The 144179-nt window shown below is 35.0% G+C and overlaps 8 protein-coding genes across 12 annotated transcripts; 5 read left to right on the forward strand and 3 right to left on the reverse strand.

The window, feature by feature from the left end:
* The first annotated feature begins 14588 nt into the window (after nucleotides 1-14588).
* On the forward strand, nucleotides 14589-16081 carry LOC115971626 (zinc finger protein ZAT1). Its single transcript, XM_031091625.1, has one exon. It carries the CDS (start codon nucleotides 14741-14743, stop codon nucleotides 15731-15733), a length of 993 nt encoding a protein of 330 aa, XP_030947485.1. The 5' UTR covers nucleotides 14589-14740; the 3' UTR covers nucleotides 15734-16081.
* Nucleotides 16082-31978: 15897 nt separating this feature from the next.
* On the forward strand, nucleotides 31979-40997 carry LOC115972255 (protein transport protein SEC16B homolog). 2 transcript variants are annotated; one of them, XM_031092469.1, is made up of 13 exons: nucleotides 31979-34343; nucleotides 34694-35014; nucleotides 36113-36241; nucleotides 36329-36451; nucleotides 36576-36746; nucleotides 37163-37288; nucleotides 37384-37518; nucleotides 38066-38193; nucleotides 38272-38380; nucleotides 38459-38773; nucleotides 38885-39040; nucleotides 39180-39475; nucleotides 40004-40997. In XM_031092469.1, the coding sequence occupies exons 1-13, from the start codon at nucleotides 32463-32465 to the stop codon at nucleotides 40515-40517; spliced, it is 4404 nt and encodes a 1467-aa protein (XP_030948329.1). In that variant the 5' UTR covers nucleotides 31979-32462; the 3' UTR covers nucleotides 40518-40997. The 2 variants fall into 2 exon arrangements, with proteins under 2 accessions (XP_030948329.1, XP_030948330.1); XM_031092470.1 differs by having other exon boundaries at nucleotides 31980-34343; nucleotides 38891-39040.
* Nucleotides 40998-44193: 3196 nt separating this feature from the next.
* Nucleotides 44194-63216, reverse strand: LOC115971252 (asparagine--tRNA ligase, chloroplastic/mitochondrial). The gene is made up of 15 exons (XM_031091039.1): nucleotides 62734-63216; nucleotides 62467-62535; nucleotides 60550-60660; nucleotides 59136-59240; nucleotides 58818-58955; nucleotides 57664-57744; nucleotides 56792-56869; nucleotides 56644-56712; nucleotides 56473-56547; nucleotides 56235-56318; nucleotides 55994-56080; nucleotides 48994-49089; nucleotides 48803-48877; nucleotides 45165-45291; nucleotides 44194-44563 (listed from the first exon to the last, which is right to left on the reverse strand). Exons 1-15 carry the CDS (start codon nucleotides 63148-63150, stop codon nucleotides 44448-44450), a joined length of 1728 nt encoding a protein of 575 aa, XP_030946899.1. The 5' UTR covers nucleotides 63151-63216; the 3' UTR covers nucleotides 44194-44447.
* A 4956-nt stretch (nucleotides 63217-68172) lies between these two features.
* Nucleotides 68173-68637, forward strand: LOC115970242 (serine/threonine-protein phosphatase 7 long form homolog). Its single transcript, XM_031089904.1, has one exon. It carries the CDS (start codon nucleotides 68173-68175, stop codon nucleotides 68635-68637), a length of 465 nt encoding a protein of 154 aa, XP_030945764.1.
* Nucleotides 68638-75319: 6682 nt separating this feature from the next.
* LOC115971005 (zinc finger protein 346-like) lies at nucleotides 75320-81216 on the forward strand. 2 transcript variants are annotated; one of them, XM_031090669.1, is made up of 2 exons: nucleotides 75320-75961; nucleotides 79532-81216. In XM_031090669.1, exons 1-2 carry the CDS (start codon nucleotides 75557-75559, stop codon nucleotides 80822-80824), a joined length of 1698 nt encoding a protein of 565 aa, XP_030946529.1. In that variant the 5' UTR covers nucleotides 75320-75556; the 3' UTR covers nucleotides 80825-81216. The 2 variants fall into 2 exon arrangements, with proteins under 2 accessions (XP_030946529.1, XP_030946530.1); XM_031090670.1 differs by lacking the exon at nucleotides 75320-75961 and adding an exon at nucleotides 77023-78027.
* A 5471-nt stretch (nucleotides 81217-86687) lies between these two features.
* On the forward strand, nucleotides 86688-91200 carry LOC115972639 (peroxisome biogenesis protein 19-1-like). The gene is made up of 5 exons (XM_031092974.1): nucleotides 86688-86935; nucleotides 87015-87063; nucleotides 87154-87430; nucleotides 90037-90353; nucleotides 90899-91200. The coding sequence occupies exons 1-5, from the start codon at nucleotides 86896-86898 to the stop codon at nucleotides 90942-90944; spliced, it is 729 nt and encodes a 242-aa protein (XP_030948834.1). The 5' UTR covers nucleotides 86688-86895; the 3' UTR covers nucleotides 90945-91200.
* A 522-nt stretch (nucleotides 91201-91722) lies between these two features.
* Nucleotides 91723-96124, reverse strand: LOC115970722 (probable pectinesterase 68). The gene is made up of 5 exons (XM_031090317.1): nucleotides 95646-96124; nucleotides 94734-94923; nucleotides 94198-94404; nucleotides 92788-93035; nucleotides 91723-92049 (listed from the first exon to the last, which is right to left on the reverse strand). The coding sequence occupies exons 1-5, from the start codon at nucleotides 95945-95947 to the stop codon at nucleotides 91893-91895; spliced, it is 1104 nt and encodes a 367-aa protein (XP_030946177.1). The 5' UTR covers nucleotides 95948-96124; the 3' UTR covers nucleotides 91723-91892.
* Nucleotides 96125-102782: 6658 nt separating this feature from the next.
* On the reverse strand, nucleotides 102783-108810 carry LOC115972001 (putative glucuronosyltransferase PGSIP8). Of its 3 annotated transcripts, none has more exons than XM_031092133.1 (5): nucleotides 107891-108810; nucleotides 104682-104940; nucleotides 104092-104293; nucleotides 103802-103949; nucleotides 102783-103613 (listed from the first exon to the last, which is right to left on the reverse strand). In XM_031092133.1, exons 1-5 carry the CDS (start codon nucleotides 108166-108168, stop codon nucleotides 103073-103075), a joined length of 1428 nt encoding a protein of 475 aa, XP_030947993.1. In that variant the 5' UTR covers nucleotides 108169-108810; the 3' UTR covers nucleotides 102783-103072. The 3 variants fall into 3 exon arrangements, with proteins under 3 accessions (XP_030947993.1, XP_030947995.1, XP_030947994.1); XM_031092135.1 differs by having other exon boundaries at nucleotides 104682-104933; nucleotides 107891-108004; XM_031092134.1 differs by lacking the exon at nucleotides 107891-108810 and adding an exon at nucleotides 107286-107438 and having other exon boundaries at nucleotides 104682-104933.
* Between the last annotated feature and the right edge of the window lie 35369 nt (nucleotides 108811-144179).

Raw genomic sequence — 144179 nt, forward strand, 5'->3', positions numbered from 1 at the left:
GAAACTATATAAAATAAGTGGTGTAGAAGATGGATAAATTTTCTCTTTTTTTATTTTTTATTTTTGTAACATCAGAAAAAATAAGTTAAAAAAGTTATTTTTCATTAACAAAAAACCCTATTAAAAAAATATGACTTATTTTTTAGAGATTATTTTCTACTAAAATTTTTCGGAAAACCACTCTATATCATACTATGTTAAATAAAGGAAGTTAAAATGCAATATGGAAACTATTGAAAACAATTCTAGCTATTTCATTTTGAGGTCTTTATCAAACATAAGAGATCATTTTTTTTTTAAATGCTTTTTGAAAAAAAAAAAAACTCATTTTTTAGAAAACATTAATGTCGAATAAAATGAAAATAGATCACTACCTTTAATACTAAGTGTCCGTTTGGCAAAATTATTTTTGCCAATTTATTTTACTATTCAGCTTATTTTTTCTACTATTTATGAGTCCTACTACACTTTTTAATACTATTCATGGATCTCATTATACTATTTCAATTAATTTTTACATTTATCTACAATACTTTCGGTAAAAAGTTTTCAATTTCAGCAAAATAAGCGGATCCTAAACTACTCTAATTCATAATTTTGAATATGTTTTTTTTTATTGAGTATTTACTTTCCAAATAAGATGAAAATCCTCATCATGCATGACCTCCTTGGTGTCATATATATAAATATCAAAAAATAATTAACATATCATTCAAATCTAATTTTATTACATCAGTTCACTAGTGAAGGGTACGTCATACAGATTTGTCCCTTCAATCTTTTTTCTTTTTCTAGTTGGGATGTACTTTTGGTGAAGAGGAAGCTCAATTAATCCTGCTTGGTATAATTTAGCCAACGACCCCCCTTGGGTAATAGGACAATATATATAGGACAGGGCTCATTCTATCTCTGAAGCCCTGACGGGATTTGGGCCTTGTCCCGTATAATCAGAGATGGGTCAGTTACTCAGGTTTCTTTATTCTTTTCTGCTTTCCATCTACTAATAAAATGATCGGAAAGGTTAACGGCATAGAGTTCTTGTGAGCTTAAGTTAAATTACATATTAATACCTTAAAGTTTGAGGGTATTTGAATTTTACATTCTGACATTTCAAAATTTAAATTTTACCTGCTAATTTTGATTTTAAACTCCTATATTCTTAAACTTTAAAATGTAAAATCCAAATATCCCCAAAATTAGAAAATAAAATCCAAAAACTCCTAAAATTTAGGGAGTAAAATCTAAATTCTAATATATTAGGTGTAAAATCCAAACACCCTTAAACTCTAAAGGGTAAAATCAAAGTTATAAAACCTCCTCAGGGTGTAAAATTCTGACGCCTCCAAACTTTAGGAGTGTAATTTGTAATTTTTCCTTAAAAAATTAGCATAAATTGATGAGAGAGATTGAAAATACGGCTGAAGTGATAAGTGAAACTCAAAAAGTTAGTTCCACACTCTATAAAGCCAGTAAAAAATCTGACATAAAGCAAATGATCTGACATAAAACAATTTCTTACTTACTGTATCCATTAACACTACCTTATAATGGTTTATTTTGAAAAAGTATATAGGTACATATATTATTATAATTTTTATCGAGAAAAGATAAACTCTAATGCACATGAGCCGACATAATGTAGACACGTATTAAATTTTTGTCCTTGTATCCACATCACCAAACCACTGGAGCTAGGCGACGGCGTTGATAACAAAGGCAAATGTTGGGTGAAATTTATCGCTGGGTGGGGGCCGACATCTAAATTGTACATGGGAACTTGTCTTCCCATTTTGGGTTAGGGATGGGCGGCTAATGTTAATCAACTAAGCATTTGAAGTTTAATTGACTAATAACTAACTTCTTCTTCTTCTTCTTTTCTTTGTTTTTTTTCTTTTTGTATTGAATAAATAAGTAATATTCACCAGTACATTTTCAAAATAGTCCGGTCTATACTCAAAGTGCTCCAAACCATAATATATACCCTCATGCTATATTTGACTAAGAGTGCGTTTGGATTGGGCGTTTTCGCCCAATCCTGCGTCTGCGTTTTCTTTTTTTTCTTTTCTTTTTTTTTTTTTTTTTTCACGCGTTTTGGGTTTGCGGCAACTGTTCATGCACTGTTCAATGAACAGTAGCCGCAAACTTTGACTTTTCAAATTTTTTTGGACCAATCACAACACATCGTGTACTGTTCACGGACCCACAAATTTCACTTTTCAGCAACTTTTTCATTAAAAATGGGTCCCACGATACTATTCACACATTTAAAAATTATTTCGCTACAGTATTTTTCAGTTTTCAGTTTCAGTTTTCAGTTTTCAGCTGTATCCAAACGGACCCTAAGATGAAAATTGTTGGAAGTTTGAAACTTCAAATCAGTCCAACTAGAGAAAAAACGAAGAATCTACACAGCAAATTACAAGATTGATACATGCGCATATGAACCTTTGACCTAAAGAAAATAAAGACTTCAAATGGTGCCCCCAACAGACATCAGACTTTTAAAAGTAGCACGATGGATGGAAACAATTTATCTCGGACAAAGCATAAGATTGCCATAATATTCACAGTATATTATTTTAAAGTTGAAAATTTTAGTTTAGACAATACGTGTTTTACAAAATCTAAAAGCAACCATTGCTTTTGAGTTGAGTGGTGTATAGGTTTCTCCAAAAAAATAAAATAAAATAAAATAAAAGAGTTGAGTGGTGTATCTGATGTTACTCTGTGTGTTAGAACTCCATTCCCTTTCCTTAGTGTATATGTGTGTTTTTGTTTCTCAAAAAAAAAAAAAAAAATCCAAAAGCAATAAATGTGAAAGCAATAAACAATAGGTATGAGATTAGGATTTGGTAGTGAAAAATAAATCAAAGAAAAACCTCTTCAATGGAAATACCACTCCGAGGAGGACCCGGTTCACTAGAAAAACAATTACAAATAGTTTACTTAGAGCATCTCCAATGGTGTAGCTAAATGCATAAAAATCTCTATAATAGAGAGTGACACCATAAAAATAGTTTCTAATGGACTCTCTATACCCGGAATTTTTTTTTGCTCATAAACAGTAACTCATCAAGTTTGATGGACTACTGTTCATTCTTTAAATGTTTTTTTTATTATAATAATCAGGTATTGAATAAAAAAATGCTGGAAAATGTGTAGTTGTAAAAAAAATAATAATGAATGAATGAAGAAATAATATTATCTACTGGAAAGTGTATTTGAAAAAATAGGTAGCTAAAAACTAAATGTCACTATTTATTATCCAAACAGTACAAAAATTTGGCTAATCTGCTGAAAATGCTCTTACAAAGCCTTTGTAAAGCTAGACATTGGAACCTTTACAAACACCCCTTGGCTTCCAACCGTATCCGTATTAGCACCAAAACCTCTTAAATCTTCTTCAATAGATTTCCTCCTCAAATAAACCTTCAGAAGATTTTTCTTCTTTCATTGTTTACTTGTACATTTCTTCAAGATATTTCTGAATCTCATGCCTAAATGCTCACAGTCAAATTTCACTACGAATCACGTTTGTGCCTACAAACATTAATAAGAGACCAAATTTAATTAAATTTGGTTTCTACTCAAACGATGACCAACACTTTAAATCATAACAAAAATTACTAACACTAAAATTTCTTTATTAATTGGCTTGAAAGACTTTCCACATTCTTCGTATATGAATATAATTTTGGTAATATTTTTCTTCTTATCTTGAAAATAGAATAATTTTGAATTTCAAAAAAATTTCCGCAAAAGCAAGTTAAACTAATCCTTCTTTTTTGAAGAAGGGGGGAAAATTCAATTGTAACACAAAACAACAAAATCTTGTTTAGGCCAAAGACCGTAATGGTTAAATTATAAATTTATTATTTTCTATGGGTTTGGACTTTTGGAATTAGCTATTTTGGTATTAAATAAGCCCAACTTGAATTATATTTAGGACAAAGTTCAGCTAAAAATTGGTTGTAGCATAACCGTTGCATTGTATGTTCTTTATATTCTTAATACACATGTTAAATTTTGTGTCAATCGGATATTATTTATTATATGATCTATAAGCTTATATTTTATGCATAATTTTAAATTACAAAAATTTGCAATTTAAACAATTTATTGATGACATAGCTATTGATATTTAAATTTCTAGAAATTTTGCAAACATGGAGGATATAAGAAGAAGATGCAATCCAATAGTAAATTTGTCAAAATTCACCTCCAATAAAAATATATTAAGTAAGATTGTAGCCTTATGCAATAACTAATTTTGTAACTAAACTTTGTCTTTATATTTATAGATCTATTCAAGAAAATGGTTATGGTACTTGATGACTTCATACTAGTCTTCATCCTCGATAGTTGGATTCTAAAACTCCTCTGCACACCAGCCTCTTCTTTCTTTCTTTTTAATAATATTTAGTTTTTCTTTTCCTTTTTCAAAAACACAAAACAAAACAAAATACACTTTTAGTCACTAAAATTTACTCGAGTTGATTGCTTTTAGATAATCCGCTTGGGAGCTCATAAGGGAAGGGAATGGAATGGAATGAAATGGTCATAAGGGAATGGAAAAGAATGGAATGGAATGGAATTAAGTAACCTTGATTGGATGTTTTAAAATAAAGGAATGGAAATGAATGAAAATGAATGGAATGTAAGTAATTCTGTTTGGGAGCAACATGAAGAGAATGGAATGGAATCATTTTATGACAATATTACTATTAGACCCCTTGTGGGGCCAGAGGATTTGTGACCCTGGCCCACTTTACATTGGGGCCCAAGGTCCGAGCCGAGGAGGGATATAGACGAGGACCTACAGTGAAAGTCCAAATAGCCTTGAGATATGGTCGAAGATGACTCTATCCTCGGCATCCCCAAGGCACTCTTAAACGAAATGGCAAGAACGGTATAGGAACAGTTTTGGGAAGAGCTGAACACATCCGCGTTGATAGATAAAGGAGCCATGGACAATATGGCGACAAAGGACAAAGAAAAGGCTGTCATTACTGCAATTAAATACTTTGCGCCAGACAGAGCAATACTTTTCAGCTTTTACAATCACCCCCAACCACTTTGGGTATGGGCTGATGGGAGAAGTATCAGCCCTGAAAAGTTGAACCTACACGTGGACGTAGGAAGAGGGGTAAAGGCTAATATAAAAGGAGAAGTAAGCAGTCCAGAAAAAAGGTTGGGAAAAAAGGCCAAGAACCAGAGCCTCCCAGGCCGTATCGAGGAGAAAGACTTCTCGAGCGAACATGGTTTAGTTCTGTATGAACACCATGACTAATCATCGTCCGGTGACCAAGGCCTAACCTTTCAAGCCCATGCTCTACAAATTATATTGTTTGGGCCATTAACGTGCGAACCCAACATCATTTTGGGGTCATTACAAATTGAGTCCTTACAATTGGCGCCGTCTGTGGGGAAGGCTTGTGCGTTGGCACAGGCGGTGGGTCGAGAAAGTCCCTCCACCACTTCCAACGGCCCTTTGTTGTGCCCTAACATAAAGTTCCACTAGGGGCTGCGCTTCGAAGCACCAGTGGCACAGGCAATTCTTGGGGCTTCCAACGTCAGATCAACGTCCCACACCTTGGCCGAGGGGCTGGTCCCCCCAAACTTAAATAAAATATCAAAGTTTTGGACAGAACTAAGGTATTGTATGGTCCTCGGACTCAAACCTATGGGGAAACCAACTACTTAAAGAAAATATCTAAGTTTTGGACAGAACCAAGGTATTGTATGGTCCTCGAACTCAAACCTGTGGGGAAACCAACTACTTAAAGAAAATATCTAAGTTTTGGACAGAACCAAGGTATTGTATGGTCATCGAACTCAAACTTGTGGGGAAACCAACTACTTAAAGAAAATATCTAAGTTTTGGATAAAATCAAGGTATTGTATGGTCCTCAGACTCAAACCTATGGGGAAACCAACTACTTAAAGAAAATATCTAAGTTTTAAACAGAACCAATGTATTATATGGTCCTCGAACTCAAACCTATGGGAAAATCAGTCATTAGAAAATGGATTAAGTCTTAGACGGAATGGAAATCCCGTCCTGTTCTCGGATCCCCAGTTCTAAGGAAACTAACGTAAACGAGTATTTAAGCCCAGTACAGTCATACCTCGGTCCTCGGACTGGATGCCAAAAATGGTCAAGGCCATGAATGTTGTTAGGAACATGGTAAAGCACCCTAGTACATAGCGACCATCTCAGATAGTTCATTTTGAGTTACCCATCCTCGGATGATCGCCTTATACGCAATACAGAACGTTCAGCTGTTATCTCGGTTAGTCTTATATGTATAACCTTTTTCAGGTCGGCATTATTGTGCTTGTTAGTCTCAGTAAGTTCAAAATAATAGCTTTTTGTTAACAAAGGGTTCAGCCCTAAGTATCGTTCAAAAAAAAATATATATATATATAGCACATCCATTCACAATATAGTTATTGCAGAAAAGAAAGAATGTTTAGACTAAGATAAAGTAATCTTTTATTAATATCAAGAAATAGTACAGCATACAATGAAGGGCTTAAGCATGCCTATACCAGAAGCTAATTACAAAGGCAGAAAGAGAAAGCAAAAAAAAATGAAAAAGATACAAGGGAACGGTAAATCCTTCAAAATTCTGCTCTTATGGTGACTAGGCGTGTCAGGATGACCCCTTTTGACAGAAGGTGGGAAGAGGCAGAAGAAGAAGAAGTAGAAACACTAGGATGTCCCTAGTGATGGAAGAGAAGAAGAAGCGGAGGCAAAAGAAGGCACCAGAGAAGGAGGAGAGGAGGAAGCGAGAATGCCTAATCCTCGCATCAGTTCTGACTTCTAACACACGGGTGCCATATTAGCAACGCTTGAGAGAGAGCGGATGCTACCGACGATGAGAAACCCCATTGCTGCCGCACCGAAAATCTGGTGCGACCAGTGTCTACTTCGGATTTTGGCTGAAGGAAGAGGGGGCTTCTCCCCCGCCTTGCGAAAGGGGAGAGCTGTCTTGAGTCTCCGTCTCCCTTAACCTGACCGCGCCATCTTGAGTCTCGGAAAGACCCAGTGCTTCTGGAGAGGGTGTGGTCCCTTCACCCCCACTTTTGCCTCAAACATATCACTCACTAAGGTTTGAATTGCACTGGTAATGAAAACTTTGAACGCAGCTGGAGGTTTAGGAATTTGAAAAGACTGAAGGGTCTGTACGTAAAGGAAGTGACCTCTTGCCTTACTTCTTATACGAAAGGCAAGTCTGGTGGCATTTAATCTGTACAGATTTCCAAGAAAAGTTACAAACGAGATAATTCTCACTCAACTCCCAACGCCGTCTACAACCGTTGGATGGGCGTCGCCTCGTAAAAGGAACATATTAAAAACGTGTCTCGTACATTGAAACGGCAGAGGCGTGACGTGAGTAAAATTAAAAAAAATGTCTCATGACCGGGAGCGTTTCCCAGGCAAACTAAAAGACACTGATATTAATGAAGGATGAAGCTAGGCAAGCCATAATATAGGCCTGACATCACCAAAACCCTCCTCCCCGACCAAGAGGTCGGGCAGCAGGATTTTGAGGGGCTATTATGGGGCCAGAGGATTTGTGACCCTGGCCCACTTTACATTGGGGCCCAAGGCCCGAGCCAAGGAGGGATATAGCCGAGGACCTATAGTGAAAGTCCAAATAGCCTTGAGATATGGCTGAAGATGACTCTATCCTCGGCATCCCCAAGACACTCCTAAAAGAAATGGCAAGAACGGCATAGGAACAGTTTTGGGAAGAGCCGAACACATCCGCGTTGATAGATAAAGGAGCCCTAGATAATATGGCGACAAAGGACAAAGGAAAGGCTGTCATTACTGCAATTAAATACTCTGCGTCAGACAGAGCAATACTTTTCAGCTTTTACAACCACTCCCAACCACTTTGGGTATGGGCTGATGGGACAAATATCAGCCCTGGAAAGTTGAACCTACACGTGGACGTTGGAAGAGGGGTAAAGACTAATATAAAAGGAGAAGTAAACAGTCCAGAAAAAAGGCTGAGAAAAAAGGTCAAGAACCAGAGCCTCCCAGCCCATATCAAGGAGAAAGACTTCTCGAGCGAACATGGTTTAGTTCTATATGAACACCATGACTAACCATCGTCCGGTAATCAAGGCCTAGCCTTTCAAGCCCACGCTCTACAAATTATATTGTTTGGGCCCTTAACGTGCGAACCCAACATCATTTTGGGGTCGTTACAAATTGAGTCCTTACACCCCTATTTTAAAATAAAGAGTTGAATATATAGGGGTATTTTGGGAGTTTTAGTAAAAAAATCATTAAATCTAATTTCATTCCCTCTCATTCCTCCCAATTTCAGAGGGAATGAAAATTTGAGGTTTTAAGGGAATAGAGAGGAATGAGTGTTCCCTCCTACCCATTCAATTCCCTCTCACTTAAACTCCCAAACAAGGAAATGGACTTTCCATTCCCTCCATTAAAACTTACAAACAAGAGAAGGGAAGAATATTCTAAAATTATTCTTTTTATTCCTTTCCATTTCATTCAATTCCCTCTTCCCAAGTGGAGCCTTAAAGTTTCAAATGGCCAATTTAAGTTCCCTAAAGTTTCAAAAACAAGCTCTATTCATCCTTCGTCTATTTTTATGTACATTGCTAATGAAAGAATGGGGCGACCTATGTTTAATAACATGACAACTATTTTTTTTTATAAAAAAAAAAAAAAAAAATTACATATTGGCATTCCCAAACCTGAACAATTATGTGTGTCGGGTTATCAATATCTCGATCCATATCTTAGTATCTTAATTTTAAGATCCTACATCCCTAAAATGTCCTAAATCTTAGCAGGATCTCTATTAAAATGAAATCTGTGTGAAATCTCGATCCAAATCTTAAGATCTTATAGAATCTTGATCTCATAGTGATACTAAAGATCATGTGCTATAAAAGAAAATTCAATTTTTTTTTCTTATTTTGGGCCTCTAAATGTAATAAATAGATTAGCTAGTGGCCCTAGCCCAAATTGATAATATATATATATATATATATATATAAAACCCTAAAGCTTATGTCAGTGCTTAGTCGTCACCTTAACCTAATAAAATCTTGTGATATTTTTTGAAATATTGTTATTTGTTTTGTGTTGTTAATGTGATACATTAGGTATTGACATTATTATTTGTTTTTGGTAATTTATGTAAGACATTATGTATGCTTTGAGTTGTTTAACTTAGATATTGGTCTTTGTGAATTGTAATTTTTGAACTTTGGAATTCGTTTATATATTTGTAATTTGGTATTTTTCCTTTTTATTAGTACTTTCACTCACTTTTGTCCAAAAAAAAAAAAAAAACTTTTTTTTCTATGTTTCTTTAATATATATTATGGATTATAATTATAGGTATTTTTTAGTATTTTTTTTTCTAATCGGAAAGTAAGATCTTACAATCCTTGTGCCAATCCTACAATTCAATCCTCAAACCCTCTCACCTATACCAATTAGGATCTCAATCCTAATTACCCAATATGTCTACCTAACCCGATAGATGTTAGTACTCACTCTTCAGTCTCCCCTAATTTCTAATCCAACTAATTTTGAATTGTAGCGTCAACATTTTTTAAAGCACTCACCAATTGCATATTTAGAATTGTGACCATAGCATACCTTTATACACAATTTGTCACATTGTTGGGTGTAAAAATTTGTCAATTTTTTGTGTTCGTAGACTTTCTTATTTTTATATTTATGAGAAAGTCTATAAAAGCAAAAGATTTCACACCCAATTAATATGATACATTGTTAGTAATAGATTAAAAAATTGATATCAATGAATTAGATAAATATTCATAAGAATTTGTCAAATTAACTATGTGCAAATGCTTTAAAAATTTTCTTCATTGTATATACAATTATAAATTTATAATACCTTCTTTATTCTTAAAGGGATTAATGTTACGTTTGACTAAAATTCTGGTTGTGACACTGTTGTTTGTTGTGATACTTGTACTTGTTGCCTGCAGACTGCAGAGTAAATCCTGCAATGGGAGGTTGTATCTTTCGGATTACCAGGTGCTTGGAGAAGTGTGCAAAAAGCCGAATCGTGGAGTCCATATATGACAATTGGCTTATTCTAATTTTGGTGCTGGTATGATCAATCACGATTCACGATGACTCGTTCTACCTCCGCATCAGATCCGCATTTTATTTGATACAACTGTATAAGCATTTTTTTTCTTATAGCAAAGAAAAGAAAAAATAAGCATTATTCTTGTTTGCTTTTTAATTACTTTTTTGTAAGTAAAAGTATGCTGCTTTTAGTTCTCTTTTTCTTAGAAAATTTTAAATAATTTTCACTAAGGAAAGAAATTGAAAGATTTTGATTTTTTTTCGATTATTTGTTTGTTCATTCATATTACTAGTAAGAAATAAGTAATTTATTGTTAATAGTTAATCATTAGCATATAAGAATAATAAGAATTATAAAATATGTAGTAAGAAAGATGGAATATTCACAATGGAAAAGCTAGGATTTCAGTCTAGAAGGGGTAAGATTAAAAAACAATATTGAAAGCAATATTAAACTATAAATATTACTCCAAATTGATAATATTTATAAAAAAAAATGTAATTACAACTATATATTTCATATCATTAAAATAAGGAAAGAAAAACAATTCATTCATAGTTACTAATAATCAAAGAAAGAAATAAATCTAAATACATAAAATTTAAATATCTAATTTGATTCCTTAAAATAAATTGAGAAAATAAATTAGTCTAAAAGTTTCCAAGAGTCTTGGATCTCAATTAACACATTTTGGTGCTTCCAACAAAAACATTTAATGTTCAAATTTCTTCACCCCTAATTATCCAAGTTCCCAAGAGTTTTTGTTAATAATTAGGGTAAATTGCAAATTACATCCCTAAAGTTTGGGAATGATTAGATTTTACACTTTGAAGTTTGGTGATATTTAGATTTTACCCCCTGAAGTTTGGTGATATTTAAAATTTTACACCCTAACATTTCAAAATTTGAAATTTACCCCTATATTTTAGAAGTTTTTGGATTTTACTCCCTAAAGTTTTTGGGTGTTTGAATTTTACATCCTAAAGTTCCAAAATTTGGGTGTGTAAAATCCAAACAACCATAAACTTTAGGGGGTAAAATCCAAGTTCTGAAATGTCAGGATGTAAAATCCAAACACCCCAAACTTCAAGGGGGTAAAATCCAAAATTCTAAAACTTCTCGGTATAAAATCCAATCATCTCCAAACTTTAGAAATATGATTTACAATTTACCATAATAATTATATTGTGTTAAATATAAGACCACTAATAAAATTACACTTTCGACTCATAAAGCTGAGGGTATTTTTATTTGTATCCTTTTGAGTTTGAGAATTATTTTACCTTTTTTTTTTAGGAAACAATAATACTTATTAGAACACACAAACACGAAAGTAATATATAGAGGTTTTTTATTTTTTATTTTATTTGAAAAACACACACACACATATATATAGGGGAAGGGGGATGAGATAAGAGAATACACTCACACGCATATATATATATATATAACTAAAGTACCACTACATAATTATTTTACTTTGACCTATAGTTTGATTCAATTTTCAAAATGGTGATTCATTTCATGCTTGTGACCAATATGGTCATTAAGAGAAGGGGAAAAAAAGACTTCGTATTCTTGGCACTCAATGGTCAAACCAAATTCGAAAATGAATGGAATGACCATTTTGAAAATAGAATCAAATTTGGTAGACCGAGTGAACAATTTTAAGCTTTAAGTTTTTTGGGACTATTTGGATGAGTTTCTCTCCATTAGCGTATTAGTTTATAAAAAAAAATTAAAATTTCATTTTCTTTAGGTAAAATTATTCTTTTGCAAATATTTAAGCAGTAAAATTGTCAAGAAAGCTAATCTAAAGGCATACAAAAAATTTCAAAACAAAACGAAACGAAAATAAGATGAGGAAGGATTTGCTGTAAATTAAGTTTCAATAATTTTTGCAAAATATACATAAGTCATCACGTGATAATGAGTTAACAGAAGTTTTATTTAAGCAAAAGTCTTAGACAGATGTCTATCTAAAATGTTGACATGTGTAAATTCTCCAAATAAAATTGCCCACCATCACATGATTTTTTCTTTTTTTTTGCTAAAACACATGATTTAGTTCTTAGGAGGCAGGGAAGAAAATAGTGTGAATTGAAAGTGTGATTGTGTGAATGTGCGCTTGTCATCACGCGAGACTACAGGAGCGCGTACGTAACAGTCAACAAAAAAAAAAGTACCGGTCGGCATGCTAAAGCTTCTTGCTGTTACAGTTGGCGCTGATAACACCGGCTAAAGTAACAGAACCTTAAATACTATTTAATTATTTAAATCAAATCTCTCTATCTTCTATTTTCATAGTAGCGTAAACTTTCGTTTTGTCAGGTGGGATTATAGCTTACCAATATCGGAATAAAACACAAACAGAGCAAAGACACTTTTACTATAATTTGGCAATAACTTTTAAGTAAGTGATAAGTTGTTAATTCTAATATGACTATATGAGTCCATCTAGGGAGGAAATTAAGATTCGGAGTCGAGGGAGCAAATATAATTTTTCTTGGGTTTATTTTTTAAAATCTTAAATATATACTTATTATTTAATATTTTTAAAAAAATTGGGGGAGCCACAGCCCCCTCTGTCTGTATGTAGTTCTGCTCCTGAGTTTATCATTAAAATTAATTTTTTACCTATCAATAAAGAGTAGGAGCATAATTTCTCATATTTTAGGAGTACCTAAAAAATTTACATTAATAACAATGGGTATAATTTATTACCTAAAAATTGATATAAAATTATTATTAAAATATTATTGACATAAACATTTTAGAAACAGAAATTTCATTTAGATAAAACAAAAAAAAAACAAAAAAAGAGGAGGCATCAACTATCAAGAGCTTTATCTTTTATGGCAAGTATATCAAGGAAGTTCTTACGCAGAATTTTAGGTATATTCACTTCAGCAAGGGGACCAATGCTTCCCCGCAAGTTGATCAAGTCGGAGGGTCTTTTTTCATTAAAAAATTCCTCTTGTATTTAGAACCTTGTATCCAGAAGCAAATCGAATAACATTGTTAGGGACTTTTCTACTGTATAGAAAATTCATATGATGTACTAACGACCTATAAGGCTATAACAACTCGGTTGTAATACTACACAACAAATCCAATTGTGTTATTGACTTGTATAAGTAAGCCACACGTTTGACTTTGTAACCCCAAATTTACTAAGTCCCCTTAATTTATTAAGAATCATAGAAAAATAAGATCGAGGAAGAATCTCAATATTTACGCTCAAAAGACATTTTTAATGTTTAAGAACCTTATCATCTAACTAGCATTTACAGGGTTCAAATTTCTTTTCTCCTATTGTTGTAATTAAGTTATTGACAAAATCAATTTTAATGAAAGTGTTTTTTGATACATTTATTTTTATTGGTTTATTTTCTCTATAAAATAAATTATATAAAAGTACAACCATACATTAACAAAAAAAGTTTTAAAATACTATAAAATAATCAAATAAATAAAATGAAATATAAAACTAACCAAACAAACCCTTAGTTTATTTCTTTTAAATGTTGGATAAATAAAATTTCATTGTTCAATCTATAATGGCTTGCAAATTACCTTGTCAATAGTACACATGGAGTACATAACTTTTTTTTTTTTTTTTTTGGTGTGAATATGGAGTATATTATGGAGTATATAACTTTTAGGAATTATCAACCTAATTCATCCATAATACTATAAAATATTATGTATACAACCCACCTCAAACAATAAGCATATTTAGCTTTATTATATTTTTTTGCCCGAAGAATACAAATAGAATCAATGAAGCATTACTCCAAAGAAAAGAAGGCATATCCTACAATTTCAAGGGAATGAAATATTTATAAATAAATAAATATAAATCTTATGTTCCATATTTTTGAATTTACTTTTATACTTTACTAATCACAATTTGTTATATATTTAATATTTTATTCTAAAGAAATTGCAAATAGTCCGTCCAAATCCAATTCCGAATGTATTTATTAGAAATATTGTCCACAGGCAACAAGGGTAGTTAATATGTAAAATTCAATCTGTTTAGATCCAATCACGCAATATGGCATGAAAAGAAGTGTTTGCATAAGAGATCCGCCAAACCAAGTTCAAAAGAAAACCATGTTACATAATAGTCTCTTTTTTCTAATTTGTTTTTTTTAGAATCATGTTACATAGTCAATTTGAAATGGGAAAAATGCAAATGGATATTGATCATTTAATTTATTACTAAAAAAAAAAGGGGGGGCTGTTTTATGGACTTCCGAAAAGTGGTGAAAAGAAAAGCTTATTACTGAGATGGGCAAGGTTTGCATGTTACTTGTCCCTCTTTCCCCACTCATGATCACACTTTCTTAATTTTTTTGCCGCTCCAAAAATAAAAATTAATGAGATAATTATGATAATTTTTAACAATTTACAACTGTTTTTTCACATATATTATATACCAAACAAACTATATTTTTGGGTTGTGTGTGTCTTTTGGTGGAGGAATGCTTGTCACCTACTCCTTTTAAGTTCCCAATCTCCCTATACTTCTCAAAGTCTCTTAGAGAGAGAGAGAGTCTTCTGAGTCTAAAGCTTTGATCTTGTTTTTGCTTGGTAAGGTTTGGCTCTGCTCTTTTGCAATGGAGAGGCACAAATGCAAGCTTTGCTCTAGGACGTTTGCTAATGGCAGAGCTTTGGGTGGTCACATGAAGGCTCACTTGGCAACTCTGCCTCTTCCTCCAAAGCCACAGCAGCTCGTTGCTGCTGAGCCTACTACTGAGTCAGCCTCATCTTCACCTTCATCTTCTTCTGGTGAAGAACAAGAAGAGCAACAAAGGCAGAGAGAAGCTGAGGAGAAGGCTTTAGTTTATGGGTTGAGAGAGAATCCGAAGAAAAGTTTCAGACTTGCAGATCCTGAGTTCTCTTTTGCAGTTGATGCTGGGTCTGTGGTACAGGACAGAGAGAGCGAGACCGAGTCAAAGAACCCAACTCGGAGACGATCCAAGCGAAATCGGAAACCGTTTATAACAGAGGGTCATCTGAGTCTGAGTCAGAGTCAGAGCTTTGAATTGAAGAAGCCCAAGTTGACAAATCCAAGTTTGGTTGAGTCTCCTACCGAGCCAGAACCGGTGAGTTCCGTGTCTGATACTTCTCCTGAAGAAGATGTTGCTATGTGCCTCATGATGCTTTCAAGGGATATGTGGATGAAAAATGATGAGGAAGAACATCAACAACAAGGTAAAGAAGTACAAAGATCGGTTAAGACTAAGGTCAAGGAACCAGAGGAAGTTGAGGAAATCAAAATCAAGAAGGTTCGAGGGAAGCATCGGTGTGAGAAATGTAGTAAAACATTTCGATCTTTTCAAGCTTTGGGTAGTCACAAAACCATTTGTTATAGAGATGAACAAGGTAATGATGCTAATGGTAGAATCTTTGAGTGCCCATATTGTGACAAAGTGTTTGGGTCTGGTCAAGCACTTGGTGGCCACAAGAGATCTCATCTTTTGGGTTCTTCAACCACTACTGCTCATGTTGCTGTAAGTACTACCTTGAAAGTTGAGACCAATGTGATAGATCTCAACTTGCCTGCTCCAGTTGAAGAAGATGATTTTAGTGTGGTCTCTGACGCATAATTCTTTAATGTGTTCAAAAGATCCAGGCTTTATTGCTGCTGTTTGTTCAATTCAGTAAACTGGGTTTCATGTAGGCTGTAGTTACAACATTTCTTCACCAGTTTTAGTACATCAAATGCGTTTCAAGTTTATGGTGATTCGTTCATGGCTGACTATTATTTATACTATCCATCAAACATGTAGTGGTGACAATTCAGTTGGCTAAATTCTTCTTAGCTTCGTTTTTACAAAATTCTAGTTCCTTTCAAGTATGGTAGATCTTTTTTTTTTTTTTTTTTTTTTTTTGATGGGAAGTATTGTAGATCTTTGTTATAGCGAATTGAAGCGTTGTAGATTTGTTATTACAAACTCTTCGAATTTTTGTTATAGTTTATTCAAGTATCTGAGTTTTGTTTCCACAAATTCTAGTGTGGTGTTATAGTAAATTCAAGTACTGTTATGCACTGTGACAACCAATTAGGTGTGGCAACCATTTACAGAGGAACCCACTTCATGTGTACCCCATTTTACTGATAAAAGTTTTGTTGGGGCTTGCTTGCGGACCAAGAGAAGTTGGTCTTGGAAAGTACCAAAGTATGCTTCAATTCTGTTAACATGCCCACCTCTGTTCTCAATGTTCAGTGAACTGTCCTTTCCTTTTAAAATTTATGTATATATATTTTTTCTTTTGTTGCTTCTCATCATTTGGCTTTTTTATTATCTCCTTTTGTTCTATATGTATATTAGTTTGTTGTTTTAGCGTGAAGCATAGTATCAATGATTTTGAGGATGAACAAGGAACTAAAAAACAATGAAATGACTAAAATAGCCTAAAAGAAGCATAAGTTGCTTTTTCTTTGAGTTGGGATTTGCATATGTGACTAGGAGAAGATCCAAATCCCTTCATTTTCTGAATAAAAGATTGTGGAATTTAATTTTGCCTTGAAATGAACGAAGTATCGGGCAAAAGGAGGTGCTATGCTATTCTTATTGAAGAATCAGTCAGATTTATAATTAAAATCCTAATATGAATGATATAAATGCCTTTTCAAGCCTGTCTGTCATATTATACCAGTCACCAAAAAGTGAAGATGGCGCTTTTCTTTTACACGCATGAGATTTCTTGCTTCATAAAATTTGTGCTTAAATTATGCTACTAGTGATTAGGGCACTCCTGCTTGCCATTGCTACATGACTAATCAATCATTTTCTTTTTCTTTTTTATATAATTTTAATAAAAATAGAAAATTATACCTTTTTTTTTTTTTGAGAAGTAGAAAATTATACCTAGTAGTAAAAAAAAAAAGCCTTATAGAGTTATATTCCAGTGCGTCCTCATCTTCAAATTCAATACAATGAATGTTGTTGTTGTGATCCTTTGATTCCCTGCCTTGCCTGCACTGCAGCGTAGTGTAGTAGTGGATTGGCTTTGTCTATATTTGATTTGACCAAAATACCAAAAGATAATAACTATGCTACGAAAATGTCGTCACTTTCCATTCTTTCTTTGCGCATAATGCATATCTTTATCTTCGTTTTTTAATGCCATATTTAGGCTTCATAGTAATTTCTTAAATAAGCTATCCCAAGCCGTGTTTTAAAAGGAAACAAATAGTAACTCATTTTCTAGAGTAAAAAGATCCACTCTAGGGCCCGGTTGGTATGGTAGTATCTTTTGGTTAAACTAATTTGGTTATTTACAATTTTTCAAAACTTTAATTTTATAGGTACAAGTATTTATTTTTCTCAAAAAAAAAAAAGGTACAAGTATTTGTTAATTTATTTTTATTAGTGCTCATTATGACATAATAGAGTTGTACATAAAAAAAAAAAAGGTTAAAATTTTAGAAAGTTATGCCTAAACTAAATAAGTCATATAAACAATTTTAATTTTAAGTTTTTAACCCACCGCTTATCCAAACAAAGAATATTCCATCATTTTTATTTTGGAAAATTTTTAGGTACTTTTGAAGTGTTGTGAAATGGAATATAAATCCTCTATACCACATTTTGTATTCCACTTTATATTCCCTCAATCACAACTTATCATGTGTTTATTTTTTTCCATTTAAACTTTGACTATTTAATAAGGAAAATTAAACAAGTATATGGCAAGTTGTCATTGGTGGAACACAAAAAATGGAACAAATGATTTATATTCTGTGAGATGGTGCTCTTTCGTCTCACATTTATGGCGGGGTATGGTGAACCCTACTATAAATTTAATAAGTGGATCCTACCATGAATGTAAGAAAAAGCATCTTTCTCTATGTCCCAAGAGTACTTAAAAATTAATCTTTTCTCTCATGTCTGGCAAATCAATAAACAATTTTTTAGGATAGAGTATATGTTTTCTAATAACAGAAAATTTGGAGTGATTTTATTGTTTCTAATATTTGTATAATTGAATAAACAAAATATACGATCCTATAGCTCCTTAGTTTAGAATCTCAGTTTCCTCGATCAAAGCCATCATAGTGGCATGAATTAGTTGACTTCTCCACCATCAGAAGGCCAATCCTTAGTGGTTACACTGTCCTAATCATGAACTGTATCAACCAACTACATTATAGTGAACTGTGATTAATTACGGAGTGCCAAAAAAACACATTTACGAATTTGATGCATCACAAAGGCTAACAAGTGGGGTAATGCTGTTGTTCTTGCCCATGATTAGATCTGGATTTTTCCACACTTTGAATTGCAAAGCCATTTTATTTATTTATTTATTTATTTTGAGAATTAAAGCCATTTTATTTTGAGTAGCACCAACTGTCGGTTTACTGTGTATATTAAACCATGCTCTTAATGAAGGCCAAATAGGGAAATTCGCCAATGGATTTGGTCAGCGTGACTTGTGCCACGCTTTATGAAAACTGGGAGCATCGAACTGAACAGGGGGATGAAGTGGCAGACCTTTTTGGTCAACTTATTTATATCTCTTTTTCTCGGAGGATGCCTAAGTGGGGCCAGCCGTTTTATATACTGCAGATTTTTCAATAACTTTTTTTTTTCCTTTATTGCATCTGTAAATTAATTGCTCTCTTAATTTTGCTGTTAAATGTTTTTAAGAAAATATTTTCAATATTTTATGGTTTTTATTTTGCTGTAAAATTTTGGCCAAATTTTGCAACCTTTTTTGGTTGAGCGTAAAATATAAACGCAAATTGTAAAACGTATTTACAAAACATGAGAAATTTCCTTTTTTTTTTTTTTTTTCTCACATAAGCTTTAATTATTACATTTTTCTATTAAACGACAAATGGTGGTTGTTAGTTAAGTTTGTGGTGGAAACCAAAAAGAGCCGTAGTCATTTGGTGGAGTTGATATTGATATCACTACTATGATCTTATCAATCTTGGAGTTGAAAGATCTCTCTCTAGAGAAATTATAAAGTCTTCTAGTAGACCACGTTATTTATCTATCATTTTACTAAAAGATTCTCACTTGTTTAAAATTGTTGAGTCAATAATCAGTTTCTGTTTTAAAAAAAAAAATATATATATATAACTCAGCAATTTTAAACAAATGAAAGTCTTTTAGTTGAATGATAGATCACGTCACTTGTCTACCATGAGAACCTTATAATTTTTTTTTTCTCTCTCTTCATGGTTTTTTAGGTAGTCAATGCCACAAATTTGGTAAAATTTATGCCAATCTGGTGGTTTGTGCTTGGATTTGTTGGATCGTTAAATTTAGGAATTTTTTTTTCATTTTATAATAGAACAAACACCAAAAATGAAAATAATTTTTTACAGCATTTTTAAGTACACCACCAGACATCAAAAATGAATTTCAAAGAAAAATTTTCATTTAAAATGTTTTCAAATATTTTACAATGAAACAATCAGGGCGTAAAATTCTTTTAGTTTGAATTCTTACCGGTTCCAAAAAAAAAAAAAATAATAATAATTTTAGTTTTAATTTTTCATTATTTCCTCCATCAATATCTTCTAAAAGAGTGGTGGTCCCTACTTTCTACTTTTTAACCTACTTAAGTTTTATCAAAAGTCTTGTGACATAGAGGTCTTTTAAGTTCTCTCCTCCTACAACTGTTGCAAAAAGAAAACAAATTTCAACAAATATAAAAATTAAGACAAAATTTAGATACTAATATTTAGGTATTGTTTTTAAGTTTTCTAATTAAATTTATAATATGATTGTATTGCTCAATGAATAACATAATTCAATTTTATGTTCTTTTTGATAAATTCAATAATTATAACAAGGGCATCGCGTACCTTTGGTGCGGTGGTCACTCCACAAGTATGTAGGGGGCAAGGGTCGAGGTTCAAATCTTCAGGAGGAAGCTTCACACACATATACACTTAAATTAGGCTAGAGTAAAAATTCTATCTTGTATAAAAAAAAAAAAAAATTATAATTATAACAAGGGAGAGGAATTTGAATCTTGAAGGTCTTTGTTGGATGTATTAGGAGGTGTCAGTTAAATTACAAGACTCTTGATGAATTTAATGTTCATAGGGAAAGGAAGATAACACCTTTTGTATTCCATTAATTAGTAAAGCCATCTCATTGAATTTAATCAGAGAACTTAAGGTACAAAATCTAAAGAATTGTACCTAAGTTTTGCTTAAAAGAATTATAGTTTTTTTTTTTGGCAAAGAATATCAAATTAAGAAATTATTGGGTTAACATGAAATTTGGTTAGGATGGAGTTTTCCTTAAAACTTCTCTAGCCAACTACATGACAACTTAAAAAACTATAACCTGTACTTTTAGTCACATAGCCTACTTAACAGTTATTAGTCATGTGACATGTTTAAGTAAGTTAATAAATCGTGTGACTTAATACAGATGGATAATCTTATAAATCGCCACTTATTAAGTTTAAGGAAATCTCTTTTAATATGATATTGGAAAGTTTCTCCTATAATTTTATAATTAAGTATAATTAATGCGTGTACATATAAATAAATTCAATTGTAACAAGAAGGAGGATGTGGGATTTGAAATAGGGTTCTTTTTATAAAGGAGATCAGACAATACTACTAAAATATAAAGCTCTGGACTAAAAATAAATAATAATGGATGTTGAACAACTGTTTAACTTGTTAAGGGGAGGGACACTGCAACAATCCCATGGTTTATGGAATTAGTTATTCAAATTTAAAGGATAGGAAAGGATATATTATCGGCTTCATTGTTCGGTTACTTAAAACAAAAAAATACTATGTCCACATTTTCACAACAAATCCTAAATGACAGGTTGTTATTGGTGGAACAAAAAGTAATTTTAATGATAGATTCAAATTATAACCAATAATAACTAACCATCTATGATTTGTTGTAAAAATATTGTGAACATAACACTTCTCTTAAAAAAAAATAGTGTAAAAAGGACAACAATTTGCTCCATTTTTTGGGCACTTTATGAATTGTCAAATGATATCAAACTATTTTGCAAAATGAGATAAATATTAAATATCAAGCATGCTAAGGATTTTTTTTTTATAATTTTTTATAATTTGCTTGTTAAACATATTAAGATTTAAGATATATTATTACAGTATATAAAAAGAATAGTGTTTCAGCCTTTGGTTAAACTATTACCATGAATCTCTCTCAAAAAAAAAAAAAAAAACTATTACCATGAATGGACTGAATCCTATACTTCATCCTAGACTTCATCCTTATATTTCAAAAAAATATAATCAAATAAACCTCAATTTCGTAAACGTAAAATGTCACGGAACATGTATTAGTTGTTTAAAAGTCTATTTTCCCAGCTACTCCGCTGGACTATAGAGCTATTTTAAGTCTATTATAATGGGCAGACGAGAGGCCCAATTACAATTTGCTTCAATCTCAAGTCTTTTACATTCTCCTCTAAAAATAAAAACCTTCTATACTTTCTGGTCAAAACTGAAATTTATGACGTATTCGAATACAACATGCCACAGATTTTTTATTGTCTGAATTGTAATTCTGCTTATTGTTGGAGTGATTCCGGTCAAAGACAGCCAGGGGAACAAGCAACATACGGAGAAAATGAGTCCTGTAACAGATTGAAAAAAAATTCAACGTTTCACCAAAAAAGAGAGAAAAAGAATAGTCATCTTCACATTTTGTTTGTCCTTTTCTACATGAAACACAAGTCTTGCGAAAAGAGAAGCAAAAAATTCGATCTTCGGCTCTTGGCCGATGGATTGGTAATGCTTTTTACTAGAAAGATTGTCCCCTCTCGCTGTGATGCAATGAAGACTAAGTGTTTTGCCGAATATTTCTTGCTTTCTTGGTTGTCAAATTTTTTTTTTTTTCTTTTTTTGGCTGAATAAAAAATAGGTAGCCAGTGTGGGCTCATCTACTCCATACTACGTGACGGCAATGAATAATATCACGTATACCACACGAGTCTTGTTGGAGCTATTGCTCGAACCACTCATCTCTGGGTACAGAACAAAGACTTCTACCATCAAGCCACACCCTTGTGTGGTTCTTGGTGGTCAAATTGATTGCAAGATTCTTTTCTGACTTCAAACCCAAAAAAAGAAAAAAACAATTACCACAACTGAGGGGTGAAAAATAATTTGAGCCAAAATTTTATTTCTTAAAAAAGTTGAGCAATGTCAATGAGACAAAATTTAGTTACAAAATTAGTTATAATATAAAACTACAACATTAATAAAATAACAACTGAGGGGGGAAAAATAATTTGAGCCAAAATTTTTTTCTTAAGAAAATTGAGCAATGTTAACAAGACAAAATTTAGTTAAAAAATTAGTTATAGCCTAAAATAACAACCTTAATAAAAATAAATATTACTACATATTTTGAAATTTAACTGTTGAATTCTAGCAAAAAAAAAAAATTAACTGTTGAATTACATGTTCTTTATGCTTTTAATACACATGTCAAATTTTGTGTCAATCAGATATTATTTACTATATGATCTATAAGTTTATATTTTATACTAAAAAAACTTGTAATTCAAACAATTTATTGATGACATAGCTATTAATCTTCAATTTTCTAGAAATTTTTCAAGTATGGAGGATATAAGAAGAAGATGTAATCCAATAGTTGATTTGTCAAAATTCACTACCAATAAAAATATATTAAGTAAGATTGTTGTAGTTTTAAGCTACGACCAATTTTGTAATTAAAGTTTGTCCATGTCAATGAGCTTCAAGGTTTTCGATGATTCTTTTATGGAAAAGCTTTTCTTTTAATTTGGTTTGAAGGAATTTCCCCAACTTAAATAAAGCAGAACTTTTTTTGGAGTAAAACTTTGTCTTATAAATTGTCATGCAGTGGGTTGAAAAAGATAGCTCCAAACATATTTGAACCAAAACTTTGTTCATCCAAAGTGTATTATTTAAGCAAGTTATGTGATTAATTAAAAATGTCATATAACTAAAATATATGACTTAAATTATAGGTGGATGGTTTTTCTAACTACCAAGTAAAGGAGTGGAGGAAGTGAGAAATTAGTGGAGATTATCTGAAAGTGGGCAGCGCTCCTTTGATAGATTTACTCTGTTTAAGCTTTCCATAATAGAGGTGCTGGTTGACTTAGTTTTTGCAGTAGCAGTTGGGTTTATATTTGGAAGTGAACTTGCTGTCATACCCACAAAATTAGCACTGTCAGGAATGGAAGTTCCTTCCTTAACAGTATGAGCAGTGGTTGGCGAAAAACTAGGGCCTCCCCCAAATATGTCTCCATATTTTCAACAAATAGTGCAATACATGATCCATAATTAATTGATAAATATTAATAAATAAAAAAGTGAAATAAAAAATTCCTAGGAAAAATCCAACTTAATTTAATTAGAATTTAATTTGGGTTGGTTTGCTTTAATCTAATACAATGATGATGTGGAAAAAAAACGGATGTATGCATATTGCATAACAACATACAAAAATAGTTTAAAGAAAAAAAAAGTCAAACCCTTCTGTTTTACTATTATTATATAGATATATATATATATATATATTGATATTGATTTTATATAGAATAGGTAACCATATTATGGTTTTAAAATTTTTAAAATAGAGTTTTCTTAAAAATTTGAAAGAATTCTAATCTCTTTCAACTGTTAAATTGTCATACTCATCTCCTAGTAACCAAAGGTTGAATCTTGATGGTAGATTTGGTGCACATTTGCTTCCACTGCTATGGAGGTTTTACCTTTCAGGACCTCCATGACATTATCATCCAACCTCTATTTCATTTCCTAGAGCATTAATCGACCTTGCTCGTTGCTTTCTTATTCTTCCTTAGTTTTGGCTTTTCATAATTCTTCTTGTGCCTTCGGTTTGGTCTCCCATCTCACTCCCTACCTCTTCAATTGTACGGACAGCCAACCATTATTGGAGAGCCTGAATCTCTTACAGGATCAACCTCTTGGAAAAACTGATGCTCTTACTCATATGCCAATCTTTTTCTGAAGTGCTACATAGTAATTCTAGTACCATAAATTAAGTTACAATTATTGTCACCACTATCCTATGTAGTAGACTGTGATTAGCTGTTTGACACTTTCACATAAACTTATCATTTTTCTCTACCACTCACAATCTGTTACATGGATAATTGTGGCAAAATTTGTAACTTAGTTTGTGGTGTTACAATTTTTGGCTACATCGCGGTATTGCTGATCAGAGGCCACATCATGATGAGGCCAAGTTGCCAATCATTAATATGTCATGCTGCTTTGCATGCATGGCTTGCAAAGCAAATGAACTCAGGGCCACCTCTGAGAGTGAAACATTGTTGGACGGTAGTTAAGAGTCGGCAGCTCTCCTAGGGACCCTAGATTAGTTATCCATCAGTTTCTCTAGTTTAAGAAATGTTCCAAAGTCACTCTTACCTTCACTTTCTTATTTTTGTGAATTTGGTTTACAAAGAGAGTGATCAACATGTAATTAACTTAAATGTCCTTAACTTTTTTTTTTTTTTTTTTGGGAGAATGACCTTAAATCCTTGCTAATACAAGAGCAAATATCATGAAAAAAGGTACTATATGATATCGAATAATTAACTTTGACAGTAAGCAAACATAAAGGAAACATTCAATCGTTTCAACTACTATTTAATGAATAATTAGCTAAGTGTATGGTAGGCATCCACTGAACAATGATGAATTAAAAAGTTCATGACACATAACCCCGCCAAAGCCCAACAATTTTGGGTCGCCAAACAGCTTAAATGCCACATAACATGATTAGGCTCATATTGGAAGTTTACAGAGGCTCGGTTAGGCCCAAACTGAAAATAAACCAACCCAACCCCAAGTTTCAAGAGGCCAGGAAAACAGACCATTGTAGCCTTTTAAAAGGCCAAGAAGACATAACATGATCTAATAAGCAATTAATGCATTTTGTTGAGGATACAGAATCACAGATGCACATCATAGGCATGGCCTTCGAATCATAGCATTACCTGCAAAGCCCACGGTAGTGCCTGGCATAGCTGAGGTCAAAGTGCAAGTCAGTGGGGAATGGGGATGATGAAGTGCCGACAATACCAAGCATCTTTGCTGCTTCATATCAACAACTCATGTACTTTTATCTGTAGCTTAGTCTTTTAATAAAAAGATACACGCAAATTCCACTATTATCCTAGTGTTAAGTTATTATTAATAAGCTAAAAAGTAATATAAATGGTAAGTCCAAATGAAAACTAATAAAAATTTGTCAACTTAATTATTGTGAAAAATATTATATATGTAGTTTATTCATATGTATTTTCATTACCGAGTAACCTCTATATCTATGTATTTGTAATAAATTGTTAAAAACCATCAAATGTTGTGACTAAATAATCAATTAACCTTGTCTATAAAGTGTTTTATCCTCTAACCACATACGAAAAAATAAATAAATAAAATTATGCACTAAACTAAATTCTAAAATTTAGGCATCAAAATAATAGTTTTGTCATAAACAAGCTAGGACCAACGTTGGATGTATATCTAGGTGTGGGTTTGTCAAGGCAACAGGTGCATAATGATTTGTCCGCAACCTAGAATACAAGGTTGGGGCAAGCTAAGATTGCTCATTGATGGATATGGAAGTAGTTAAGGCAAGGTTAGATTTATAAGGGCATTATTGGGCCAGCTGGTCCAGACTTGTGATAGAAGAGGCACTTCAGTATATGTGTGTGTATATATATATATTATAGAAATGTGAGACAGTAACGAGTGAAAATGGATGCAATAATGCTAAGACCACATAAATTTTTTTTTTGAGAGAATTTCAATCTATAACGTCCGCTCTTGATGATAACTTTTTATCATCAGACTAAGATACCAATTAGTTTTTTGTGTAGGCAGGTATTGAACCCCAGAGAATCCTACAACTCAAACTCTTTCTTCTAAACCTCTAAACACTTTGTAAATGAGAATGTGCTAATTCATTTACAAGGTTCTTGACTCATGTGATAAGTTGTAAGCGATAGAGTTGAAGACCCACATTTACTTCATTGCTCACAACTCACCACAGCAAGACAAAAGTTGTGAATTTAACTTTGGTTCTAAGCTTTTTTTTTTTCTTTTTTTCTTTTTTAACTGAAAAGCTCCAAGGAAGACAGCTAAATGTTTTCCACCGACTCACGGACGGTAAAATAAGGTTAACTTTAATAGGGCTCTGAGTTATTAAAAGAAATGGGTGCTAAGAGTAAATATGTTTGAAAATGCTATATTCTAGTTTTTTTTTTTTTTTTTTTAATATTTTTAAATGGATAACATTGCAACAAAAGAAAGAGGTTTTTGAGAGAGAGAGAACAAAAGAAAGAGGCTACAATGTATGTATCCAATTCAATCATACGTATAAAGAAACAAATTTAGAGCATATTTAGTATGAGGTGATGGTTCTAATAATGATATGCTTATTTATATGAAATAACTATTTGATCATTTTATTGGATTTTCATTATATAGAATAATTATTCATTAAGGACATCTACTCCTTAAATTGAAGAATAGTTATTCATTTCTAAAAAAAGATGTAATAGCTATTTTTTAACACACATAATAATTTTAGAAATTAGGGTATATTCCGCACATTAAGCATAGACTATGTTATAAATAATAATCCCTTTTTTGGAAAAGAGTTAGGAATAATAATCTTTATTACTAGGAATAGAAAATGATGCATTTGGAAAGTTTGCATTTTTTTGAAAATGTATTAATTTTAAAAATTGTTAAATGCATTAAAGAATAACATTTTCAATCATTTTCTTAAAAAAAATATAGAAATAAATAACTATTCCTCATAATAAATATGCAACCAAATAACTCAATAAATCTCTTAATGCATACCAAATGTGCATGATAATAAAAATAGTTATAGTCTCTCTCTCTCTCTCTTTTTGTTTAATCTCATTTTAAGTATTGAAATAAAATTTGGCTGTTTTGATTGGGGGAAAAAGAAAACAATGTCATACACTTGAATTTATGATGTATACCTTATAATAATTATTCTTTGTTTAAATTAAAATGCCAATTAATAATTTTTAATGAAAACGAGATTTGAACTCACTCATATTCTATTTCAACAACAAAGACATCACCAAACTGAAACCCACCACAACAACAAAATGTTAAATTTGATTTACGTGTACAAGGACCTGATAGAGAGATTAGTTGATGTTCCAATTAAGACACATACATGATACAACGAATACCAACCACGTTCCCAAAATAAAAACTCTTCTTATTAAAACGAAGAAACACCGCAAAAAAATAGTGCAATACATGATCCATAATTAATTGATAGATATTAATAAATAAAAAAGTAAAATAAAAAATTCCTAGGAAAAATCCAACTTAATTTAATTAGAATTTAATTTGGGTTGGTTTGCTTTTATCTAATACAATGATGATGTGGAAAAAAAAACGGATGTATGCATATTGCATGACAACATACAAAAATAGTTTAAAGAAAAAAAAAGTCAAACCCTTCTGTTTTACTATTATTATATAGATATATTGATATTGATTTTATATAGAATAGGTAACCATATATTATGGTTTTAAAATTTTTAAAATAGAGTTTTCTTAAAATTTTGAAAGAATTCTAATCTCTATCAACTGTTAAATTGTCATACTCATCTCCTAGTAACCAAAGGTTGAATCTTGATGGTAGATTTGGTGCACATTTGCTTCCACTGCTATGGAGGTTTTACCTTTCAGGACCTCCATGACATTATCATCCAACCTCTATTTCATTTCCTAGAGCATTAATCGACCTTGCTCGTTGCTTTCTTATTCTTCCTTAGTTTTGGCTCTTCATAATTCTTCTTGTGCCTTCGGTTTGGTCTTCCATCTCACTCCCTACCTCTTCAATTGTACGGACGGCCAACCATTATTGGAGAGCCTGAATCTCTTACTAGGATCAACCTCTTGGAAAAACTGATGCTCTTACTCATATGCCAATATTTTTCTGAAGTGCTACGTAGTAATTCTAGTACCACAAATTAAGTTACAATTACTGTCACAATTATCCTATATAGTAGATTGTGATTAGCTGTCTGTCACTTTCACATAAACTTATCATTTTTCTCTATTACTCACAATTTGTTACATGGATAATTGTGGCAAAAATTGTGACTTAGTTTGTGGTGTTATAATTTTTGGCTACATCGCGGTATTGCTGATCAGAGGCCACATCATGATAAGGCCAAGGTGCCAATCATTAATATGCCATGCTGCTTTGCATGCATGGCTTGCAAAGCAAATGAACTCAGGGCCACCTCTGAGAGTGAAACATTGTTGGACGGTAGTTAAGAGTCGGCAGCTCTCCTAGGGACCCTAGATTAGTTATCCATCAGTTTCTCTAGTTTAAGAAATGTTCCAAAGTCACTCTTACCTTCACTTTCTTATTTTTGTGAATTTGGTTTACAAAGAGAGTGATCAACATGTAATTAACTTAAATGTCCTTGCTTTTTTTTTTTTTTTGAGAACGACCTTAAATCCTTGCAATACAAGAGCAAATATCATGAAAAAAGGTACTATATGATATCGAATAATTAACTTTGACAGTAAGCAAAACATAAAGGAAACATTCAATCGTTTCAACTACTATTTAACGAATAATTAGCAAAGTGTACGGTAGGCATCCACTGAACAATGATGAATTAAAAAGTTCATGACACAAAACCCCGCCAAAGCCCAACAATTTTGGGTCGCCAAACAGCTTAAATGCCACATAACATGATTAGGCTCATTCGAAGTTTACAGAGGCTCGGTTAGGCCCAAACTGAAAACAAACCCCAACCAAACCCCAAGTTTCAAAAGGCTAGGAAGACAGAGACCATTTTATCCTTTTAAAAGGCCGAGAAGACATAACATGATCTAATAAGCAATTAATGCATTTTGTTGAGGATACAGAATCACAGATGCACATCAGAGGCATGGCCTTCGAATCATAGCATTACTGCAAAGCCCACGGTAGTGCCTGGCATAGCTGAGGTTAAAGTGCAAGTCAGTCGGGAATGGGGATGATGAAGTGCCAACAATACCAAGCATCTTTGCTGCTTCATATCAACAACTCATGTAGTTTTATCTGTAGCTTAGACTTTTAATAAAAAGATACACACAAATTCCACTACTATCCTAGTGTTAAGTTGTTATTAATAAGTTAAAAAGTAATATAAGTGGTAAATCCAAATGAAAACTAATAAAAATTTGTCAACTCAAATGTTGTGAAAAATATTATATATGTAGTCTATTTATATGTATTTTCATTACCGAGTAATCTCTATATCTATGTATTTGTAACAAATTGTTAAAAACCATCAAATGTTGTGACAAAATAATCAATTAACCTTGTCTATAAATTGTTTTATCCTCTAACCACATACAAAAAAAAAAAAAAAAAAAAAAAAAGTAAAATTATGCACTAAACTAAATTCTAAAATTTAGGCATCAAAATAATAGTTTTGTCATAAACAAGCTAGGACCAACGTTGGATGTATATCTAGGTGTGGGTTTGTCAAGGCAACAGGTACATAATGATTTGTCCGCAACCTAGAATACAAGGTTGGGGCAAGCTAAGATTGCTCATTGATGGATATAGAAGTAGTTAAGGCAAGGTTAGATTTATAAGGGCATTATTGGGCCAGCTGGTCCAGACTTGTGATAGAAGAGGCACTTCAGTATATGTATATGTGTGTATATATATATTATAGAAATGTGAGACGGTAACAAGTGAAAATGGATGTAATAATGCTAGGACCACAATTTTTTTTTTGAGAGAATTTCAATTTATGGTGTCCACTCTTGATGATAGCTCTTTATCATCTGATCAAGATACCAATCAGTTTTTTGTATAGACAGGTATTGAACCCCAGAGAATCCTACAACGCGAACTCTTTCTTTTAAACCTCTAAACACTTTGTAAATGAGAATGTGCTAATTCATTTACAAGGTTCTTGACTCATGTGATAAATTGTAAGCGACAGAGTTGAAGACCCATATTTACTTCATTGCTCACAACTCACCACAGCAGGACAAAAGTTGTGAATTTAACTTTGGTTCTAAGCTTTTTTTTTTTTTCTTTTTTAACTAAAAAGCTCCAAGGAAGACAGCTAAATGTTTTCCACCGACTCACGGACGGTATAATAAGGTTAACTTTAATGGGGCTTTGAGTTATTAAAAGAAATGGGTGCTAAGAGTAAATATGTTTGAAAATGCTATATTCTAGTTTTTTTTTTTTAATATTTTTAAATGGATAACTTTTTTTTTTTTTTTTTTAGAAACCTTTTAAATGGATAACATTGCAACAAAAGAAAGAGGTTTTTGAGAGAGAGAGAACAAAAGAAAGAGGCTACAATGTATGTATCTAATTCAATCGTACGTATAAAGAAACAAATTTAGAGCATTTTTTTTTTTTATACAAGATAAAATTCTACTCTAACCTAATCTAAGTGTATATGTGTATGAAACTCCCTCCTGGAGACTTGAACCCCAGTCCTTGCCCCCCACACTCCATAAGCATTTATACTTATAGAGTAACCATCGCACCAAGGGTGTGCGATGGTTAGAGCATATTTAGTATGAGGCGATGGTTCTTATAATGATATGCTTATTTATATGAAATAACTGTTTGATCATTTTATTGGATTTTCATTATATAGAAAAAATATTCATTAAGGACATCTACTCCTTAAATTAAAGAATAGTTATTCATTTCTAAAAAAAAAGATGTAATAGCTATTTTTTAACACACATAATAATTTTAGAAATTAGGGTATATTATGCACATTAAGTATAGACTATGTTATAAATAATAATCCTTTTTTTGGAAAAGAGTTAGGAATAATAATCTTTATTACTAGGAATAGAAAATGATGCATTTGGAAAGTTTGCATTTTTTTGAAAATGTATTAATTTTAAAAATTGTTAAATGCATTAAAGAATAATATTTACAATCATTTTCTCAAAAAAAATATAGAAATAAATAACTATTCCTCATAATAAATATGCAATCAAATAACTCAATAAATCTCTTAATGCATACCAAATGTGCATGATAATAAAAATAGTTATAGCCTCTCTCTCTCTCTCTTTTTGTTTAATCTCATTTTTAAGTATTGAAATAAAATTTGGCTGTTTTGATTTTGGGGGGGGGGGGGAGAAAACAATGTCATACACTTGAATTTATGATGTATACCTTATAATAATTATTCTTTGTTTAAATTAAAATACCAATTAATAATTTTTAATGAAAACGAGATTTGAACTCACTCATATTCTATTTCAACAACAAAGACTTCACCAAACTGAAACCCACCACAACAACAGAATGTTAAATTTGATTTACGTATACAAGGACCTGATAGAGAGATTAGTTGATGTTCCAATTAAGACACATACATGATACCACGAATACCAACCCAACCACGTTCCCAAAATAAAAACTCTTCTTATTAAAACGAAGAAACACCGCAAATGCTAGATTTCTATTTTGATTCTTTTGTCATCAAAATACACGCCGCCCATTACGGTAAACAAATGCACTGCTGCTCATGCTACATTAAACTCGTAATGTACTAACTAAACTTTTTCACTAATTCCACCTCAAAAATCTCGCTAATTCCAGCAAACTTTTTCCTTCAACTCCAAACCGTTTTTGACAATTAACACCAAGAGTGGAAGCAGTAAAACCGTAACAGTACAACAAAGAAATCGCATGCACAATTCCACGTATACGTTCGCCCACATATCTGGCGCTAAAACAAAAAATAAATAAAAATAAAAATAAAAAGATTAAAGAAAACGCACACAGAGAAATTTTTAAAAAAAAAATTAATTTAAATAAACTAAAATTAAGAACGAAGCTCCTGGTGGGTGCGAAATTGAGGGCTCTCCACTGCCAAAACTCAAAACTCTCTCTCTCTTTTTCTTGGTATTTCTTTGCAGTTACTCCTATCGATCTGTAAGTTGATTTGGGTTTTCATTTTTTTATTTAGTTATTTTTTTTAACTCAAATGTATTAAATTCAAGCCGAAATTTGCAAAATTTTGGTGTATCTTGCTTGATTTACGGTTCTGGGATTTGAACGGGCTCAAAACCCTAGATCTTGCTCGTTGAAGGGTTAGGTTTTGGGGAAGAGTGATTTCGAGGTAAAGTTCTGCGTTTTGGTTTCGGATCTCGAGAGTTTTGTAACGTTTCAGCTCGGAATTCGAGATTTTGTGGGGGGAAAAAGTTTGGGGGTAATTTGGGCTGAGTTGTGTGAATTTTTGGGTGGGATAGAGAGGGATCCGTGAAGAGTTAGGGTAAAAATGGCTTCGAATCCTCCCTTTCATGTGGAGGATCAGACGGACGAGGATTTCTTCGATAAATTGGTCGACGATGAGTTCGGGCCCACCACTACTACCGCCGGATCGAACCCTAAGTTGAGCGAAGAAATTGATCCTAAGTTCGCTGAGGGAAGCGATTCCGACGAGGCGAAAGCGTTTGCGAATCTGAGCATTAGCGAGGCTGGGAATCAATTGTATGAGTCGGTTCGCGGCGGTGGCAGCAGCGGCGAAGGTAAAGGCGAAGGCGGTGATGATAATAGCGGCTTTGATTTCAAAGAAACAAAAGAAGAAAAGGATTGTGTGGATGGCGGTGCAGGTGCAGAGTCGTTGGGTGCTCACGTGGAAGAGAGGGATTCGTTCGTTTCGGCCAATTCGATTGGGTTTGATAGTGTAGTAGGATCCAGCAATGATGGGATTGGATCCGAATTCGCTTCGGATTCGACTGTGAGAAAGAGCAGTGGATCCGGTGGGTCTGGGGTTAAGGAGATTGGGTGGAATTCGTTCCACGCAGATTTGGCCCCTCAAAATGGGAGTCACGGGTTTGGATCGTATTCAGATTTTTTCAGTGAATTGGATGGTACTTCCGGTGATTTCCCAGGGAATGTCGGTGGAAATTTGAATAGTGAGGCGAATATAGTAACTGGCAATGAAGGATTTGTAGCTGATGGTGTGAATAATTCGGTTAGTTATGCAAATTATCAAGAGGGTCAGGGTCAGGGTGCAATGGTGGAACAAAGTTCAAATGTGCAGGATTTGAGTAGTAGTCAGTATTGGGAGAATGCCTATCCAGGGTGGAAGTATGACCCGAATACCGGGAAATGGTATCAAGTGGGCGGTGATGATGGTAACACGAATGTTCAGACCAGTGAGTGGAGTGCTGTTGCTGATGGAAATACGGAGATTTCTCATATGCAGCAAACTGCTCAGTCTGTTGTGGGAACTGCGACTGATACTGGCATGACTGGGAGTGTGTCTGATTGGAATCAGGTTTCACAAGGGAATAACGGGACTGAGAGTGTATCTAACTGGAATCAGGTTTCGCAAGTGAATAACGGGACTGAGAGCGTGTCTAACTGGAATCAGGTTTCACAAGTGAATAATGGATACCCAGAACATATGGTTTTTGATCCTCTGTATCCCGGTTGGTATTATGACACAATCGCACAAGAATGGCGCACATTGGATACTTATACTTCGTCGATTCAATCAACAGCTCAGACCCCTGATCAGCAGCAGCATCAAAACGGGTTTGTGTCAACTGGTAGTTTTAATCAGATTAATAATGGCTTATATGGTGAGTATGGGCAGGCTGACAATTATAGGTCACAGGGTTTTGGTAGCCAAGGCCAAGATGGAAGCTGGGCTGGGGCATATGGTAATAATCATCAGCAGGAATTGAATTCGTGGCAAGCTGAAACTGTTCCAAGGAGTGAGGGTTTTACAACTTTGGGTGGAAACCAGCATTTTGATAGTTCTTATGTGAACAATGATCAACAGAAGTCCTTCAATTCTTTTGGACCAGTTTCATCTTACAATAGAGCAAGTCAGAGTCATGGGGAGGCTAATGGGAATGTTCAATTTAAAAGCTCTTTCCCTGGTGGGAACTTTAGTCAGCAGTTTAGTCCGGCAAATCTGAAGCTTAATGAGCAAACACAATTCTCGGGTGATTACTTTGGCAGTCAACCTGTAAATTTTTCCCAGCAATCATTTGAGAGTGTCCATCAGACTTCTTATGCTTCCAATGTTGGAAGATCATCTGCTGGGCGTCCTCCACATGCCCTGGTAACGTTTGGCTTTGGTGGAAAACTCCTTGTAATGAAGAATAGTAATAGTTCACTCAGTAGCTCGTCATTTGGAAGCCAGGTTCGGCCTTGGAATCTTCTCTTAGTTTTCTTGAATGCTTCATTTGGTTGCCAAAAGACTGAGATAAAGAAAGAGGAATATATTTCTGAAAATTGCCCCATGTTTTTATAATGTGCCCCCCATTCCCCTTTCTGCATGGTATGTTGTCATGGTGTCCTAGAAGATTTTTTTAAAATGTTTAAATTAAGTCAAATTGTTGTTTAATTGCTGTTTAAAACTTTGTTGTGTAAATAATTTTGCTTTATAAATTCCAAAATATATGTTACTTTCTCTTAGGGACATAACCAAAAGGAGCATGTTAATATTGATATCATGAAAGGGCTAATCACCTTTGTTTGCCTTATGTGCAGGATCCGGTAGGAAGCTCACTTTCTGTTCTGAACTTGATGGAAGTTGTCTTAGGAAACGCTGATGCTTCAAGCCTTGGATCAGGTGCCTCCAATTATTTTCATGCTTTGTGCCAACAATCATTTCCTGGTCCATTGGTTGGTGGGAGTGTTGGAGGTAAAGAGTTGAACAAATGGATAGACGAGAGGATTACCAGCTGTGAATTACCCAACATGGATTATAGAAAAGGCGAAGCATTGAGGTTGCTTCTATCTTTGCTTAAGATAGCTTGTCAACATTATGGAAAACTTCGATCTGCTTTTGGTGCTGACTCCGTTTTGAGGGTAAATTACATTTTTTTTCTTTGAGATTGTTTTTTATCTAATAAGAAAATTTTAATATCTATTGTGTATCTACATGTAGTAGGACAATCATGACAGCTGTGATAAAGTCTTATTGCACCTGTGCTTCATAGCTAGCAAGGTCCTTCAAGATTGACCAATGACCCACAAACTTACAACTTTGCATCTGTTTTGTTAAAAATTGTTTGTGACATGGCCTTTGGCAATTCATATTCTTGGTAACCCATTTGATGTTAAAACCTGAATTTGCCCTCCATGAGCTAGTACTTATATGTTTGCTTTAAACTATAGTATGCAAGTGCCCCATTGCTACATTCTCCAAAAAAAGTACCCTATTGTTATGGTTCATTACATCACTCTGATAAAAGCATTGTCAATAAGCCTATAGAGTAAGGACGTAATCTCACTCCATAGCCCCCTTTCCTTTTTATTTCTTTTAATGGCATGATGTAGCTCCAAAAGCTGAGGTTTGAAGCCCATTTAATGTGGACATACAAAAAAGCTTGCATTTTCTTTCTTTCTGTTGTGATTATCTTTTCGTTGCTATAGACATGATTGTTAGAGAGAAGACTAGGGATAAGGCCCTAGTCACTACATAGGGCCAAGTTGCGTAAAAGGGATTTTGTCAACAATGGACAACCCCATTTAGATCAGATGAAGGCTTTATTGAGTTGAGTTCATATTGTGTAATCAGAAAAAGATTGAGCTGAAAAGAAGAGTGATTGATTCAGATTTTAGGGGCTTTTAGGCATTATTGAGGAAAATTATTTTTCAATGCAATAAGGTAAGAGGGTACTTGAAAGTATGTATATCAAACTGCTGGGATTTCTTAATGATGTTCCTGTGCCATGTGATGCTTTCAGAAGTGGGAATGGTTATTTGTTGCTGCACTTTTAGAAGAATGATTTTAACTTGATTTTCTTGCTATTTTGATAATTCTTTTTAATTGGCTTTGCCTCCCTGGTCATATTTTCCGTAATGGGTTCTCACTTTTCTTCTTCCTGATGGTATACTTTATGAAAATTTCGGGGTGTCATAGATATGGCATTTGGTAATCTTTTGCCTTTGTATTCTAAATAGGATAGTGATTCTCCAGAAGCAGCAGTTGCTAAACTTTTTGCATCTGCTAAGAGGAACAGCACGCAGTTCAGTGAGTATGGTGCTCTTAGCCACTGCTTGCAGAATTTGCCTTCTGAAGGACAAATACGTGTATGTGATAAAATGCTCTGCTTTTCTCCCTACTTTTTTTTTCCTTTGCCAGTTTCATTGTTTTGTAATAGATGGTGTATTTTGTAGGCAACCGCTTCTGAGGTACAAAATCTTCTGGTTTCTGGTAGAAAGAAAGAAGCTTTACAATGTGCACAAGAAGGTCAATTGTGGGGACCCGCACTTGTTCTTGCTTCACAACTTGGTGATCAGGTTTGTTGCCCCTTTCAGCCTATCTAGATACTTGCATTCATGAGGTAGACATTAGGTTTATACTGTGCTAACCTTGTCTCACCTCTCTCTTTTTTGGTTTTGATTATGGCTTGGACCAATGCAGTTCTATGTTGACACTGTGAAGCAAATGGCACTTCACCAGCTAGTTGCAGGATCACCTCTAAGGACTTTATGCCTGCTAATTGCAGGGCAACCAGCTGATGTGTTTTATTCCGATTCCACAACCGACAGCAGTCTTCCAGGTGCTGTTAATATGCCTCAACAGCCTGCACAGGTGATATATTAATTTAAGAACTGTTTATTTTAATACATTGGTGCCATATTATGCTTGGTACTGCCTTTAACTTAACAAGTAATTATGTACTTAAGTAAAAACATGTTAATAAAAGGAAACCAACACCATAGCAAGGTAGAGGTTCCCCCTATAATGGACAAAACTATAAAAGAGACAAGGTTTTTTTGGATCACTTTGATATTCCTGTTGCATTTTGTTTCTCTGACACAACCATGTATTGCTCAAGCTAGTAGGATGTATAAATAAGCTTTGCCCAAAATATCATGTTTTAGGATTCCTAGAGCTCAAACCTTTGATCCAGCTGATATCCTGTCATCTCTAAATTTTGCCAAATTCTTCTGTTGGCATCTCTGACTTATAAGGTCAGCCTATTCTTTTTCCTGGTCAAACTACAGATTGGGGCCAATTGTATGCTAGATGACTGGGAGGAAAATTTGGCTGTAATAACTGCAAACAGAACAAAGGATGATGAACTTGTAATTATTCATCTTGGTGATTGCCTTTGGAAGGAAAGAAGTGAGGTACTTTATGAAGTTTGTTAATTTATATTGTTAATTTTATTTTTTATTGTTAATTTTTTCTTACTCCTGAAGACCTAAGATGAATCCTATTTTAGATTACTGCTGCACACATCTGCTATTTAATTGCGGAAGCAAACTTTGAGCCATACTCAGACACTGCTAGGCTGTGTCTAATTGGAGCAGATCACTGGAAACTTCCTCGAACCTACGTTAGTCCAGAAGCTATTCAGGTGCTTTTAGATTCCAGTTAGCTCTCATAAAATGTTTTCATGGCTCAATGGTTATTGGTTACTTATCACCCCCCACCCAAAGAAAAAAAAATTACTGCTCATGGTTGTCACCATGTTTAAATTTTGTAATTGTCGTTCTCTGACATGCTCTGTTTCTTGGAGTTTCTTGGAGACTGCAGGGTTCAAACTTATCTCTTTTGGAGCTATATTTTATTATGTTAATCTTTAACTTTCCTGGAGATTGCAGGGTTCAGAAGACTCATTTGGATCATTATTATATTATATTATGTAAATGCGTGTAATACTTTGAAGTACCTGGTAGTTTACTCTTTTTTTGTATATTTTTTTTAAAGCAACAGCCATGTTTCTGTTTCACCCTTAGTATTTTGTTTTTTCTTTGAAGTGACCTAAGCTCAATGTTCTGTGCTTGTCAACCTCAGTGTCTTTTTCATTTTGTCAACCAAATTATCCCCTTATATCAGTCATTTTAAAAAATGATGCTTTACAACTGACTCATACTGAATAGACGTGATGGCTATTTGGACAGAGGACCGAGTTATATGAATATTCGAAGGTGCTTGGAAACTCTCAGTTTATCTTGCTACCTTTTCAGCCATACAAGCTCATTTATGCACACATGCTAGTTGAAGTGGGGAAGGTTTCAGACTCAGTGAAGTAAGTAAAAATTGTTTCAAGTTGATGTTTCATGCAATTTTTGTCTTCAGTTTTCTTAACATGGTGTGGTTAGTTCAGATACTGTCAAGCGGTATTGAAGTCTCTGAAGACTGGTCGAGCACCCGAAGTAGAAACATGGAAACAGTTAGTATTATCTCTTGAAGAGAGGATCAGAACTCACCAACAGGTACTTTGTCTATTATTTGTGTCTTGTGATTTTTAAGCTGCAAGTGCTGATCCATCCAAATTAACATTCTATGTGCAGGGTGGATACAGTGCAAATTCGGCTCCTGGAAAATTAGTGGGCAAATTACTTAACTTTTTTGATAGTACAGCACATCGTGTTGTTGGGGGTCTTCCACCACCTGCGCCAACATTACAAGGAGGTTCTCCTGGTAATGGACATTATAATCAGCCAACTGGCCCCAGGGTATCAAGTAGTCAATCAACAATGGCCATGTCATCGTTAATGCCTTCTGCATCAATGGAGCCCATAAGTGATTGGATGGCTGATGGTAGTAGAATGACAGTGGCTAATAGAAGCGTTTCAGAGCCAGACTTTGGTAGAACTCCAAGACAGGTATATAGTATTTTCCAGAATTGGAAAATGAAAACCCACGTTTGTAGGTACAGTTTGTTGTGTGTATTATTTGTTATATCAAATTTATGAGATCATACTGACTTACTATAGGATCAGGTTGATTCATCAAAAGGAATGGCATCACCAAATGAACAAGGCAAAGCTTCAGTCTCAGGGGGGGCATCACGCTTTCCTCGTTTTAATTTTGGCTCACAGTTACTACAAAAGACTGTGGGGCTGGTTTTAAGGCCGCGCCCTGGCAAACAGGTAGTTTCTTCAAAATGTCAATTTTTTGGTCTCCGTGATTTTTTTCATTTTCAATTTTTTATTGAGGAAAAATATGGTTAATGTTTCTCACTCTTAATACCTCCTTTTAAATGGTTTTTATTTTGCTTTGATGCTAAAGGCTAAATTGGGTGAAACGAACAAATTCTATTATGATGAAAAGCTGAAGAGATGGGTAGAGGAAGGCGTTGAAGCCCCAGCTGAAGAAACTGCCTTGCCACCCCCTCCAACAACTACAGCCTTCCAGAATGGCATGTCAGATTACAATTTGAAATCTGCATTACAGAAAGAAGGGACTCCAAACAATGGGAGCCCGGAATATAAAACTCCTCCTTCAGAACATTCATCAGGAATTCCACCTATTCCAACCAGCTCAAATCAATTCTCATCTCGTGGAAGGATGGGTGTTCGGGCAAGGTAACTTCGATAGATTTTTATTTGTTCTAAAAATATTAGGCTAATTTGATGACTAAATTTAGAGGAGTTCAACCCTGTTATAAGTTATGATAAGAATGGCTGAATCAAGCGAAGATGGAGCTGTATTGGTTTTTTATTTAATAGGCAACTTGAAAAAATAAATAATGACCGATTGACTTAGGGTCTGTTTGGATACCGCTTATTTTGCTGAAACTGAAAACTTATTGCTAAAAGTACTATAGATAAAAGTAAAAATTAGCTGAAATAGTACAGTGGAACCCATGAATAGTAGCAAAAATAAGCTGAATAGTGAAATAATTTTCATTTTTCATTAGTATCCAAATGGAGGTTTAGCGGCTCTCTTTAACTTTTTTGGAATCTCAGGTTTGTAATAAATTTTGCTAGGTTTATGAACACCTCTCAAGTACAGCCCCATCTGAAAGCTCATTACCTTTCCTCCATTTTTCCTGCAACCAAATAGAGATTACAAATTAGTCTTGTAAAACTATATTGATGGGCTTTTGGCAGGTATGTGGACACCTTCAACCAAGGTGGTGGAAAGCCTGCAAACTTGTTCCAGTCACCTTCTGTTCCATCTGTTAAGCCTCCTATTGCTCCCAATGCAAAATTATTTATTCCCACCCCAGCATCACTTGGTGATCCGACAATGGAGGCTATAGCAGAAAATGGGCAAGAAGAAACTTCAACTAATGTAGATTGTGCGACATCCATTGCAAATGACTCATTCCAGTCTCCTATACGTTCATCATCAATGACCGTGCAGAGGTTCCCAAGCATGGATAACATCCCATACATGGGAGATTTGACAAATGGCAATGGCTCCCTCCCTCCTCACTCACGAAGAACAGCCTCATGGGGTGGAAGCCACAGCACTCCATTCAGTCCTCCAAAACCGGCTGAAATAAAACCTCTAGGGGAGGCATTGGGCATGCCCCCATCATCATTTATGCCTAATGAGCCTTCTTTGATGCGAATGCAAAACGGTGGCAGTTTTGGGGACCTTCATGAAGTGGAACTTTGAGATAAATTAGTGATGATGTAAATATCAAAGTTTTGTTCTTTGTGATCAATAGAATACTAGGGAACCTGCTCCTGCATCTCTGAAAAGTGCAAAATGGTGGTATTTGCCCAAAGCCAAGTTCGCACACAGAAGAAACAAAAAATGTTCTCCAACTTCCCTATCCTACCATATGATGAAATGTAGTTGGCACGGTTTTCTATACTTTTAAGCCTAAAATTTATTTCAACGCTCTGGAAGAGGCTTCAGGAGCTGGTATTTTTATTATAAAGCGAAGAGAGCCTCTGTTGGCACCATTGTACAGTTCATTTGTTCATTTATTGAAAAACATAAAGTCCCTTTGTATAGGTATAGCATCAAAAGATCTTCTCAAGGGGAAAAAGATAAGTGTATCGAATTGCAAAAAATAAGGTGTTTTGCTTGTTATTTTGTATTGGTTATTATGCTTTATAAAATTAAAATCCAAAGTGGATGTTGAAATTTTTTATTGGTTATTATGGTGTCGTAACAACATTCAGAACTTTTAGTGTGCATTTGGATTAGGATGAAAAATTAAAATTATTTTACTATTTAATTTATTTTTGCTATTATTCATGGGTTTCATGGCACTTTTTGATACTTTTCATGGGTCGAATTGTACTATTTCAACTAACTTTTACCTTTATTTACAGTACTTTCAGCAATAAATTTTCAGTTTCAGTAAAATAAACGGTATTCAAACAAACCCTTGGTCTAAAGTACATCATAGTTGCTGCTTATTTGATAATTTCATCTTAAATCATGAGCTTCTGTAAACTGGCCTGATTATTAAGGATCTCAATATCACTTTAGTATGATCAAGTAACATCTTTGTTGGACAGAATTGGGATGGTATGGGATTTGTTAGACATTCAGCCGGAGGGGGTTGGGGGGGGAATTTTGATTAGACAATAGGCCCAAATAAGTTGCAAGGCCCACGCATGGTTGTCCAACCCAAACTGGGACCTAATGCATCCGTTTGAATTGAAACCCGCTCGATCCGAGCAATGTGGCAATCGACAGCGAGTTTGTGTCTTCAACACCTGACATTGGCAGGTTGAGTAGCGAGTTTCATTGTCTTAGACCCAAGTGGATCGATCTAGCTAAAAACCTGGTTCTCCTCCTCCCTGCGCCATGATCTATTTTCTTCTACAATTCTACTTATGCTGCCAATTTTTACAGATCTAGTAAAATCTTTATGAGATTTGGTGGAGATCTTGACAAATTTGTCAAGATCTTCGCTTGATTTGGTAGAGATCTCAACAAATCTGTTGAAATCTCCACCAGAACTGATGAGAGTAGACTTTCAACCATTTATACATCTTGTTGACCACCCACCTTGCCTGAGATGACTTCAATCAAATCGTTTAGAGGATTTATAGTCAAGCAACTCAAATGGCAATCAATTTTGATTAAACCAGCTGTTAACGGTGGATTTGGAATTTCAAAAAATGAAACTATCAAGTCAAGTGACGCGTTCACCCCAAACCCAATCTGACATGACCCTTAGACACCCCTAGCCCTATGCAATTGTGGATGATAGATTAATGACTCTTGTGCAGAAGTAGAAAGGTTTTGACTTATTACTACTTAAGAGGCAAAAGATAGCCATCTGAGGGGTTTAGTGAGAGTATAGAAGGGAACTATCTCCTCAACTATCCGATTGGCAGCGGCGGCATTAGGGAGTGGGGAGTTAAAAGAAAACAATTATTTTTTTTACAAAAAATACACTTTCCATCCTATAACTTTGATCAATTGTCATTTTAGCCCATTGACTTTGATATCACGGTTATTTTAATTCTTTTGTCCATGGGTGTTAAAAAGTTTTTGTTAACTTCCTTAAAACGACATCGTTTTTCATTTTAACATCAAAAACAATTTTAGAGATTAACTTATTTATTTAAACCAAAAAAATGATAATTTTTAAACTTAATAGACTAAAATGACAATAGTTCAAAGTTAATCGACTAAAATTATTTAAACCAATTGCGCTAAAATGACAATCGATTAATGTTAATGGACTAAAATTATAATTTTTAAATTAGTGGATTAAAATGACAATAATTTTTAAAGTTAATGGATTAATTGAGAAGAAAAGTTAAAAGATCACGTTACATCAGGTATAATACCCAAAGTATTGCACCCAATCTCAATTCTACATTTACCTAATTATCCCAACATTGCACTGCAACAGCCCAATTGGCGTGCTATATGGTTTTCTGCCTAATTGCCAAACCTTTAAGCACCATATTTTCCAAGAGCCAATTAATGAGCAAACTGATCCATTTGGAAGGTCGTTGTGACAATTCCTGAGACTTTTCTTGGCTTTGCTTAGGTAATGATAGATTGGAGTTCACTGGTTTAGGTAGTTCTTAGGTTTGGAAACACCTTACATGTAAAAGAGATTATTTTGACCAAAACATTCCATAAGGGTTTTGAATTAATAGAGTTGTTTATAAATAACATAGGCTCAGCTCCAAAAGAAAAGAAAAGAAAAAAGAAAAAAGAAATTGTTTACGCTCGTTTAATCCTAGGACAAAATGACAACCAGTGAATTCTCCAAGTACAAGAAATGCACATCAGCAATATTCCCAATTTCCCATTGTCGAAATTTCTTTATACTCGTTTTAATATTCCATCCATTGTATGTCGGACAATTTCTTTGTTCTCGTTTTAACATTCCATTGTATGTCTAGAGATGCGACTATTTTAAACTCACTCCCCCTTGATGGAGCACTTACATCAGTCAATGCATAATATCTTAAGGGGTAAATTTTATACATTTTTAACCCCAAAAATTATCTACATCAACTCATGCAAAATTGTGCAAATTTTACGTTCTACTAAATATACACTGCTGCTGTTCAGGTGCACATCGATATTTTATTCATTTCTCCTCTTTTTTTCTCTCCCCATCTATTAAATAGTAAAAAATAAATAAATGAAGAATGAATATTATATCAAAATAGAATGTAAAATTGATAATCAAATGCAAGTATTTTTTTTAAAATTGTGTAAAATACAAAAAGTAAATTTTTATACTAAAATAAACCAGAATTTTTCAACGATATGCATGCTCTAACAATGAAAGGAAAGATACATATTCACCCAAAAATAAAAAAGCAAGATGCGTATGGACATTTGGTAACCTGCTGGGGGGAATATATTCTAGTGGAAGAATACATTCCAAAAAATCATTTATGACAACGTATTTTTCTTTGGGAAACGAGAATCGCATTATAGAATGAGAATACTCCGAATTGGGGATTCTCATTTTTGCTTCTGAAGATGAGAAATGTAAATTGTATTTCATAAAGGTTGTGAAATGCAGACAAGAGTAAACGCGGGTCTAATATATTAGAAAAAACCAAAAGCATCTACTATAAACCACATTGCATTGAGCAATAAAATAATAAATCAAAACACACGACAGTAAGCAAAAGGCCGGTAAGCAATAAAATTATTAATCAACAGAACTTTGGTCAAATAACTATATAGTAGTACAAAAGATCAATCCAACCCTTTGATGTCTATGAGAAAGACCAAGGATTCCATGGAAAAGCATAAATACAAATATTAAGAAAATACCCAAAATGGTATCTAATATTTGTTTGTCTCTAGGAGGTCAAAAGCTTTGTTTTTCAACATGGATCATTTACAGATTTTAATTCTTTACATAAAGGTTATGCTTCTTGCTTCAAGGGAAGCAACAAACCAGGCTTAAATCGTTTTCTTTTTCCAATTTTGGTAGCCTTCCTATATAGTTTGAAGTTTTGATGCACGTAAGTGTTACACAGAGAAGGTGATTCAAATTAAATTTACTTAAGGAGATGAAGAGCAGGACAGGTAAAAAAATGATGCTGTGGTTGACTACAATAAGAGAACAAAAAAAAAAAAAAATGCACAACTTCACCATTAAAATTCAGCTGAACCAGGCGTCCGAGGGAAAGGGATTGTGTCTCTTATATTCTCTATTCCTGTAGCAAATTGCACAAGCCTTTCAAAGCCCAATCCAAATCCCGCATGAGGAACTGGCAAACAAGAGATGAAAGTACACCATTACAACAAAGCATAGAAGTAACTACCTTTTAAAAAGAAATGGTGTATATTCTTCTTTAACCATTTTTTAACCCTATAAAATTTAAGTCTGTCAACAGTGTCATGAATAAGAGCTGTAACTATAATATTATTCTCGCTCTTCAACTGCACTAGTTAGTTGAGATTTCTTATGATCAGAGCTCAGATTGTCTGCCCATGTGATCCAAATAAAAATGTACTTGCTTATTTGGACTACATTAGGTGTATGTCTGCAGCAAAGTGAGAAACATTAATAAAGCAGCCTAGCCACGCTTCTCTTAATTTTCTATTGCAGCCAAACAAATGCACCCACTTTCCTTTCTGCTCTCATTCCCAAATAATGAATCTTGTATGTGGTTCTTCCACAGATGAGACTCTTTAGGTCATGCAAATGGCAGTAATATGACAGAGGATCCACCACCATTAGCAAAACCACACCTCTAGATTGCCCCGAATAAATTATGTTTCATTTTCAACTTAAAGAGAAAGTGCATCAATATAAGAAGTCACCAACATAAAGAGAATTTCTCAATTTTAAACAGAAGAATTCCTGACCTGAACCATAACGACGCAAATCAAGATACCACCAGTAGGTATCCTTATCCAGCTTTAAGTCATCCAAGCGAGTTTCCAAATATTCAAGCCTTTCTTCCCTTTGGCTTCCACCAATAAGTTCACCAACCTGACAAAGATATTCAATAACAATGCTGACAACAACAAAAAATTTCAAACAAAGATATTCAACAAGGATAACACCAACAAAATTCATATAAGCACAGCAAAGACAGAAGACTTACTTAAGCTCAATCACCATTTTTCACATTTCAAGATTGATGTAGAAAATAAAATATAATTGCTAACATAAAATCACATGGTACAAACCTCACCTAGCTGTCACCTGGATGCCTTGACCACATTGCTTGCTGTTCACAAAGCATTCATGGGTTTGTACTAAAAACTGTTATTTGTCTTACTGATTGATTTTACATATAGCACTTTTATGCCCCAAACACCTAAACATATATCATATAAAGGGAGACTTGTAATGTGAAGAAGGCTAATAAGACACATCAATAAAGCCTTGGTTCACCTTCTCCAATCAACTTTAAATGGAGACAACTTTTTATTTTTTTTATTTATATATATATATATATATATAACTAATGGTTAAATCATTTACGGGAAAAAGTGCAAAACACTCATGACCTTATGGTTAAAATTCGCCTAACCATCTCCAATCCTAATATGAAATTTTAAACCCTTAAGGTTAGGGAAATGACCAAATTGGTCATTCTGTCTCACTTACATTAATTGGGGTGGACAGAAAGTGATTCATTTTTAACAAAAAAATCATTTTAGAGTAAAAATTTCATAAAAATTAATTTGAATTTTTTTCTTATTCCTCTTTTCTGATAAGTAACAAAGAATCTTTTATTAAGAATTAAGAAAGCTCAAAAGATAGAGCTCCATAAAGAATTAAAAACGTAGGCTTAAATGATCTGTGACCTCAACTAAAATATTAAAAGAAACCCCCCCAACATAGTATACCACTCAAATATGACATGCAAAAACTACACTCAAGGTCAACAAAAAGATTTCTCCCCAACCTCAAATGTTCATCTATTTCACTCCCTCCAAATCACCCACATAAGACTCAGGGTTCACAACCCATGTTATACCATTCATGTTTGTCCCATACAACCCTTTCCTCCAACAACAATATACATCAATCACTTTTTGAGGAATCACCCACTGCATCCCAAAAACTGAAAAATCAGAGGACCAAAAATTTTGAGCAACTGAATATTGAAGCAGAAGATGATGCCTTGATTTGCTGTTGACCTTATGACCAACAGTATATAGGTAAATTTGTCTATAGTCAAAATTCTATTCAACACTGTTGTCCTTGAAAAGAATGACACATTTTTTTAGGAATCTCCATGAAAAAAACCTCCTGCTAGAATTTCTCAAATGTTCATAATAAGATCGAGCACTAAATTCACCATTGCTATTCAGAAGCAATCTCACAGTCAGTGCGTCCAGCAAAGGGAGGTTTGGAATATACCAAATCCATTAGAGAATCGTTTTTACCAAATATGAGAAAAATCCATTATAGAAACTTCTCCCTTTCAAATCTCATGCCAATAGCCTATTATCTTCCGAGCATAACAGCATCACATGAGTCCATATCCTTTTGGTAAAAAAACGTCTAACATTTGGTGGTTGGAAAAGAACTTGGATGAACAAAGAAAATAATTAATCATGTAACATACCTCTCAATCAGTTTAAGTTCTATAGTGACATCTACCATTGTTGGCCTTCTGTATGGATCTTCCTCTGTACATGTCAAGGCAAGGTCCAATACAGCTTGTAATTGTTGCTCTAAAATATTGGTACATGCAGCCAACAGTCCATCCACCAAAATGTTAACCATGACGCCACCCACATTGCCCCAAACAGATCAAACCTCCACTTCTATCAGCTGAAAACCCCATTCGCAAAAAACCCAAAATCCTACTGCTACCACCAGACCAAAACTGCGGGGCATACCCACACCAAATCGCCATGGCTAGGCCCCACCAATGAGTCAACCCTTGAAGAATCAACTATGGGGTAAAAGTTGGGGTTGATTTGGATTTTGGAATGGGTTGGATTGATGGTGACAAGATTGGGTAATGGACTTGTATGGAATTATGGTGGTGATTGAGTGGCAACAAGAGAGAAAATAAAAAGAAAGGGGAAAAAATCAAATGAATTTTTCACTAAATTTTATTTGAAATAATTATTTTATTCAGCATGTCCAGTCCAGCTCGGAATTTTCACAGAACTAATTGGGTCATTTCTCATGCCTTAGGGCTCTAAAATTTCAAATTAGAATATCAGGGGGTCAGTTTGACTTTAACTGTAAATTCATGGGTGTTTTTTCATTTTTTTTCCATAATTTAAAACTAAATATTTATAATGTACCCCTTTTTCACTAGGCAAATACTCACGCACCCTAGGGATTTGAACCCCATCCCCACCCTCATCCACCACCCCATACAATTTAAGGGGGTAGGGTGCCATTTGGCCCCAAAGGCCACTAGCATTTTTTTTGTACATTATATCCTTAAAAGAGGGTAAAATAATCTCTAGTCCCTATATTTTTTAGAAGTCCTTATACTGTTTTTCCTATGCAAAGAGAATCCACATACTTTTTTTGATAGGCAAAGAGAGTCCATATACTTTTTTTGATAGATAATAAGAATTTTATTGATGGAAAAGAACAATGTGTTTACGATTGTAAACTCACTGCCCCTTGAAACAAATACAAACAAATCATAAGGAAAGACTAATAGAGATAAGGAAATCAGACAAGGAACTACAATGCGTGAGCCCCCAAATACTAGACCACTCAAACAAAGTCCTAGCAAGCAAGGTCTTCAACCCATAACATAACAATATCCTAGCAAACATAACAATATCCTAGAATATAGACGGCTCTGTCTTTTCAATTATCTAAAAATAATTGAGGGAGACTTCTTATATGCAAAAGATCCTTGTTTCATTGTACTGAAAGTGCGAAATAAGATAGGTTATAATTATTGAAAGTGTGCATTTAACAACAAAGAAAATAGAAATGTTTATTTATTGATAGGTAAATAAAACACATACACCTGTGCAAGATTGAACCTATGACCACACCCTCTATCCTTTTTATCTTATGGGGGGAGAAGATGACAAATTCTCCAAGAACAATGGGCTGGTGGTTTTTTTCCTGGGAGTAGTTCAAGAATATACTATTTTCACATGCTGAAGTACAGTAATTTTTTAATTTAGAGAATTTTTATCAGAAAAGTGAAAAGGGTCAAACCTCAACAGCACCGGAAGTATTATGCCTAATCCAAAGGCTCGTACAAATAAAAGATTTGTGGTCAAGGGGAGAGAGAGAGAGAGAGAGAGAGCATTCTATTTTAGAAAGTACATTCACAAAGATTATTTTCTTGAATCAGTAGCTGTTGCTAGAAAATAACACAGCATATCAGCTACAGAAGCATCAAACATTTAAGCCTCAATATTCTATTCTTTGTAAATTTGAAACTTGAAAGACTACTTGTTTAAAAAGTACCAATAAATCGCAAGTCACAACTTTTAGACTGAATCTAACTTTTTTAAATTAACAATAGGAATAAAATGGGAAATTTGGTAATTACCCGAGGAACCAACATATCCATTGCTGCAACAGTCTTTCCATCGTCATTTTGCCGCATATAGAATGCTTTAATCTCCTGAGATTTGACATCAAATAACTTCAAAGTATTAGATCCAGCTATGGAAATAAACCTCAGCTTGCCTAGTGAAGCGTGGAAGAGGAAAGAGTGGAAGAAAGTGGGAGGGCTAATGCCTTAGGATAGTCTCTTATTATAACAGGGCATCCACCATATGCCTCTTCAGTTATGTATCGTTCATGCTCACTCTGCAAATCACATCCCCACTTCACCTGGAAAGAAAAAATAAAAATAAAAAAGAAGGATTTGAAATAAAAGATTCAGAACTACACAGCAGATAATTAAAGCACTGTGAAAGCCATATAGTGAGAAATAACAAAATGTTGCAGCGGAGAACATTAACAACAGATTTAATATATATATATATATATATAACTAAACAAATAATCTTCTTAGGTTTTCCTAGTGAAGCGTCATCTTATTAAATTGTGCTAGGTTCTCCTGCAATGAGTGATCCTTTCAGCATTCAGAGAGAGAGGAGATCTTTCATCATTCATATGCCTCAAGCAGCATATTTCCAAAGATCAGAAAGTAACGATCCAATGATGAAGCTAAGTAGTACTGCACACCCTTTGATTCAAATATCAAGTTCTTATTGTAATACATTAAAGCAAGTTATGTATAATGCAAGACATAAGGAGCAAATTTGGTTGAAGCATAAGTCTATGACAACTTTCTATCACTATTTAAGGTTTGGTAGTAAATAAATATCTTCCAACTCAACAGGATAGAAAAAGGAATTGTTGCAGTAGTAGCACAAATATTTCCAGCAGAAAACAACAAATTACAAGTTACTAAAGACTGCCCTTGCAGCTAACGAATTTTAGGTCAAATGGGATTTCCTAGTGTTTCCAATAGAGATGTCTTCCCCACTTAAATGTATCCACACACACACACACACACACACACACACACACACACACAAAAAAAAAGCCCTTGCAAATTTGTAGTAAGTTAATTCTGACTTAAAAGACACAATCAATACAGAAACAGTCAGTCTGAGACATTGAAGTTGCTTCCTTTAGTGAGGTGAAAAAAAGGAGAACAAAATACAATTGATTTGATCAAATAAGCTTTGTAACATTCTTTAAATTTATCATGACAAGTCCATCCAGGAGCAATAATACTTTACAAGGTATAACCTGGCAGAGTAAATGGATTTCAACGGATTTATCATGGGGGGAGTTCGTAAATTCTTCATCGAGTCAAAAATTTTTCATTTAGTTTTAGAGGAAGGGGGTCGTTATTTCATGTTAAGGATTTTTGAGAGGGGCAAATTCTTTATGAGATCAGTCTATATGGGCAAGAATGCAGCACAATGGCTGATGTCTAACATAGAACACCTTGTTATTGGGGTGAGTTCCAAACAGTTTTTTAATCTTAGAGAAGGTGACACAGCTTTTACTCTCCAATGGAGTTCCAACTCTGCTGGTCAGTTCTTGCTGTTGACTGAGCTCAAAGCTAGTGGGTCTAGGAGGTCGATTATTATACCGGAAGGTAAAGAGAGACATGGTTGGAGGGCTTTTGGTCTTGAACTAAGAAAACTGCTGAACCCTTCTCAATATGCAGTGGGAGGAAATGGATTTCCCAAATTCATTCCTCAGGTGCATAGGTATAACTTGGAGGTTGTAGGTTCTAGAACTTTTGCTGATGTTGTGCAAGGCTTACATGGAAGAACAGAGGAAAGGAAGCAACCAAAGCAACTAGGAGCCACTGCCAAAAGGAAGTTACCACAGATAGGGGACGAGAAGATGGGAGTGAATCTGAGAATCTCTAGTGTAAAAGAGGGGGATTTACCCGTGGTGAAATCTGACAGGATGGAGGTGGTGGGAGGAGCTAGGAGGGAGCTTTGCTCTTATGAGGTGGCAGAGGTTGGTGATCAAAACCTGGCAGACACTAGGCTACGTTTCCCTAGTATTAATTTGAATTCAAAAGATTTTGATATGGGGAAGAAGAGTGATGCTAGGAGATCTTGTTGGTCTGGGAGAGGTCTTGTCGTGGAGGTTGATGTGATGGGGAGGAGGCGGGTTTTCTGGGATAGAAAGAAAGGGGGAGATACGAAGTGCAGAGGGGATTCACGTGTTTCTGGTATTGATACTTCTAAGGCTTTTAAATGGGTTCAACGGAGCTCTAAACAGGCTGTAGTTAAGCCTTTTATGGGCCTTGGAACAAGCCCAGAGCTGACCGACACTAGTGAGGGTCCTTTTTCAGGCCCACGACTTGTTGAAGTGGGCAAGAGCTCTTGGGCTGGTGAAGGAGCTTTAGCCCAGATCCTATTGGAAGCTGATTTAGAGATAGGGGTGTCGGGCCAGTGCACGTCGTCTTCCGTTGAGCCCTCGCTAGCATCAGGTGAGGCCGATGTCTTCACCGATACCAGCTCCGGCGAGCCCACGCCGATACAGGGTAAGGACGACGGTCCTTTCTGCGCCGGTACATGCTCCGATGAGCTCGCAGTGGCTCAGGAAAAGGCCGATGGCCCTATCTCCGCCGGAAACAGCCCGGTCCTACCTTCGTTTTTACTGGGCAAGGCCGACGACTCCTTCTTTGTCGGAACTAGCTCCGATGAGTCCATGTCGACACCGGGTAAGTCAAATAACTTGCTTCCGTGGTCACCGGTTGAGGGTTTTTTATCTGTTTTTCTTCTGAGCTTATCGTGGGCTGGACTTTTGGTTTTGGGTGACTATGAGGGGGACGAAGGTGGCTTGGACAACAATGCCGTCTTGCCGAAAGCTGCCCTTGAATTTGAGCAACCCAGTTCAGCGGAGTTACCCACGATGGCATTGAGTGTTGTCCCTGGGGCGTGTGCTTTGGTGGAGGAAGGTTCGAATTTTTCTGATATGGGTTTGGGTGGTGAGGATAGTTCACCTATTCCTCTGTTGGCTATCACTCCCTGTGGGTTACCTCTGTAAGATGAGCTGAACCGTAATAACCAGGCAGTGGAGTGTGTGGATACTCAGGATACTTCTAGATGGGTGAAGAATAGGCTCCCTGGTTTTAGTAAACTGGTGGGGCTGCCTTTGTGCCGTCATGAGAAGTTATGCATTGCTTTGTTACAAAAGATTGAGAGGAAGACGGAGGCTGCCAAAGTGCTAAACAGGAAAGTTACAGAATCTAGAAAAGCGGTTTTCTATAAGGATAAGGGGAAGAGAGAGGTGAGGAACTTGCAGTCTTCGGTTAACTACGATGGTAGGTAGTGGTTGGCTGCTGAGCTTCTTTTCAGCCGGGGACTTCATGTCTTTATGCATTTAAAAATTCTCTCTTGGAATGTTAGGGGGCTGAATGACTGTCGGAAACGTTTGATAGTGAAGAATTGTTTGCGTGACTGGAAGTGTGATGTTATATGCCTTCAAGAAACTAAACTTACTGGTATGGACAGACAGATGGTAGGTAATTTGTGGAGCTGTCCTTATGTGGATTGGGTGGCTTTGGATGCTGTCCAGACGGTCGGAGGGGTTGTGATGATGTGGGATAGAAGGGTTTTAGAGAGGACGGAGGTTTTGGTGGGCTCTTTCTCTGTGTCTATTCAGTGGCAAGGGGTGGGGGACGGCTTCAGTTGGGCGTGTTTGGGGGTTTATGGCCCAATTGATAACAATGCGAGGGGGTTAATGTGGGACGAGTTGGTTGGTGTTCAGCATTACTGGAATGTCCCTTGGTGTTGCATTGGGGATTTCAATATTGTCCGCTTCCCTAGTGAACGGTTGGGTAATTCTCGTCTTACTCCGGCTATGGAACTTTTTTCGGAGTTCATTGAGAATCTTAATTTGATAGATTTGCCTTTGGAGGGAGGGAGCTTTACTTGGTCTAGCGGGTCAGAGAGGCCTTCGATGTCCTGGATAGACAGAGTTTTTGGTGTCTCATGATTGGGAGGAGCAATATCCGGATGTGACCCAACGGATTCTCCCTCGTCCTGTTTCAGACCATTTTCCAATTCTAGTGGAGGTAGGGGAAATGGCGAGGGGGAAAAGTCCGTTTAGGTTTGAGAATATGTGGCTTAAGACGGATGGGTTTACCGATAGAGTTCAGTCTTGGTGGAGTCGGCATTCTTTCTCTGGCACTCCTAGTTTTGTGTTTGCCAAAAAGTTGAAGGCTTTGAAAGAGAACATCGTTCAGTGGAACCGTTTGGAGTTTGGTCATGTTGGTCGCAAAAAGACTCATTTATTAGAGACTTTGAAATTGTTAGATGTCAAGGAAGGGGAGATTGGCCTCTCAGAGGCAGAGATTTGTGAGAGAGCTGTGGTGAGATCTAAAGTGGAAAATCTTCTCTCTCTAGAAGAAATCTCTTGGAGACAGAAATCAAGGATGCTATGGATTAAGGAAGGAGATAATAATACTAAATTCTTCTATAAGGTGGCTAATGCCCGTAGAAGGTTTAATCATCTGAGTTTTTTGGAGGTGGACGGGGTGATTTATGAGGAGAAATCTGAGGTGGCTGCTCAGGTAGAAAATTTTTATAAAAATTTGTACCAGGAGTCAGAGGAGTGGAGGCCTTTTGTGGAAGGCTTGGAGTTTCATCAGCTAGATGGGTTGCAGAGGGGTTGGCTTGAAAGGAGGTTCGAGCAGGAGGAGATTCTTCTAGCTGTTAATGAGCTGGCTGGAGATAAAGCTCCAGGTCCTGATGGCTTCTCTATGGCTTTTTTTCACCATTGCTGGAGAGTGGTGGAAAGGGATGTTCTAGCAGTTTTTGAGGAATTTTATCAGCAAAGTAAGTTTGAGATATCTTTGAACGCTACCTTTATTGCTCTTATTCCCAAGAAAAACGATGCTTCTAATATTCGAGATTTCCGGCCTATCAGCCTGGTGGGGAGCTTGTACAAGATCTTGTCTAAGGTTTTGGCAAATTGAATGAAACGGGTCTTAGATCAATTAATCTCTGAGTCTCAAAATAGTTTTGTGGGAGGCAGACAGATTCTTGACTCAGTTCTTATTGCTAATGAGTGTGTTGATAGTCGTGTCAAGAGTAAGATTCCGGGGGTTATTTGTAAGCTAGACATTGAGAAAACTTACGATCATGTGAATTGGGAGGCTCTTCTAGATCTTTTAAAGAGAATGGGCTTTGGGGAGAAGTGGTGTAGTTGGATTCGCACTTGTATTTCAACTGTCCAGTTCTCTATTTTGATTAATGGGGCACCAGCTGACTTTTTTGGGAGCACGAGGGGCCTAAGACAAGGGGATCCGCTATCTCCTATGTTGTTTTTAGTTATGATGGAGGTCTTAAGTAGGATGATGAAAAGAGTTGAAAGTGCTGGCTTGATCAGGGGTTTTCAGGCTATAGGCAGACGAGGTGTAGGGGAGTGTGTCTCGCATCTTTTGTTTGCGGATGATACTATTCTTTTCTGTGATGCGGATGTGGAGCAGATCCTTCATGTGCGAATGCTTCTCCTTTGTTTCCAGGCTGTCACAGGTTTGAAGGTTAATGTCTTGAAGAGCGAGTTAGTTCCTATAGGGGAGGTTAACAATATTCATGCTTTGGCAGAGATTCTGGGCTGCCGGATTGGGTCTTTGCCTATGACCTATCTTGGTATGCCGTTGGGGGCTTCCCATAAGTCCCCTTCTATTTGGAATCCTATATTGGAAAAAATTAGTCGGAAGTTGGCCGAGTGGAAGAAGTTGTATTTGTCAAAAGGTGGTAGACTGACGCTGATTAAGAGTATGCTTTCCAACCTTCCTACTTACTATTTATCCCTTTTTACCATCCCTTCGCATGTGGCTAATAAGATTGAGAAGATTCAGAGGGACTTCTTGTGGGGGGATTCCAAGCTTCATTTGGTGGGGTGGGATAAGGTGTGTACTCCTAAGGCTAATGGTGGTTTGGGAATAAGGAAGTTAACTACGTTTAACAAAGCTTTACTAGGAAAATGGCTATGGCGGATTGGGGTTGAGGAGACTTGTTTTTGGAGGAGGGTGGTGGCTCTGAAGTTTGGGGAAGAGTGGGGGGGTTGGTCTTCCAAACTGGGCAGGGGTGTTCATGGGTGTGGTTTATGGAGAAGTATCCGAAAAGGTTGGGAGGTGTTTAGCAAACACATCCGGTTTGAGGTAGGGGTGGGGGATAGAGTGAAGCTTTGGACGGACTAGTGGTGTGGGGACTCACCACTCCATCTATCTTTCCCGATAGTGTACGGGATTGCTTCTAATAGAGAGGCATCGGTGGCCTCATCTCTTGAACGTTTGGGGACCGATGCTCGGAGAAGTTGGAAGGTTCTTTTACTTAGAAATCCAAATGATTGGGAGACGGGTGTGGTGGATGATTTCCTTCAAACCCTGGGTTCTAACTTACCTCAATATGAGCAAGGAGACCGCATGATTTGGAAATTGTCAAAGAAAGGGGTTTTTGACATCCGCTCGTTCTACAATAAGCTTCAAAGCTCCCTGCCTATTACTTTTCCTTGGAAAGGTATTTGGAAGGCTAAGGCTCCTACTCACGCCTCCTTCTTTGTTTGGATTGCGGCTTGGGAGAAGATTCTTACAGGGGATATTTTGCGGTGTAGAGGATTCGATTTTGTTGATTGGTGCATTTTGTGCCGTTGTAATGGGGAGTCGGCGAATCATTTGCTTCTCCATTGTGACAAAGCTTATCTGTTGTGGAGCTTGGTTTTTAGATCCTTTGGGATTTCTTGGGTTTTGCCAAGATCGGTTGCAGATATGCTTTTCGGTTGGTGGAATTGGTTTGGAAAGCACTCTTTTGGCGTTTGGAATCTAGCTCCGTTGTGCCTAATATGGTGTATTTGGAGGGAGCGTAATTGGCGTACTTTTGAGGATAGGGACAAGTCTGATGACCAGTTGCTCGCTTACTTTAGTGGCTCTCTTTTTGATTGGTCTAGGGTTTGGGGACTCACCTCTAGTGATTCTATCCCTATGTTCCTTAGTTCTCTTCTCTGTAATTAATTTGCTTTTTGTTGTTTCCGTTTGTTTTCTTCCTTTTTCTTTTTCTTCACTCTTTTTGTTTGTTTCCTTCTCTGTATTCTCTGTTCTGCCTTGTGTTTTCATGAGGTAGCTTTTAATATATATCTTTCTTACTTATCAAAAAAAAAAAAAAAAAAAAATTCTGCCTTTGAACACAGTTAAGTGAATTTGCAATAGTATGGGAATAGTTTAAATAGCAAGACTAATAGGTAGTACCGGGAATTCAAACTTCTTATTTGCTCTTAGTAGAAGTTCAATTGCATCAGTGTAAGTCAACTGCACAAATTCTTTCTCAGCCACATCCTGTTTATCAGACAAAATTATTTGCACAAAATCAGGATGCGAGATAATATTTGTGCAGATCAGATAAGAAAAATAAGGAGTGAGGAAACGGGGGGTTTAAGGATTGAATACACAAAGGAAAGGATTAAGAATAAGTTACACTTAGAGTTCATACATTCAACCGATCAACAATTCCTTTCTCGATCCAAGTATTGAAAAAATCCATGTCTTCCTTGCAATTTTCGAGGACATATCTCACCTTCAAGCATAAAATGAAAGTACATGTTACTCTAAAATCTGACAAGAAGGATGCCTCACAAGAACTATCTACTGTCTGCACGCATAAGCTTGCCAGAATATAGTCTAATTTAATAATAATGTTGAATTGGCAATAGTTATGAAAGATAACATACTACGTACTGGAGATAAGCAGTTGCACAAGCCATGTCATCATTCAGATCAGCAAATGCAAGTTCAGGTTCAATCATCTTAAGCAAGGAGAAAAAGAATTTGTAAGACATACTGTTCCAAAATACATAAAACAGGAAGAACTACATTGAAATGAAAGAGCAAACAACACATACCCAAAACTCAGCCAAGTGCCTAGAAGTGTTAGAATTTTCTGCTCGAAATGTGGGACCAAATGTATACACCTGGTCAAAGTTATTTATAATTTGTTCATTGCCAAATGGATATTAAGAATAAGAACAAGCATGAGAGGAAAAGATTTACATCAGAAAGAGCAGTAGCATAGGTTTCAGCATTAAGTTGGCCTGAGACAGTCAAAAATGCTGGTTTCCCGAAAAAGTCCTGAGACAAAAAATAACATGAAAATCAATCAAGTAAGTGCAGGAGCATCTAAGCCTAAAGCTAGTCTAGCCCATAGCTATTACAAGACTAGTATTTTATTTCCCCGCATTATGTTTTGTCATTACTATGTCTATAGTACTTTAAAAGGTCACGTCACTAGAATGAAACTTTTAATGAAATTGAATAGGATCTAATTTCTCTATGAAATATGAAAGGCTAGGATTCTAGGGTAACTAAAAGCTAATATAAATAATCTCTTTCGAGTCATTTTGGGCAGCAATTTCTCATCTAATTTAAGAAATTTCAGATCTGAATAATTTTGGAGCTCTTTTGAGCCTAGAAATTGATATTCTATTATCTGAAATTCAATCCAATTATCTTCTCATTGCTATAATCTTGTTTTATTGCTGGGATTTCTTCCTAAACTCTCTGTAATTGCCAATTTACTTGAAATGTGGTACTTTTGGCTGGATCATATAAGGTCTACACTAGATCTACGTTCTCCTTACTGCATCACAAGTGGACCACATATTTGCATAGACTATTTTCCCAAAAAAATGGTTACGCTTGTTACAATCTTAGAAAGAAAAACAGACAATCTTGAACGCCAAAAAATCATTTCAACCTTAATATATGATACAATATAAAGAATGCCTGAAGATTCAAAGTTCAAACATGGTTCTTTGAGCAGGTTACCATGCACATTACAACCAAGAATTAAAAATCCATGCAAAAATCACTAAATTGCTATTCACAAGTAACTTGAAAAGAGTTTGGAAATGAATCTGACTCACCTTTGACCAATCAATTAGCCCATCCTTTGTCTTTGGAACAGCATCCACAGGAGAATCAACAACTTCTCCAGAGCTTGGTATCTGTTAATTAAACAAAGATTATATATTTACAGAAGCACAGAGAGGTTTAGAGCACAATTAAATGAAATGGCAGCGTTATAAGATCAAATTTTACTCCTAATAAATAATGGTCTTGCTTACAATAAGCTGAAATAATACCTTGCACCAGGATGTTTTATTCAAAATTCTAACTATGTATAAAATTATTAAACAATGTCTCCACAGAAAGACGCTAGCAAACAAGTAAATGAGGAAGCAAAGTACACAAATTAGGCTTAGAATAAGAAATTGTCCTCTTGACAAACATGCTTCATGTTAGGCTTGCATACAATAGGCTGAAATAATACATTGCACCAGGATGTTTTATTCAAAATTCTAACTATGTATAAAATTATTAAACAATGACTCCACAGAAAGACGCTAGCAAACAAGTAAATGAGGAAGCAAAGTACACGAATTAGGCTTCTTATTGTCCTCCTGACAAACAAGCTTCATGTTACCTATCATGAGTAACATAAAGGGAGGGGAAACTAAGAATAGGTGAACTTAAGGTCATACTGACTTGTCCACAAGCCTCTTGGCTTGTTGACAAACATGCTTAATGTTAGGCTCGCATACAATAGGCTGAAATAATACATTGCACCAGGATGTTTTATTCAAAATTCTAACTATGTATAAAATTATTAAACAACATCTCCACAGAAAGACATTAGCAAACAAGTAAATGAGGAAGCAAAGTACACGAATTAGGCTTAAAAGAAGAAACTGTCCTCTTGACAAACAAGCTTCATGTTACCTATCATGAGTAACATAAAGGGAGGGGAAACTAAGAATAGCTGAACTTACTGACTTGTCCACAAGCCTCTTGGCTCAGCACAGCAGACCCCTCTGGTTCCCCATAGAGGGAATCCGGGTTCGAACCATGGGCTCCCTCTGGGATGTCCCAAATTACCAAAAGCATATATTGAATTTATTTTTTCAGCTTTACAAAAAGAATAAACTTTATTTAAAAAACAAATATAATGCCTTATAAAAACATAAAATGCAATAAACATTACTATATAGGAGAAATTATTTTAAGCAACAGTGCATACCAAAGTAGTTACACAAAACTGCTCACCCGCTCCTTCACAATCTGAAGCTGTAATAATAGGACTTGAAACCCAGACAAACCCATTTTCTTGGAAAAATTTATGCGTTGCAAAGGCCAATGCATTCCTCACCCTTGCAACCTAAAACCAGCACATACCAATACACAAGAAGACATAACTCAAAAGAAAAAAGCAACATCATTGCTTTGAAGGAAAAAACAAAAAAAAAAAAAACAAAAACAAAAACAAAAAGCCGGGACTTGACATGAAATCATTTGCTACAAAATAGCAAACAATGGTAAACAAGAAGCAAAACCATACCGCACCAAAAGTATTTGTTCTCGGACGGAGATGAGCTTTTGTTCTCAAAAATTCTCTGCTGACCCTTTTCTTTTGGATTGGATAGGAAGGATCACTCTTCCCAACCTAAAGACAGGACATTCATATGTCAATGCAAATTTTTTGACAAACCAGCTCCTAGAAGCATACAATTTACCTTTTATATATATATATATATATATATAACTCAATTGTTACAATAACTGCAGGAGGGGGGAATTGAAACTCTGGTTCTTCTCATAAAGGAGACCAAGCAATGCCACTAAGCTACAAAGCTCTTGGCCGAAGCATACAATATATTTGTTTTACCCAACACCTATTTTTTCCTAATCTCTCAGTCATATAGATTGTTTTCAAGGATGGACACCACTTCTCTGCTTTTTTCTTTATTCTGAAGTTTAAAATTTCCCCTCTTCACTTTGCTATGTTCAGAGATCAGAGAGGATATACATTAATGTGTAACTAATACAAGTGGGATACACAGAAGAATTAGCATGGCAGAATTGGGTAAAACATTTTATTCAATATAAAAATGAAGGCAAGAAACGCTAATGAGCTTTGGCTCAAATGGTACTTTTTCCATAAGAATTGATAGTGGGTAAGTTCCTGGGATCAAAACCAACTGACTGTATGTATGACTTACCAATCCAATAAAAGAAAAACGAAGGTAACAAATCACCATCAAGATGACAGAAAGCTTTTCCAAACTTATAATCCACAGCACAACACACATAGCTGGAGGAAATTAGATGACAACAGTGTTTTTAGTTAGATCCAGGTTCAATACAATCAATTCTTCTCTTTGATGTAGCAACACTAGGACTAATTTTCACATGATATGAATGTCCAGCATTAAAAATTTAACAGGAACAACCTAATGGCCAAGAATATGTCCAAAATATGTATGAATCAGACAAAGAAGACAATAAGAGCAATAGAGGCCCAACATAATATTTTGACGCACAGTCTTTGGAGATTCAAATGTTCAGATGCTTCAAATAGAGAACCATCAACAAGGCACACTACACATGAAATAGTTACCTTTTTCTCCCCCCACCCCACAAAGCATATGAAAAGTTTCTAAACTTACCTGAAGACATAAATTTCATCATGAGTTATACTTAAAAGCAAAAGTACAAGGCTTTAGGAGACAGAAACATGTGAGCCAAATCCTAACCGTCCTTTTTTCTCTTTCGATTTTCACACACGCACGCACATGAATGCTCCCACAAACATATAATGTATGGGCATGCTAAATATCAAATTGTGAATTATTGCAGGTTTTTTAAGTAAAAGTACAAAAGATTTCATTGCAAGCACATATGTAGTAGGACGACACTATGACATTGCAAAGGTGCCGCAGTTTCCCTAATTAAGAATGACAAGAAATACTAACCACTACAATTTTCTTGACCTTCAATTCCACCTTTTGCTTTGAACCTTGGCTGGGCACCAATGTCCCTTGCACCCATATTGATGCACCAGTTGTTATCAATCCAGCTTCGACCTATCAATTAGCTCCAGAGCTTGAAAACAGATATAATGAAAACTAGCTATGCCAGGGATGATATGCATAAATCAGGATAAACACATATCTAATAAATAATTTTATACTCTAGCAACAAAAATGAAATTCAAAAAAAGGGAGAATACTTGCTTTGCACAGTATAGATTATGTACAAACAATATAATTTAGTGTTTTAAGAGGCATTCTTCAGGCTGTCATAATAGCAATTCAATTTCAGAACACATTGAGGCTTTGAAAATTCAAAATTTAGCCCAAAGTCTAATTGAAGAAACACTTCACGAAACAATCATAGGTACACATTGCAAATATTTTTACACATAGCATGTCTTGAACTCACGATCTCACCCACCACCTAGCACTTGCAAGGGGAGGAGGTGCCAGTTGAGCTAATGCTTGTTGGCATCTTTTTCATGCCCTTACACCACTCATAGCCATTACCTCTTCTAACAAATCTTATAGTTTTTATTTTAAGAAAGGAATTTATTTCTTTTGTTAGTGCTTGTGGCTAGTTTTTTTTTTATCAATGTGAATAGTAAATTTTTAATTCGTGTTTCTCTCCTCTCTTTCTTTTCTTTTCTTTTCTTTTTTTTTTCTTGGGGGGTAGGGGGTTCTGATGTAGGACCGTTAAGAAGTTCAGCACTATACTAGGTTTCTTGATGAATTCTTGAATAAGGATTATTGTTTAAGAGTTTAGGTTAGAAAAAGTACGAATGTTGACGGCTGTTTGGGGGCTGAAACAGGGGATAAACAGAAAATAACATAAATAAAACACTAGTCAAGGTTCCTTGGCATCACACCTCCGAGAAGTTTGCATCACACAAACAAAGCTTAAAATAAGCTGCTGAATTTTATTAATCAAAAATATTCTGAAATAACATGACTAAAAAACGACTTGGACTCTAAATAACCTATTCCTAGAAGGAATAGAAATACTAATAATAATTAAATAAAAGACTTAATAATTCGTAAACATAAAATAAAACTCATGGGCCTTTGGTACGGCCAAGGACAGCCCTTTCCAGATTTCTGGAAATTACCAAACTGCCCTTATTCTAATAGAACTTAATTAAAACTGATCCAGCAGCTTCTCAACTTAAAAGACTCAATACTAATAATTAAAATGACCTATCAAAGGTGCTAAAAAGGTCCAACATTAAAACTAGACCACAATTCTTGAATCTTTGTATATTTAATTTTCTTTTTCCTTGAGCTCTTCCTTGTCCTCATCAGGTTCTTTTTCAATTCATCGTACACCCTCTTCTCACACCATAGATGACCCTTCTATTGGATCCCTCTACTCCCTTTTTATATAACAAAAATTATTCATCTAAAATTTCGCTAAAAAAATGCAAGCTTGTAATCTTTTCATGTGATTTTATGTTTATGTCAGATTATGTAGATATTTATTTGCTTTATCAATGAATTGAACCAAGTTATATAAATCTTGCTGATGACAATAACTTTTTTGGAAAAAAAAAAAAAATCAAGTACAAAAAGAAAACTGAAACCCTGTATAATATATGTAAATCAAGTAAGCAAAGAAATATAATATATCTAGATGTTAATAAACTTAGAAGATTCTTCCCGATTCATCTAATAACAATGTTTATGTGTACTCTTTTTCGTCTAATAATTGTCACGGAATTTTTACAGTTTTTACCATTTCCCAAATTCAGATATTAATAGTAACAAATTATTGTTTAGACAACAATTCTAAAAGAATCAATTTATAAATTTCATCCACGTAAACACATACACTCACATGCATTTTGCTCACATACATACCTGATCATAACCTTCAGCATCTGAGTCTATCACACATTGCATGTTTGAAAGGCAGGAACCATCATTGACCTATATATCACAATTAACACGTCTTCACATTAATAAACTATACATTCAGTTTATAAAATAAAAAATAAAAAAAGACTATTACTTCAGCTTAGTATAGTATAATCTATCTCTGATTTCATTTCCTTTTCCCACATTTTCTCGTGAACCAAACAGAGCCTCTGATTATAACTAAAATTACACAATGACTGTTGTTACTACCTCAATGAACGTAACACTGCTTTGAACCCGAAGAGTCCGGACCCAGCCTGTCACGACCAGGGTCTGCCCGACCCGGCCCAATCCTTCATCAGGACCGTGCTTTATATCCGAAACTCTCAACTTCTTCCTGAACTCTCCGATTTTCTCTCCCGCCTCGCCTCTCCACTTTTCGGAGAATTCCGGTTTCGTCTTCTCTACGGCTTCGCCGGATTGGAGAGTTCCGGAGACAATAGTAGAGAAGAATCTCCGGCGAGGGAGGACCACTCCGGCGCCGGCAAATGGGGGTGGCCGGAGAAGAAATGGCGGGAAGGGGAGTGAGTTGGGGTTTGGTTTTGTTTTGGAGTAGAGTGAGAGATAGCGAAGGGCTGAGTAGGGTTTAAGGCGGAGAGGGGTGGCTGGTGCTATAGCAGCAGCCATTGGCTTTGGGTTTTTCCTGGTCGTGCTAGCTCCTAGTGCCCACTAGCGATAAAACAGAATATAGGGACTCGCTTATATCCGTTGCGGGTGCTTATTTTTCTCCTTTTTCCATGGGCAAAAATAAAAATGAAAGTAAAAAACAAAGCACACCTCCAAAAAATAATAAAAAACCGAATATATTACACTATTCTTCCTCCTAAATGTTATCTTCACAATATTTTTATAATAAATCTAAATAGTAGGTTATTATTAGTTATTATGAGTAGGTAAAAAAGTAATTTAAGTTATAGATTCAAATTAGAACCAATAACAACTTACCATAAGTGATTTATTGTGAAAAATATTATAGATTTTTTAGAGAGTTTCAACTTATAGCGTCTGCTCCTGATGATTACTCTTTATCATTAGATCAAGACACCAATCAGTTTCTGGTGTAAGTAGGGATTGAACTCCAGATCTTTTATTCAACCATCAGAGACTTAACCAGTTAAGCTAACTGGAACCCACAAAAAATATTATAGATTTAACACTTCCTTAACATAAAAGAAAAATAAAAAAACAATCTCTAATTTTAAGGATAACAATGTAATTTAGTTGATATTTAAAAGAAAAAAAAAAAATTAGGTTGGAAATGAACTGAAATTTGTCAATGTTGAATATTTGAACTCGACTGGATAACAAAAGTTAAATGTCTAAGCGCAATTTGAAGTTCAAATTAGAACCAAGTCTATAAATAATGTTCAAACTTTCATATCAAATAATAAAAAAATGTTCAAACTCAAGCATGTCAAAATGTTCAAACTTGAGCTTAATATCAAGCTTAAACTTGAGCTCAATATCAAACTCATATTAAACATATTATTAAGCTCATTTGGTTTGGACAATTGCTCCTAACTCTCAATTAATTGAAAGCTTTTAGTAAGATATAAGTTTATTTTTCAAACTCATGTCAAGCTTATTACCAATCTATAAACGAGCTTAAGCTCAAATTGTTTTATTTTTTTTTTATCAAGCCTTATTATTCATGAACATGTTCATGGTTTTTATTTTTTGGCCTTAACTCATTTATTAAACAATTCTTAAACTATGGATCAAATTTGACTTATTTATAAATAAACAAAATGAATGGTTTTATTAAACTAAGTCTGAGTTGTTCGTGAATGATTTGATTCATTTACATTTCATTGCCACGTATTTAAAAAATCGTCTCATTTTCTAATAAAAAAGAGAAAACCAAAACATTTTTTTTGAATAGGCACGTCTCAAAGCTCAAAGCAAATTTGAGTCTCAAAACAAATATAAATCCTGAGAGAGGTCTCAACAGTGTTAAAGAAGCAACACCGCAAGTTAAGGCTTTTTTACAAGAAACGTTGCAAGCTCCACGGTCGCATTCCAAAACTCCCACACGAAGCGAATACAATAACATCATTTTAAGAGTGAAACACTTTGTTGGTTTTGGCTTTAATATTGAAATCAATAAGGATGCAGGGTTTTGATGGTAGGGAGAGACGAGTTTCTAGTTTCAAGTTTATGTTCTCCCAAATAATTTCATTTGAGAGCAACTGTTTCTTGGTATTGTGTTTACGACAAATATATTGAGACTTACTATTATACATACAACTCTGTATCCTACTGATAGCTAATTGTAATTTGAATAGTTTATCAATTTGTATTATATTTACTGGTTCAAATATGCATTTTTTTATACATCTAGTTGAGTAGGGGGATTTGAAGTTTTAAACCCTAGATGTTCGTTGGAAACCCCAAAAGGTGCCAAATAGTTAAGCAATAAGGCTTTTGGCAAGAAAATGAAAGAAAATAAATGGGATTGAGTTTTTTTATTTTTATTTTTTTAAACAACTATAAAACCCAAACTATATTATTAGTTAGCTAAGGTTTGAAACTATTTTGGTTTCTAACAAATCGAGTCCAGAGGACTCGATTTTCCTATTGCGCCAACAGCTAAGCTGGACAAAGTGTCCACGTAGGCCTGAAATCGAGTACAAAATACTTCATTTTTGTTCATGGAACTCGAGCCCAAAGGACTCAATTTTTGTTCATGGAACTTGAGCCCAAAGGACTCGGTTTTTGTTAATGGAAATCAAGCCCAAAGGGCTCATTTTTTGTTCATGGAACTCGAGCCCATAGGACATTTTGTTCAGCCACGTCACCCAACTTAAACACGAGCAAATATTTACACTCCCACACACCTCACAACAGTCACTCACACTCAAACCCACACCGGTCCTATCTCTCACTCTTCAAACCCAAACATCGGTCGTCACTCTCACTTTGCCTCGTGCCGCACCACTCCGAGTCTCAAACCCACACCGGTCCTCACAACAGATCACTCACACTCAAACCCCACACCGATCCTCACAGTCTCTCTCTCACTCTTCCAACCCAAATACATTCAAACCCAAACACCAGTCCTCACTCTCACTCAAACCTCGCGCTGCGCCACTCTAAGTCTCAAAACCCACACCGGTCCTCACAACAGATCACTCACCAGTCCTCACAGTCTCTCTCACTCTTCAAACCCAAACCCAAACACCGGTCCTCAATCTCTCACTCTTCAAACCCTCACTCTCACTCTTCAAACATCGTGCCATTCTAATTCCTCTCACTCTCACTCTTCAAACCTCGTGCCAACTGCTCAACCTCGTCACTCTTCAAACCCTCACTCTCACTCAAACCTTGCGCCGCGCCACTGCTCAACCTCACTCTTCAAACCTCGCACCACTGCTCAACCTCAATCTGAAGGTAGGTACCCCTTCTTAATCTACTTGCTTTGATTAGATCTAAATAATTTTTTTATTTATTAATGCTCCAGATGTATTTCTTTTTTCTGGGTTTGCTTTAGATACATCATATATGTGTTCTTGTTACACTATAGGCTTTTTTTTTTGGCTTGAAATTTTGTAGTGTTAATTACGTTTCATTGGAAATGGAAAAAATCCACCTAATGAAAGTGGTCCCAAGTGATTGTAGATAGGCATTCATAACAAAACCATTTTGATTATGATGAGCCTATAGTGGAGGTGTGAATGTGATGAGGGGAGTATCAGTATCATGTTGCAATGGAAGTTGGTGGGCATTCATATATCAATATACTCTCTCTCTGAAAGCTATACTTTTTAGGTGGCTTAGAATCTTGTATATTATGAGTGCCAAGAAATGGAATGGGATTTCAAATAGAATAATTGTAATTACCTTTTAAGTAATGCACTTTATTGGGTTATTGTTTAGTAACAATTGATATGGACAATATTTTAGGGTTCTACACACTATTTTTGTAAGAAAAGTATGATTATGAAATACTACCAAATTCAGAAAGTTAACTTGGCTTGTTAGTGGAGAAATATATTGATTAGTTTTTAAAAAGTTTCAACCATTAAAATGATGTACTAAATCTGAAATCTTCATCGTAAATAATATTTTCGTAATCAATACATTTTTTTGTTTATTGGTCATGGATGATTTTCTATTGGCATGCATTTGTACTTGATAGATTTTGTCACACAAATAGTGAACAGAATTATATGTTTGCATATGGTGATAGTCTTCCTATTATTGTTGTTATGATCATCTATATTAAAATCATAGTTGAAATTTCCTGTACAGATTGTTATGAAAACCAAAAAATTGTAATGTTCTGATAATAAGCTCTGCCTCATTCCCCTTGTGAGATCATGAAGGAGGTTAAGGTTGTGGGTTTAAGAGTAAAACCCACTGAATTTGTGTAACTTATCAGTTATCAAAAAAATTAAAAGTTATCCTTTTTATTTTATTAATCCATTATGCTAAATTTGAATGGTATGCTTGTACTATGGTTCATCATTTGCACATGAAAGAGTTTTGTACAAAGTTATGTACAGTTGTTATTTATTTTTTATTTTTATGGTGGTCATACTCTGATTTCAAGGACCACTCCATCTTGATTCAAGTATTTACTCATATGAAAAGGCAACTTATTTTATGACAATGTTACCACAAACTACTATTATTTATGACACCCCAACAGCATGTGGGGTGTCAAGAATATTGTAAAGAAAATGAAAAAGGATTTTGAATGCTTCTGCAAGCTTAATAAGCAACGTTCTTGATTTGTTAGAGCATTGCTCTAATTTCTCAGAATACATTTGAATGAAAATAGAGAAATGTAGAAGGCTTAATTAATTTAGCTCATACTGAGTTTTTGACAGCATATTGAGTTTTTTATATGTATCTTTATTCCCTGTGATTGATTGTCATACTTATTGTTTGTGCAAGAAATTAGGTTATACATTGATATTACTCTTGACTTCCTAAACTTCGTGCAGTATGGTTGTCGTTGCTACTGAGATCCCTGATGAGTTCGGTCTTGGTCCCATGGAGGATTCAGTGTTAAGGTTTCTAAAAGAACATCGATCATGCGCTGTTTGGGAAGGTGAGGTAAAATTAAAACCGATCCCCTGCTGAATATTCTCTTCTTATCCTTTTACATTATGTTGATTTTTTTTTTCCTTTTCTAAAATTCTAAGTTTGTCAATGGTATTACTAGCTTTGAATGTATAGTCATGCCCATTAGTTGGGTTGAGTTAGATTGGTTGACTGTTGCACACCCTTACATAAAGGTTATACTTAGATAATTAAAGACATTGAATTGTGAGAACCAGAGAGAATCAAATTTTGATGTATGTATTCGTTGTAAACATGGTGGGTAATGGGTTGGATTGCTATTATGGCAATGTTTATACTAACATGCACGGCATAAGTAGTAGGATAAACGGCTAAAACAAATGTATCAAGTGCATTGCATCCTTTTATTTTTCTCCCGTTGTTGTTTTTTTTTTTTTTTTGGGATGATATTTTAATTTCCCTTGATAACCACTTTATTTTTGTTTTTTGGGATCAATAGCTACAATCATATATACAAAAGTTATGGCATATTGCATCTCATCACTATGGTTCTATCATGTGCAGGATCCGGGGGCACTGAAATGCCATGGTCGTAATGACGAGTTCCGAAAATGACGCTTGATGGTGGATGATCGTGCCCTCGACATTATCAAGAGAGTTGGATTAGAGGGGCTACATAGGACCCTATCTAGAGAGATTGATCATAACTTGATAACGACCTTTGTTGAGCGATGGTGGCCTGAAACTCACACCTTTAACCTGTCACATGGTGAGATGACAATCACATTACAAGATGCGAAGGTTCTTTTGGGGATTCCAATTGATGGTGAGGCAATTGTTGGAACAATTGACAAGACTTGGGCTACTGAATGTCAGAATTTGCTTGGAATTGTTACTAACGGTGTAATGCTTCAAGGACAACGAATCCAGATTAATCGGCTACTTCAAAAAGTAGACCAAGGGTTACCCGATGGTGCAACAGAGGATGTTGTGCATCAGTATGCACGGTGTTATATTCTAGCACTCCTAACGGACACAATTTTTGTCAACAAGCTTGGCAATAGGGTGCATACGATGTGGTTGTAGATGTTGACGGACCTTTGCAATCTACCTCGGTACAGTTGGGGGAGCGCTTGCCTTGCATAGTTGTACAAAGAGTTATGCAGGGCAATCAATAGAGGTGCTAGTCAAATTAGTGGGGCCTTGATACTGGTTCAGTATTAGGCATGGTTCGGATTCCCTTTTTTGTGCCCAATGATGGACCTCCCACCAGGTGATGCATATGGCCCACCATTACCACATTCTCCATTGTCCATTAAGTAAGTCTCTTCCTTGACCGATTTGCTCTATTGGAAATAGATCCATAATTTTAAATGACATGACACATTGTTAGGCATAAAAAATAAAATTTTAACCTTGATATTCCTCAAATTTTGAAAATTAATAGGATTTTTATTTATTTTTATATATTGTTTTACAACCACTGAGGTCATATGTTATAATTGATATATAATACAAGTGTTATTAATTTCTAACTCTACCACTAATTATATGTTTAGATAATCATTTATTGGTATAAATTTAGTGGTATGTAATGTTATATTTATGATTACCCATCATTTATTGTTGTTGATTACTTCAAATTCTCAATTCCAAGTATTAACTATTCCAGTGCTATCTAATTTGATACAACGTTTCATGAATGGGAAATTCTCAATTAGAATATTGTAGGAAGAATGGGCCATATATATGATACAAAGCTTGTATCTCTTTCTCAGTTTTAGTTTTTGCTAATTAGATTCTTTCTTTTAATTTCTTCTTCTTCTTTATTTCTTTCATAACTCATCCTTTGGTTGGAATAATTTTGCTGAGTTTTGTGGATAAATAGCATAGAAAAAAAATTAATTGAATTCCACAACTATTGATAAGGAAAAGAATTAAAATAAAGTTTTTTTTTTCACTCTTGCTAGTCTATAAGAAGTAATCATTATTTTGTGAGCTAGCGTGCCAACAAAATTATGATCATTGAATGATGAACAAAAAAAAAAAATTTATTATACTCTCTCTCTCTCTCTCTCTCTCTCTTTCTCACCAATTAAATTTATGTCTTCGGATAAAGAAGTCTAGACCTACTTGTCCCAACTACTTAAGTTGATAAAAAACTAAACTTAGCATTATTCAAGTATTATTCTACAACTAAGGATGCTTTTGTAGTATAGTAATAGTATTTGAAAGAAAAATAAACAGTAGGATTTTTTTCAGCTTCCATCAGCATACAAGTCCTTTTTCTTTTTTATTATATTGCATAATTGGTAGATATTCACTCCTTCTTTCTTAATTGTAGGATCACATGGGTTGTGAGCACAAAGAATAACCCCATCGAAATTTGTCTGGTCCGGTACCGGTAGCTTCTAGATTCTATGCATCCCAGCTAGGTACCCAAATTGTGTTTCTTCTATTGTTTATGACTATTGTATACTGTTATAACTGTAAAATAGCTCATAGTCAAAAATAACGGAACATTCTATAATGTGCCACCCTTTTATTTGGCTATTTTAGGTGGTGTGGCAACCATATGAAGCTAAATTAGGCCACCTGCTTGCGTTCTGTGTCATAGGAAGGGACGTGTGGATGGTGAGGGTACCGCTTGTATGTTTCTAGCTAGTAGAGAAACATACACCAAACCGTGTTATTCGTTAGTTTGGGATGGTACAAGAAACGCTCCCAAATGTTGATACTAACGACGCCTTTCACAAAATAGACCTGAGGGGGAAGACCAAAGTAAATTGGAGGGACAAACACAGAAGCTATATCCAAGTATGGAATAGTCGAGCACGATTACTATGTCATGAAACACGACTAGAGGGTGATATGTCGCCTGCTCATCCATACTTCCATTGGTACGATAGGGTAACTTGGAGGTTCGTCTACCACACTACTGCTACACTTCTTATTATGGTAATTGGTTCGACCTTTCTTTTCAAATGGGTCCCATCAATACTGATCACTAGCTTACAATGTCTGAATCCTTCAATGCATGGAGCGAAAGCCCAAAATACATAGCGCAATATTGAATCACCAAACTTGTCCCTAGGTATGGTGTGATACCAGTACCGGGTGCCAATTTCTTGATCGAAGATACCAACAACAACTTTCTTAACCTTTGGTAAGACTCTTTCCAATTCTCAAATATCTTTGCAATAGCCTTTTGTTTCGCATCCCATATCTTATAGTAAAAAAGCTTATGTCCATAATACTTCGCTTTAATGAAGTCTCTAAGGTCATCAATTGTGGCCATGTGATTTTCTTGCAACGTTGGCACAAATTATACTGTAAGAAAATTACAATCCATCATTCTACCATCAAGGGCCGTGTTAAAGGGCATACAACTGTAAGGACCCTCATAAGATGTGACCATCCATAGTCTGAGTTTAGACTTCACGACTGCCCCAACGTAACACTTGCATGACTCATCCACGCATTTCACAGACAGTCTATTTTTGGTCGACCTTCTAGTCATACAGTTTTTGTTATACTTTGCGGCATAAATTGTTAGTGCATGTTTCACCACCTCTTTATTCGCAAAAATCAACCCTGTACTAAAAGGCATATCCTCTTGCTAAGAAGAAGCAAATGCTTGCTGAACAACTTCAAGATCAACCATATTTTCCCAAGTATTTGAATAAAAGATGAGGCAGGAGGTTCATAAACAGGGGGAGTATTTGTAACATGTTGAACTCTAATAATAGTGTCCACATCATCTTCATCACATTTAGCCATATCATCAACATGAGGATTAGGAGTAATTTCATGGTCATCAACACCCCTGTCAAACTCGTCTCGCTCAATCCTCTCTTCGTACTCATCTCTATCATCAGGATCTTCACCATTAATGGCAGCATGATCAACATAGTCTTCGTCTTCATCTTCAACTACTAGAAGTGTAGAGGATTCACCTCGATGTGTACAAAATTGATCTTCATATCTATTTCTAGGTTCGCTCTCAATTGTTGTTGGTGTCTCTTAAAAAGGGGGTGTATAGCCTCCCAATGTGGTGCATCGATCATCTAGGACTGCAAATCGTAGAAATGTAGTTGTTTGTACAATTTCCTCTATGCCGACTTCTGCACGCCCCTCCAAAGTGACGTATAACTCAAAATCTGCTACTTGTTCCCATTTCTGCATCTTGCTAAACATGATTTTCACATGTTTGTCTTCTGTTATCGCCATATATTTGTAATTAATGCATTGATTGAGGATTTCATGTGAAGAACGGAAAGTAATATGTATGTCATGTAAAGCAGGGTTCACTTGTAGCTCTTTCATAATTTTTACTTTCAAATCATTCAGGGTCTTTAGCTTACGGCGTATCATCATATAGTAGCACTGGATACCCGGACCTTGAAATGAGAATCCATCATAAGAGTTGGCATTGCTAAGGGGTCCACCGTAGTATATATTTATATGGATCATTGTCAACCTATAGATCATCAAGTGCAATTGTGTTAGTGACAAATTTATAACTCTCAATCAACATCAATCACAAAACTTTGCGTATGAAATGCCAACAATACTAACCTCAACCAAATTTGCATATTCTCACCTCAGGTCACATACAAAAATAGTCATTACCAATTTCATATTCTTTTAAAATTCCAAATCATTCTAGGGGCATGACTTTCAAAACCCATTCAAATAAGTTATGATGAACAAAAATATTATACCAACTAGTTATCCATTGAAGTCTCTGTTACAAATCTTAAACAAATATATCTTGAAATAATTTATGCTAAAAAGACTACAAATACTATCTTAGGTATCAAACTCATAATCCATTTCATACCCATGATAAAGACCTAAAAGTACTAAATATTCCTAACAATTGATCACAATATTTAGTACTAAATATTCCCAATAATTAATCACAATATTAAATTTTTTTTAGAAAACCTAGCATTTTATTAATCACAATATTTACACTAATAAAAAAAAACACGAATATTCCCAATATGTTGTAATAACATAATTAATCACAATATTTGGTACTAAATATTCCCAATAATTAATCACAATATTAATTTTTTTTTAAAAAAAAACCTAGCAAATAATTTAATCACAATATTTACACTAACAAAAAATAAACAAATATTCCCAATATGTTGTAATAACACAATTAATCACAATATTTGGTACTAAATATTCCCAACAAATCACAATATTATTATTATTTTTTTTAAACTCAGCAAATGATTTAATCACAATATACACTAACCAAAAAAAAAAAAAATTTCTCAATATATTGTAATAACATTAATCACAATATTTAGTACCAAATGTTCCCAATAATTACTTATAATATTAATTTTTTTTTAAAAAAAAACTAGCAAATAATCACAATATACTAACAAATAAACTAATCACAATATTTACACTAAAAAAAAACAAAATTTTTCCTAATATGCTCTAATTTTTTCTTAAAAAAAAAAAAACTAGCAAATAACCCCAATATTAATTAACAAAAAATATTTCCAATATTGTAAAAACATTACCTGTGAGAGAGTATTGTTAAGATTATTGTGTGAGAGTTGAGGAAAGTTGTGAGTAAGAGTGAAGAGAGGGTGTGAGCTGAAGAAAGGGTGTGAGAGTTGAGATGAAGAGATTGAGTGAGACGGGTAAGGGGGAAAAAAGGTCCCAGCTAGGACTCACATGCGACACGTGGAGGGGTGGTGGCCATTAATAGAAAATCGAATCCAGTAGAGTCGATTTCCTTTAGTAGAAATCGAGTCTAACTTACTCGATTTACATCCACGTGCTGCAACATTGTGGTGGAACCACACTAAGAACTCGAGTCCAGTGGACTTGATTTCCATACGCAAAACTCGAGTCCACTGGACTCGATTTCCGTACGCGAAACTCGAGTCCAGTAAACTCGATTTCCATACCCGTACTACGTGGACAATCCACGTCAGCTGCTGGTGCAATAGGAAATCAAGTACAAATAGCCCAAAATCGACCCCAACGTGCTCGAATTGTTAGATATCTAAATTGTTTCAATAGTTTGCTAACTAAGAAAATAGTTTGCATTTTATAGTTATTTCTGAAAAAATGCTGAGTTTTTTGGTTATTCATTTTTTTTTATATGGATTATTAAGTGCTACTTTTTTTTCTTTTTTCTTTTTTCATTATTGTTTAGGTCACGGCATTTTTGGAAATCTCAAAAACTAAAATATAATTTGTAAACACAAGGGACCAAAATAAATATGCATTTTCCCCAAAAATATATAATACCATTACAAATTCCTTTACCACTACATGGAAATCCTTACGTGTGATTGTTGTGTTGCTTTGTTTGTTTTAAAAGTAAAATATTTTTAGGTGTTTGATGCGATATGTAAAATTTTTCAAACAAACCACCAAAATTGGTAGCTCGGCCACTAAAGTCATTGGTTCTAGATGTTTGGTGGCCGAATTGTTGAAATTGGCAGCTAGAACGGTACTGGCTCTAGTCATTGGACTGTTAGTGATCGCCACTAGAACGGCATCTTCGACCACTAAATTAGCTACCTAGCTACCATATGAGGAAAGGGAGAGAGTCACTGTGTGGACCGGCCCAGAATAATAGGTTGGCTGGGCCTGGGCCCGTCTGAGGACCATTCTTTCCGAGGAGACGTCGCGGCCCAGAATCCTTGCTGAGGCCCACTGGAGCAAAGAGAATACGTCCGAGGAGTAATTCCTCCTCAAACGTTCCAAAATCCAGGACAAAGGTGCATCCCAGTTACTGTAGTTCTCCCTCAAAGCACGTAAAAAGAAAGGAGTCCCAAAATATCCCAGCAAAGGCTGTCACCACCACATTAAATGCACCACAGCTACTCTCCTGGCCGCATTAATGAAGAGAAGACCCCTGAACAGTGCTACCTTGGTCACTGCAACTCACAAAGAACTGATAAAGGTGTCTGATGGGACAGGTGTTCAAATAAGGGTTTGGATGATCAACAAGTGTAAGGCCTAGATGATAAAAGAGGGCCTATATAATATGTAAGAGTCCCCCAAGAGAAGAGGGCGGAGGAAAAAAGGAGAGAATGAACAGATGAGCAAAATTTTACTGTACGAATGCATGCCTATGAATAAAATTCCCCCCTTCACATTCACTTTCTTCATTCTTGTTTTTATAGCTTCTGAACCCATACAACGAACCGTTTAAGCCAACTGGAACCAAGTTCTTCGGCCCACACTCTACAAAAATTTATTGTGTGGGACTTTTTGGGCCAAGGCTTGACCATCCAGGATCGGGTCAACTAAAATCGTGTCCCTACAGTCACCATGTGTTTTTGTAAAATATTTTGCTAGGTTTTTAAAGGTAAAACATTTTACAACTTTTTATATAAAATTTTACTGTCTACAAAAATAAATTATTTTACAAGTTTAACTACGTTTTGCATGGGAACAAACAATCAAAATGGAAAGACATTTTTCAAAAGAGTAATACTACAGACACAAATTATTTTATAACATTTTTACAAACTGTTGATATGATTTTAATATTTTTCAAATGGTTATTATAAATAAAAATGTGATATTAATGATGGGTTCAAACTAGAACTATTAAAAATTTGTCATGTTAACAATTTATAAAAATATTGTAAAATAATTGGAACGTATAAGATTTCTCTTTTCCAAATATACTTTACTTCGAAAAAGGCCAAACAACATTATAAATCTGGTGAGAAGGAAGTGCATCGCAACCGGGTCCACCTCCACCCAGCCTCGTGTCAGAAAACGAAAAGAAGCATTGCAAAATGCCAACGCCAATCTCATGTATCGTCAGCATCATCAGTACCGCATAGCATAGGCATCCAACATAGATGGATAAATAGCCTAATTCCCATTTGTCAATTCACAATTTCACTCCCAAGATGGCGGAGAGTGACTAATGAGTGTCTCACTCTCACAATAAAAACCCCCTAATTTTTTTCACAATCCCCCCTTCTCCTTTAGCAAAACCACAATGGAACCCTCCTCTTATCTTTCAGATGTTCAGCAACTCCTTCAGCAATACCAACAATACCAAGCCCAACAACAACAACAACAACAAAATCAAAATTACGCTACTCAAACTTACGATCCTTCTCACCCTGCTCCCTATGACCAATCAAACCAACAATATTACTCTTCTTACTACCAACAACCACAACAATATGCCTATCACCAATCCAATTACGCCACCGCCTATCAGCAACCTGCCCAGCCCGAATCCGCGGAGTCCGGATCGCACCCGGTCCCACTGAATGCGGCGGCGGCCGCCGCAGTGGCTGCGCTGTCGCAGTTGACCGAGTTTGCTGGGAACATGAGCGCCGCCGAGAGAGCCATGGCCGGGTTTATGGGCCAGGGCCAGGGCCCAATGCATCCACCGGTATGTTTTTGGTTTGTTTGATTTCATATTCTATTCATTGGAATAAAAAAAAAAGGGCATTTCTCAAATTATAGTTTTAGACTTAGATTCGTATGTCATAATTCTCTGCTCTAGAATGAAACTAAGAGTAGCACTTCAGATTTCTTCTTATTTTGTTGCTGGGAATAATAGAAAGATTTCATATGCTGTTAACATTGTAAAGGGTTTGGTGGCTTCGTCACTAGTGGGGCACTTTTGGTTGAAGGTGTACCTCTTGCGTCAGACAAGTTTGGTAGTTTTTTGAGACTAAAAAGATGTGTATATTGTAATATAGAAATAGTGTGATTGCATTTGGAGGCTGAATGATGCCTATTACGTTTTAAGGTTAAGAGATATCGATTTGGGTGTATTAGAAACTTTGGTTAGCTTGTGTTTGTGAGGTTGTGAGTGTTGTTTGAATGTGGTTTGTGAGAATTTGTTGGTTGTTTGTAATCTGTATAAGCAGAAAGGGGATTTTGGTTGGTGTTACCGGTGGAGGTAGGCACGGACTCAGTTGAATCGCATTAAATCTTGTTGTCATGTTGTCTTGTGTACATGCTTTTTATTTGTTGTTTATGTGGCGTGCTTACATTAGTCCACTTTCATGATAACATGGAGTGGTTATGATCTATAGGATGCTTCTCTATTTTAAATATTTGAGAATCAAATAAGTTTTTACATGACATACATGCCCATTTGTTTCTGCTAGTGTGGTTCTTTCTTTCATAAGCACATAAGGGAATGAGTGAATTGTGTCTTTTGTTGCAGGACCTATACAAAGGTATTATTTCACCATTTTCTTTGTTAACAATCTATTTGCTAATGGATCTCCCAGATTCATTGGCAATCATCTCTCCCAAACTTAACAAAAGTAGGACTTTTGTACAATGAGTACGACCTTTAGTTGACCCCCAAACTTTTGGGACTAAGGCTTGGTTGTTGTTGTGTATTTGCCAATAGATGAAGCTACTCTAAGCCAGGGCTCAATGATAAGCACCATAAATAGGTGTGCATATAGAAAGATTTTTTTGTTTGGGCGGGCGCGGGGGGGGATTTAAGTAGTAAATAGCGCATATGCTTGTGGAATTCTGCAAAAATTCAAAATGGAATTCCACCTTGGACTTGTTTTTCACCATCTGCTCATAGGTCTACATCTTCACTCTTAGTGCCTCCACTTGTTGTCATCCATGTTGAACCAAACCTATAAGTCTATGTTAGATGATGCACTTGTGTACATGTCCAAAAAGGCAAAAATACTAGATTTTCTGGTTTAGAAGTCAATGGTCTGTGTGAGAGACCCGTGCTAAATGAGGTCTCTACAGTCTGTTTGGCTAAGTACAATTTTTAAAGCAATTTTATTTTATACAGCTTATTTTTTAAACAAAATAAACCAATGAAAATAAGCTTATCCAAGCACACCCCCAGAGAATTTGGCAGGATGTGAATATCAACATCATTGAGTCTTTTGATTTTTTTTTTATTTTTATTTTATTGAGATCTTGGTGTTTATCCATCTCTGATGTGTTCATTTAAATCAAATGATTTGTTTCCCTATTTTTGGGCTAACATTAGTATTCCTACATTTGGACTTGATTGTCATCGTTTGAGTCGGATGCAGCTAATCCATTCATGTGTAGAGGAGACACTATAATAGTTCGTCTCTTCTTGAGATGTGTGACCTCTTCATTATGTGTGCCCCACGGTTGACATAATTGTCTGGAAATCCTGTTGCTTCATCCACGGTGGTAGCCAAACATGGTCCTTGCCTTTGAGCAAACTTCAAATTGCTCTTAATCTCTCTTGTGATTTCGCTACTTATATATATATATATATATATATAAATAAAATAAAAAAAATAAAAAATAAAAAATTCTTATGATTTCTCGTAGACAATCTTAAATTCTTGATTAGAGCAAGGTGTTTTGATCTCTTTGGACTTAAGGTGATTGTTCAGGGTTCTGTTTTTTTGAGGAGTGCAAGATCCTTTATCAACATGCTGCCCAATCTTTTGGAGCAAGATGGATACTTTGAGGAAGTTGAGAAAAAGGGTTGGTTCTTCTATCCTTCTGTCTGTCTCTCTCTCTCTTTTGGTTTATGGATAAAAGGAAAAAAAAAAAAAATAGCAGTCATAGAGCTATGGATTATAAGAGTATTAAGGGAAGGATGTTGAACCTTTTGTGCTGCCAAGTTGATGGCCTTCCCTTAGTGCTTACGTCAAGATATATTTTCATCCCTAGTATGGCTGCCAATACTTAGGGAAAACGAAGTTTCTGAATCAGGACTTCATCAAGGTTAGTAATACGTTCTATAATCAAACTTTTTGGGTAGTACCTGGGAACACATTGGGATGTGCTTTCAATATTTTCATGAAAACCTTTTGGAAGCATTACTCAACGTGTTTGGTTTTGGTGATCAAGGATACGCGTGTCCTATCTGATTCTTTAGATAATTTACTTCCTTTAAGGTATTTGCTTATGCAAACTTTTTATTTGTTCTCTTTCTTAGTCATCATCTTCTCCTCATTTCCAATTTTCAATTTGTCAGATCATAAAATAACTTTGAAGTGCTCTGGTCATAATAGTTTCAAATTCAGACAGCTGCCAGATAGAACAACCCAGATTGTGGTTTGAGTAATTTTTGGTGATCTGGATTATCTTATTATAACTTTATTAGAGCATTAATAATTTTTTAAAAAGTCCCTTTGTTGAAGCTACCCCTGTATTGAATGCACAAGCTTTAATTATTTTAACCTACAAATTCAACGGTAATTGCCAGTTTTACACTTTGATACATTGGACACTTCTTTGTATTGATAATTGGCTTGTAGATACAGCAAGGATTCTGTCAGAAATTTACCTTTTTATCTGCCAGTTTCCACGGGGCAGGATTTGGGTTTCTTAAGGCTTGTTGCATTGGATCAACTTGCATGGCTATAAATAGTTGACCAAGTTGAATCCTTAAAAAATTATGAAATTCATATGGATTATATGATACCAATCACCTCATTGACTCAGGTTTTCTGATGACATGTTGGTCTGGCTTAATACAGACAAGTTAAATTTTGATTGTACAGTTTCCACGGTTGCAGTGTGGATTTGGAGAAACTTGCTGCTTTAAATCAACTTTTCTGCCTCTTAAACAGTAAACTGTTGATTTGACTCTTTGAAGAAGTTATAAAATCTTACAATTAGAATAACCCATCATCCAATATTAAAGGTTTTATGCTAGCCGTCTGTCTGATATATTCTGTCTCATTATATGTGCTGTTTATTTCTATTCTGTATCACTATTCTACTTGTTAAAATCAATTTTTTGGGCTGTCAAAGTATGCTGACTAAATGCCAGAGCAAATTTAAGGTCTTATTTTCAGTAAAATACTAAGAGGATTGGTTTTACTTGGCTCTTGGTTTATTTAGTTTGTGTTGATATCTTGTGTACTAGATAAATTTCTTTCTGATTTCAAATAGTGTTTCGTCGTCCTTTTCATATAGTCGAGCACATCTTGCCCTGGTTTTTATATTTTTGAAATACTTGTTGAGTTCTATCTTGTAGGTTGGCTGGTCTCCATACAGGGGTGGTGGTAGAAAAAGTGGCAGGCCATATAGAGGAGGTGGCCGTGGAAATTTTGGCCAACACCATCCCAGGTCAAGTGGCTCTGGTCCATCTTTCCGTGGGAGAGGACGTGGTCGTGGTAGGGGTGGTCCTCGACACTTCCCTTCTCACGGTGCTTCTTCAACGTCTTCACATCCAGAACCTTCTGCCACTGAGGATGCAGAGTCAACAGATGATGGGGCAGAACCCTCTGCTGATGCACCTGAAGGAGTAGCTCAAGCTGCAGTGCCACCTGAGCCATCATCATCTGCACAATCACAGGGGAAGATAGAGCATAATCGGCGACCCCCACAGGCTGCTTGGTGTGAGCTTTGTAGGGTGGACTGCACTAGTGTGGAGACCCTTGAGCAGCACAAGAATGGAAAGAAGCATAAAAAGAATTTGCAGAAGCTCGAAGAGTTAAAAAATGCTGTCAAACTGGGGGCTGATATGCCAAATGAGCAGAATCCCACAGCTGAGTCTGAGCAAAAAGTGTCTCAGAAGCTTGGGTGTGCACAGAATGGTGAAGTGGACACACAAATGGAAAATTTACCTGCTATAGCTGTTACTAATGAAAATAAAGAGGAGGCTGAACAGCAAACTAATACTGTTGAACAGCCTGAAGTTCCTGTGCAGGAGACATCTGATTTGCAAGGAAGGAATCCTATGATGGATCGGTTTGACAATAGGAGGCATGGCATGAAGCGTAAGATGAGGGGTGGTAGGGGAGGAAAGCGCTTGAGAACTTTTGAATCTCCAAGGCAGCATGCTGAACCTCCTAAACCGAAAGTGGTAATTCCTTTAATCTGTGACTTGTGCAATGTCAAGTGTGACACGCAGGAGGTTTTTGACTGCCATCTTTCTGGCAAAAAGCACCTTGCTAAGCTTAAACGATTTGAAGGTCATCAAGCCATGTATGGGCCAATGGGGCTTCAGGCTCTTTACCCCCCTAACCCAATTGCACAGACTCTTTTTCCTCAAGGCCATCAACAACCTTATTATGCCCCCCCGGGTTCTCTTCCTTCATCAGGGCCATATGTGACTCCCCAAGCTCAACAAGCAGCATCCACAGCTATAGGTACAGATCCCCAATTTCAACAACATCCCAATCACCAAGTTTCAGAAGCCTTTCTTGAATCTGGTAGCCATAATGCTGTTACAGTGACGCCCAATTCCCAGCAGCAAGAAGCCATTGTAGAACCAGAAATAAGACCAACTTTGGCTGTGGAGGGAAACCCTGTAAATGGCGTTTGAGACTGTAAATGAACTTGTCTAACCCTTTGCTGATTTACACTATTGCAGAAGGTGGCCATGTCATTCCTGACTTACGGTGATGTTATCTTTAGGCTGTGAAGCACTTCATGCCTTTTCTTTTCTTGTCATATCTGCTTAAAAATGGGAACTTAATTTTTGAGTTTTCCCTTTCATGGTTTTGTTGGAAGTCTCTTTGATTATTTTGCGAGGCTGAAGTTCACCAATATGTTGACAGTTTGACCAATTACATTAGTCAAACATTAGTTAGTGCATAAACTCTGTGCTGATGTTCATATTCTGCCTTCTGATTTAGGTACTAATTGCCACATCAGCTAACAAATATATTATTGCAAATGGTGTATTAGCTGGTGAATTAGCACTACTCTATTTTTGATTAGCAGTTTTTGAAGTAATGTGGTTCTGGAGTTTAGTATGATTTGGATAAATCTAATAAGGGATAGTAAGACTTGTCACTTTTGGTATGGGGCTGTTTTACTTTGCCCTCCTGGAATTATCTTTGTCATGCTTCTGTAACCTACCTCATGGATCAGACCTTAAAAGGGGTAAAGTGACGTTTGCTTAGTATCTCTTTCTCTCTCTTGGCTCAACCATGGCTCTCCTGACTTCATGGTGCCAAGGCGGCCCTTAGTGGAATTCCTGTGGGCGATTACATAAAATTCATATGGGGAAAGTAGTTCTTGAAGGTTGAAGCGTGTGGTTTTGGTTTAATGATGTCTTCAGTGTAATTCTAAATCCTAAAGCTACACCAAGTGTTATTTTATACAATATTACTATATTCCATAATGTTTCCAAAAAAAAAAAAAAAATCTCATCATAAAATAAAATGTTCAAATTAAGTTTTTTTAACTTTAAAATTATATATAAAACATGATTTTATGTGTAAGATAATAACTAACATCCAATTAATACAAAATTTGTCTAGCATGTTAAGATTAACAAACATATGTAATCTGATGATAGGATTTACAAAAAAAAAAAATTATAAATTAGGGTAACATTTCAAAGAGTTATACTATATGTAATTTGATTCTAATGGGTATAATAAAATTTGTTTTTAATAAATAAACCAAATACAAAATTATTTCCTTTAGAAGTTGCTGATATAGTTGTACATGTTATCTTTAAATTTTTATTTCCAATCGTTATTATTATTATATTTTTCAAATAGATCTTAGAAAGTTATCTAAAGCTAGGGAGAAAATTCATTTTGAGAATTTTTAGTTATTTGGTGATGGTATATAAAATTCTTTTTAAGACTTATAGGTAACTTATTTTAACATAATTTTTTTTCTCTATGTCTAAATATGATTTTATAATCATGATAGTTATTAATAGTCATTTATTATGATTACGTATGTATATGGAACTAAATATTATATTATTAGGTTGAAACTCTCTAAATATATATATATATATATATATATATATAATATTAGGGATAATTACACTTTACCCACCTGTGGTTTGCCTCTAATTCTATGTGCCTACCCGTGATTTCAATTTTGACACTTTACTCACCTGTGATTTCCTCCGTTAGTAATCCGTAACTCACCTCTCCCTTAGCCGTTACTCTAACACAAAATATGTAAAAAACAAAACCCCAAACGGATCAAAACACTCTCATTCCCAAAACTCACTCACTAACATGAAGAACATACACCTAGAAAACTAATACAAATTAAATCAAGCAATACCATCAAAGTACAAACACAGATCTATCAAAATACAACTAAAAACACAAGAGAAATAGGATCAACAATTTCCAGCACTTAATTTCTAAAGTTTTGATCTTCAACATCCAAGATCTCACTCACACAAAACCACTGTATATACATTAGCAGCACCCAAGGGGAGGATCGGCAAAGCTTGACCAAAGGAATAGAGATATGAGAGAGGAAGGTTTTAAAGCCAAACAAGAAACCCACCAGAAAAAATCACAACATCGTGAACAGTAGAATAAAAATTACTTGATTTGCTGGGTATAATAGAAGTAAAGTGAAAATTTCAAAGCCAAACAACAATCCAGAACCCACGGAATCACCAGATCCGCCGCCAGATTGGTCAACGATTTCCTACATCGAGCCTGGGTCTGATTATGTAGGGCCTCCACACCACTGTGGTAGATCGAAGAGTGAGTTTGAGAGTTAGGTTCGGAAAGATCGGGTAGAGAAGTGGAGAGATGGTGGTGGCTGGGGTTTGTCGTGAAGGAGCTTGGAAGCTTCAATTCTTTTAGATTCCAAAAGATCGAAGAGAGAGGGAGGTGTTTAGGTTGAGATCGGGTTAAGATAGAGATTCCGGTAAGAGGGAGGTTCAAGCTTGAGAACCACCATCTAAGGTGGTGTTGGAGCGGCGGAGATGAGCTGTGAGTGGTTGGCCATGGCTGGGCTTGGGGTTTGAAGAGAGATTGTTGAAGAAGAACAAGTGTGAGTGGTCGGCCATGGCTGGGTTTGGGGTTTGGAGAGAGATTGTTGAAGAAGAACAAGTGTGAGTGGTCGGCCATTTGATTTTTTTTTTCTTTGAACAAATTAGTAACCATTGTGGTGAAAGAGAGACAACAAGGCAAATATATATTTGTGGAGGTTGATTTGAGTTTGATTTTTCTGGGTCTATGTTCTTCATGTTGTAAATTGTGTTATACTTTGATTTTAATAAATTTCTTAGTACAGGCGCAAAAAAATAAGTATGAGGAAGAAGACGAAGAACTCTCTTTCTCTCATGGTTTTGCTTCATTTGATTTGTATTAGTTTTCTGGGTTTATGTTCTTCATGTTTGTGTATGTTCTTCATGTTTGTGAATGATGAGAAACCAATACCATATTTTAATCTTGTTTTTCTCTCTCTCTTTTTCTTTTTTTTTTTGTTTTGTTTTGTTTTGGGAGGAGAGAGACATAAAATGGGTGTAAAAAGACTTGTTTACCCCTCTTTTTTAACAGAGGTGGGTTACGGATTACTAACGGAGGAAATCACAGGCAGGTAAAGTGTCAAAATTGAAACCACGGGTAGGCACATAGAATTAGAGGCAAACCACAGGTGGGGAAAGTGTAATTATCCCATAATATTATTAGACATTTATTATAATTGTTTTTTTTTTATATGGAACTATATATTCTATCATTAAAATAAAATATGATGTATCAAGATTTTAATAGATAGTTAAAAAAGAAAATGATGTGTAATATATATATATATATATATTAAAATAATGATGTGTAAATTATAATAAAGTCTTAAAAGCTTATATGATAAATATTATGAAGTCAATTAAAAATCAAATCTTCAATAATATACGCGGAGAGAGAGAGAGAGAGAGAGAGAGAGAGAGAGAGAGAGAGATGACCAAAATGGGGGAATAACCAAATCTATAATTCTCGTAGGGGTTGAGTGGAAGAGGGGGAGGGCAAATCCATAGTCTATATATATATATATATATATAACCGAAGTCTTTGCTGGCACTACAATTTTCCACATCAGCACAATATTTAAAAAATAAAAAATATCTATATATATATATAAAACCGAAGTCTTTGCTGGCACTACAATTTTCCACATCAGCACAATATTTAAAAAATAAAAAATATCTATATATATATATATAAAACCGAAGCCTTTGCTGACACCACAATTTTCTACGTCAGCACAATATTTAAAAAATAAAAAATAAAAATAAAAACATTATAACTCTTCAAAACCCTAACAACCTTACCCATCTCTCAAGTTAAGAAATATAAAGTCATGGTTTCTGCAAACTCTCAAAATAAAAACATTATAACTCCTCAAAACCCTAGCAACCTTACTCCTCTCTCAAGTTAAGAAATACAAAGTCACGGTTTTTGCAAACTCTCTCTCTCCAGACGTAGGAAGCCCTAAACGCACGGTATAGCATTCAAGATCTACAACGAACGGTATAGATTTTAGCTTATAAAGTTCAGTTTTTGTAAGGTTAGTTTTGTTTATATATTAATTAATACATAGTACTTTGTTCACCATTGAATACTCAAATAATCAATTTCCAATTCAGTGTTCAAGAATTAAACCAAAATTCTAACTGCGCTATCTAAAATATTATTATTGGTATGAATTTTATGAAGTTGCGGTGTTCTGGAATTAAACCAAAATTCTTTTAAATTATCTATAATATTTTGTCCTCCGAAAATTTTCTCTCTTTGATTTTAGTATATTGTGTTTCTTAAGCTATAGAGAGATTTTCTTTGGTTTCTGCAAACTCTCTCTCTCCAGATGTAGGAAGCCCTAAATGCACGGTATAGCATTCAAGATCTACAACTCACGGTATAGATTTTAGCTTATAAAGTTCAGCTTTTGTAAGGTTAGTTTGTTTATAAATTTTGGTAGAGAAACATGTTCAATGTGGTACGGCTTAATAATCACATTAATAGCCAATAGTTAATACCATTTGCAAATTCAATTCATGGAGTTGCAATTTTCATTAAATCGTTCTATGGCTTGAAGCACTTGCATTTTAACAAATTGGACATGTCTTTAAAGTTCTTTTATTTCTTTGGGGGAAAAAAAAAAAGGAGAGGATATGTTAAAACTTGGCATCATCAACTTATAAGAGAGGATATGTTCTTAGATGGTAGGAATAGGACAAAATGGTTACACGTTTGTTACGCCTGACTGCCAAAAATTGCTCATAAAGATGTATGCACATGATCTACTTCCCTTTGCTTTTAGTGAAAGATTAAATGCACGCCAATGTTGAGATCAACCACTCTAAAAAAATAGTCTGTGCAATCATAAAATATTATTATTAGTATGAATTTTATGGAGTTGGGGTGTTCAGGAATTAAATTTTAAGGTTCAGTTGCACAATATGTGTAAATTCTTCAGAAGGCTATTTTAAATAGTAAGTCAATGTGTCTCTTACATTTGGGTATTAGTTAAAATTGTTTTCAAATGATTGTACCAATAAAGGTGAATGTGTATAAATTTTGTTTAACTATCCCGTGCATCGCACGGGTTAGCGACTAGTTATCATAATGGTTGAAGAGTTTTTGTGGGATAATGGGTAGTCCCTCCACCTTCCTCAACCCCCTTTGAGTTGCCCCAATTCAAAGTTATAAATATCATATTATAAATCTATTTAATTAGTTTGGTTATGAAAATTAAATATTTTATATCAATATATTACTTCGAGATTCCATTATATAACTTCGTATTGGTCAAAATAGGTAAATAACTTGGCATTTAAATCGATTTGTTTTAAGAAGGGTTAAGTGCATCAATCCTTGTAACTCAATTGGTATATTTTTGTGTTTTCAATTGAAACATTTAAGATTTAAATCTCTCATTCTCAAACTGCCGAATTAAAAAAAATTAAAAAAAAAATAAAGTATCAAAAGATGAGATTTACTATTAGGACAAGAATAATTATTTCCTTACAACATCTTCTATTCTCAAAAATATGGATTTTTATTCCTAACTTTTTTTTTTTTTAACTTTATTATTATTAACTTCATACAATATTACACAATTTCATTATGTTTCAAAAACTGTCTCATTATAAAATATTTAAATTTTAAGCTATTTAACCTAAAAAATTATACAAAAAATATGAATTTATGAGTCATATAATAAATAACATCAAATTGACACAAATTTGCCATGATTAAAAAGTGTAACAAAAAAGTTTTATCTAATAATAGAATTTTCAAAATATAAAAAGTAGGATGAAGAAAAAAAAATAAAGAAGCAATTTAATAATTTTGTACTTTTATTCTCAATGTCATTTTTGTTTTTTCTTTATTTCCCAATTTAGAAGAAAAACATTGATGGTTCGGTAAAACTCTCTATGCACTCTATTTTTATTTCCTCTCATTTTTCATTCCCACCAAGCCATAAAAAGTATTCAGATATTAAAAAAAAAATTCAGATTCTCCTCCCCTGTGGCATACGCCAAGTTTAGCATCCCCATTTCATTCCAATTTCCAAGAGAGCCAAGACAGACAAATAGACGTAACGTTGTCTTCCAAGCGAAGAGAGAGAGAGAGAGAGAGAGAGAGAGAAAGAATTCCACAGTTTTTGTGCATATCCATGGCAGACCACCCCGATGATTTAGACCAACTGCTCGATAGTAAGCCCACAACTCTCTATCACTCTTTCTCTCTCTCTCTGAAAATTGCGAATTGAATGACTTTGTTGTATCATTGCAGGTGCTTTGGATGACTTCCAAAACCTTAACCTCAAGCCTTCTGTCCAAAGGTTTCTACTTTCCTTCCAAAATTTCGCTCCAAAGCTCTGTTCTTTGATACCCATTTCTGAATATTTCATTTTCATTTACTTATATGACAGTGATAAAGAATCTATAGAGACCAAGCAAGAAGAGCCACCCGCTTTGCCCTCAGGGGTTCAAGGACTTGGCATGGGCTTGCCTGACTTGAGAAGCAAGAAAAAGGGTAAGCAAAAGGTTTCCAAGGAGTCCCATGTTTCTGAGGCGCTTGACCAGCTCAGAGAGCAGACTAGGGAGGCTGTCAAGGGGCTTGAGTCGGTGCCTGGTGCAAAACCCGCCGGAGGAGATCCTATGATGGAGGATTGGGTCAAGCAATTTGAGGAGCTTGCTGGCTCTCAGGTATTTTGTGCTTCAAGTTTTTTTCTCAATTGGGGTTTCTGGGTTTTGCTCAAATTTTCAAGCTTTGTGGTTGACTGTTTGATTGATATTCAATTCCTTGTTTGGGGTATGATTGGATTGTAAATTGTTATTGGGATATGAAATTGTTAAGTTTGCTGCTATTGTGTTGTGATTGGGAGTAGTGGGATTTTCCAATATGGAAGATGTTCAATCATTTCTCATACGACCATGTGGATAGTTTTCTTTGTAAAATATTGGCGTTGAATTTTGTTCCTTTGGTTTTTAGAAATAGGGTTTTAAGGGTTTTGGTTCAAAGTTTTGATTTTGTGATTGGTTGATTGTTTTTCCTGGTTTGACTAGGGTCTATATTGTGAATTGCCATTGTAGAGTTTGGTTTTGGGTAAAGGGGTTTTGATGTTTTGTTAAGAGTTCGGCATGTTAGTGTTATGATTCAAGTGTCCCATATGGAGTGCAAGTTTAACCATGTGTATATAAGCTCTTGGGCACTCTCCCCTTGCAAGCTGGTTTCAAGGGTGAGTTCTACCCATGGGTTTGTATCAGTTAGTATAGCATGTTCATAAGAAAACTGTATGTTTGGTTCAGGGAGTTCAATTATGATTGTGCCAAAAGCTTGTTGTCAACTCTCAATGTGTTTTGTGGTGGTATATAATCATTGCATATCGTGTGGGAAGATAAATTTTTTACTTTATAATCTTATTCTGAATAGGGACTCCTTTCTATCATAAAAAAAGTTATAGGGAATATTGCAGGACTATTGTGCAGTGTTCTCATAATGTGCTAACGTATACATTTGTTCAAACGGCAAATCATTGGTGGAAGACTGCTCAAAGTAAATTGTTTCCCATGGTGTGTGGTCTACTATTATTTATTTATTTTATTTTTTTTTTAAATAAGAAGAAAAAAAAAGTGGCTTGCCTTGTATGTTGTATGATGAGGATTTGAAGACATAGGTGAGCTATAGGAGAGGTTGGGTTTTCTTTAATAGCTTTATCCTGTGGTAGGATTGATTGAGATATGTCAAAGTGAGTTCAAAATTTTTTCAGGGTTTTGCAAAACTTTTATCATCATGTTTTCATGTTGTATGAAGATCTCTTTGGTACTGATGTCATAATGGTGTGTGTGTCACTGTCACCCAAAACTGTTGATATACTCTCACTGTCCTATAGCTACGGAGTTGTGGACTGTGGTGTTCGGATTATTTTGAGTTCAATGGGTTATGCCAAAGAGAATTGTGGGTTTGTTTGGATGTCATTGAAATATGGTTATATGGAAACCGTTCATCATTGTTTAATGTGGTGCATTTGGTGGGAACATAATGGTAGAAGTTTTGAGAGACCCCAAGGGCATTAAAGTCATTTAATCCTCATGAATTTCAAGATCTTTAAATCCGTATACTCACATCTTATTCAGCATTCGGCATCCTCATCTTTCAATTTTTCATAAAACACCCAGTTCATCTTCTTGTTTGTTTTACTGCAGGACATTTAGGATCCTTAGCCTTGCAGATATTTCAGGCCTTTGAAGAAGAAACTTTAGCCAATTATTTTCATGATTTTTTTCTTATTTAGAGCAATATAATTTTTTTGGGGTAAATACAATCATAAATTTTATTTCTATATATATATATATTGGATAAGTAATAGAAGATAAATATATCAGGAAAAAAAAAAGTCACCCAAATATACAGGAAATATATTGTGGTGAAACAATCGGTTACAAAAATTGCTTAAATCTAATAAATCAAAAATAGGAAAGAAATAAAAATTATGATTGTCTTTACCCCAAAAAAATTATATTACTCTAAAAAAGAAAAAAAAATCATGAAAATAATTGGCTAAGGTTTAGATTTTCATGTATTTCTTGGACTGGGAATACTAACTGACAGCTCCTCAATTTTTAAACACACACTTGTACTTCGTTAAATGGTCAGAGACGTCTTAAAGAGTTAGACTTCGATATTGATTTGAACTGAATCGGAGATAAGTTTAACCATATAATGGGTTTGAGGAAATTTGACAACATTTCTGAATTTTGGGTGACACACACAACATTATGTTTCTAGAATTGTTTGAAAAATTGAATTGGCTGGGTTGGTAAGCAAGTCTATTTGAATTGCACCTGAAGTAGGAGAACAATAACTTCTAGGAAGCACAGATACTTCATTTGGTGTCGTACTTGTACTTGTACCCATACCTGTGCTTCCTAGGGAAGGGCTAGTAAGGGCTAATTTTTCAAAAATTGTTGTGTCACCATTTCATATCCGTTCCTGTGCTTACTAGACAAAAAGAAAGTTTAGTGGTTCAGATGCAAAGTTTCTGCCAGAAGATTTTGTAATGTGAACCAAAATGGATTGAGACCAGAAAATATATTCTGCTAGTCAGATCATTGCTTCTCATTTCATGCCATTGCATTTTGCGGTATTGTAGAACCTGAAATTATGATTCCATAATAATAATGTGGAGACCATATTAATAATATGTTTTCTATCATATTAGTTTTCAAATATTTCCAAATATTGGTAATCATGTAAGTTTAAAATATATTGAGAATTGAGCATTAAGCACTCTTGTTTTGTGTCTCTCCAGGACATGGAATCTATTGTGGAGACCATGATGCAGCAGCTTTTGTCTAAGGAGATTCTTCATGATCCAATGAAGGAGATAGGAGAAAGATATCCAAAGTGGTTAGAAGATCATAAAGCAAGCTTGAGCACAGAAGATTATAATCGTTTCTTCCACCAATATGAACTCATAAAAGATCTTAATGAAGTTTATGAAAATGATCCTACTAACTTCAACAAGATTGTTGAGCTCATGCAGAAAATGCAGGAATGTGGCCAACCACCAAATGATATTGTCCAAGAGCTTGCTCCTGATTTTGATTTAGCTAGTCTTGGACAGATGTAAGTGTTCTGCATTATTAGTTTTGGAAAACTTCCTTGAATGTTAATTTTTCATCAAATGCAAATTATTAGAATAGAATGACACTAGGAAAGAAGTTTCTGATAGATATCTTGTACAATATTAAATTTCATGAATTAGTTTGTTCTGTACTACACGAGCTGATATTTGTTATAGATACTCTGATGAAGAGTGAAATATTTCTGAAATTAGTTTCTTCGATGGGTTTGTCTTCTGAGTCTTTTTATATGGGGAGGAAGGGAGAAGGGGCGCTCCGGGGGGTGAAGGGACTTGGGTGCAAATTTGAAGGCTTAATACTGTTTACATGAGCTGAGGGAAGTCCTGCATTTTAGTTGTGTTGATGTATATATCCATCGGATCATATGGTTTCTTCTTGACAATATTTTTCCCTATAAAGTTCTGCAACAGTTGGTAGTGTTAGCATGTTAGGTGCATTATCTCGCTGTGTAACTTGCCTGCATCATAGCAGTTCCCATTGTTAGTCTAGCTATTATATCAACTGACAAACCACGTTCTTCTTTTGCAGATCTCCAGAGATGCTTGAGTCCCAGCCAAATTGTTCCATAATGTGAGGCCAGGTCTTCCATCTTGTAGCATGTCCCTCTTGCTGTTTAGTTTAGCTATGGATATATTTATTTTTTAAACATTGTGAGAAATAAATTGGTTTCACCTAGATTACGATCGCTTTATTCTCTCAGAATTAGATGATGAGATGTTCAATTTCAGGGCTTCAGCATTGATTCATTGCAAAACTTGCATCTGATCTGACTCTGTAACTAGAGCCAAAATCTTGGTTTGCTTTCAGTAATTTGTTCGTCTTTGGAGTAACTAATAATTACTCACCCTAGCAAATGGACATCTAGTAGTCAGAGTTGGTCTCATTTTTCTTTTCTCCAAAAAACAATCATAAGTCCTTTTTTTTTTGTGTGTGGATATAATAGTGGGGGAAGGAGGATTTAAACTTTAGGTGTCTGTTGAAAACACGACGAAAGTGTTACTGCCAGTTGACCTAAGACATTGGCAAAATTGAAGAGGTTAAAAATAACACTCTCTATCTCCTTCACAAGTAACGTTATTTCTTTGCTAACTTTTCACTAAAAAAAAATTTTACTTTCCTCTCATTCCCCCTATTATGCACTTCCAATGTCAAAGCTTTGAACTTAAAGAAAGAAAGAAAGAAAGAAAGAAGAGGCTTGAAACATTGGTGGAGTGTCTATGATGAGGGAAGTTATTATCATGAGTGACTGTAAAGTATATATTTCTCTCAACTTCACCGAAAGTAAAAAGAAAAGAGGTGCTGGTCTAAAGAAAATAAAAAATTTGACCACTGAGTGGAAATTACACACCAAATTTTGGGCAGACAAAACACTATAATTGAAGTGATGAACATTGGATTTATTACAATTATGCAAACATTATATATAGAATGAATGAATGAACTTCCTAGGGAAAAAAATTAGAGAAAGAATAAATGAATATTGGTTTTTCAAGTAATCAATTGCTTCAACTATGCTAAAGTGCTAACTATCTGACGGTGCGATCCAATGCCTTCCGTTGACGAAACTCTTGACGAGGAATGGATGGGCCAACGTGAAATTTAACTCAGGGGCCCATGATACTCCTTTCAAGGTCTCAGCTCCCGGGCCCCAACATTTGTACACTCCCATAAACACAGTCCTGAAAGATAGTAAATCCACTGTTAATAACACCCCCCCCAAATCTTTTTTTTTTTTTTTTTTTTTTTTTAAATCCAACTATATTGGCTTAATGCAAGTTGCTACATTCGAAATTAGAATAATTTAATACAACAATACAATGGAGCAGGGACAGACTTCAGTCCCATAGATTAATGGGTCCTAATAGAACATTATTACTATAAGACCTAGGAAAAAGATAAAAAGGGGAATTAATATTTTTAATTATACAAACTCTAGCCTAGTAAAAGCACCAATAATATGTTTTGTGAAGAAAAATCTCATCCTACAAGGCTACAACTATTGACTTTTTTTGAGCTTTCAAGTGTTTCAACGACATAATTTGTTGACTAATTTTAGTGCCATGATGGGCTTTATCAGCACGCACTTGTGGCTACAAAAGGACACATCTCTTTTTGTTCCCCCACCCCACCCCCCTTAAATTTAGCCTTTTTGGTCCTCAAAAATCATGAGGATCAAACTTCAAACCCCATAGTGACTTGCTGGATTTTTAAACACTGTGGACCGAACCCACAAAGCCCAAGAATCAAAATGGGGGGGCCCTAGTGATGAACTTGTCAAAAAGGCATTGCTGGGCAGTGGGGCTCCCTAAATTTATTAAAATCATATCGACCATAATCAATGGGCATAATTGAGAATTAAGAAATGACAGTAAAGATGGAGCAACAAAAATATGGTGTGGGGCCTCATGAATGATTACCTGTTGTTGTTGTTTATGTTGTTGGTGTGGTCCCAGTCATCCCAGCCACCATGTGCAACGACATCGTCGAAGTACGTGTAGGAGTAGACAATTCTGGCATACTTGCCCATGGCTCGGCCCACGTAAAGTGGTCCTGTACCCGTGACCCTGCACCGGACAAATGCGAAACCCGTCTTCTCATCCTCCTTTTTTCTGAATTGTGCCGCTATGGATCCGAACCTTGTGGCTATTGAATGTAGCTCACAGTCCTGTGCCAATCAATCATTATTTTATAGCGGAAGAAAAAAAAAAATATACAGATTATAAATTACGCCTTTAATTTTGACAGGATTTTAATTTACTTCTTTAGTTTTTTCCTCCAATCCCCTAATTTAGCCCCACAAAATTATAATAAAAAAAAAAAAAAAAAAACCTCAATGAGTCAAGTAAATAATACCAATAATAATGAATTAAAAAAAATGTAATAGCAGAGAACACTATTTGGCCATGCACAATGTAGTCTAATTATTGATTCACACTCTTTATGTGAAATGTTTTACATAATATCTATATCTTCAAATTAAGTATCCACATTTTATGTATGATATAAAATAGTATGGATGTTATTTTGGATTTAAAACAATCAAAGCCGCACTATTTAGTCATTAGTCATAAGACTTGTATTGTCAGTGCCACTTCAAAATTTTGATTCAGCTGAAGCCATCACCTGCATGTAATGAAAAACGTGCTTCACGCATCAATTGCATGTGATGGAATCGTATTGGAGCATTGTTCATCACTTTCTTGGTCTTTTTTCTTTTTCTTTTCGGTAGACAACTACCCAACTCCGTACTGCTTCTTATGAGTCACTTCATGAGAGGCTATACCTCTAATTTGATAGACTATGCATAGTATTATTAAAAAAAAAAAAAAACTACGCATAATAACATGTGGTGTGGGACATGCATCGTATATATGACTGCATTCTATTGTCAAAATTCATGCAGGTATGAATTATATTAAGTAATTAATTCAATCCCATGGATCCCATTTATCCACTTTTTAAATATAAAGGGCATTAACCAAATCTAGATGCCATACCGCATACTTCATGCCTACTTTCTATTTTAAAGCATGGATAGCACATGCTTCATTAGCGGGAAAAAAAGAGGAAAAATTGAACTTTTGGTTAGAAAAAAGTTTTCTCCCTTTGAAGCACAACAGGGAGCAGAAAAATAGCTGACAGCCTTTTCACCTTTTGCTATGCTCGGCTGACTATAATGCTCATCTCCATAGAATAATCTTAACAATCAGCTTTATGTTATATATAAAATTTTTTTCCTTTTTCTTTTTCAGCAAACAGGTATGTACTAGTAGTTTAAGCTTGTATGGATAATCCTATTCTAAGTTTAGCAATTAAGGCATGGTTACCTTGTACATGGAGCGTCCATTTCCAAAAATGAAGTCTATGGAACCCTCAATGCGACACTCCTTGAAGTAATGCCGGCCAGTGTCGTCGCAAAGGGTGTCTTGTGCACCATAGAATCCACAGCCGGCGAAGTAGGCCTTATCCCCCGATATCCGAAACGCCACCGCTTGTCCTCCCTCCTTGCCCGGCATTGGTGCTGGTGCTGTATTCTGCAGCAATAGACACAATCATTTAATTTACGTACACACACCAATTATCACATTTTACATATGTAATCATATTATTAAGGGACACAAAATAGCTATACTTAACTATACATGCATCATCAAAAGCATCATTAGAAAATTAAAGAAGAACGAGCAGCAATGAATGCACTCTCTCCCTTTACAATTAAGGACAAAACATACATGAGTCAGCCCAAGTTGTATGTATATGCACTTTAGATTTCACAAAATCTAGTAGTGGCAGTATGGTATTTTTACTCTCAAGAAAAATTGAAAGAGAGAAAGGAAATGACAAATCTTGAACAGTACTATACCTTGAAGCTAATGTTTCTTGCAGAAAAATAATTGGCAAAAACTGAGACAGAAGCAGTTCTGTAAGTACGCAGCTGTTGGCCATTGGGGCCACGGTCACTGGCTCGGTCGTGCCATTCAATCACTGTCACGTCCCTCCCCGCTCCTTCAAATGTTATGTACGGCTTAGTCACGGGCACCACTACCTTCTCTCTGCACCCCCCACCACACCATATCATTAGCAATCAGATAATAATCTACTCCCCCATTTGATTACCATTTTGAAAGCATCTTCTCACTGATCTATAAAATAATCCATTCATTCTAACAATAACCTTTCTCACCATTTTTTCACAATGTTTAGTGGTCGGTGCATAATGAAAGTGTTGTTAGCAGTGTACCAGTTATAAGTGACATACTTCAATTGCAACAAAAGTCAAAAGTTATGAAAAAAAATATATTATGTTTTTTAACACTACTCTAATAGTAATGATTTTGAATATAATTTTTTAACAATTTTTTTTGACAATTAATATGTTGGATTAGTGTCAAATAAAAATGATGTTGATAGACTAAGTGAAAGTGGTGTTATTTTAATCACAACATGCTTGTATTTGTAGTCCTACAAAATGTTATATCTTTACTATTACTCTAATTATAAAATGCTTAACAAGTATTATTTTGTGTTAAAATTTTTAAAAAAAAAGAAAAAAAAGAAAAAAAAAAGGCTTAAACTGTAAATAATTGGACAGTCCATTAATTAGGACTTTGCCTCATGAACATTGAACAGAGATAATTGATTAAAATCTTCTCCTTCACTTCTTTTTTTCCTTAAACTCCTTAAAAGAGAAAAGAACAAGAAAAAACAAAACAAAACTGGACAAACCAAGCGATAATAGCACAAAAAGAGCGGGACCAATGCAAAATATGATTACATGTAATTTCCGGCACTAATCTGAATGACAACGTTCTCCGTATTATTAATTGGGACAGAATCAACGGCGGCTTGGACCGCCCGGAAATCTCCAGACCCATCAACGTTAACGGTGATGACACGGTGGCCGATGGGTCCGACCCACTTGTGGTGGTGCTTGGTTGAGCTTGTAGAAGCTGTGCCATTCATAGAACTGAGGAGGCTACGGTATGAGTGAAAGCTTGTAACAGGTAAAGACGCATGAAATAAGAGACTGAAAATGAAGAAGAAGAATGAGACGAGGAAAGAATTAAGAGCAGCCATTAGAACAGCATTAAATGCTAATAGAATAGAGAATAATATATACTCAGAAATCAGATTGAGAATAGAGTGATAGAGAGTGAGTTGATAGAAAGAATGTTTTTGACGTTGGATAGAGAGGGTTTGGTTTGCTTGGAGATCGAGTTCAAGGCATATATATCAAACAAATATAAAGAGAGAGACACAATTATAATCTGAGTATCTTACTTTATTTTTAGCACAATGCATTTCGGTCTCTCTAACGGTCATTTTTTTTGCTTCCCTCGCTTTTAGGGTATCTTATATGGCTAGGCTTTTATTGTGGTATTTTTGGCTGTCATCGGACACAAGTCTCTATGTGGGTCATCATCTTTTTGGCATTGCACCACTCGTGAGAATTAACAATTAAGATATATGCATCCTATTCCTACGTACTAATAATATATAATTCCGAGTTTGTCAATTTATATGAATTAATTCCACTCTAGGTTTGTGAATTTATGGCTAAATTTTCATTAAGTTATTTCAGACAGTAGAATGATATGGGAAAATGCAAAAAGAACCATATATGCCAATCAATGGGTCGCAAAGTCGCAACTTCTATAATTAAATTAATTTTTTTTTTCCTTTATCAATCATCAAACGTACGGCAGCGGCCAATAGTAAGATTCCTTTTGGTAGACAATATGTCAAATTATTGAGCAATTTCAAAGTTTGTCTTTGATAAACGTCTAGCTTAGTTAGGGCTAGAGACAAAGAATATACACATATATGCAGGCTTTTACTCTTTTCAATGGCTCTCTACTTTGGGGTCATTTCAGTTATAACGTTGCATTCCTGACATGTGGTTTTTAAGGTTATATTTAGGACCAGGAATTTTTTAAGTTTAATAAAAATCACTTCAGGTTTCACTAAATGGAATGTTCAAGTAGAAGAATCAAGAATGGCAGGGTCACCGGTCAGATAACATTTCAAACACGAATTTAATTATTTCTGGACCACTAAATTAATGAGATCACAAAACATATTGTTGAGAACAAAGTGAAAGACTTCTCTTAAGATTTGTGAACATCAAGGTTTGGTATGGAACTAAAATCAAAGGGATCCATAATTGTGACATTGGCATAGAATTCGTTTGGGAGTCAAAAGCTAGGTTTTTAAAATCAAACAGTTCAAAAAATAAAAAAATCAGATAAATTTAGGCTATGTTTGGGTTATCTCATATAACTCAGTTTTCATCACTTATTTTCACTTTTTTTGTGAGCCCCATCACATCTGGTTAAGTTAATGCAATTAAGTTTCTTTCCAAAGCAAACTTTTATGCAAAGTAGTTTCTCATGGCATGGTTTTTACTTCTATGTAGTTAAGCACTGGTTCAAAGTAGCATAGTTTAATGTGTTTATTACACTGGTAGCCTGTGTGTGTTTGCGATAGTAGTGATTGGTGGTGGGTTTGCAAGGAAACTTGTAACTGTTGTTGTCGTCATCTCTCTTCTTCATCTTTTTCTCTATTTGTGATATGTACATGTAATTTGGTTATTTTGGAGGTCGATCAATAGGTGTAATTAGGATTGTATTTGTATATACTAGGACTATTCTTTTATCTTTAAAAATAAGATATAATAAAATTCTATTTCATACTGTAAAAATAATGTTTTGTATATAATTATTATAAAAATCATATCTTAATCTCATCATTTCCTATGCTTCAACTTCATGCTAAATTGATTAATGTGAAGGGAAAATTTTTAGATGCAAAGAATATACAACAAAACCTTATTGCTTATAATTTGCTTTTGTAATGTGGTGGGACCTATCTGAGGTGAATGATTATGAGATGGCCTGAAAAAAATCACTTAATGTTTTTGGAGCCTCTAGCACTACTCACGTAAATGGTGTTTCCATTAAAATCTACCCGTGAATTCAATGCCCCAAAAGTTTGTGTAACATTAAGTGAAAAAAATCACTTAATGTTTTTGGAGCCTCTAGCACTACTCACGTAAATGGTGTTTCCATTAAAATCTACCCGTGAATTCAATGCCCCAAAAGTTTGTGTAACATTAAGTGAAAAAAATCACTTAATGTTTTTGGAGCCTCTAGCACTACTCACGTAAATGGTGTTTCCATTAAAATCTACCCGTGAATTCAATGCCCCAAATGTTTGTGTAACATGTATGCAACATCCTCTCCCGGTGAACACATAAGTGAGAATCTATCCCATATAAAAGGGATTTTGCAAGCAAGTTATACATATATAACACCTCCCAAAGAGCGATCGAGGGTTCACGCTTTGTAGTATAAGGTGCCCTATTAAGGGTTTTTTTGGATAATGTTTTGTGAATTTAAGCCTAACTAAAATCTTATTAGTTTTAGTTAATTCAACTAATAAAATTTCTTGTCATCGAATAAGAGATTTGAAGTTCAAATCTCGCTGACACCAAAAATTTATTGGTGTTTTAGCATAATAAAAAAAGCAATTATCATAAAGTGAACGCTATAAGTTGAAATCCTATCATATCTATTAAAAAAAAATCTTGTAGAGAAATTGATCTTAAAAATTATTCTCTTCTGTTTTTTCCCCTTGAAAACTTACTTGGAGATATATCCTTTCTCTAATTTATTTCGCCAATGCATGGTCCATTTATTCACCACCACAAGGCCCACTCATAGCCGATTGAGCTTCGATCACATCATCATGCGCAAATAGCTGACCTATAAGAGCCACTATTTTTGTTGAGCTAAAAAAGAAGAGAGAGAGAGAGAGAGAGAGAGAGAGAGAGAGAGCCACAATGATCAGTCATCTTTTTTGCTTCCGTAGTGACCACCACTCCTATAAATCACCCATTGGTTTTCTCCCTTCCACCACCGTCGTTTAAATCTCTCACTGTTACCAACAAAATCCCTCTCTCTCTCTCTCTCTCTCTCTCTCTCTCTCTCTCTACTTCTTGTCTCTTTCTCTTCTTTCCTTATGCTATTGGTCCGTTTCTTTCATTATACTTCTTATCTTCTCTCCCTGCGGTGCTAGTTTGTTTCTTCTCTCTTTTTCCTTTTTCTTGGATATTTCTCTTCATAATTGTTTTTTTTTTTTTTTTCCTCTGTGAGATAGAATTCTATTTTAACATAATTTAAGTATATATGTGTGTGAAAGTCTTTTCTGGAGATTTGAATCCTGACCCTTGCCCCCCACACACAGCACAAACACTTATATTCGTAAAGTGACAATTGTGCCAAAAACGCATGGTGGTCCTTGTTTTAATGTTAAGTGGACCTAATGAGTAATGACGTTAAGGTAATTAAGATCATGATTAGGGTTTTGTTTGGGACATTTGCGAAATTATGGAGTTTTAAATGTCTCATTTGAAGTATGGATTTTAATATGTAAAAAGTTAATATGTCACAAGTATAAAACTCCTAAGGGTTTTTTTTGGGGTACCTTCCCCTGAATAATATTCTCATAATATTTACGAAATCACCATCCAAAACTAAAAAAACGAGAACAAAAAACAAATTCGGATTGTTTTCTGCAAATTGTTTTGCAATGCAATTTTGAGAACAAAATTTTTAAATTATATGTTTTTGAAAACAGGTTGCCAAAGAAGAAAAATTTAGGTGGCCATCCCCTAATTTTTCGTTTATAAATCAAGAAGAAAACTGTTTTATAAAGTATGCTCTAATCTGCTTGGTTCCATCCTAGCTAGCTCAAACGGTCACCATGCGCAACATCCAAAGGTGGTGGTGCACACCACCCATGATGGGCCCAGTCATGGCACAATATATTTTGTATACGACCTTATCCTCCGTTTTCTGGTCCCTGGTGCAGTGGGGACACACCTTTTGAAAAAAAAAAAAAAAGGGTAACAGTTTTCCGAACGTTGGAACCTGAAACGAAACCTCTTCCCTTGAATCCCTTTCCCATTTGGGTATGAGACAAAAAATGCCCAGACTCTTACACAGATTTGACTTTTATGACGAAAGTGCCCCTCTATAGCATATAATCCCAAAGTCACTCATTTATGATGATTGTAATGATCATAGGCAAAGGGCCCCACAGACACACAGTGCAAAAGATGCACTGCCTTAAATAATGTTTTGATTTTTTTGGTCAGAGACCGCATAGATAGGATAGCTAGCTTATTGCGAGAGTGTGCAGTCCGTTAAGTTGTCGGCAAATGAAATTAGAGCCGTACCTTTAAGGAGTATGCCAAATGCTAAATATTTGACACATTTGACACATCAAATATTATTTGACTCCATTTATCAGATGTGTCATATCTTATATTTTTTGCAACAAACTACAGTAGAGTCACAAATTTACCACGGTATAGACGGGTGTGGCATATGGATTTATTATTATTTTTATTTCTTTTTCTCTCTCATCTCTCCGTCAGTCTCACCCTCAAACCCCAATTCTCTCCTCTTTCTAACCCCAATTCTCTCCTCTCTGACCCCAACCCTCATTGCTCTTCCACACCGACGTTGACGCTGACGATCGAGTCTAGGATCGAACTTAACAACGAGTTGGATGCTAAAGACACGTTCTTTAGCGAAATCAAATCCCCAAACGAAGTGGATATTTCACCATCAAGCGCATCCGATGAAAGATTTAAAGACTCGAGGTATGCATTTAGTGTAACCGAAGTGGGTATCTTTCCTTTGAGCTTATTAGCTGGGTTTGGTTTCGACAGAGATGGGTGGGTTCGGTTGGGAGTAATGTCGGTGTGGGTCGATGATGTCGATGTGGGAGTAATGTCGGTGTGGGTCTGTTGTGTGGGTCGGCGATAACGATGACGACGATGAAGATGGTGGGTTTGGAGTCTGGGTTGACTTAAATTATGAAGGTTTTTGGGTTTGGAAGTGGGTGTGGGTGTGGGTGAGGGTGTGGAGGCGGTGGGTTTGTCGGGGTTTGTGGTTGAGGTGGTGGTGGTGGTGGGGCTTTCGATTTGGTGTTGGTGGGCTATGGGTTTGTTTTGAATTGTGTTTTGGGTTGTGGAGGATGTGGTGGTTGTGTGGTGGTGGCAGCAGTGTGGTGTCTATTGATTGTGTTTGATTAGTTGTAAATATTATTTTAATGTGTAATAAATATTATTTTAATGTATAGAATTGAATGATAAAACATCTGATAAATGAGATGTGGTAAAATAATAAAGTACGTCTTTGGTGTGGCAAAATAACATAATTTTTATAACAGCTGCTACGGATGCTCTAATACTTGGGACATATAAAAGTGTACAATTTTGTATTACAACTCGTCACGTGGTAAATTGTGAGTGGTGGAGATGTGATGATGGGTCATGTGAAGACACAACTTCACCACTCACAACTTGCCACGTGGTGAGTTGTGGTATAAAATTGTGCACTTTTATATGTCCTAAGCATTACTCATATTTAATTGTTGACTATTGGTTCGAGTAAAAAAAATATGGCATAGATGTAGACATGTTTTGATGCAGGTTCTATATATATATATATATATATATAGATCCGTGTTCCTTGCTTAATCATTGTACTACATGGGCGCTTGCCGGAATTGGGATCTGTACGGGGCCAATTTATTAGTCTTTTTATTCTCTTCTGGACTACACGACTGAGCATTGAGCATTGTCCATTCATTGAGTATTGTGATTGTGAGTTTTACCGATTGTGTCTTTGATCCAGATAGTTAGACAGTTTGGTAAGAGAGTTTAGGTATTGCTTTTTAAAATAATGTAAAACATAAGTTTTTTAAAAAATGGTGTAAAACAAGTACTCATAATGAAAAAAAAAAAAAAAAGTTTATATCATATTTCTAATAGTATATATTCTAAAGTGAAAAATAGTTGAGTGTTTGGAATGAGTATGTGTTTTTTTGGAAAAAAGAAAAGAAAAAAAGTGTATTTTATGTGTTGTCAATATCATATAGGTTGAGCCGTGGGCTCTTAGAGATGGTCTCAACATGTGCTTGAATATGCAAATTAGTGCTCTTGAAATTGATTTGGATGCAAAAGTAGTTGCTGATTTGATGTGTAATACCAAAATCTTGAATATTGATAATGCTTTTATTGTGGCTGACTGCAGGCTTCTTATCTCCCAATTTTCTCAAGTTAAGGTATCCCACTACTACCGTGAAGCTAACCGGTGTGCCAATGCTCTAACTAGATTAGGATGCTCACAAGTCCTTGATTTTATGTACCTCAATTTCCCCCCCCCCCCCCTCCTTGTATTTTGAATGTTTTTCTTTTTGACTTGTATGGGCTGACTCAATTATTTTTATCATTTTAGAATGAAATTTCTTTTCTTAAAAACCGGATATAATGAGTTTAATTTTATTATATTATGGAGATGTAATGTTATTTTTTAATTTTTTAATGTAGCACATCAATTGGTTTTAATGAGATTTGAGTCTAAGTCCTTTAGTTTACAACAAAAGACGAATAAACATGATTATGAGAAATTAAGAGCCCGTTTGTTATAATTGTTTAAACAACAGTTTTCAATGTTTAAACAATATTATACGTATTTTCAAACGGGACCTAAGCCCCCCAACCCACCCCTTTCCTCCTACACGTATTTTCAAAAAATACAAATAACATTACTAAAAATCTCTTATCAAACAGGACCTAAGCCCCCCAACCCACCCCTTTCCTCCTTGTCTCTAAGTTTCTTATTTGAACCTCATTCCTGACATTAGTAACGGTATAAATAAATAAATAAATGAAAAATAGCCATTATAAAGAAGTAATTTAATTTTGTACAAGACCAAATGGCCTATTGCATTTTCTTGTTATACTGAACATTCTCCTATATTCAACTGTCACTCTTTCTACTAACGCTACCAAATATTGCTTAGCCAGAAGGCAAGGAAGAAAATGAAAACAAAGAGCTAACGAATGTTGACACAATTCACAAAAAAGCAGAGCCAGAACAATGCAACAAATTTAATTATGAAAATCATGTATAATTACATTGCCAATGTTCCCTTGGGAGTGTGAAATATGTCCCCCCTCTGGCTTAATGCATGGAAACAATTTGAGTGCCCCAGAAAACCACGAAAGCCCGTGCAAAACAAATTTCTGTCCCATTTCTATCCACAAGCATCTTCAATATCAGTTCATTTTGGCCAAAAAGAGTGCCTTCTTAGTCTCAGGTAATGAAGCATTCAGAGCAGTATCTGTTAATATAACTTGTTAAACCCAGAAGGTGGCGCAGATTCACCCAATTTTGGAAAGAAAGCATCCCTTTCAAGTGAGACTTGAAGGCTTGTCATTATCTTAACAATTGATATCCACAAGAATGGTGCACTACAAAATGCATATCCAAATACCGCTAGAGCTCTTACAACCCCATCAGGGTACCAAGGATATGCCATGACCAAAAGGGTCCCAAAGAACCCAATCCACGGGATCAAAACCGCTATCATTGGTAGTAAAAATGTATTAATTGCTACGGAGCAAAGCGTGAAAGAGCCAAACAAGTAAAGGGTCCAGCCTAGTATTGGATGAACCGTGTGAGGGATAATGAAGAAGGGTAATACATAAGAGGCAAGAATTGACCACACTGCTATCATTTTGAGGCCTGTTTGTATTAAGAAAATGTTCTTGTCAGATCGCCGGTAGCACAACTTGGAGAAGTTTGGCCGTGCCATACGAGTCATTGCTAGTATTCCTAGATAAATTACAGATTGGATAATTACCACAGGCATCTCTGCAGCATACCTGTATAAAAAATTTGTGTTACAGTTATTTTTAACTATTTCATGGAATGGCAGTGTATGAACTATGAAAGAGGCAAATTTTTTGAAATAAGGTAGCAAAATATTAGGTGTTACGCAAGAGTTGATATATGTCCAAACGAAATATGGAGGAAAAAAAAGAAGCATCATCAGCATGCACCTGAACCTTACCCAAGAGTTTGGCGACGTTGTTCGTGCCATGAAATGCCTAATGGCAGGACAGGCCATGACCACCAATACCATGGCTTCAACAATGGTGCACCTGGAAATGTAATGACACTGTTGGGTCCACAGGGTACACTCCAGCGGAGTCTAAGATCTGGAGCCAACAAAAGATTAAACTGCATTAAGATAAGTACAAAACTAACAAGTGCATTATTTGAAGGAGCAGTGTGCAAGAAGAATTAATAATTGAAGTTTAAAGTATGGAAATCGGAGACATTTCTTTGTGAATTACGTACAATAGTAAGAAGCATCCATTTGATAGCCCAATGGAAGTCTGTAAGTTCCATCGAGTTTGGTGCCGTTAAGTGGTGGATGGAACATTGGTCGATCAAGCAAATTCGGGTAGTAGCTGCAGATAAAACCCTGGTCTGCACCATCTGGATTCTCTCGTCCAATCTCCAACTCATGAACCATGTCATTGAATACTTCCTTTGATGGCTGTAATAGCAGATTCACAATAACATGCATTAAAACAATTGAAATGCCCTTTTTTGGTTTTTGGAAAATTATATATTAGTTAGAGAAGTCACTGTAAGATTCCAAACAAATTCAAAAAGGAAATTAACATCAAGGACCAGAAGCCATCCAAGCATTATTAGGCTTCTAAAAGGGTTGTAGTCTGGGAAAGTATGTTAAATTTTAACAACATAATCTCTAGTCCTTTTCAATCACTCCCTTAGTTGTGTCATGTTTCATAGAAAAAATATGATCAAATTAATCTTGAAATAGAAACTAAGATGTTATTTTTCAGAAAATATTTCTTACAAAAATGGGTATGCTTTTAGAAACACATTTAAACAAAATTTAAGCGAGAACTACGATTTACCTGCAAGACAAAGAGGCCAGTATGAAAGTAGCAAGGGTTGATAAAGACTGCACAAAACTGTCCACATTGGAACAACTCATCAGTCTTTTGAAGAAAGAGATTATCAGCATCGAGCATGACGACCCTGTCATACTCTACCAGGCTCCATGCATAGAGTTTGTTCAATGTCAACTTGAATCTAAAATCAAAATTGGACTGATCTCTGTATGGATTTCTCAAATTTTCAACACTCACCACCTTTGCCCCATCTTCCTGTTCCCTAGACCACAAAAACATAACCGGTCACTTCATTTCCAAAAACCTTTTGCATGTTATTGCTATGCCTTTCAAGGTATAGAACACAAATGAAAAATATATCACCAACCGAATTTGTTTCACTAAGAACATAATAAATTTAATTATATAAATTGTATCATATAAACAAATCTTTCTAACTATCAACAAATATCAAAACTACAATTTGACAAGCTCTCAGTAGATCAATTTAAGATATGACTTTCACTTGTTTGTAGCAGTGTATGGTTATATGCAATCTAGAAAACACACATAGCAGAGGTTACAAATCTTATATGAGCTGCTGATTGTATGTTTCTTGAATTCAACCTAACCTCAGAATTTAATCGAATATTTAATAAACTGTAGAATTATCCAAAAATGCAATTCTAGGGACAGAATCATTACCCAAATTTTTATAGAATTTGGAATTTCACTTCTTTTATGTACTTCACAAATTTCATATTTCATAGGCTGCTTTTTTTTTTTTTTAATTATTATATTGGATATCCAGATTCCAGACAATTGAAGGTACCTATATTAAAAAAATAAACCTATGTTTGGACATGGTACCTTAGGTGACTATCTCAATTGGATGATCAAAATTTAGTAAATTTACTGCTCTGGCCCAAGACTAAATTAGCTGTCAAATTTTATTCAGGAACTGACAAATGGAAGGGGTAAATTAATCTTTGGACAATTTTTTTTATTTTTTATGTTGGATCCATGACTCCTTTATGGAGCGTTATGTTAAACTTGAATGCACCATCATGCCCAATAGAATTGTACACACAAAAATCGTACATATAGTAGAAAGTAGAAACCCACTGAAAAAGGAAAAAGGAAAAAGTTCCCAGAAATTACCTAGAAATTACAGAATTATTGGATGTGGTCAGTCAAATCGTGCACCCATCAATTTTTTCCCCTTATTTTCAACCCATAATAATTAATAACGTGGTGAGGCAAATTACTTAAAAAGATAGGTCGGGAAGGTTCAGTGTCTTAACACTATGTTTAGGAGATAAAAAAAAGAAAACAGAACAGTATGAAATGAATGGATCACAAAAGAATAAAATGGAAAATAGTTTATCTTCTTTAGTGCGTGTTTGTGAGTTATATAAAATAGGCATAGTTTAGCGACAAAATTGATTGTATCCTAAGGTTACAACCTTATTCAATAAAATAAATATTACTATATATTTTGAAAATCTAATCGTTGAATTACATGTTCTTTACGCTTATAATACATGTGTCAAATTTTGAGTTAATCGGATATTATTTATTATATGATTTATAAGCTTACATTTTATGCATAATTTTAAACTATAAAAACTTACAATTTAAACAATTTATTGATAACATAGCTATTAATCTTTAATTTTCTAGAAATTTTGCAAACATAGAGGATATAAAAAGAATATGTAATTCAACGGTGAATTTGTCAAAATTCATCTCCAATAAAAAGATATTAAGTAATGTTGTAATCTTAAACTACAACCAATTTTGTAACTAAACTTTGTCCATATAAAATCAACAATGAAAGTAGGGGAGGGAGGAACTCCTTTACATCTATATCATTCACCTTTTATTTTTTTTTTTCTCATAAAATGGACAATCAATACTTTATCTTTATTATTTCATTAAAGAAATAAGTCTTTTTTTCTCATTGCTATGATGAATGCATAGATAGGAGAGCATTCCCTTATTTTTGCTAGTGCACCTAATATATTAACACCCTTATCGCTCATATAAAATGAACCCCATGTGTCAAACCTAGTAGGTGAGAATGAGACTTAATTCTTATGTGAAAGAAATATTATTTATCATATATGGAAAAATGATATTGCTTAGTTCTCATCCACCATGATGATTTGTATGTGTCTAAATTGCCCCGAGGGTTTGAATTTTTCTTTTCGGGGGTGAACTGAAAACTTGGAACTTATATGATTATACCCTCTAAAACAATCAAAAAAAAAAAATCAGTAATGGCACCCTTATTGCCTACCTATCACGTGGAAATTTCTATTTTTATTTAAAAACCAAACAAGTCATGATGAGAGAAGAAACGAGAAAGAAACGGCCCATCACAAACAACGATGTTTTTATTGAGAACAACGTTTCTTGTTCCCTCCACCGAAAAACGAGGACTCAGCTCACAACAGAAAAAAAAAAATCAAAATTTTACTAGCATTCCTACCGTTCAACAAATCAAAATCAACCAACCACCAAGAAAGTCTTTGCTCTCTCCAGTTTTCCCTACTTTTAAAAACGCTTCCCAAAAAATAAACGCAAAATTAAAACTATTAAAAACTGACCCACCCCATCATGTACCTTACGTGCCATGCTGTGATTCGACAAAGTTGTTCTCATCTAAAAGGATAACAATTTGGAAACTCTTTATCATATTCATATCTCTGCTACACTTCAATTTTTGATAATGCGCTGGACGCGAGTAGTGGACAACAGAGAAAGTTATGACTCAACTTTGGTTTCATTTTTATTATTATTTATTTTATTATTCTTATCACAACTAGTCGATTGGTGATAGAAAAAAGTAATGAGTATGACTAAATGAGTCCTAAAAATAATCATCTACCATTCATATAGACCAATTCATCAATTTATATATAACAAAGAATGGTCTTAAAAATCACTTTCATGTTTGCACACCTATGGCTGGTTTGGACCGTTGGGTACTTTGGTTAGATTCCAGTTTCACCTACACTGCTCTGCTGGCTTTGGCAAATAATTCCAAAGGGGTTCATTTTCATATTTCTATCCTAAACTACGCCGAGGGTCCACGCGGCGCACTTTAGCTCAGAAAGAAGACAAAGAAGATGGTGCGCACGAAAGTGCAAAAAAAAATTAAAAATTAAAAATTAAAAAAAAGAAAAAGAAAAGGGTAAAGTGATAAGAGGAAATTTGGAGAGACTTACAGTGCTCGGACCCATCGGCGAGGGACGTCGAGGGCGGCAATGACGACGAGATCGGCGTCCACGTTGAGGTCGGCGAGCGATCTCAGCATGACACGTGTCGCCACGTAGAACTCGTAGTCCCTCGGTGTTCCCATGTACAACATCGTCGCGTACGCGTTCCTCTTCTTTTCAGTAGGAGACGCCGTCGTTTCTTTCACTACCGATAACACCACCACCACCACCACCCAAACCAAAAACCCAGCATCAAACTTTCGCTTCTGTCTCTCTCTCCGACCCATTTCCACTCTCGAAAAAAAAAAAAAACTTTTTTTCTTCTTCGAGCTTATTTGGTCGTCAAAGAAATATCCAAGTATGTGATATTATCTTTAATGGAATCTCAGCATTTAATGTGGTGGGTCTCCAAGGCTGCACCGTACCAAACGGTACCTTTAGCTTTTTGCGAATATTTTCAAACAAAGCGAGAGAGATAGGGAGAGTTTTTTTTTTTAGGTGGGTGTGTAGAAAGTAGACACTAGAAACTAGGAACAACTGGGCAAGGAAAGGCTGATTTTCCGAGTTATAAAACTAAAATAACTATAAAAAAACAACAACAACAACAATAGGCTATTTTTGTTTACTACTACAATTTTTGGAGGTTTTTGATTTAACGGAGTTTTTCTGTTGGGTTGGGCTGCCTTGAGATCTCAAACGCAGGGCTTTTTTAATTAAATGAGAAAATTTTACGGTTGTACCTATAAACGAGTGCAACGATGTTACTGGAGTAGGCCGGATAAGAACTAAGAAGCCGGCACAGAATGGAGAGAGATGTTTTTAGAGCTAAGTTAGGATTTATAATTTATTTATAGCCTATGGGAGGGAGCTTTGGTGTCGGAGCCACTTTTAGAGAAGTAGAAAAAGATGGAATAGTGTTCATGAAGCGCAGTTGACAAAATTGAATATTTTTTATTTTTTTTTTGGGACTGAATTACCCCCTTAATGTGAGAAATGGCCTGCCTGGTCAAGCTTACTTTTACTTCCCTTTTGCGTGTTGTGGACTGGGCTTTGTTGATTCTCGATGTGAATGACAGCTGACAGAGCCCACAGCAATTCAAGGGCTACTACTAGACCACTTCCACAAGTAGTAGAGTATTGTTTTATCTTTCTACTAAGACTTTTTGAAAGAAAATGACTATGAAGATAAAGGACCAAACGGCAATATTTTATCTATTTGTAGCAGAAGACCTTTTTCAAATGGAGTCCGGTTAATGCACCCATTAAGTTTTTTATTTTTAAACATATTTTTTTGAGAATTAAAAAAGTTGTTATTATTTTTTGAATTTTTCAATTTTTTTTTAAAATAAAAATTAATGTGTACCCACATTAATAAAATCCTTTTAAATATCCCTCGTTTCAAATGAGGATATTTGGACGTTTTTACGTTTTTCAAGTATCATATTAATTTTTATGTGTAAAAGGTCTGTACAGACTTTTCCACTCAATGGTAATTTTGCTATAGTCTAACAATATTACTAACATACCTAATTTCATAGATCATAATATACTATAAAATAAAATAATTGTGAGTGAGTAATGGAAAAAAAAAAAAAAAAAAAAAGAGGTAATAAATTCATGTAAAGAATTGTGGATAAAAGCAAATTATGAAATTAGGTACCAAGATTTATTGATATTAGTCACATGCCCCCTAGCATTAGAGCACTAGCTTTGAAAAATGCTATGCTATACTATTATACCATCCCAAAAAACTACTTTATTACTTATACCATCCCATTTTACAATACCTCCCACGTCCTAAAACTCTATTCTTATTAAAATATTATTCTTTAATCTTTTTTTATTATTTCTTTTTAACCAATTTTTTTTTTCAGTTCTACTTTCCTAGGCTTTCCAACTGTTTCTTTTTTTTTTCCTCAGCCTCCCTCAACCTCCCTCAACCTCTAGCACCAACTCATCTCACAGAACCACACAGACCCATCAACAGAGCCACACACAGCCACACACAAACCATCAAACCAGAGCCAACAACGGCCACCACACCCACCACCGATCAGAAATCACACCGCCGATTTGAAACCCAGTCCATTTGAAACTCACCGGAGCAAACCCATTCAAAAAATATCATCAACCCACCACCGATCAACCCACAACCCAACCACTACCCAAACACGACCCAAACCCCGGACCCAACCACCACCCACAACCCCTTTAAGCACTGGTCATAGCCAGAAAAAAAAAAAAAAAAAAAAAAAAAAAAAAAAAAAAAAAAACAGAGAACCAACACAGTGACCCACACACAGCCACACACAAACCATCAAACTAAAGCCAACAACGGCCACCACACCCACCACCGATCTGAATCCACACAGCCGATTTGAAACCCAGCCCATTTGAAACTCACCGGAGCAAACCCATTCAAAAAATATCATCACCGAAGCTACCAATGATCCACCCACCGATCAACAAATCTACCGTTTCAAACCGATCCACCCACCAAACCTAGCTCGACGATCAACAACACCCACCACACCCACGCCGTCACCCACGAGCCAAACATCGGACCCACAACCCAACCACGACCCAAACACCGAACCCACAACCCAACCACAACCCAAACACCGGACCCAACAGAGAAGGAAGAGAGAGCAGAGGTTGCGTTTGGGTCCGTAGAGAGGAAAGAGCAGAGATGGAGAAAAGAGAAGAGAAGAACGAGAGAGAAAAGAATAGTGGGTTGTGAGGAAAAAAACGGACTGAATAAAATATATATATATATATATTTTTTTTTTTTTAACATTCTGCTACAGTACAATTTTAAGTTTAGAATTGTACTGTAGCACAATTGCAAAATTTTTTGCAATAGTGTGGTTTAGCATTGTTTGATGCAAGTGGTTTTATCCTCTAAAATGTTAAAAATGCCTTAAATATGCCTTTAGCATTTTTCAATGCTAGTGCTCTTACCCAAATTGCTATTTTACATCTCAAAATATCGAAAACACATTTTACCCAATTGTGTAAACTTAAAATTTTTTACAAACTTGCTACAGTCATTTCAGTCTTCTCTTCCTCCTCTCTCATTTCAGTCTAGTCTCTCTTGTCTTTTGAGCTCTGTTCCTTCTCTCACTTTCTCTCGTTCATCTTTCTCTTTTGCTTGTCCCTTAATTCTCTCTCTCAGATCGGCGTGTGGAGGTGCGGTTCATGGTGGAGATCGTGAATCATGATTAAGGTCGTGGGTCTTGGGTTGTGATGGAGAACAACATTTGTTGTGGAGATTGGTGGGTTTCAGTCGCGGAGATCGTATTGGAGACCGGTGGGTTTGGGTCGTGATGGTTGTGGTGGTGATGGGTGATTGACGATGGGGAGTGATTGAGGGTGGTGGTTGATTGGCACTGGTGGGTGATTGATGGTGGTGTGAGTGATTGCCAGTGGTGGGTGTGATGCATTTGTGGGTATGGATCCCGGAGTGTTTGGCAGTGGTGGCTAGAATTTTTGTTGATTTTTTTGGGTTTGTGGGTTGTGGGTCACGTGGGTTAAGGGTTTTGTGGTGTAGGTTGTAAGGTGGTCTAGTGATGGTGGCGCGGTGGTGGGTCTAGTGTTTGGTGTGGTGGTAGCTACGGTGGTGGTGTGGAAGAGAGAAAGATAAGGTGGTTTGGGTATTGGGTTTTGTTGGGGTTTGAATCCTCGACAGTAGTGGTGGTGGTGGGTGGGGCGATTGGGTTGCTCGACAGTGATGGTGGGTGACTGGGTTGCTCTCGACAGTGGTGGTGGGTGGTTGAGAGAGAGACACAGAGTAAGAGAAATAGAAAGTAAGGGAGAGAAGTGAGATAGATATTTTGGGTAAATTACATATTTAATCCCTATCTTTTACACTATATTTTAATTTAGTTCTTAACTTTTCAATTGTGTCAATTTGGTCTTTAACTTTTTAGTGTCATGTCAATTTAGTCCTTACTATTATATCTTGAATGAAAATTGTTGACATGACAAACGGTCAAAATAAAATTTTAGTTTATTGTCACATTAACGGAAGTTAATTTTTTATTTTGACCATTAGACATATCATCAATTTTTATCCAAAAGATAACAGTAGGAACTAAATTGACAAGATACTGAAAGATTAGAGACCAAATTGATACAATTGAAAGGTTAATGATTAAATTGAAATATGGTATATAGAATAGGGACAAAAACGTAGTTTACCCTAGATATTTTTATATTATTTTACTGTGTAGTTTATATTATTTTAACGTGTTATATGTAAAAATAATAACTGATAACTGAAATGTTGGATGAATTGTAAAATAAGATGCTATAATACATAAAAATAACTTTTTAGAGGATAAAATATAACATTTTTTTGCAAAATTAGATGCAGATGCTCTAAGTTATTTTCGATGGCTTTTGGTTTGTATCCAATGCTCATGTGACATGGTTATGACACGTTTAGTCTTGTGTCTCATTTAGAATTTCGGTACGGACGATGTACTTACTACTTACCCCTTTTCAATATTAAAGAATAATATTATTTGATTATTATCATCCTCTAAAGGTCATAGGCAATTATGAAAGTGCTATTTGTACTCACTCACTTGAACAAAAAAAACATCTCATCACATCAAATTCTGACCTCTATTTATTGTTTAAATTAACACTTTTGTTAATGTTTATTTTTTTTCATGATTAACTTGTCAAATGACATGAGGCATTAGGTAGTGATCTTCGAACCAAAACGCATGCTAATTAATGTTGATAAATAGGGTATAATAATGAATGCGTATGGTGAATTAGATTTATATTTCACTTTTCATATTTGACGAAAGATAATTTTTTTAAAGGACGAATTTCTTATTGGGATGATAAATAAAGTATCATTAAAAATTTCGACATCCTTATTGTGATGATAGCTAAAGTATATTATTAGAAATTTTGAATACAATTTTTCAGTCTTATTTTTTGTGTATTATTTTATGTCTTATTAATCACAATTTGTTATATATTATTATTACTTTATAAAATAATTAAAGTTTAAAATAAAAAAATAAAAAAAGACATGTATTATATCATAATAAATAGAACATAAAGGTTTTTAAAAAAAAAATATATATATATATATATATATAAATAAAATAGAACATAAAGTGATATAAAAAAAAGTGAGAAAGATAATTCAGAAATTTCCAACTTGAGGCTGTAAGTGGGCCTTGAAATACCTAACCTTCAATCTAATCTAAAAGTAACTTTTCGAGGGCACCAAAAGCAAACCTGAAACCAATTTCATCCTTAAATTGGTCCATGATCAAGTAAAGATATCACTTGTTTCTTCTTTTTCCCCCTCTCCTTTCTTCGTCATAACTTTATTGATCCATCAAGGATAAGATACCACATTTTTTGGCTATAAAGGATAACTCTATTTGCTTCCATTGTTCGTGTCACTCACGCCCAATTGAAAATATTGGGAATCATAATTATTTTGAAGGACTAAGTCCTACACGCGCTCTTCGCAAACCCAACAAGTTCTTGCCGACCATCATCATGGTAATGACGCTAAACAAGGTAACCATGGTATCATCCCGTTCTCTCTCTCTTTTTTTTTTTTTTTTTTTGATGCGAGTATCATCCCGTTCTCTTTGAGGATATCCCCTTGGACTTGCTCATAGTCTATCATCAACTTGATTCTTTTTTTGTTTTGCTAAATAATTCTTTTTTAGTTTTTTCTTGGATTATCATCAAATTGATTAGATCAGCCCTTAAATATTATATTACATTAATCATGTACTTTGTATTGTATGGGGAAGATTATATATATATATATATATATATATAAAGTTTGTATTTGTGAGTTGACTAATAGTTTCTGTTTCAATCGAGGTTGTGTTTGGGATATGAGAATAGGTTTGTTTATTTTACTTTTTAGTTTATTTTTCTTCTAAAGAGGCTCTATTGTACTGTTAAGTGGATTCCATTGTTCTAAAAGTCAGCTTTTAGCTTTTTCTTTTTTCCACCTACTTTTAGTATAAAATTTTCAATTTCATCGAAATAAACTATTCCTAAACGGGTCCTAAATCTCTAATAATGGTATGATAACAGCTTTTTTCACACAGATTGTTATAACTATCTTTTGTGGCTGACTGATCAGTGAAAAAAATAATAAATTTATTTAAAAGTTATAAACTGTTAATATACCTAGTTGTGGCACACAAATTATGGTGCTATAATTAATAAAAAATCTATCTCACCTACCCATGTTTTGCGCGTTGAATCAAGTTGCGCCTGATCTAGTGATCTAGAAGCCATGTTCTACACCTATGCGCGTTACAAGGGAAATGATTCTCCAAGTATCATAGACACCGATTATATGAAGTTTATTTAATTTATAATAATATATAACGAAAGAATCATCAAATATTTTAAAGAATGAATAAATTTTTTTTTTTTAAGTACTATATATTAATTTATAACATTTGGAAAGTCAAGCCTGTTAAAAGACAGCTCCGAATGATCTTTCTTTCCCTATAAATTTTAAAAACATTTATTGATTGTCATTGCACTGAGTCAAGATTGTTTGAATTGGCCAGGTTAATATTTAACTGCATCGTCAAAATCACGTACACGGATAGGTACGTACTAGAAAGTCATCAATTACTTCTGGTCAGTTATGCCTTCACTGGTTTAAGGAACATATGTCTTTTTGATTGGGATGATGAAAAAGTGAGAAGATAAAAAATTGAGAGAAAGATGAAAAAGTGAGAGAATATAAAATATTTTAGTTTTCTTCATTTGTGTTTTGGTTGGTAGAGCGGAAAAGTAGAGGGATGAAAAACTTTTTTGTTTTGTTGAAAATAAAGTTTGTATAAATTTACCATTATATCCCTATTAATTAAAACAAAAAGTAACATATTATACTTAAAAAAAAATTATGTATAGATGGATACTTCATTAGAGTAAAAAAAATAAAATAACAAATAGCGTAAGAAATTAACCCAATACTGTTTTCTAAAAAAAAAAAAAAAAAACCAACCAAAATTAATGAGAAAATAAACATATGAGCCCAAAAAAGAAAAAAGAAGAAGAAGGAGAAAGCTACACTTCTAGAAAAAATTAAAAAAAAAAAAAAAGCCAACACGTTAGTTAGTAAAAGAGAAAGAAAAAATCAAAGGAAAAAAAAGGAAGCCAACACGTTAATTAGTAGCAGAGAAAGAAAAATCAAAGGAAAAAAGAAAAGAAAAATGAAGCCAACATTGGAGACTTGGAGGTGAATGCTAAGAGGAGGGGTATTTTTGGAAGCTCATTTCATGAATTTTTCCTTAATCTTTATTTTGGAAAGAAAACTTTTTGGTGGACCTGGAAAGAAAACACTTAGGCTCCATCATTTATTTTCCTTTCTTCCCATCTAACCAAATACACTCCAAAAAAGTTTTTCTTCCCATTTTCTCTCTGAAGCTTTTCATCCACCCTATTTCATCTCCAAACAAACACACCCTAACACAATTAAGACACAATTAAGAAAGGTAATTTGTGGACAATTAAGAATTATATGACACGTGTTTTTTTATTTTATTTAAAAAAAAAAAACCAAAGTTTTCTGGACAGGGGTTTCTTAATTATTTGGGGTAGAAACGATTGCATTATTTATTTTCATTTTACAAAGTTTTCACATTTATGTGATACATGTCTTTTCTTTGATGAAAATTAGGCCATAATTTAGTTACAAGAATCTAAGAGCCTATACCGTTATGTGTGTTGTGTGTGTATATGCATATATTTGGCTATAGAAAGTATATTTCAAAGGATTACACCTCCTGAGATTGAAGCCACACTCTCCCCATGTGGAAAGATGGAAGTATCACTTGAGCTAACCAAGGGACTCCGATAGTTTTGCATGCTTATTCTATTTGATTTTTTCTAGAGAAGACATAAATGAAATAATGAAGATCTACTTAATATCATTCTAACTATGCTATATATATCTGTTCACTTTACTGCACTCTACAGCTATCTCTCTATATTTGGGAGCGAGAATAAGGAAAATTTAGATAAATTACTTAGATTGATTATTCAATTATTGGATAAAATTCAATTTAATCAGCCAACTATTAATTGTGTTGGGATATATTTAGAACAGAGATGATTCTAGCCAACTCATCTCTTCTCTCCCTCTATCCAAACACGAGGTTAATTTAATCTCAATTTTTACTGTTTGATGAAAATGCCTTAAAAAACAAAGAAGGGTTATTAAGGATGAGAGAGTTTATTTGAATTGTGTTGCTCCCCCCCCCCCCCCTCCCCCCAATAAAGGTGTTCAAAGCTTTTCGAGAGTCTAAGTAATATCTTATAACACTTTAAGAACCACTAGTTCATATTATTGTACTTATTAGTTACTGTTATAATTCAAATAACTAGTTCAAAATTTCTTAAAATTCCTACATGCATAACTCATCCACAAAATATATAAATTTATTATTAACTAATAGTTTAATTTTATTATATCTTTATTATTTAAAAAAAAAAAAATCCTGTATTGTCTAGAATTGTTTTGATATCAATCTAAGTTATCGTTTCTCCAAAAAAAGAAAAAAGAAAAAAAAAATCTAACTTATTGATAAGTGATAACTTAACAAACCTAGAGATCTGTTTGGTAATTGGGTTCGTTTCACTTTGTTGACAACCCAATTTGTTGTCCTGGCAAATCCCGAAGAGCCAAAATAATTCTAAACTATGCAATAGTAAACATGTACTAGCCCAAAACGAAAAATAAAAAATAAAAAGCACACAAGGAATACAAAAAATTTGCAGAAGAGAGAAGAGAAATGATAAGACTTACAGAGCTTGGACCCAAGAGACAGGCACGTCTTTGGAGGCAATGACGACTCGATCGGCGTCCACGTGGAGTCCGGCGAGCGATCTGAGCATGACACGTATCCCTACGAAGAACTCGTAGTCCCTCTGTCCCCTCATGTACATCATCGTCGCGTACGCGTTCTTATGTTTTTGCGGCGAAGCCTGAGCCGGCTCTTCTTCTCCACTCACCAACGTCGTTTCATATTTCGCTGTTAAAACTAGCAACAGCAATAATCCCATAAACCCAACAATTTGATTCTCTTTCTGACCCATCTTTATTTTCCTTTTCCTTTTCCTTTTCCTTTTCTCAACGAAGTAGAAAACAAGTTCTCCCTCCAAATATATATTTCTTCTATTATCTCTTTCTCTCAGCTATTCCCTGGACTATAATTTACATATAGAAGAACAGACCAGGTTTTTTTGCGGTAAAAATGAGGAGGAGTGTGCATTGATATTTCAGCTAGCTATAGCCTGCTTACAAAGACAGCTTTTTAACGGGTGTGAAACTGAAACGTTGTTGTTTTATATATAAATTTAGGTAATTTAGTTTAGCTACTTTTTATATTTCATTAAAATCTTCTTAATTTTCATAAAAAAGAAGTTTATATTAGTTATCTCCTATATATAATTGGAGAGATGTGCTGCTATTGGTATTTATGTGCAGAGAAAAGCTGTAGCGTGAAATTCCTCATAATTATTTTGTACACTTTCTTTTAATGATATATTAAATTATTGTATATTTTGAGAGTATGCAATAACAATGCTTACGATACATGGTTATGATTATAATATTCATATATACAGTACAATTTGTATATAATCTTAAAGTCCTAACAAAAATTTATATAACCCCTGATCAAATTTTGTACCTTTTTAATGAAATATATATAATTTTTTTTTCCTATTTTCACCAGCCTACTTTCGATCCATATTTATATTCATGCTTGAGTTATTATTTTAGATTATTAATTAATTTCTTCTTTTGATTAGTGAGCAAAGTTTAATCGGAGAGAAAACTAATAATAAAATTTATTTAATTTTGAAACTTTGGAGGATGACATTGACAAAAGTAATAATTTAGGGACTAAATTAAATTGTCCAATAGAACAAAAATTCTAATTTAAGTATTTAACCACAATTTTTTCTAACAGAATTATTTTATTTTATTTTATTTTATAAATGCTAGAGATGTTGATGTGTGGTGGGTGATTGTTTGTAGATAACGCAAATTTGACAAAGGAGGAGTAAACAAAATACCGGTTGCTTGTTTACCCCCCAAAAAAAATATACCAGTTGGTTTTGTCGGTAACTTTTTGTATATACGCAAAGAGAAAATTTGTGAATAAAGTTTGAGAGAGAAATTACTCTCCTTAATTTTGATGACTTACTCAATGCATCTCTCTCTATTTCTTAGATGTTTCGCTATGATTTATTCTTCGGAAATTTTTTATAGTATTTTACAGTCTTTTTTTTTTTTTTTTTGGGGGTAAAATCTTGGTCAAAGCTGAAAACATTTTTTGTGAATCAGAAAAATTGAGTGTAAAAGTTGTAAAATGTTTTGCCAAAAAACTTTTAGTAAAATATTTTCCAAAACATAAAAATCATTTCATTTCTCTCTCTTTGCACTTAGAAACCCCCTCCCTTCTCTCTTATTGCACATAGAAACACACACAAACTTGGTTGTTAGAGCGGTCATGAGCAATGTCCTAGGGTGTGAAGGCTTGCAGCTTGCGATTTTGTGATTGTTGCCGAGACTACACAAGTTGATGGCGTTTTGCGACTGGGTTTGCATCGATTTGGTTGGAGTTGTGTCAAAATGGTGGTTATGTGCACCGATCAATGGTTGGGTGCACCAATTGAGTTGAGGTTTCATTGATCAAGTGATTATGTGGGTGGATTTCATTGGATTTGTGTTAATTCAGTTGTTTCATGTGTGAACCAATTGAGTTTCTAGCAATCCGGTGGGTCGTAATGGTGGTTGATTAGGTTGTGAAATAGGAAAATATTTTCATTTATGTCGCACCCAAATACTTACAAATGTTTATTTTTTTGGAACATTTTCAATATTAAAAAAGAAAATATTTTCTTCAAAAGCATTTTCAACTGAAAAACATTTTATAATGAAACAAATAAAGCCTAAATTTTTGTTTCATTTTAAGAGTTAGGCTCTTCATATTTTATTTTTTTCTCAGTTCCTTATTTAAGATTTTTAAATGAATAATATTGTGTTTTTTTTTTTTTTTTTTGAGAGTGAAGATAATGTTGTTATGTGGATATGAGTAATGATAATTTTTATAAAAATTGTATACAAAATTTTCAAATAATAATGAGTGAAAAAACGTGGTGACTTACTATTATTATTTCAAATTTTCACGATATACTATGGAATGCATGTGCTGCTATTTGTGCAAATACATGACAAATTTTTAATGTATTCAATATTTTAAAATTTTAAAAAAATAGCACAAGAATATTGTAACTTAAAACATGTTAGATTTGAACCAGTTAAGTATTGAATCAACTATGACAAGTGCATACCAATTACCACATCTCTAGATCTATACAGGTTCAGGTTCTAGAAAGTGCATAGAAGGGTTCAAATAATCAAGCTATTAAGCAGTTTTGGAAGAAATTTTTGAATATGAATTTTTCTGCATGTCATGAAATTATTCCTACGATGAGAAATCCTTGTAAAGGAAAATTTGTGAATACTTCTCTTGTATTATATGTCTGCAAATCAACACTGACATGTATTAATTTTTAAATTTTTTTGAAAAATTACTGGTGTTTTATTAGAGTAAGTTTATGGATAATTTTTGTCATAATCATGACATGTGCTACCATATACTCCCTCCGTCTCACTTTATTTGTCTTCTATTCCATTTTAAGATGTCCCAAAATATTGTCCTGTTTTAAAAATAAAAGTCATTAATTTACTAATTCAATTTTTTGATAAATTTTTTTAAAGGTAGTTTTGGAAACTTTTACATTTTTAAAAGATAGAAATGACAATAAATGATATTCCCTTAAAAAGTTTGACTTTTTAAACAGGACAAAAAAAGTGGGATGGAGAGAGTAATAATAAAGAATTAATTATTGGTCCATATGAAAGTGATAGTTCACGTCACCTTTACCAATCATAATTGCATACATTATCAAGTTATGACAAAGTATATTAATGCACCTTCTAAGAAAAAAAAGTATATTAATGCAGAAGAACTATTTATTAATGCTAGATATGTTATTGCGGTTGGTGCTTGTTTGTAGAGGAAAATTATTGAATACTTTGGGAATATCATAAATACGTGCTCCTTCCCCTCACATAAATTGTAGGTCCCACCATAAATTTAATTAATGAGATTCACAGTTATGTGAGAGAGGAGAATACGCATTTATGGTATTCTAGGAGTACTTAATAATTACCTGTTTGTAGATAATGTATATTTGCCAAACAAGTAATTGCCAAATCTCTTGTTATTGCCTAAAGGATTTGGAATCAAATCCAACCTTAGCAAAAGAATGGAGTTTTCAGAGAAAGAACTATTTTATTAATTATCAAGTAGGCCATAAATCCATTTTGGACCTCCAATTAGAGTCATTTGTTCCGAAGTTTCATCATAGTACATGGACTAGTGTAAACTTGCGGTGCCTCACTATGTACACCTACTACGCTTCAATCCTTGCTCATGTCATGTTAGGATCATTTTCATTTAAATCCCAAGGAGTTAGCTCAGTGGTTTTAAAACCTTATGATATATATTCATGAGATTTTGAGTTCAAAATTTCTTGTAGTATTTTGAGGCTATTTCATAAAATTCATCTTTGTAATAACCTGGTGTATGAGGGATAAAAAGACTACATATACTTAAGAAAATAGTCAAATATTTGAAAATGTCTGAATATCCTTATTTATATATATAAAAAAATCAATTTCATTTAAAATCGATCTATTTTATAGTTCACATTAGATATTATTTAAAATTTCTTACCTTAAAAAAACGTTATTTAAAATAGCATTTTACATTATTCGATCCATGAAATAAATGTGGTAGGAGCAAGCTAGAATCTCTGTCTATTTATTTTTAGTCCTCTCTTCTAATTGGAAATGGAAAATGACCTAGTGCTAGTGCAGCACGTCTAGACTCTAGAGCATTTTGGTTTGAAAATATCCCATCCAATTAAGTCTGAAAGTACTCCCTTTCAAATCAGCCAGTGCAGTAAAAGACTAATGAAAGTATACATTTAATTTAGTCCTCGTCATTTTCTTTTGTTGTTTTTTCTTGATGTGGTACAACTATTTGTATTGGCTTAATAATTGATTTAAAAAAAAAAAAAAAAAAAACAGAAATGACAAGTTGTATACAAGGGGTGAAGAAATCCAGGAGCTTTCTCAAACAAAATTGCTATATCATTAACAACAAATTGGGCATGCCTAGCCCTGATATTGTTATTTGAAATTACAAATAGCTCACAAGTCCCTGTCTCAGATAGAAGGATTAATTGAAAGAATGTTCATTCAGTGTCGGTTTCTTCTTGTCTCAAACTTTGACCTGAATGACGCTAGTTGGTGCTTTTTTAAAATTTTGTTTTGCCGATGGGGGCATTTAGTTGGTTTGTAACCATCTTATAGTTTTTTTTTGTTTTTGTTTTTGTTTTGAAGTATGCATGAAAGATATCATTAAAAATATCATTAAAAAATATCATTAAAAATGCAATGAAAGATAAGACCCCTTAAGGATACATATGGATTCAATATTGGTCAGTTTAAGACAAAATTTAATGGATTACCTAAATTTTATTCAAACTTCAAAGTGGTGCTTGCCAAGAAGCATGGCTGAGATCATCTTGCTAATTATTAAACAAGGTACATCATGATTTTTGAAATAATATATCGAATAGGAGGATATATTTTGGTGTGCCTTGGGGAATATACTTTTTTTATACTACCTCGCAATCTTATCATTAATCTTTATCATTAACTCCAAATATTGAATCGTCCTCAAGTGGAAAAGCTGATTATTACATTACATAGCGTAAATTGATGAGTTGGTAGGTTTGATTTGCGAGAGAGTTGATTTTACGATTTCGTGTACGTACCTTTTTCTCTACGGCCGGCTTAATAATCATTTTATTGGTGTTTCAATATCTAATGGTGGCCCATGATGTGTTTGTCTTCTCTAATCTCTATTTCAAAGTGATTATAAAGGAATGATTCGGGAATCCTTATTAGACGTGTAGGAAGAAGCATATATATGGAGAAACCATGGTGCATGATAGCAACACTCCTAGAAGTGCATAGGATATTTAGACAATTGTAAGAAAGGTACTTTTGTTTTGTTGTCAAAGGAATTTTGCATTAACCTAGTGGGCCGACACTTTTGTTTTGTTGTCAAAGGAATTTTGCATTAATCCAGTGGGGTCGGCCGAGTGGTGTGGCTATTTTGGGTTTGATTGAAAGGCTCCCTAATTCAAGTTCGGATACTAATATTTTGAAAAAAAAAATATATATGGAATTTTGCATTAACACATATAATTAAAGAGACAAACTGATAAGTAGTATAACTTAGAAACAAAAGTAGTACTGTACTAAAACACTTAATAAAATCATCATCACTTGATTCGAGCTATTGTTGGATTTGTAGATCGTTGTATCAATATTCCCGATTCTCCGATCCGTAGAAAGAATTTCAATATGAGACATGGATTTGTCTAAGTTTTCACAAACACAGACTTTAATATCAAAGGTCAGACTACATAGTTTGCCGTCACCAGGTTAACCCCAATTACATGCATAAGACATGGGGTGGGTTGTGATATAAATAATATATATAATATTGTTTTGACCGACTAAATAGACTAGGTTAGAACTAAGCACTACTCAACTAGCCAGAAGGTATCTCTAAATAATATGTTTTCAGTTTTCACTTAGGAAATAGTGTGTGCAATTAACAGGGTCTTTCAATCTAATGATTAAATTATTAGGAGCTGTCAAGGTGTCTACACAGGACCGATGAAATTTACGGAATTCTAATGTTGACCAAATTGTCACAGCAATTAATTATTTTTAACAATTAATTGTTGTGAGATATCAGATATGATTCCGTTTGATAAAAGATGATTTTTTTTTTTTTTAGAAGAAGGCTGCAAATTTCATTAAAAAAAAAATGCCATATCGGCTTAAATTATAGTGTTAAAGTACAGAGGAACCAGGGACAGATCCACCGGGGGGGCCCGGCTCCCCCTAGCCTAAAAAAGGGCGCAAAAAAAAAGAAAGAAAAAAAGCCCCCCAGCCCAAAGGAAAATAATAATAATAATAATAATAATAATAATAATGATTATATATATATATATATATATATAGAATTGTGCCTCCCTCTTCCAAAAACTTTAGTCTTCTTCTCTTTTAATTAGCCTAATCCAACTAGCAACTACCTAATTCAAAAACTTAACAAAAACAAAATTTTAAAATAAAAAATAAAAAATCTCAATCATCTCAGTATTAGAGTACTAGCATTAGGTATTCTCAATGGTAAATATTTAGGGTCCATTTAGATACAGTTGAAAATTGAAAACACTGTAACAAAATAATTTTTAAATATGTGAATAGTACCTTGGGACCCATTTTTAATAAAAAAAAGTTACTGACAAGTGAGGTTTGTGGGTTCCATGAACAATGCACGGGACCCACTGGTGTGCATTGTTCACACAGAAAAATCAACAATCATGGCTCCTAAGAAAAAAAAAAAAAAAAAAAAAAAAAATTACGCAAACGCAACTCATAAACGCTGAATCAAAACGCCATCTTAGTATTTAGAACACCAAATATAAAAAACACTACTATACGAGACATTTCAAGTGCTATATTAAAGTAGCAAAAGTAAGTTTTGATTTGTGAAAATATATATATTTTTGCAACAGTTGATGCTCTTAAGAAATAATATTATTTTGTATTTTTTTGTCTTTATTAGTAAATGATTGCATCTTAATATATTAAGAAATAATGACTTAGTGTATTGATCTTGATTGATAGTTTGTTAGTGCTATATGGATACTTATTTGAATTTTTTTTCTTCTTATATTTCGGTCCCCCTACCTTGAAATCCTGGTTCCGCCCCTATGAAGAACATCCTTTATTCACACCAAAATACCTATAACATACTTAGCAATCTTATGAGAAAAAAAATTGCCTTGATAATGAACATGGAAGAAAGTTATATGCCTAATGGATCCTGTAAACAACTTCGCATTAGCAATCAAGTGGCAAAACGAAGCAAGGGAGATCTTATCAGTGCTTAAAGCGTTTATAATTATCTTTGAATCGCCCTCCAAGATTGCCTTGGTGATCCCAACTTTCAAAGAGAATTCGAGTGCTCCAACAACTGTTATTGCTTCAATCTCTGCAACTGAATGAGGGAGGGCAACTTATGGAGACATGGTGGCCTAGACCTACTCGATCATCTTCCTTAAAAATTGCTCCATCAAAATTTATTTTATAGGTATCCATTGGTTAAGCTTAAACAAATTTTGTACCTAATTAACGTTGTGATATGATAATTCCATTGATGTATAATAATTCCAATATTTAAAAGGCCACTACTATGAAGTTCGGTTTAGTGCCTATATATATAACAAATTTTACAAATTTTATTACATTTCTAAGATGATAGGTTGTAATTGGTGTACAATAAATTAAATTATGCCAAAAATAATTTCACTTGAAAATGACCATTACCCATTTTAAATGTTATGAAAAAGTTTCGAATTCTTTTATATTATTGTTATTGTGTAAGGCATGTGTCACATGGTGTTAGAGAAGATCTACAAGTTTGGATGTTTCATTTGGAGACGGAAGTGGGGAGTCCCAATTCTGCAGAGAGAAACAAATGTGATGTGCCGATCGAGGACGTGACCGGTTGTGAACTTGAACATAACTGGCGCCTAAAATTGCTACACCAAGTGGAAATGAAAGTCTCTTCAAAGCCGCAACTTGAAAAAGACATGACAGTTCAGTAGTAGTAATAAATTAATTAGCGCATGCAAGACGAGTCACTCTCCTTTATATAATATAATCTTCTTGTCCCTCATGCAATCTCAGATGATTGGTTAATATATGGAACCTAATCAGTCAATGTTGCGGCAGCTCAGCTACCCTTTGTTTCATCATATTTATACATGGTGTTTTCTAATTGCAGAGCTTGTGGTGATTATCAAACTTGGGCTCGAAATGAGGCCCAGTTCATTAATAATGGAACTATTTATGGGGGACAGTGGTAGGTTTTTTTCTTTTTAAGGAATAAGTGAGAGCTTGGCCCATCTCTTCCACCACAGAAGACAGCTCATGTAATACAGAAAGGATATGGGAAAGGGCCCACTGAAGAGAATACAGCTAGCCTGCTGGGCCAGCAAATGAGAAACCTGGGCTTCACTATAAACAAAAACAAAGTTCCCAAAAACGTTATTAATGTCGGAGACAACAGTCACAACACTAACGAATAGAGACAGTAGACCATTCACCTCTTTTTTTTTTTTCTTTTTTTTTTGTTGTAAATCTACTTGTAGTTTAACTCGAATTCACATTGTCTATCCATAATTTAAAAAGTTTCGTTTTACCCACCACCTGAGGTTCATTATGTTAGTCTCTTATAACTCACCTCGGTTAAAAATAAGGATAAATATGTATTTTTACTTTCCTATTATGTTTCTTTTCTCTTCAAAAAAAAAAAAAAAAAAAAAAAAAAAAAAAGATCAAAAGCAAGGGCTTTTAAAAATTAAATAAAATATCAACTACTCACCACCACCATAACTCCATTCCAAAAGAGGACAAAAAAATTAAATGTAATGTAATTAAAAGAAAAAACAGTATAACCAAACCAACAAATATAATTTTTTTATACTTTGGAGCGGCTGGTCATGAGTAGCTAAGGCAATTCGTTTTCTAGGTTCTTGTTCACTTGGAGTGAATGGTGACAAGTTGACAGCAACGGCAACAAGAGCTGGATAAAAGTTCCATGATTAATATTGAACATTTATTGGCTCCATAAACTATTCAATCATGGACATTTCTTTTCCTTTATGGCAGATCCATTTCAAATGCTTTCAGTAAAAGATGAACAAAGTAACATAAGGACTAATGCTCGCCAAGGCAGATGTTCTCAAATTTTTGGACCAATACATCTCAAAGTTATTGACTGGTAAGATCATTTTCCACATAATTAACCGGTGCCGTGGGAGTGGTGGTGTGGGATTAGGTGCCACCGATTGAGTCTCGGTAAATGAACACGATCTCGCTGTCGCTATGCACAATCCAGTGGGGTTGCAGAGATTGGTTTGTATTCTGATGAAATTGGTAACCTCCAGTGGAAATTTTTACTTCAGATTGGTATATTTAATCGTTAGGTGCGACTTTTTTGTTATTGTTGGGTATGTGTTTTATTAGAACTACTATATATGAAATATCATAGGTTACAACGGATTCCATTTTAGCCGGGACATCATCTAGCCAAACCAGATAATTGTCAAGATTATTGGCTTTCTAGCCATGAGCAACAGTTTTCTATTCCTTTTGGTACGGTTGAAATAAAAAAGTCAAAAGCTTTGCAATCTTAATTTGATGATATTACCAAAGTGAGAAGAGCAATGATCCTCTCCCTGCACCAGATTGATGATGACTTGAGCATCTCTCTCGAAAATAAATCTTGAATGCTTGGATGCAAGGGATTGATGGTTGAAAGTTGAAACATTTTTCTGTTTGACGTATATTTTACAAGAAGAAGGCAAAGTGCCATTGATTTGTAACTGTTTGAAATTTCATTTTCTTTAATGTTCATCCATTTTTGTAAAAATTTCAAACCCTAACCTTTTGATTTGTTTTATGTTTGTTTTTGTTTAAAAATGTGTTTCTCTAACGGCAAATTGAGAGGTGGGTTATGGAAGGCTAATGAAACTTACCTCAGGTGAGTAAAGTGACACTTTTTAAACCATGAGTAAGCAAAGTGATTTGGGCCAAACCACATATGGATTTATTGTAATTTCCCTTTGAAAAAAAAAACTAACACACACAAAAAGGAAAAGGGGGTGAGATTCTAAAAAGGCAGATCTCAAATTCTACTCAAAAGTCATGATAAATTTTAAGGGAATGTGGGGTAAGTTGTTCTGCATGCAATACATGTTCTTAAGAAATATGGGATAAGTACCCTTTTTTTTTAACGAATACATACACAAGGGTGAGAGGATGGATTCTAAGTTTCTAACACAAAGACTGTGTTTGTTTCAGCTATAAAAGGTATACAAAAAATATTTTATACCATGGGGCGTGTTTGGATTGGCCAAATCGAAAATTTAGTCAAACGGAAAATGATTTATGTTGACTGTAAAATATCAACCCCTGAAGTGTAAAATAGTTTACACTTCTATTTTACCTTTAAACCAATTACACCCATTTTCAGCCTACCTGAGAGAGAGAGAGAGAGAGAGAGAGAGAGAGAGAGAGAGAGAGAGAGAGAGAGAGAGAGAGAGAGAGAGAGAGAGAGAGAGAGAGAGAGAGAGAGAGAGAGAGAGAGAGAGAGCTTGAACCTAAGATTTGAACCCACCGCCGCTTGAAGCCCGCTGTTGCCTCTAGATCGAACTCTCATCGTCTCGATCTTGTCACCGCCTGAAGCTTGCCGCCGCTTAACCAATCTCGTCGTCTCAATCTCATCGCCCATGACCAATCTTGTTGTCCATGACCCACTCATGACCGATCTCTCTCTTTCTCGATATACCTCTCTCTTTTCCTCAGTTTTTGATCACTCTCTCTTCCTCCCTCTCTCAGTTTAACCAAATTTTTTAGTTTAATGAATGGTTTTGTTTTGATTTTTGTTTCTTTAAGTATATATATTGAAATTTTCTATTATAAAATTTTTTTGGAAGTTGAGAAAATGTGAGAAACTAGTAGAAAAATAGCATTTTCAAAATGTAACCAAACACTTAAAAATATTTTCCAAAACAGTTTTCAGAATGCAACCAAACACTTGAAAATATTTTCACTTGAAAATATTTTACACTCATAAATATTTTACATGTTGCCATACGCAGCCAAAGCCACATAAAAAAAAATAAAAAATAAAAAGATTGTGGTAACTTATAAGAGATGACAGAGTAATTTATACCATACACAACCTTCTTTTTTAGGAAATGGGTGATTTGTGATACTTTTGCGTTCGTTTAAAACCTACTTGCAACATCATATGCCGATGTACTCATATAGTAAATTTTTTGTTTTTGATAAATCAACAAGTGGGTGGTTGGGGAATTTGAACCTTTAACATTTATGTTAAAAACACCATCAATGTCAATTGAGTTACAAGGTTTTTGACCCTTATAGTAATAAAATTAAAAGCCATAAGTTGTGATTATGTTAAGTGATTATATTTGTTGTAAAAGCATAAGCTCAAAAATAGGAACGAAGAACTCCCCCCCCACCCCCCCTCACCTCTTAAAAAAAAAAATCATCAAAACACCAATATACCAATAATTATGTGATTCAATAATAGCCTACATCCACGGGTAGCAGAAGATAACTAAATCAAATTTGGGGTAATACTAAGATTAGGGGCTGTACCTAATACCAAGAGAAATATGTCTCTACACAATACCTTCAAAGAGATTTCTCTCTAACTCAAACCAACAAACCAAAAAATTCACAAATACCAAGTTGCAACAACACACACAAATCAAGCGACAATCCTCTAAATTAACCCAAGACAAAACACACTCCTCAAATCAAATAACAAATTGCCATACCAAATGCAAATTGCCCAAACCAAATACAAATTGCTGCGCTACCAAGAGAGAGTTTAATACAAATTAATTCAAAGTCTTTATCTTTGTGGAAGACCCCTAGGCCAAAGGCGCCAAAGCCACCAAATCCTTTAGTATTGTTTATTTATAAAACTTCAATACTTAGTTATTTATTTGTAGACAAGAAATACATTTTTTTAGTGAACAAGAAATAAATTCCTTCATAGACAATGAGTATCATTTACTTATTTGACAAGGAATGGGCTTGACTCCTAAGATTTAAAAAAAAAAAAAAATACTACTTAAATATTTAACTTTTATATTTTTAACAAAATATCTATACTTTTCCACCCTCCAAAGTGAATGTAAGTCCAAAAAATGATAATAACATGACCATCCAGCTCATTCTATAGCTGATGATCCCTCCTAAACAAAAACAGAAAACAAAACAAAAACCCACTTTACATAATAAATTCTTAAGAGTTACTGGTATAATCTTGATAATGATTTCTTAAATAAAAGGAAAAGAAATTATATATATATATATTTTTTCAATCACAGATGATCCCCTAAACGTACTCTAAACTTTGAAGGAACTCATGATGATAGGAACCATGTCCCTTCTGCAGTGTGGCAAGGCGTGCAAGGTATTCCAAAAGTTTATAAATTTATACTTGCCCAATTTTTTTTTTTTATATATTTATTTTAAAGAAAGCTAGGTAGATTAGAGATAGAGTGTAAATTTCACGATAGTGTGTATTTTTATTTTTGGTGAACAGTGTATTTTTATTTATATCTTGTTAATACTTTTTATTTAGATAGAAGTTATATTCTAACTTAATCTAAGTATATATGTGTGAATTTTTATTTTTTTGAAAACTTAAACCCTGACCTTGTTTTCCACCCGCAGGAATTTGTATTTGTGGAGTGATTTTGTTAACATTAAATAAAAGTGTTTTATTTTTCAGGTATTAAATTAATTTTGATTCTTTGTATAACTCTCATTATTTAATGGTGAAAAAAATTGTTCATACTCTAGTCCCCTATGATGAAATCTTGGCTTTGCCCCTCCTCATGTTATGATTTATGAAATGTCAAGAAAATGCTTCTATGGAGCACGATTACTAAGCCCATTAAACTCAAAAGCGGTAATTTACAGTGCAAATTCAATCACTGTAAAATACTAATTAAGCACATCATACATTATCCCCCGCCCCCTCCACAAAAGAAAAAAGAGAAGAATTTGGAACCAGAATTGTCTATAATATATACTTCAATCAAAATACCATAGAAACTTCCTTGTTCTGATTCACACGCTCGCAAAATTGATCTTAAGGTAGAGGTGTTAGTTTTGTTTTGTTTTGTTTTTTTTCTTTTTCAGTTCCGAGAACTGCATATCTTCTAGAAGATCTTATTGTAGAACAAATTCGTCCATAATATATAATCGGAACAATTGAGGACGCAACTACCTAATGTTTCACTCTGCTACCAACCAACAAGAAGCACTAGGAATTAACTGCTTCAATTAATTATCATCACTTGTGGACAGTGGCACATTGATTCATATTCACTACAATGAAAAATTGAAAATGGTTAATTTCTTTGAAAAAATCTTTTATGCGCAGGTAGTTCAAGATGCATGTCTCACAGGGGTGGCGCTACGTTGTAGTAAGGGGGTTCGCAAAATGAACCCCCCGACCTCAATTTTTTTTATTTTTTATATATAATATATATATATATATTTTTTTTTTTTTTGGTGGAAAACGGGAGGTCTTATTTATATGATATAAAGGTTATACATCACCAACATCTAAGCTTGGGGCACATAGTTTAGTCACGCCCAGGCCAGCCAAATCCCTTACATAACAAACATATACAAAACTAGGATAGGTACTATAGACATTCAAAAGGTTCTGTTGGTGAGTTCCCCGCTTTGCCAGAACGTCCGTACATTCATTAGCTTCACGATAAATGTGCTGCACTTGCACTTCCCAGTCCTGATTGAAGAGGTTCCTGCAATCACAAATTAAAGGCATCATATTAGTAGGGTAACTCGTATTGTGATTTGTTAACCATGTTAGAACCACTTTAGAGTCAAGTTCAAGGTGAATATACTTAAAACCCATAGTCCATACCATGGCCAAGTCCTGCCTGCCCTCAAAATTGTTTTTAACTCCTGCAATACAAATTTGCACACCCTCACCTTGAATCTGACCCTTTTTTCAGCTCTCTCTTTCTCTCTTTCTTTCGGTGAGAGTGTGTGTTTATAGTGTTTTGATATACTTTTTGAAGACTCTTTCACTGAATCACTGTGTGTGGGGTTATACATGGATATAATAAGGATACAAAGTATGTAAGTTGCATAGATAAACTGATAAGGATTTACATGGTCCTAACGGAGAGAGAGGGGTTAAAGGAGATGAGTCTTTTAGGACTATTATAAACTGAGTGGGGTTATACACGGTCAAAGTCAAACTGATGAGTCTTTTAGGAGATGAGTCTTTTGATTTTTTTTTTTTTTTTTGGTTGAATTTTGGCTGGGGGGATTATACTTATATATAGTGTTTTGATTTTTGTTGTTGAATGTTGAGTCTCTGGCCGTGCGTGTGGGTGCGCCGCTGCCAGGGGGTTATAGTGTCTTTTTGTTTTTTTTTTTTTTTTTTGAGTTTTGACTTTTGAGTCTTTTGACAGATTGAAATTTTTTCCTGTGTTTTTATTTTTTACTCTTTACCATTACTGTAACAGCGTTTGCATTGTTTTGATATAAAGTTTTGGGTTTGTCTTTTGCACTTTGACTATTTGACTGAGTTTATGACTTATAGTGAGAGTGGTTGTCGGCAATGTGAGTAGGTCAGTCTCAGTACATTAGCACTAAACGACAATAAAATTATAAAACATTTAAAAATTTGTAAACTTATAAATTAAAGAATAGTAAACATATATCAAGAATTAATTAAGATAAGTGAATAAATAATTATTTGACTGTGTTTATTAAACGTAGCATTGATAATGCGTTTCAAAATATGAAACCTAACAGAGGATAATCATAGAATTTTAATTTTTTTTTTTTTTTTTTGGATATTGATATATTTAAGACACTTTTGTTTTAGATTTTATATAATTTAGATTTCTTATTCATCCCCTCGACAAAGACCACAAAGGCCCCTAGACAAAAATCTTGGAGCCACATGTCTCACTAACGTATGGGTCACACATGATCAATGAAACATGCGTCTTGTTCGTCCGGCGAAGGAGATACTTTCTCCATTTCTTTCTGGTAAATCCTAGGAGGTCCAATAATGACATATATAGCAAGCTGATAAGAATGTAATCTAAACGGTCTAAACCTTTGAAGGAACTGTTGATGATGGGAACCATATATGTTCCCTTCATACTGTAGTGTAGCAACTAGCTAAAGTTGATAAATTTACAGTTGTCCAAATTTCATTGATATATTTTAATGGGAGTTAAGAGTAGAAAATAGAGTAGTGTAAAATTCAAGACCACTCATTTTAAGACAATCATAAATTTTCAGCTATTTCAAAAGCTTAAACTGAAATGAAAAAATATTATTAAACCAACCAATATCCTTACAAATTATTCTCAATATTTGCCAATGGGAGATGGAGAATTTATGTATAGAGTGGTAATAAGTGTGACAGATTGTAAATCACTTCTATCACTATTCTCTTAATTAAGCACCTAGCAGTCTTGATATACTGTAACAATCATAACCCAGAAGAGAGAGAGAGAGAGAATGACATAGAGATACTCACCCAATCTGGAAATGAACTCAAAGCGCAAGCATAGAGAGGGTATGGAAGTTATCTTCATCTGCAAGTGGAGCTTGTGAACGACTTGCACGGGTCACCCTTTGGAACACTAACCGTAGTGCTCGTTCCAGTCTAGTGTTGTTGCCAAAAGTGGGTTCGGGATTCAAGAAAATCTGACCCAGTTGGAAAACGAAGAGCCTTGATGCATGGACCATGTCAGTGTGAGCTCGACGAACGAGTATGAAACTGAAGGGGAGTTTGAGCAGAAAAGGCCATACCAAGCTGCTTACCATGGGGTTCAAACTGTGGGATGGGGATAGGAGTTTAAGCGTGGCTATTGCCACCAAATGCAAACCCATGACTGGTAAATTGTATTGAAAGAAGGGAGCTGGCTTCAAAATTTATTATTGGGTTTTGGTTTCTCATCAGGAAAATGGATGGGATTTTTTTTTTGCTATTGATTTGCCAAAGGCTGATGGGAACGCTTTACCAGATAAAGTAGGTGAATGACGGTAGGCTTGTCCGCTTGTGTCTGTTTCTGGTATTCTCACTTCCCATTGCTTGGGATGTACAGATATCATTAATTTCCTGGACGAAAATGACCACCGGAAAAAGAAAAAAAGAAAAATGAGACGTTGAGCAATACCAAAAATGCCCATGTATCTGTAAATAATAAATGATTCTCCCTTCAACCAAAAACAAAAATTGCCAACATGATTCCATTAGTTCCGGACTTAAGCTTTTTGGAGTGATTTGAGGGAAGATGGAAAAAGAAGAGAAAATTATTAGGTACTCCTGGAGTATTATAAACGTGTATTTTTCCTTTACACATAAATAGTGAGTTTTACCATAAATTTATTTAGTGAGACTTATCATTAATGTGAGAAGAGTACGCATTTATGTTACTCTGGAAATATACAATAATTTCCCAAAAAGAATGAGATAAAATAAGGAAGAAATTGATTTTTTGTATTGTTTGGTCGGGGAGAGAACACAGGAGAGATTCTAGTGGGCCTCAATCATTTTCTCTCCAACCTACCAAAAAACAAATCTCTCCAATTTGGAGAGAAAATAGAAAAGTAAAGTGTCTAAAATTTTCATATTACTTTAAATTCAAAAGAAATTAAAATTAGTATTGACTTTTTAAATAAAAGAAAATGTAAGATAATAATTTTATTCATTGAATTTTCAAAGAAATAAACCTTTTGAAACATCCAAAAATGTAATAAAGGATCAATAATAGTGTTTTCAACTTCAGGGAGAAGCTCTTTAACAAAATTTCTAAATATGTTATAAATTTTGCTAAAGATATTTAAGCCCATGATGAGGTGCAAGTGCGGCTTGAATTGACACAATAGTTGGGCATAATTGTGAATGAATACAAATAGTGTAATTAGCAATACTAGGATCGAGTTAAGTTATATTGTACAACTTTCATTTTACATTGTAAATTATCCAAATTGGTTGTAACTTTCAAACCATTAATTGGGTTTTTCTCACAATGATTTCCCATCATTACCATATCGTTGTGTTAAATTTATTTTCTAAAGCAATTAGATATTTGGTGATATGATTGTATCTATCACATGTTAAATTGGATCAATTGCATAATTGACTTAATTAATCAATGAGGTAATTGTATCTGAGGTCTAAGCTTTTGAGATAGTTTTAATTTATGACATCCGCTCCTACGATAACTTTTTATCACCAGACTAAGACATCAATCAAGGGCAACTCTACAGCCAGCTCAGGGGATTCAAATGAACCCCCTGGCTTGGCCAAAAAAAAAAATTATATATAAATTTTTAATTTTTTTTTTGACTCCTAAAATAAAATCTTGAACATTCTTATTCTAAATTTTGTTTAAACCCAATTGAAATAAACTTGAAATATGATCATTTTAGTGTTATTTTCATAATATTTTTACAATAAAGGTTAAGTGACAAGTTGTAATTGGTTTTTTATCTGAACCCATAATTGAAGTCACTTTTTTACATATCTTTAACAACTTGACACCTATATTTTATTGCATAAATGTTGTGTCAATAGCATTATTATTAAAATTGCTCATTTGTTAATAAATAAACCTTCTCTCCGGATTCTAACTTACTTTACCTTTGATGGTAAAATAAAACTGTTTTTTCTTGCACTTTTTCTTCATCAGCAAAAAACTACACCATACCAACTGTAAGGACGCGATTCGTGGCGGACCGTAACAGTGTCGGGTTCGCACGTGAAAAGGCCCCCAACAATATCATTTGTAGAGCGTGGGTTTGGAGGGCTAGGCCTTGATCGATAGGAGGTGGGTTTTTCGCGGTGTCCGTACAAGTTTAAGTTTTCCTACACCTCTGGAGTCTTTCTCCTGGAGGTGGGCTGGGAAGCTCTGGTTTCCGGCCATTTTTCCCAACCCTCCCAATGGTGCACATTCCTTTTTATTATATAGTCCGTCTTGGCTGATCATGACCCTCCACTTGTAGGTCAGGCAGGAGCTTATTTCGGTATCCATCCCATCAACCGTCCCGTCTAACTTTCTATTAGTTGCATGGATCGACGTTTGCACCGCCCAAACGTCTTTTCTCATTAACCAGCTCTGGGTATTGGCAGGTGCATTTACTAAAGGGGGTGGGACGCGCTTTCCTTGGTCCGAGTTCACACCCTGCTTCCCTATGGGTCCCATTCCGTTCACATCCCCTGGAGGGGGCTATTTAGGGATTGCCTACACCAGAGTGTTGGTCTTCCCGTTGAAGCTATGGAATGCCGAGGACAGGGTAAGTTCTCAGCCTTTCCCCTTGCTATCTCGGCCACTGATTATTCGTCTTCGACAAGGTACCTCCTCGGCGCGGGCCCTGGGCCCAGATAGAGTTTGGGCCGGACTGTAGAACTCTCGGACCCACACGGTCCTATACTGTTTTTACCCTTCCTTCAGGGAGGGGAACTTTGGGTCTGCCGAGGACTGAGCCGTCCTCGGCGATATCCACAGGCTATTTTGTCGGGTTTGGGCCATAGCCCTCCTTGGTTTGGGCCTTCGGATTTTTCCCAGGTAGACGGGCCCGGCCCATAAATCATTTGGGCCCCACAATAGCCCCTCAAAACCCGGCTATCCAACCTCTTGGTTGGAAAGGGGGGTTTTGGCGATGCCAAACCTCTTCCTACGGCCCAATTAATTTGGCCTTTTAATAATGCTGGCGGCTCCTCATCTGTCCAAGAAATGCGCCGGTCTATGAGGCAGCATTTTGATTTCGCGCTTGACGCGCTCGTATCGTTTGGGCATCCTAAAACGTGCTTTTAATGACCACTATTTACGAGACTGCTTTAATTCGGCGGTTTGTTTTGATGGGGTGGAGAAACGGAACCGGCATGTTCGTGTTGGCAGATTCCTTTGGATATCTGAACCTATTAAATGTCTCCCGCTCCCCCCTCAGTATAAGAAGGAAGGGCGGAGGTTATTGTTTTTGTAAATAATTCCTTCTCATCTTTCTGAGATTTGAAATATTTGGCCTCCCCCAGGGTTCATTTTACCGAAGGGTTTACGCACTAAATCGTGATACACTTTACCATAACGACGAGCGATGCGAGAGCCAAAACCCTCTCATAAACGCCATGTTCCAATAAAGCTCATTATGGCTCAATCGGGACAGGGGTGGCGAAGACTCAAAATCAACCTCACCCTCCTTTCAGTCAAAATCCGAAGCAGGGACTCGTCACGTCAAACTTTCGGCGTGACTGAGTCGAGAACACCCATCATCAGTACCAACCGCTCTCCTATGAGCATACCTAGTATGGCTCCAGTGTGTTGGGAGTCAGGATCGAGGCAGGGACTAAGTGTCTCTACTTCTTCCCCTCTTCCTTCATTGGGGCTATTCTCCGTCTCCTTTTCTTAGTCTTCCCAGCACCAGTTCCACCCTGGTGCTTTCACTTCTCCCTCTTTTGCTCCTTTTTCTTTCCTTTCATCTCTTCTCTCTTCTTCTCCTCCTTCTTCTTCATTGATTTCTTCCTTACTATTTCCTTCTCGGCCATTTCCTCCCAAAGAAGGTTCTTATCATAATATGAGCGGTATTGAGGCAAAGATTGGAGAGACTTTGAAGACGAGTTTAAAAGACGCCTGGGAGATTACTTATCTGTACTACGGATGTAACCGTCGCTTAGGCAGTTCACATTTTGCATAGGCTCGTTCGAGCCCCTCTTTGTACATTGTAATAGTTTTTCGTATTAATAAAAATCGTTGTTATTTTATTTCGCATGTTTTGTCTCTATGCCTTTTTTTTTTTTTGGATCTACAAACGCTGCTCGGCACAATAATATAGCATCTAAATCAATGACGACTAAAACCAAAAGATTTGATAATAAAAAGATGTTACCATAACTTTAATAGAAATGCTTGGCATAATAAGGCCGATCAGTGAAGAGTCATACTTACCCCATGCTAGCCGAGGAGAAAAACGAAGACTTGATGTCATGTATGGAACAACCATTTGAAGATATATCACCCACCAAATGAGCGGCCTTCTAATATGACTAAGTGCTGGGGCGTTCCACTCCCTTCCTTACACCTTAACTGGCCTTAACCTTTTATGGTGTTCAAGCCGTGGATGAAGTGACCTGACATTCTTACCAAGTAACCCATCTTACGAGATTCAAACCTTGTCTTATCCAAGTATTTGGTTTCCCCATTGGCAGGGATCCGAGGACCATACAAGGTCTTGGTTCTGTCCAAAACGTGTAATTTTTATAATTCTTTGTACTTGGTTTCCCCATAGGCTTGAGTCCGAGGACCATACAAGACCTTGGTTCTGTCCAAAACTTGTAATTTTTATAATTCTTTGTACTTGGTTTCCCCATAGGCTTGAGTCCGAGGACCATACAAGGCCTTGGTTCTGTCCCTGGGCCCCTATGTTAAACGGGCCTGGTCCGCGAATTTACTGGGCCCACAAATTAAGAGGTGTCTCCATAACCTTTGATCACGCGGTACCTTTTGGCGTCCCAGTGTTCGAGGTGCACCTTCTCGAGACTCCTTTAGCCTCAGGGTTGCAGACGACGTTGGAAATCGAGCCAGAGACGTTTTGTCTGTAGCGTTCCTTGGGACGCTGCGCGAATTAAATGCCACCGGTTTACTTCTGGGTATAAATGGGATAGGGGATCACTTCACTTGCACATGAACTCTCCCGTTCCCTTCAGAACTATATTTCTTCCATATCCGCGATCCCTCTTTCTAGTGCCACTGCCCCAAAGCAAGATGTTTGAGGCTTGGATAGGGACGAAAGGTCTCCGTACGCTTCAGAGGCACCGAATCCTCAAGGTGATATGGTATGGACAAGGATGGCACAGATTTAAGCCAGTCCTCCATCTTGAGGGGAGGAAGATGGTATTCCTCCTTCTTTTAATCAAAACCCGAAGCAGGTTCTGGTCATGCCAGATTTTTGGTATGTCAGAAAAAGGAATTTCCGCCATCAGCACTGTCTACTTTGTGGTAGGCAGATTTTTGCGGGGGCTTCCCAACTTCCGGCTCCCTGCACCTTTTCTGTAGATGGTGTTAGCCTGAGGTCAGGTTCTTTTGCTGCTTGAGTTACGGGCGTGCAAAAGCATGGAGGAGGAATAAGGTCTCGAGGCAGAAGCCAACCTCTCCTCTGAACTGCCTCCTCGGCTTTATCTTCACTCTCTTGTATTCTTCGTTACTCACGTAGTTAGCTTCGACGTAGGTTTTGTTTCAGCTTTCCATTGTACACTGTACTGTTCTTTTATCTTAATAAAATATGGGTCTATTTCTCTATACATATCTTTCTTCTCTGTAACCACTACTTTATGCATGAATATTAAATATGAGCTTGCCCTTAATGATATTCTAGGCAGAGAAACGCCTTAACACAGATTCCTACTAGTTTAGACTTACAAATATTATCAAGCGTAACAAGATTAATCATCAATAAATTAAACTCCTGGAACTAACCGGGATAACGGCTAAGTGCTGCGCGATGCCTGCTAGAGCGATGTCCGAGTACGATAAACTCTAGGTAATTCGTCCAAGAGGGTAGCCGAGTAGCGAGGGGCTTTGGTTGCACTTTTGGATAATTTGTTGCGCCGTATCGCATCAACCCCTTTGATATTGGGGGATCAGAGGGTAGACCGGGGAACCCACGCAATCAAGGTATTAACCCATCTGTTAACGCGGAGCTCTCTTCAGATGAATTTTGAGGTTTATGTGCCATAGTTTTTTTTTAAAATAGTGGGTTCCCCATCCAGGTAGTTGGTTTCCCCTGAGGCTTGGGTCCGAGGACCATGCAATGCCTTGGTTCTGTCCAAAACCTAGTTTTCATTACATCCAGGTAGTTGGTTTCCCCTGAGGCTTGGGTCTGAGGACCATGCAATGCCTTGGTTCTGTCCAAAACCTAGTTTTCATTACATCCAGGTAGTTGGTTTCCCCTGAGGCTTGGTCCGGTGGACCATGCAATGCCTTGGTTCTGTCCAAAACCTAGTTTTCATTACATCCAGGTAGTTGGTTTCCCCTGAGGCTTGGGTCCGAGGACCATGCAATGCCTTGGTTCTGTCCAAAACCTAGTTTTCATTACATCCAGGTAGTTGGTTTCCCCTGAGGCTTGAGTCCGGTGGACTATGCAATGCCTTGGTTCTGTCCAAAACCTAGTTTTCCCTTTGTGCAGGATCTTGGCTTTAGGGGAGTTAGCTCCTCAGCCAAGCCCCTAGAGTTTATCCATACGGTTAACGTTATCAAGTGCCTAGTTTGCTCTTTACGGGGGATCTTGGCTTTAAGGGAGTTAGCTCATCACCCAAGCCCCTAATCAAGAAACGTAGTTCCTAACAGAACTTTATACTAGAACCCTATAACCAACGGTTAGATATAATGAAGAAACTCTATCAACCTACTTCCTATACCAACGCACAACCCTCCCTACAGACGGCGCCAATTGTAAGGACGCGATTCGTGGCGGACCGTAACAGTGTCGGGTTCGCACGTGAAAAGGCCCCCAACAATATCATTTGTAGAGCGTGGGTTTGGAGGGCTAGGCCTTGATCTATAGGAGGTGGGTTTTTTGCGGTGTCCGTACAAGTTTAAGTTTTCCTACACCTCTGGAGTCTTTCTCCTGGAGGTGGGCTGGGAAGCTCTGGTTTCTGGCCATTTTTCCCAACCCCCCTAATGGTGCACCTTCCTTTTTATTATATAGTCCGTCTTGGCTGATCATGACCCTCCACTTGTAGGTCAGGCAGGAGCTTATTTCGGTATCCATCCCATCAACCGTCCCGTCTAACTTTCTATTAGTTGCAGGGATCGACGTTTGCACCGCCCAAACGTCTTTTCTCATTAACCAGCTCTGGGTATTGGCAGGTGCATTTACTAAAGGGGGTGGGACGCGCTTTCCTTGGTCCGAGTTCACACCCTGCTTCCCTATGGGTCCCATTCCGTTCACATCCCCTGGAGGGGGCTATTTAGGGATTGCCTACACCAGAGTGTTGGTCTTCCCGTTGAAGCTATGGAATGCCGAGGACAGGGTAAGTTCTCAGCCGTTCCCTTTGCTACCTCGGCCACTGATTATTCGTCTTCGACAAGGTACCTCCTCGGCGCGGGCCCTGGGCCCAGATAGAGTTTGGGCCGGACTGTAGAACTCTCGGACCCACACGGTCCTATACCGTTTTTACCCTTCCTTCAGGGAGGGGAACTTTGGGTCTGCCGAGGATTGAGCCGTCCTCGGCGATATCCACAGGCTATTTTGTCGGGCTTGGGTCATAGCCCTCCTCGGCTTGGGCCTTCGGATTTTTCCCAGGTAGACGGGCCCGGCCCATAAATCATTTGGGCCCCACACCAACTATTTTGTATTTAAATCTATAATTCTTTTCTCATTCTCTCTTTTTCATTTCTATATTTTCTTTCTGTCTAATCAAGTAGTTTGATAAGTGGTCTATAGTGTTTTGAGTCTAAAAAGTCTTTTAGTACTTACTCTAATTCCAGAAGAATGACCACTTGTGTGGTTAAAAATCCATACACTTCAAAAACAAAATCTTCTATCAGTTACTATTTTTTTTTTCTTAGTTTCACGTTTACTCCCATACCTACTCTTGTATGTGTTACTATTCTTCTTTATCATATATTTTTATTTAATTGGTATTGCATACAATTATAATGAATTATTATTAATTTGACAAATTTTATGATTATTTATTTATGCATTTAATTGTTGTTGTCTTACGTACCGATATTATGTTAGATTATTGCATGTTATATGAAAACTTTATATAAAAAAAAAAATTAATTATTTTATTTTTTACTCATCCACAACAAAATCCTAGCTTAAGACATTAATGACTCCCCTAGAAAAAAAAATCCTGGAGCCGTCACTGACATCAATCAATTTTTAGTGTAGACGAGAATTGAATCTTAGATTTCTTATTCAATTATTAGAGACTTTATTAGTTAAGTTAACTAGAATCCATACAATAAAAATGTTTCTTATTTCCAAAAACAATTATAATAGTAAACATATTCTGACTTTTGGAAGGAGGAAAAAAAAAAAAGATTTAAGTCATTCAACACGTATACCATCGAAATAGAAGGTTAGTAAATACGTTCATCCCGTGGGCAAATTAGTCTTTTTATTTTTTGAGAAATAATTAGTCTTTTTCTTTTGTCGAGAATCTCGTGGGCATATTAGTCATTGACTGATAATGGATCTAAGTCATTTATTCATGGGGGTAGCAACTAACAACATAATATCAATATATGCAATCATTCAGTAAAAAAAGAATATATATATAAGGTTGCACTCCAGTTACCATTAAATTTGTACTTTATGTCAGAATATTTATGTCAATATTTCGTCAACTTTATAGATATTAGAATCAACTTTATACAATTTTTTCTTTCTAAAAAAAAACCTTTATACAATTTTTTCTATTTATTTAATTTTTTTTATTAAATAAGACTTACATTATTTTAACCTTAACAAATATGGATTAATTGTTAACATTTGCTCTTCACTCACACACGTGTGTGTGTATATATATATATATATATATATATATATATTAGAGTGAACACTGACTTGTCTAAAGTGAGCATGAGGTGATGTTGAAACGAAAGGTTCGCTGCGTGACACTGAATGAAGAGTTAGCACTTGGCGCTCTGATATGCATTTGGATATCATTGCACTTGGAATGGCAATAATGGAACGCCGCGCATTTGAATACCATTGCACTTGGAGTTGGAGGTAGAAGTGAAATTCTGAAAAAAAATCTAGGACCACGTACTGTTACATTACATCTCCTCTTTGAATAAAGTTTCAAACTTTTTATTACGTTAAAACTTTTGTGGTCGAACTGCTCTAAAAATCTTGATATCACGTGCTACAATTTTTAGATACCACATGCTACAATCACGTTGCTCGTGTAAATGTAAGCAGACAATGGGCCACCTCTTAAGTAAAGCATCTGCAGTACTGAACCGCGGGGCCAAAATAATGTTGGAGGAAGCTTCGTGGAAACTTCGCATCGCACGGGGAAGGTTTGTTGTGTCATAGTGACCAGAGTTCATACCCCATAACGTAGGCACCATGTGTGAGGATAATAAGGTTTGGAGTACGATAGTTAAAATTATAAATCTTGAAAAATTGTCTTTAATACACGATTATATTTATCTTGTATAATTAATTAAATTAAAAAAAAAAAAAAGAATATCATCTACATGCAATTATTGCATATTCACATGACTACCATAATTAAACAACTACAATCAATAGGATTTTGTCTTTCAATTATAACTAATTAATTTTCTTATAAACTAATTAAAATTAATCTTGGATTACGCTATGCATTCATGTCTTTGGTAAGATCATAATCGACTAATTATATTTGAGGGGAAAAAATTGGGCATTATTTTAAGCACAAGAATATTTACACTAGATGATTGAACCCCCCCCCCCCCCAAAAAAAAAAAAAAAAAAAAAAAAAAACCTCTCAAAAAGAGTGTAGATGGCAATGTAAATAATTTGTATTTTAAAGAAGGTAAGTGTCTTATACTAAATTAGAGGGGAGATCAGTGTAACAACAAAAAATCTCAGGGAAAGTTAGTACTCTTTATCCATACCAAATAAACCTTACACCAAATATTAAAGCTTATTACAATTGATTCACTAATCTAAGGAAAATCCAACATAACTCAACTAAAGAAATTCCTAAGCCACCTGTTCCAAATGAAAACTTACACACATCAAACATTGTAATATTGCTCTACTTCAAATAGCATGCATTTAACAAATCAAAATAAAACACATCATTAATGAAATTGGAATATATTGAAAAAAAAGAGAGGTAACAAGCCTTTTATGCCTTTCCTTTGGTATTAATCAACAAAAATAAGGCATAATAAAATTCAACCAAGTAGTATACATGCCAAATAATACTCATACGAAATTAAAACTCAATTCAATCTATCTAATTTGAGAAATATAAGAATCGTGTAACTTAATTGACACATCTTTAAATACAAAGTTATTGGAGGTTTAGGGAAAAAAATATTCGAACAATAGAGTATGGTTGTCGGCACAACAGGTCTTTTATAAAATTAATTTGACTTGCCTATAGTATTCATAACACGTACTCACATATGTATAAAATTTAACGCAAAAAACCCAACTCAAAATCATTTTCTCTTGTTGAGTGCTCCAAACCTGGCTGTGTTGTCGAGGCACGCAAATTGTTTTAAAAAAATGGCTCACTGACTCAATGGTGGCTACTTTAATTAACTTTTATATTATCTTTTCCTTTTTTCCCATTTTATCACTATATAAGAAATGGCGTCAACAATTGTAGGTGTCTGAGTAGTCTAAAGAGAGTGAAAAATGTAGCTCAAAATGGAAGGGCCTGTATATGTGCTGCACATGCATGATTTTCTTGATGTCAAATTGTCAATGACTGACCAGTGCTCATAGTGGTGGCAATGTGGCATCCAAGCATTTTCCTACAATAAGACTAAAACCTGAAGACTGAAGTAGCGCTCTGTTAATCTGCAAGTCTTTTGTAGGTAAGGAAAAAAACACAAAAAAAAGTGTTTAATTTTATTTTTATCTTGAAATTTTGAATATAGTCACTTGATCCTATAAATATAATCCAAGTATTTGTCATGGAGTATAAAGTTTAATGTGGTCTGATAAGGTGTACTTTCTGAGAATACAAAAATAACATATTTGCAACTCTATAGGAGTTTATTTATAAATCATTCTTGACATGCTTTTTATGTTTGATTTACTACAAGAATAGTAGTCTTTGTTGAAGCAAGTGACTTCTAGGATGGGTAGTCCGAATAGGAAATAGATTAGCCAAGTCATGGTGTTCATTGGAGACTATTCAATTAATTGTCTATTTTTTTTTTTTTTTGAGAAACAATTAATTGTATATTACTTTCATAGAGTTTGAGCATTTCTCAGCTAATTGAGATCTTGTTTAGTTGGATGACAATAAGATGGCGAGTGTCCAGGTCCCTAATTGATCCTTTGGATTCTTTATGTTTTCTATATCCTTTAGGGGTACAGACAGTCCAGTACACAGCCAGTGTATTTTAGCTATCTTTCACACTTGATAGATTCCAATCTAGTCAAGTTTGACTTGCACAGTTAAATTGGGATTGGGTACCCCAACCTGAAAGGTTTTTGTCCCTCTATTGGTGCATTTTATGTCGAGTTTGAAATTGTGTCAGTAATTATCCTATTTTTTCTAAGTATATATGCCATTTTTAAATTTCATGTTTATGATTGTTATGATTATTTCTATATATAGAGAATGGTAGAGAGGGAAGTAAAGAAGGGTATGCAGGAAAAAAGAAAAAAAGAAAAAAAAAGGGAGAATCAACAAATTGAAATGAAAGAGAAGACAAAAGTAATTTATGTTGGACACTTGGACTTTAAATATGG

This window comes from Quercus lobata, chromosome 12, assembly GCF_001633185.2.
Source record: "Quercus lobata isolate SW786 chromosome 12, ValleyOak3.0 Primary Assembly, whole genome shotgun sequence".
In the NCBI taxonomy this organism is placed as follows: domain Eukaryota; kingdom Viridiplantae; phylum Streptophyta; class Magnoliopsida; order Fagales; family Fagaceae; genus Quercus; species Quercus lobata.

Bases quoted from the DNA above. Each gene is read 5' to 3' on its own strand.
- LOC115971626 (XM_031091625.1), top strand. From the start codon at position 14,741: ATGGAGAGGCACAAATGCAAGCTTTGCTCTAGGACGTTTGCTAATGGC.
- LOC115972255 (XM_031092469.1), top strand. From the start codon at position 32,463: ATGGCTTCGAATCCTCCCTTTCATGTGGAGGATCAGACGGACGAGGAT. The intron at 36,747-37,162 runs GTGATATATTAA...GTCAAACTACAG, and splicing joins TGCCTCAACAGCCTGCACAG to ATTGGGGCCAATTGTATGCT. The intron at 39,041-39,179 runs GTAGTTTCTTCA...TTGATGCTAAAG, and splicing joins GGCCGCGCCCTGGCAAACAG to GCTAAATTGGGTGAAACGAA.
- LOC115970722 (XM_031090317.1), bottom strand. From the start codon at position 95,947: ATGGCTGCTCTTAATTCTTTCCTCGTCTCATTCTTCTTCTTCATTTTC. The intron at 94,924-95,645 runs GTAATCATATTT...TGGGGGGTGCAG, and splicing joins ATTAGTGCCGGAAATTACAT to AGAGAAGGTAGTGGTGCCCG. The intron at 92,050-92,787 runs GTAATCATTCAT...ACTATCTTTCAG, and splicing joins AACATAAACAACAACAACAG to GACTGTGTTTATGGGAGTGT.
- LOC115970242 (XM_031089904.1), top strand. From the start codon at position 68,173: ATGGTGGATGATCGTGCCCTCGACATTATCAAGAGAGTTGGATTAGAG.
- LOC115972639 (XM_031092974.1), top strand. From the start codon at position 86,896: ATGGCAGACCACCCCGATGATTTAGACCAACTGCTCGATA. The intron at 86,936-87,014 runs GTAAGCCCACAA...GTATCATTGCAG, and splicing joins TTTAGACCAACTGCTCGATA to GTGCTTTGGATGACTTCCAA. The intron at 87,431-90,036 runs GTATTTTGTGCT...GTGTCTCTCCAG, and splicing joins AGGAGCTTGCTGGCTCTCAG to GACATGGAATCTATTGTGGA.
- LOC115972001 (XM_031092133.1), bottom strand. From the start codon at position 108,168: ATGGGTCGGAGAGAGAGACAGAAGCGAAAGTTTGATGCTGGGTTTTTG. The intron at 104,294-104,681 runs GTAAATCGTAGT...CTGCTATTACAG, and splicing joins CTGGCCTCTTTGTCTTGCAG to CCATCAAAGGAAGTATTCAA. The intron at 103,614-103,801 runs GTAAGGTTCAGG...TTTTTTATACAG, and splicing joins CAACGTCGCCAAACTCTTGG to GTATGCTGCAGAGATGCCTG.
- LOC115971252 (XM_031091039.1), bottom strand. From the start codon at position 63,150: ATGGCTGCTGCTATAGCACCAGCCACCCCTCTCCGCCTTAAACCCTAC. The intron at 62,536-62,733 runs GTAGTAACAACA...TGTGATATATAG, and splicing joins GCAGTGTTACGTTCATTGAG to GTCAATGATGGTTCCTGCCT. The intron at 56,548-56,643 runs GTATGTGTTGTT...TCCTTGCTTAAG, and splicing joins GGCACTTGGCTGAGTTTTGG to ATGATTGAACCTGAACTTGC.
- LOC115971005 (XM_031090669.1), top strand. From the start codon at position 75,557: ATGGAACCCTCCTCTTATCTTTCAGATGTTCAGCAACTCCTTCAGCAA. The intron at 75,962-79,531 runs GTATGTTTTTGG...TCTATCTTGTAG, and splicing joins AGGGCCCAATGCATCCACCG to GTTGGCTGGTCTCCATACAG.